This window comes from Sabethes cyaneus, chromosome 2 (genome assembly GCF_943734655.1).
Source record: "Sabethes cyaneus chromosome 2, idSabCyanKW18_F2, whole genome shotgun sequence".
In the NCBI taxonomy this organism is placed as follows: domain Eukaryota; kingdom Metazoa; phylum Arthropoda; class Insecta; order Diptera; family Culicidae; genus Sabethes; species Sabethes cyaneus.
Genome location: NC_071354.1, coordinates 18,610,441 through 18,723,129, shown reverse-complemented (window position 1 = coordinate 18,723,129; position 112,689 = coordinate 18,610,441). Strand labels below are relative to the sequence as shown.

The 112,689-nt window shown below is 41.8% G+C and overlaps 11 protein-coding genes and 1 pseudogene across 13 annotated transcripts; 7 read left to right on the top strand and 5 right to left on the bottom strand.

Moving 5' to 3' along the window:
* Positions 1-8,074: 8,074 nt before the first annotated feature.
* On the top strand, positions 8,075-24,277 carry LOC128733611 (pre-mRNA-splicing regulator female-lethal(2)D). Of its 2 annotated transcripts, none has more exons than XM_053827329.1 (5): positions 8,075-8,188; positions 8,890-9,279; positions 22,256-22,380; positions 22,460-22,793; positions 22,861-24,277. In XM_053827329.1, the coding sequence occupies exons 2-5, from the start codon at positions 9,066-9,068 to the stop codon at positions 23,700-23,702; spliced, it is 1,515 nt and encodes a 504-aa protein (XP_053683304.1). In that variant the 5' UTR covers positions 8,075-8,188; positions 8,890-9,065; the 3' UTR covers positions 23,703-24,277. The 2 variants fall into 2 exon arrangements, with proteins under 2 accessions (XP_053683304.1, XP_053683305.1); XM_053827330.1 differs by lacking the exon at positions 8,075-8,188 and adding an exon at positions 9,639-10,918 and having other exon boundaries at positions 9,173-9,279.
* Positions 24,278-24,396: 119 nt separating this feature from the next.
* LOC128734678 (nuclear pore complex protein Nup75) lies at positions 24,397-34,373 on the bottom strand. Its single transcript, XM_053828976.1, has 4 exons — positions 34,276-34,373; positions 33,403-34,221; positions 32,458-33,344; positions 24,397-24,751 (listed from the first exon to the last, which is right to left on the bottom strand). The coding sequence occupies exons 1-4, from the start codon at positions 34,303-34,305 to the stop codon at positions 24,415-24,417; spliced, it is 2,073 nt and encodes a 690-aa protein (XP_053684951.1). The 5' UTR covers positions 34,306-34,373; the 3' UTR covers positions 24,397-24,414.
* Positions 34,374-36,039: 1,666 nt separating this feature from the next.
* LOC128737591 (MRG/MORF4L-binding protein) lies at positions 36,040-37,200 on the top strand. The gene is made up of 2 exons (XM_053832263.1): positions 36,040-36,475; positions 36,533-37,200. The coding sequence occupies exons 1-2, from the start codon at positions 36,097-36,099 to the stop codon at positions 36,742-36,744; spliced, it is 591 nt and encodes a 196-aa protein (XP_053688238.1). The 5' UTR covers positions 36,040-36,096; the 3' UTR covers positions 36,745-37,200.
* An 11,693-nt stretch (positions 37,201-48,893) lies between these two features.
* On the top strand, positions 48,894-65,595 carry LOC128738724 (glucose-6-phosphate isomerase). The gene is made up of 4 exons (XM_053834050.1): positions 48,894-49,310; positions 49,490-50,312; positions 50,385-50,630; positions 64,906-65,595. The coding sequence occupies exons 1-4, from the start codon at positions 49,180-49,182 to the stop codon at positions 65,377-65,379; spliced, it is 1,674 nt and encodes a 557-aa protein (XP_053690025.1). The 5' UTR covers positions 48,894-49,179; the 3' UTR covers positions 65,380-65,595.
* A 12,246-nt stretch (positions 65,596-77,841) lies between these two features.
* On the bottom strand, positions 77,842-81,658 carry LOC128734160 (rho GDP-dissociation inhibitor 1). Its single transcript, XM_053828203.1, has 5 exons — positions 81,279-81,658; positions 80,544-80,728; positions 80,372-80,481; positions 80,189-80,303; positions 77,842-79,574 (listed from the first exon to the last, which is right to left on the bottom strand). Exons 2-5 carry the CDS (start codon positions 80,725-80,727, stop codon positions 79,378-79,380), a joined length of 606 nt encoding a protein of 201 aa, XP_053684178.1. The 5' UTR covers position 80,728; positions 81,279-81,658; the 3' UTR covers positions 77,842-79,377.
* Positions 81,659-85,911: 4,253 nt separating this feature from the next.
* On the top strand, positions 85,912-86,948 carry LOC128735165 (uncharacterized; annotated as a pseudogene).
* Positions 86,949-87,029: 81 nt separating this feature from the next.
* LOC128735164 (uncharacterized) lies at positions 87,030-88,355 on the bottom strand. The gene is made up of 3 exons (XM_053829659.1): positions 88,348-88,355; positions 88,165-88,269; positions 87,030-88,098 (listed from the first exon to the last, which is right to left on the bottom strand). Exons 1-3 carry the CDS (start codon positions 88,353-88,355, stop codon positions 87,030-87,032), a joined length of 1,182 nt encoding a protein of 393 aa, XP_053685634.1.
* Positions 88,356-89,012: 657 nt separating this feature from the next.
* Positions 89,013-96,825, top strand: LOC128734121 (chromosome transmission fidelity protein 8 homolog). Its single transcript, XM_053828144.1, has 3 exons — positions 89,013-89,032; positions 96,305-96,434; positions 96,487-96,825. The coding sequence occupies exons 1-3, from the start codon at positions 89,013-89,015 to the stop codon at positions 96,823-96,825; spliced, it is 489 nt and encodes a 162-aa protein (XP_053684119.1).
* On the top strand, positions 89,559-92,171 carry LOC128734120 (general transcription and DNA repair factor IIH helicase subunit XPB). Its single transcript, XM_053828143.1, has 2 exons — positions 89,559-90,047; positions 90,108-92,171. The coding sequence occupies exons 1-2, from the start codon at positions 89,647-89,649 to the stop codon at positions 92,149-92,151; spliced, it is 2,445 nt and encodes an 814-aa protein (XP_053684118.1). The 5' UTR covers positions 89,559-89,646; the 3' UTR covers positions 92,152-92,171.
* Positions 96,826-96,882: 57 nt separating the features above from the next.
* On the bottom strand, positions 96,883-100,313 carry LOC128734321 (histone-lysine N-methyltransferase E(z)). 2 transcript variants are annotated; one of them, XM_053828451.1, is made up of 7 exons: positions 100,125-100,313; positions 99,177-100,051; positions 98,931-98,960; positions 98,289-98,389; positions 97,444-98,206; positions 97,197-97,379; positions 96,883-97,140 (listed from the first exon to the last, which is right to left on the bottom strand). In XM_053828451.1, exons 1-7 carry the CDS (start codon positions 100,247-100,249, stop codon positions 96,914-96,916), a joined length of 2,304 nt encoding a protein of 767 aa, XP_053684426.1. In that variant the 5' UTR covers positions 100,250-100,313; the 3' UTR covers positions 96,883-96,913. The 2 variants fall into 2 exon arrangements, with proteins under 2 accessions (XP_053684426.1, XP_053684427.1); XM_053828452.1 differs by lacking the exon at positions 98,931-98,960.
* A 7,923-nt stretch (positions 100,314-108,236) lies between these two features.
* LOC128737662 (transcriptional repressor CTCFL) lies at positions 108,237-109,565 on the top strand. The gene is made up of 2 exons (XM_053832340.1): positions 108,237-108,826; positions 108,879-109,565. Exons 1-2 carry the CDS (start codon positions 108,263-108,265, stop codon positions 109,413-109,415), a joined length of 1,101 nt encoding a protein of 366 aa, XP_053688315.1. The 5' UTR covers positions 108,237-108,262; the 3' UTR covers positions 109,416-109,565.
* Positions 109,566-109,816: 251 nt separating this feature from the next.
* On the bottom strand, positions 109,817-111,146 carry LOC128737211 (post-GPI attachment to proteins factor 2-like). The gene is made up of 3 exons (XM_053831801.1): positions 110,582-111,146; positions 110,307-110,525; positions 109,817-110,246 (listed from the first exon to the last, which is right to left on the bottom strand). Exons 1-3 carry the CDS (start codon positions 111,012-111,014, stop codon positions 110,110-110,112), a joined length of 789 nt encoding a protein of 262 aa, XP_053687776.1. The 5' UTR covers positions 111,015-111,146; the 3' UTR covers positions 109,817-110,109.
* Positions 111,147-112,689: the final 1,543 nt, after the last annotated feature.

Sequence of the window (112,689 nt, the reverse complement as noted above, 5' to 3'; positions counted from 1 at the left end):
GGCTGCGTGCTTATTTTTTCAACGGCTGGGTTCTTCACACGTCTCGGATACCCACCTAAATTCACGTGACAAACGTAAACAAGTTATTATAATTAAAAATAACTTTTTTCACGATTCAATTCCGCTATTAATTCATGTCAGATACGTGTTTCGCCTATACGACTTGCAGGTTTCATCAGTGTCTGTTTTCAAACGAACGGAGTACCGTGAATTCGGGTGAAATTGATCACTTTTTCGAGTATTTTTTAAATATCTTTGAATAGAAACATATTTAGGAAGATTATTCAATTTTAAAATAAGTACTGTAGTGCCGGCTACACGACAGTATCATCTATATCTTATATAAATAGTTTTATTTTAGATAAAACTTAATGTAATCGTGAAATTGAAAATTTACAAATAACGGGTGAAATTGATCACGTACAAATCAAGACGATATTGCTATTAAACCATACGCTCTGAGAGCAATAACCTGACGTGCAGTATAAAATCTGGCGTAATCGAGATATTGCCTGTATGTAGGCAACAATGTCGCGTACAGCAACTAGCACAAAAACCAAACAGTCAGCTCTACATTAGCATGGTTGATGCATCTGCTAAATAAATATGAACGATAGAAAAGATATTAAGCCAATTTTAGCATCGTAATCGTTTGTTTTTGTTTAAACATTGCTGTATATATGTGTAAATGTACGATTTTCGTATACAATCTTCACCAATCTAGTTAAACAAATAATTTAATTCTCCTCATATACGGGAGCTTCACTGTCTCTTTGAATGTGTAGTTGCATTTCGCTATGTAAGCACAAACCGATCTCTTGCACTCTCATGCAACTGCCATATGGAGCATTTGTAAAATTTGTGCGAAGTATTGTCTGTCTTTTGCACCCTTTTATAAATCTCCATTCTGCTTCACAGAAAGAATAAACTTTCGCAGGTGGCAGCTCCATTTCGCACCCATAGCGATCTAGAAATCTATGTTGCCTCAGTTCATGATGTTATCAATCGTTTTATTTCGTAAAAGGTCAAATCAAACAATTTCTGTCGCATAATTTTATTCTTGGAAATTATCAAAGCACAGCCAGATAATTAGAGAATCGAATTAGTTCTATCAAAATTTCCTTCTGCAACGAAATTTGTGTTAACAGCAAGGAGTTTTATCGGGCATGTTGAAAATTGCGATTCGATCAAAATAGTAAATTTTAAAAAATCAAGCCATTTACAAGATCAATCTTGCTGAAAGCCAAGTGACTTTGACCTGTAACTCATTCTTTATATGGATGGGTGCATATTCAGCTTTATGAATCAGCATAAACGTAGAATAAAGAGTTTTTTACTCGTTGGTCCAAGGTGATCAATTTCACCCGACTGATCAATTTCGCCCGAATCGACGGTATTCAAAATGATTAGTTTGATGAAAATGCCAACAAGCGATGGAGAGAAAAACATAGCTGCGAAAAATTATCTGAGCATTGCCACTAGAGAGAACTTGGCCAAATACCGACGAAAAAGGAAAAATTTGACCACAATTCTAAGGAGCAAAAGCCGCCAAAAGGAGGACGGAGATCGAGAAGAATTAGAACAACTATTCCGAGCTATATATGATGTCACAAGTTTCCGAGAAGATGAACCAAACTCGTAGGGGATACACACCGAAACCTGACATATGGTGGAACAAGGGAGGGAATCTTTTCACAAACGAGCGCAAGTTGGTCGACAGGTAGAAGCAGTTCTTCGATGAACACCCCTTTGACGAAGGAGATGGAACGGAAGTTAACCGAGGAGTGCCCATGGAAGATCATCCGGGCAGGTCTTGCTCTACTCTGGCAGACGAGGTGAAAATGCTACTCGAGAAAGATGAGTTAGATTCCTGCTAAGCCCAGGGGTGCATGAGGCCCTGATGAAGTGGGAACCTATAATTGAGCGAATAATCGTTGCCAGATTCAGAACACGGGTTAGAAACCTTACAACAAGCCAGTGCTAGGCGCCAACAGATGCTGCTTGCAAGAGAAAGAGAGTTTTTACAGCCAGCTGAACAGCGTGGCTTCTATGCGAAAACCTTCCCAAAGAAAAACAAAAAAGTCTCTGTTACCAGTTTTGATCGCCGAATCGCTCGGACTTCCACTTCTGATCTGTGGCCATAAGCTACGAGAGATGTGCGAAAACGGGAAGCTGTTTACAGAACTCGGGCGGCTTACGCGAAAATAATGCCAAGTTCTGCTGGGAAGTCGTCACACGAATTCGTTTTTGGTCCACTGTGAGCAAACGCGGCACCCATCGCGCGCAGAGCTTCTTCATGCCCAAAACTGAATGCGCGATATTACCCACGCGTTCCAATGACATGCCTACAGCATTAGCTCTCTCAATTTCACTTTGGGATCATTCAACATCATGTCATGGATTTCTGACAATTTCTGGTGTAGTGACCTCTTTTGGGCGCCCAGATCGTTCAGCATCAACTGTGCTCGTACGGTCACAACGAAACTCGGTAAACCACTTATGAATCGTTCCAATCGACGGTGCAGAGTCCGGGAAATACTTATCCAGCTTGGCCTTGGTCTCGGATATCGTTTTCTTGCGTAGATAGTAGTGTTTGATCAAAACTCGAAACTCAGACTTTTCCATATTAAAAAAAACTCGGAGCTTAGTCGATTCTAAGTGCTGTAACTTATAAATGCGTAAACATAAATGGCTGAAGTTTTGACAGGCGTCATTTGAAGGATCAAGCTCGACAAAAATGGTCCACATTAGTAAATACTAATGCCTACTTCTCCTTCTTCTTCTTCTTCTTCTTCTTCTTCTTCTTCTTCTTCTTCTTCTTCTTCTTCTTCTTCTTCTTCTTCTTCTTCTTCTTCAGCATAGAGCCGGGGTGGCTCGTGCTGTTTCAAGCACTCGTCTCCATTCAACTCGGTCTTGGGCCACTCGTCGCCGCCAATTTCCTAGTCGTCTCAGAAGTCACAAATCGCTTTCGACCTGGTCGAGCCATCGTGCACATTGGGGCCCCCTGTTCCTGGTGCCGGTGGGGTTGTTGAAGAGGACTGTTTTCGTCGCACTGTCTAGATGTACTTCACTGCTAGATGTACGATGGGAGTCTCCCCAAGCAGCGTCTGTAGCTCGTGGTTCATACGCCTCCGCCATTCTCTGCTTTCAGTTTGTACTCCGCCAAATATCGTCCGCAGCACGGCAAGGGCGCGTATGTCCTCCGTGAGCAGTGTCACGGCTTCAAGTCAATAAAGAACTACCGGCCTAATAAGACTTTTGTACATTGTTAGCTTCGTGCGGCGGCGTACGCTTCCTGATCGTAGCGTTTTACGAAGGGCAAAGCAGGCCCGATTCCCCGCTTGGATGCGCCGCTGGATCTCCTCACTAGTGTTGTTGTCCGCGGTCACCAGCGATCCCAAATACACGAACTCCTCTACCACTTCTAGTTCGTCGCCGTCAACGGTTACCGTCCGTTAGAGGCGCGCGTTTGTTTCCTGTGAGCCTCTTCCTTTCATGTATTTGGTCTTCCGCTTTCAGTCTGGCGTAGACTGCTCCTGGCTATGATATCGAAGTCATCTGCAAAGCCTAGAAGTTGGCTACCCTTGGTAAAAATCGTGCCTCTCTTTTCGATGCCCGCTTGTCGAATCACCCCCTCAAGAGCGATGTTGAACAGCATGCAGGATAAACCGTCACCTTCTCTCGACCCTCGCCTCGAGAGTGTCCCAGAGATGCGTACGAAACACATCACTCGATCCAATGTAGCTCTGATCAGTCGCGTCAGTTTGTCCGGAAAACCGTGTTCGTGCATTATCTGCCATAGCTTGCCTCGATCGACTGTATCGTATGCTGCTTTGAAATTAATAAAGACGTGACGCGTGCAAGATGCAAGATCTGTCGGATAGTAAAAATTTGGTCTGTAGTTGCGCGAGCCCCCATGAAGCCCGCCTGATAATTCCCTACGAAACCTTGTGCTATCGGTGACAAGCGGCGTAACAGGATCTGAGAGAGTACCTCGCAGGCGGCATTTACCAGCGTAATACCACGATAGTTGCAGCAGTCTAGCCGATCACCCTTTTTGTAGATGGAACAAACCACTCCTTCCATCCATTCCTCCGGTAGCTTTTCCTCCTCCCAAATCCTCGAAATAATCCAGTGTAGAGCCTTTGCTAGCGTTTCTCCGCCATGTTTCCAAAGCTCTGCCGGCAGGCGGTCCTTCCCAGCGGCTTATTGGTCTTCAGCAGCCCAATTTCTCGTTTGACTTCTTGGAGATCAGGCGCTAGGACATTACTATCTTCCATGGGCGCTCCTAGGTTAATTTCCGTTCCGCCTCCTTCTGCGACTTCGCCATTGAGGTGTTCATCGAAGAACTGCTTCCATCTGTCGACCACCTCGCGCTCGTTTGTGATTAGATTCCCTCCCTCGTCCTTACACATGTCTGGTTTCGGTATGTAGGCCTTCCGAGTTTGGTTCACCTTCGCATAAAACTTGCGCGTGTCACTAGCTCGGAATAGTTGCTCTAATTCTTCACGATCTCTGTCTTCCTTTTGGCGCTTTTCCTCCTCAGGATCGTGGTCAACTGGTTCCTAGCTCGTCGGTATTTGGTCAGGTTCTCTCTAGTGGCAATACTTATATAATTTTTCCAAGCAGTTTTTTCCCCTCCACCACTTGTTGGCATTCCCCATCAAACCAATCATTCTGTGTACTCCGAGGCTCAATACCTAGTGCCGCGGTAGCGGCCTCTCCGATGGCCGAGCGTATTCTGCCCCAACCGTCTTCGAGGTTTGAAGCTCTCCTCGGAAGAAGGCAGTGCTTCAATCAGTACTCGCGCGTAGTTCTCGGCTGCTTGTGGGTTATCTAGCTACCTGATGTTCAGCGGAGGAAGGCGGCTTTGACGTGTCCGGTATACGGTGGACAGCTTTGAGTGCACATGTACTTCTACTAGGTAATGGTCAGAATCAATACCCGCATCTTCCCTACCGACCTGGGCGTTCATATCCCCGATGACGATCTTGATGTCCCGTGACGGGCAGCTGTCGTACGTTACCTCCAGCCTCGCGTAGAATGCTTTTTTCTCATCGTCGGGTCTACCTTCATGCGGGCATTGCACGTTAATGATGCTATAATTGCAAAAACGGCCCTTTATCATCAATACACACATTCTCTCATTGAACGCTTTCCAATGTATCACGCGATCCTGCATTCCGCCCAGCACTTCAAAACCCGTTCCCAGTTCGTTGGTAGCGCCACCGCTCTGGCGAAACTGGGCCTTTCCGCCACGGATCTTCCATACCTTCTCTCCTTTGCGACAGATTTCCTGCAGAGCTACGATGCCGAGTTTTCGGAGTTCAAGTTGTTCAATCAGCACCCGCTCGCAACCTGCGAAATTTAGCGATCTGCAATTCCAAGTACCGAGTCTCCATTCGTCGTCCTAGTTCCGTCGCCTACTGTAGCCGTACTGGGGCAACACTACCGAGTCTCGCGATGGGGCTGCCATCTTATAGTGCCGAGACTCACTATACCTCCTTCCCGGTTAGTATGCGACCTTATTTTCCACCGGGGTTGGTTACCCGAGGTCCGCTAACGTTGCTCGTATTCTGGCTGGTACCACGAGGAGGTCGAGATCGGAGTTGCTGGATAAGAGGCTAACCACCACTATGGGGTCTATATTCCGCATTATCCAGCCGTTTACCAACCAATGCTAATCCTAATGCTATCTCTTAGAATTTTCAGGTACTTATCAGACTGCCTAGCATATCGAGTTGGTTAACCTCCAGTCAAACTAGCGTGTAGCTAGTAGAGCAATAAACAAAGGTGGTTAGCCTCCAGTTCAACAATCGACCTTTTCGCGTGCCTAATGGCGGCTAGTTAAAGCCGTATAAAGATATACATTTATAGGGATTTATGGCTTGTGGGTACAACTAACGGAAAAAATAACATGCTTTTGGCAACTCTGCTCACGTCATGTTGACATTTTCCCCTTGCAAAACTGTCAAGCGTACGTTAGCAAAGTTGCCAAAAGCATTGAAATATTTTCCAAAAGTTGCACCCACTATCCGCCATTAAGCACGCGAAAAGGTGTATATACCTCAATAAACAAGGGAAAAGAGATTACATTGTGCTTAGCTGCGCGATTAATGGAGTGACTACCCTATTTTCATGGATATATCGAAATGCAACATTCCAAATTGCAAGCGGAAAATTTTTCGTCAAAACGATATCAAGATGTCTTAGAGAAATATCCTTATATCACTTTCCTATACGAGTAGTAAAACAAAAAAGAAATTCTTTAACGGGAAATTAGCAGTCAGCAACCTTTTGTCAAAGAGCCCATTTTCGGAAGCAGTTTTTGGACACAAATGCGGGGTTCTGTGTATGCGTGCTATAATGGCGGACTCTATAAAATGTGTTCGTAATATGCGAACAATCTTTTTGAGAACCCTGCATCTGAGAGAGAGTCGCGAAAACGGTTTCCTTTTTCTCATTCTTTGACAGTTCTTATTCTTCTTATTATGTTTGTGTTCATTTTCGGGCTGACCGTTCAAGCGCGTGCGTGAACTCTACATTGGACGTGATAAGTGCGTGTCTTGTAGCGACATTTTTTGGTGCTAGTTGGTCTACGGCACATCAGCTTCTGCAAAAATATTGTATGCAACATGTGATAAATCGGAAGCGCATAGTTTATTGCATGTAAAATGACACGTTATGAGTATAATTTTGTGAGAAATTCGAAAGTATGTTTGTAGGAGATATAGTAGGCATAGCTTAGAGTAGAAGTTTATATAAGGATGACAATCATTGTAAAATATATTATTAGCATTCGAGTAGCTCACGAATAAACATCGTTTTAATTAATTAGCTACAATTATCAGAAGTGGGATTATACTCCGTGAGTGCCTTCAATCAACAATGCAGAAATTTTTTGAGAACCGAAAGCTTATCGGCAAATGGAAATTCCTCAAGGCAATCGAACGAAGATGTCCATTTGGAGCAAAATTACCAGTACAAGCAATAGTTTTTATGAAAAAATTAGAGCCGTTGGATCGACTCTTGGACCTATCAAAAGCGAGACTAGCGCTGTTGGAGCAACAACTAGTAAAATCGCCGCAACTGTTGGAGCAGTTGAATTCGTCGTCAAAGTGATTGAAACTACGGAGACTATTTTTTGTGAAGAAACCAGAGCCGTTGGTGCGACTGCTGGTATGACTGTTGGAGCAATCAGAAGCGCTGTTGGAGCAGCGTCTAGTGGAATCAACATAACTGTTGGAGCAGTTGGATGTGATTTCACAAATACGATTGTGAGTTCTAGAGCTTCTAGTCTATGGCAGGACGAATTAGCTTTTGAAGAATTGATGGATTTTCACTTATTTTTTTGCATCCCGATGCCCGAAGACCATTCTGCAAATATTAAATTATGAAAACACAGGAATGATGTACATCGAGGACGATGTAATTGGTCAGAATGGCCGAACTGTAGGAGATATAGTAGGCATAGCTTAGAGTAGAAGTTTATATAAGGATGACAATCATTGTAAAATATATTATTAGCATTCAAGAAGCTCACGAATAAACATCGTTTTAATTAATTAGCTACATGCTTAGCGTAAAATATTATCAAACGTTTTTTTAGTTAGCAGCTAATTTTCAACGAAAAATATAAGACCAATTTAATTTCTTTTTTGGGTTTTCCTAAAGAACTACCATCCGAAAACTTGTATGAGTTACCAATACTTTTCCATTTCTGACCAATAATAACAACTCATTGCATTTGACAGTTCAAACTGGCTGCATTTGACGTACGATTTTTTCCTATCCGCGAATCTCTCTCAGATGATCAGCAACTTCGTAGTCACGAATAGCGGGATTCACGTAATCAATTTTAGGTGTGTCAACAGGTTTAAGTAATTTTAGCCTATACTTTTAAACTAAAAAAAAACTAACGTGCACTCAATTAACCGTCAAAATCAGGTTGGTTTATTTTAAACGTGTTTCTTCTCTTTCTCATGTCACACACACAGCCAAACGAGAGGAAATTTTTGTTCCCCTCTCGATTTGGAACGGGACAGAAAAGAAAAGAAATCCATCAATCGCGATCTGAAAATGGTAAAAGTGGCTTCGTCGCAAGCCAACGGTGATGTGATTTTTTAAAAAATTGTAGACTAAATCTAGCGAAAAAGTGATCTAGCGGTGTGGGAAAGCGTAGTGCAAGGTGAGACATAGCGGAATTAGATATTTTTCGTCAAGAACGAAGATAATTTGAGTGGAAAATGTGCTTTTAAAATTGGTGTCTGCAGCGAAATAGCTACCACTGAGCAAACTAAAATGGGGGGTTTCCATTGGTGTTCACTTCACACACGGACGACGGTAGGAAAGTTCTTTGCCAGCGTTAAAGCTCAAAAGTGGATTAGATCAAATTTCAGCTGTAATTTTTTCGCTTTTCATTAACGAAAAATCTAAAGAAGCAGCTGAATGCAATTTGTTTTGCGTTGTTAATTTGCTTATAATGATGTGGCTGGAATAAGAAAAAAATGGCAAGGCGTCACCATTTTCATGCGTAACTGGGGCATGACAAGAGCAGAAAAATACCTTCTAAAGAACAGGTTACAGTTGGGCCTGCATAATGCGAACGGTGCTGGAAGAATATTTTTTCGAGCATATCTCAGAACATATTTTTATGTATGCTAAAAAGTTTAACCAAAAACAGATTCTTGCCAATGTGGAATAAAGGCTATTTGAACTTTATCCAACTGCATGTAAGCCGTACTATTAATCCACACTGTACCTCCATTGCGTATGAAATTTATTTATTGCGCTACAAGCATAAATTAATAACAAAGATTCACAAGTTTTGCCCAAAATTGCCTCCCATACAACAAATAAACTGATAATGTTTTCTATTTTTATTTACAGTTGATTGCAACGAGGAGTTGAACAAGTAATTGTACAAGAGTGCAATCGGAGCTGAAGATTCCAGTGTTTATTTGACAAGTGCGTGTTGATTCGTTACAAATAGAACACATTTCTCGAGTTGGTAAACTGCCGGGAATAGTTCCGAAAAAAACAAAAAGCGAGTTTGACCGCAGGCAATGCAGAGTGCTGAAGACACTTCAAACCTTATGGACACCGAACACAATAATGCGTCGTTGTCCGCGTCGTCGCCACCATTAAGTAACACCGGCGTTGCAGCATCCCCCGTTGCTGGATCCGGGGTTGTCGGTTCTGGTCCCGGTACCGCAGCCGGATCCGGTTCGACCGGTCGTACCGGTGAATCGTTGGAGTATCACTGCCGCATGCTGGAAGGTACCCACCGTCGAGCCTCGTAACAGACTCGCAAACTTATTATCTTTCTCTTACCCAAAACAACAAAGCAATAACCACTCGTCTAACGACTGACTTTTTTTGAGAGCAGGGAGATAAATTATTAGTCATATCGTTGATTCTGTATTGTTTAAAATTCAGGGATAAGTTCGTCTAAATAGCGCAACTTTCATTCTGTAGACCTATCGATAATAGTTTTTGTGGTTTCGTTTCGTATCTATCCTTGAAATTAGTTTCTACGAACAGTGTTCGGTATTATTTTTAAACGCAGACAACTTTCCAAACATGGATGTGGATCGAGTGACGGTCGATTATGCTAATGAAATTTTATTACTCAACAGCAGACAACGTGCGATGTGAGTGATAGATTGCTAAACGGTAGTACATGCGTGGACACAGTTTGAACTCTAGTTTGCAGCTTGCGGTACTCTGGACGATGCAAATACGCATTATATAATTATTCCGGTTAAAACATAAGTAACGTGCTTTGTTTCCTACAATAACATAATATGTGAATTGTTTTCTATTCTCCAATATCATAAACTAAAAATTATTACTCATTTGTGACAATTTAAAATCAGCATGATTCTCCAAAAAATACAAAAACAGAGTTAATGCAACGTACAATAATTGGTTAACAAAAAGCAGTACAAAAAATTAACTATTGGGAGATACTGAATGAATTACGGGAAGGTTTGATGAGTTGGCATTGCACCGGCTGGGATCGATTGCTGTCGTACGTACCTGTTCGCGATCTCTACAGTCACCGACTTCCTGCGGAAAGTGCTATGGCTTTAATTCGATTTCCGTCGCTGCGACAACAGTGCTTGAGAAGACGAACTTTGTCAATTGATAGTGTTTTTATTTGCAACTGCAACGACATGTGAAACGATCGTCCTCATGCGTTTCAATTATTATGGTAAATAGTGAAGGTGTTCTGCTTGCATGCCAGCCAGCTGGTAAAGCCAATTAATTGTTTATTGTGATGTATGGACGTGTTGAAAAGTAATCAAGAAAATTCAACCATCGTAGCATGAGATATGCCTGAAGAAAAAGTAGGTTTTTATTGATCCAGCTAACGTCACTACCATCGTCTTCGGGGCAACAACAAGAAAAATGAATGGTGAAATGAGAACTGTGCTCTAGGGGTGGGAAATATATTGCCAAAAAAATCAATAAAGTATAGTGAAATCGAAAAGCCAATGAACTGTGTGTGATACACCAAAAGATGAAATGGGTTAAGTCGGGTGGGTCGCAAAAAGCAATAGTGTGATCACGCCCATAGCCATACTCAATCTGAAATATGAGCAAGTGAATGTGTATAAAGAGATGCAAAAAAAGTCGACAAGCGTCTTCGTCAAGTGTGGAGTGTCTCTTGATTTCAGCATTAGCGCATTATTTGTATAGAAAAAAAATCAGTGCACCGTCCAAGCGCGAATCAGAGTTTCAAACAGTGTCTACAGTGTCTAACCGGGAATGAGAATGGGAAGGCTATAGTGTTCTAGATCAGTGGAAGTCAAAGTAACCGCCCAGTTAATAATAGCAGGCTGGCCGAAGGATTCCCTGATCTCGTCTATGCTGTCCCAGATCTTCGGAAAGCAGAAAGTGCCTCACAAGCTTTGTGCGTTGGTTTGTTGATTCGGTTGAGAATTTTGTGTACACCCAAATAAAAATGGTCCAAATCTGGCGGCACCCATCGCTGCCGGGCGCGTGAGCTACACGTGTGTGGGTGGTTTCTTTTGGTATGATTTACAACAATTATTTGATACATTATTAAAAAAGGACAGAACCACTTCAAAGCAGTTAGCAGCTGTGCCAATAGATAACATTATTATTGCATTCGATTTCAGATCCCCAAAATCCCATCTATAAGTTTGTTATACAGTATTACCCCATTAGCCAGACCGAAACATACACAGGCTTCCCTTCATGGATAGGCTTTTTCTGTCTCATCATATATTTTTTTTGTGTTAATTCATCAATGCTTCGAAATTGGTAATCTTTTTTGAAGAAACAAGTGTATCCATATCACAATTCAAAGACAGGATAATTCGCATTCGCTGATCCATTCTTGTTTACGTTTAATGGGAAAATGTGATGCAAGATTTAACTAAATATTAAATCGTTCAGGAAATCTTTAAAGTTTTGTTAGCTTCATCAATCTAAACAATCTAAATTGAACTTAGTGCCGAATCTATACGACAGACTCTATAATAATGCAAACTGGATACGTACTATGAGAATGCCACTTCAGTGGGACACAGGGTCAAAAACACTTTATTTTGATAATCGAAAGTTTTATTATATTTATGAGCACATGAACTGCAATTCCTGCAATGTTTACGACGGCAAAAAAATAAATAGGACTGTCACCACATCTTTGATCTCTAGAATCGCTACCAGTTATTCTTTGCTATACGAATCCATCGACTTTTGAAACCGTAATAGCCGTTTTTCCCTTCCTTCTGTACATGTCGAAGTGTCCAGAACAATACTTTAACGTCAATACTCAAGCTGTTAAAGGTATGTTTTTGCCGTGTGACGGACCGCTTAGGCTCGTTTCATGATTTAGAATGAATACAGACCTGAATGCAGAAAATTTGAACTCATTCAAAATCGGAATGAACGTAAAAATTTGCAATCCCGCTTTGAATACGGTTTTCTCGTTAGAGATCTCGAGAGTGTAGACTCAACAACCGTACTCACTTTCGTCGCCCTTATCTCCACAGATCCACGCTAACTTTTCTCCTCGGTAGCTCAGGGTTTTCTGGACCTGGTTCATTATATAATTTCTTTTCATTCCGTCACAGTCTACGGTTTCTCGCCAGCACACATGAGTCTTACCAGCTCTATGGGCAGGTGGGCGGAACGTTGTCAACCAAAAGAAACCTTGACTAGTACAGTAGCATTTTGAATTTGGCAACAAATGCATGTCACATATATTGCAAAAATCGAGACCCTTTTTAAGCTAAGCACGTGGACGTGCATTGAAGCGATCGGCAATCACTAAGGGCTTAAATCCAACATGGTCCAGCGGACATCTTCAGCAATTACCAACAAGTTAAACGAGGCTAACTTATGCCTGACTCATTTAGTGGCCGAAGGTAAAAGAACCTTCAACCCAGAAAAGGTTAGATAAACTACAGAGGCTTGCTTGTGCGTATGAATAATCATAAAATAGTTGGAGCCTTGTTTATTGATTTGAAGAAGGCCTTCAATACAATAGATCACAGACTGCTAAATGATAAACTGGAAGTTTGTGGAATTAGAAGAGTAGTGAAATCACTTATTGAAAGCTACTGCGTCAAAGGGTGTGCCACAAGGCAGTAGTAACCAGGCTTCATTTTGCTCATCTTATGCATACAGAGGCAGAGCAATCTGCTTCTCACAAAGATCAAGTGCTTTCGTTTTCTGTTCAACCGTTTCCAACTCCCTCCGAACGATGCCTGAATACTGTTTTCTCTTACGACCATTCATCTTGCGCAGAAGGAGCACAACGACAAGCAGATTTTCTTCGCACCCTGAAGACACGAGACTTTTCGCTCCGTGTCCTAAAGAGAATATCCAATAGGCAACTATATGGACTGGAACGATTTGCTCCGTGACCTTGAGAGCATGCATTCGGTAGCGCTCCGGCAGAAAAAGAAAGATGAAATCAAGCTGATGCTCACTCGCCGGCAGAGCAAAGCACTGCAAAAGCAAAACAAAACTCGACGCGTCGGAGAAGGTAACATCCGACTGAGAGAGAGCAAATCGATTCGTCTTCTGCGATTTGCTAGGAAAACGCCGAGAATTGAGATTTTTTGCAGAGCACGGCCGAAGCCTGGCAGTAACCTGGGATTAATCTTGTTTCTAATATTTATCAACGACCTGGCTAAGCTAGATCTGCATGGGAAATTGCGTCTCTTTGCGGATGATATACCTGCGTTTTACCAAGGAACTGATTGCGCAACAATTCAACGTCATATCGAAGAGGATTTTATGCTTCTGAACGAATTGTTTGGAGCTAACTTGCTGTCAGTGAACTTAGCTAAAACAAAATATATGCTGATTTATTCTCCCCGTAGACGTCTTCCAAATCGAATATCAATTGAAGTAAACAGTAAAGTTGCAGTTTCGAAAGCGGAAGTTGTCGTCTCCCTGTCGAATATTGAGGAAGGTTGCCTAATTCTTATCCAGAACCACTAGGAAAACACTCTACTTCTGATTAATCCACACCCGACTGCAGTATCTTGTTGCCAATTAATTAGGGACTTTTCTGTAGATCGTCCTTTCGAGAACTCCAGGTGATACAAAACAGATGCCTAAACGGCGTTTAAGGAGACCGGTTATGTACCCCACACAGTTGCTATACGAAAATCCCGATGATTCAATGCTTCCACAATCCGAGTACTACAGGAGTTCCAAATCTTAATACTTACTTACTTACTAACTTACTTATGTGTCCATGTCCACCGGTTCGGGAAGAACAAAGGGATGAAATCAGAGATATCCACTGCTGACGGTTACCCGCCATGGCTTTTACCTGTCGCCAGGACAGGTTCTCATCTACAACCCGGATGTCGTTGGCTAAGCTGCGTCGCCATGAGCCTCTGGGTCTGCCTCTTCTACGGTATCCTTGTGAATTCCAGTCGAGTGTTTCTCTGCAAACCTCGTTCGCGCCTTTTCTCAAGGTGTGTCCGATCCACTTCCACCTATGTTCACAAATTTCTGTTGCTATCGGCCGTTGATGACATCGACAATGGAGTTCCTCGTTGGATGTCCAGTCGTCAGGCACGAATGATACATCGCAGGCACCGGTTAATAAATACCTGCAGTTTTTGCGTTGTTTCCTCTGAGACGCACCACGTTTCGCAGGCATAAACTGCCGTAAATCGCATATCAGTCCCATTTTCTATGGAGTTTCCTATTTAAATGGGACTGTTATGCGATTCACGGCAGTACAGTAGTATGGATATAACGTTTGAATTAAAGATTCGGGTTTTCGTACGTAGAGTGACCCGGTTTGAGCGCCAAATATTTCGCAGACCTGCAAAAACACCCTTGGCCTTTCTGATCCATGTGGTTATATCAGTCTTGGTACCACCATCGGGCGTTGTCTGGCTACCAAGATTTTGAAAAGGCTCAGTGGCTCCCGTCCACATTAAGGTGGCAGCCCCGTCAGCGGGACAAGGACCTTAGATTAACAGCCTACTGTACCGGAACACAAAAAGTTAGTGGAAGATGAAATCTCTCTGGATTATTGGCAACGGGCTTTAGCATGAAAACACGGAAATCTTAATACATTTGCGCAGTATTCCTACTGGATCCATTTCGGTATCAAGTAGAATGCACGAAAGTTGCTCTAGTAGACAAATGAGCCACCTTTACCTACCAAGATTTAATACGGAGTTCGTCCGCAAAAAAATTTGCTACATCGGTAGCAAATTATTATACATCTAGCAGTAACCAAAACCTGGAGTTGCTCACTTACTTTTGCGACAATCCACGCTCCACGCTTTGCGGTCTTGGGCTGCCATTCTGCAGTCGCCCTAGCATGTTCTAGTCAACAGCGCTCATCCAACGGGTACGGGGTCTGCCTGGATGTCGACGGCCTCTGTCGGCTTCTCTGCTGCTATCTTCTAATATGCCGCCAAGAATTGATCGCAGGATCTTACGCTCAAAAACACCAAGAGCTCGTCGGTTGCTCTCTTTCAACGTCTACGCTTCGTGGCCGTACCACCGTGAGAATTAGCATCTTAAAGAGCGTGAATTACGTAGGGAGTTGCAGGCCACAGAACCTCTGCTACCGACGTAATTTGTAGAAGATTTTGTTGGCAGCCGCTATCCGCCTTTTTACTCTACGGCTCATATCGTTGTCACATGTCACTAATGTACCAAGGTAAACAAATTCGACGAACTCTTCAAAAGCATCTCCATCTATCACCACGGCAGTTCCAACACCCGAAGGGTCTCCACCCTCTCTACCAACCACGGTATATACTTTGTTTTGGCAGAGTTTATGACAAGCCCTATCCTCGCAGCTTTCTCCTTAAGATGCGTGTACGTCTGTTCCACAGCTCTACAGTTATCACCGATGTTATCGATGTCATCCGCGAACCCTGGCATCATATGAGATTTTGTGATGATGGTACAGCTTCTCTGCGTGCCTGCCTTTCGAGTAGCACCTTCCAAAGCAAATGTTGATTCAATAACCCGTCACATTGCTTCAAACCATTTAACGTCACAAACGAGTCCGATGTCTCGCCCGCTATTCTGACACTTGATTTTGAACTATCAAGGGTACCCAGGTGACCAATAAGCATTTTTTTTCCATGTGTGGACTCATTACTGCGACCAGTATAGTTGATCTATTGTAATATCGCCCGGGTATTTGCTGTATGACCTGCACTGCATTTCTTTTTGATATAAACGCTATTAAGTGAGCGATATGCTTATTAAATTTATGCGTGCTTGTGTGTATTGGGGTTTACCCTTCCTTCAAAGCTTGATCTACTTTACCCACTTATTCCTCGCTACCAGCACTATCCCATATTATAGTCATCCCTGGCGAGGACTCATTCGTACCTCTGGCCAGTACACTTAACTATAAGAAGGACATTTGCACTGTCAGGATGGCTTCAGTGGATAAATATAAAGAATTCAGCATGAAGGAAGGGTATATGGAGGGGCCTGAGAATAAACCCATGCTAAAGTCACTTGACATCAAATGGCTTGATTCTACTAAGATTCGAACCCACGACCACTCGCTTGTCAAAGCAGACTCGGTAACCTTGCGGCTACGGAGCCCCCCAACCAATAAGCATTAGTATAAGCAGCAAATCAATCGGTAGTCCATGGCGTTTTATACTGCATGTTGCTGTTAACCAACCTTTTGACTGCATAACTGTTGTAAATTGGCATCCACGATTCTATTTAAATTCTTCTTGTTGGTAACTATTTGCAAATAAGCATTGTCAGCTCTATAACAGGGCTAGCCGTGAGGTAGCCGCATATTTTGCTAAAATAGCATTTAAGGCAACTTAACTGCTTATTGGCTTGCATTTAAATTGCACTGGAAATGCCTATTAGTTACCAGGGTAGGGTAATCAGTCTAATCAGTTTGGTTGGAAAACCACGTTCAAGCATAATCCGCAACAGCTGATTTCGTTTTGCTGAATCGTACGCCGCCTTGAAGTTTATAAACAAATGGTTGGTCTGCAAGTTGCAGTCTTGGAATTTGTTGAAAATTTTGGAAAGTCTTGGAATAGGTTAAAAAAATAAGTGTAATTGCAGGACTGATGACTGGACACTGCCCGAGCAATCACCATTTCACAAGCGATACTTACATGCCACGATACTGAATATCAGAGCATTTACTGATAATATCGAAAAATGCATTTTCTGCCAGGAAACCGCAAACTTAATCTCTATCTCTTTCGATGAAAAAGAAAAAAACAGTTGCACTTGAATGTTACTGTTTTTTAAGAATCCACACAGCAGCAACATATATGAAAAATCCTGCTCAGCTAGATCAAACGTTGGTTTGCTCAGGCCCGAATGCAGACTAAAACCTGAGATCTGGAGCCAAAATATACCGTACAAATCCAAACTATGTATTCTGTCTCATGATACCTCTTTCTACAAACGCACAAAAATGTGCGTCGAATCTATAATTATTGCACATAAGCTATGACATGCAACTGGTGTTCAACGTCTTAAATCACGAGTTTGTCGATACTTTTGGAATGATAGAATGCAATCATTTACTAAGGTTCCCTCTATCCTCAAAACAATTAGGATCTAACAATCCTCTGGCTGAAAATTCAAAAAAAATCGGAAAAGTTCCTAAAAAATCGGGAAAATATTCAAGCATGAATCTTGGGGAAGCCCCCCATATAACTAATTCGAAAGGTTGCCAAACCATCCTTCGCCAAATGCATGTTTTTCGGCTAACTTAAAACTTATTGGTCCATGTAGGCCGATCCTGCAGAACAAAGGGATGAAATCAAAGATCTCCACTGCCGACGGTTACTCGCTATGGCTTTCACCAGCTAACAAGTCAACAGCCCACATGACGTTGGCTAAGCTGCGTCGCCATGAGCCCCTCGGTTTGTCTTTTCTTCGTTGTCCAGGTGTGTTTTTTTCGGACAACAATCCAATTTGGGTATCTTATAATAAATCGTTCGATTCAACCTAATAACCCGATAGATACTAGACAGGATCGTAATCAGTCTGTACCAGTTATGATCAGAAGCTGAGTTTTGGATGACGACCTCTACTTGCATTCGACACTACAGAACAAATACAGCAAGCACCATTTGGCAGGGTTACGTTACTGGTCAGGAAAGACGAATAACCGAAAGTTCTGTCATCGAAAATGACGATTCGATCACACATCATTGCCAGGGTTTGAACCGACCCTTTTTTTCTACCGCAGTTAACCACCACGCATTCGAATTCATTCCGTCCGTTCAGTCGTGGAATACGGACGCTCTGCCTAATACAATCAGCGTTTGGTACAGTCATACCTCCGATTGTACAGCAGAAGAAATAGGTTCTGAGCTTTTTGCATTTTTGTTTGGATCAAGTTTGCTTTACCATTTCGACTGCAAAACAGTCAATTGACTGACAGTCACCGCATTAACGAAAAGTAACCGCGCTATCGTATGATTCAATACTACAAAATATTTTGCTTATGTCGAATCAAAAAACACTTTACCTTACGCCTCCAGTAAGTTAGCAGTTTACTTTACACTCTTCAATATGACTGCATTCAAAAAACAGTTAAATGATTGTGTTTGAAGCGCAAGAAAGCCAGCGCATGCAGGCAGTCACAGTTAACTTGCGATCACTTTTCAAGCCCTGGTCATAGTTGGGACATGTTTTACAAAAAATGAAGAGTCCGGACATATACTTTCCAAGTGAAGTCAAATAACCACCGATAAAAAACTCTTGGCTTTCCTTGGTCACGGTACGATTTCCCATTCTCCTGGTTGTGTTATGAAGAGTATTCATAGATATGCTTATCGTTGACAAACTGACGCAGATTACCGCGTTTTTTCGCTTTGAGCATTTAAACGCAGTATTAAACCAAGCCAGTCAATGTCGTACACCATTCAAAGTTCCCAATTTAGTGTTCGACATCGGAACGAAAATTGAAGTCCGTGTTCCGGTCCGGTTAAAAATCGGCACGAACTTTGTTATTCCGACTCAATTCCGGTCCGATTTGGCTCTGTTCCGGTTCCGGAACCTGAACAGAGCCAAATCGGTCCGGATTATTAGTCTTTATAGTCGGAACACTATCCCGATTAGCCTTTTTTTAGAAAAGCCTTGAACGCGATCGACTTTTCCATGTAGACGTTGGAGCCCTCTTTGTTCTACCAAGGAGTACATATGTACTGTAGCCGCAAGGTTACCAAGCCTGCTTTGACAAGCAAATGGTCATGAGTTCGATAGGTCATAAGATCTTAGTAGAATCAAGTCTTTCGATATCAAAGTGACGTTAGCATGGGTATATTCTCAGGGCCCTCATCACCCTTCCTTCATGCTGAATTCTGTATTATCCCGATATGGCCTATTCACAGTTCAAAAATGTTTCTTAGAGCAGCGGTTCCCAAAAGGGGATTCGCGAACCCCCGGAGGTTCGCCAAAAGTTTTAGGGGGTTCGCGAAAAATTTGGCGGTAATGGCGGACGACTCGATTTGATGTGTGAGATGACAGATACCAAACCAGTGCAAGTAAGATACCAATCAGTTTGGAGTCATTGTTGCATTCACCAGCAGAATTTCATATAAAACATTGGGGATAATTGATAAGCGGAGATATGCGAAAGTCAGAATTGAGAGGGCGCCAGCCAGAATGGCTAAAATAGCAGCCCGTCATCGATTTGCAACTGGAGAAAAATTCGCGTAAACTCTGAGGCATCATCGTTAGCTAAAATTGAAGTAGCAATAATAAGTATGAAGTCCAGCAAAGCATGATGGTATTATCAGCTGATCAGAGTGTAAGCAGGATATCTTACTGATACAGCAGTATGTTGCTTTGTATCACTTTCAAAATATTCTGCAAGGTCTTAATTGGACTCAGAAGAAAATTTACGCTACTCTCTGGTGGCAGCTAGTAGATTTCGTGCTGACCGATCATGTGTGAATCATATCACAACGCTCCGAAGTATGTTGGAGATCCCAGGACTTCCATGGCCTGATTATTGATATCAAAAAATAAATCTTGAAAGCACCTGGGGAACATTTTTAATTGTAACCAATAATAGTATGTCGAATTGTAGATTACCCTGAAACCCTTTGACAATGCAACAATGACGACGACGACATACTGTCCCTACTGCGATCTGATATAAAGAACCAGCTTGACTGCTCCGATAGCTCCAAGGCAGCATATCTCATAGTCAACGTTGCTAAATCGACACTAATAATCCCTCCAATTTCGCAGTAGCTGAACAACCAGTTGAGGGAAGGAAGTTTACCAAGACTATAAACACATGGACCAGTGGTGCCTTTGTGAGTCTTCGAAATGTTTGGCGCTCAAATCAAAGCGTCCATCACTGATGTCACTAGCGCCAAATACAAACAGGGATGCGGGAGCATAGATGAAAGTAGATCGGGCATACCTTGAAAAGATGAGTGATCGAAATTGATTGAGTTCTCTTGTGACAGCCCCATTTGATGAAGAATAGCATAGCATAGCATAGACAACCGTACACATCATGGGTGGCTGATACGATGTACCAGTAAGTACACCATACACCTGGCCATGTCCTTACGACTGTAGAAATGGGTAGGTTAGTTGAACACCTACTTTAAGAGGATGCGTAAAAACTCACGCAATCTTCATAGGTGTTCTTGTACCCAGTATATACGATATGAATAAAATATGAAAAATAAAATTAAATGAAGCATATATGGGAAAAATAGAACAATCTCACCATCAATCCTTCGAATGAAAAAAAAAATTGCGTCAGTTTCCATCATCTAATATCCAATAATTAATTCAATTTTTCCTTACGATATCCATGTGCATTATTTAAGCTTGTTACGGTTAGAGTCTTAATTGTACAATGCTTGAGGTGCTTGAGCTTAAACGAAACAAATAATTAAAATAACATATTATACTTACCTGCTACCATGGCCGTGTGGCTCAGCCGTCTGCATCTGGGTACCACACGGAATCGCACCTCCTAGCTTAGCTACTCAATAGAGTATTACCGGGTATGGCCACGTGGAGGCGCTAGGTAGGAGCTTGGGCTGGCAAAAGCTTTGTTGGTCGCAAAAGCTTTGCTGTGTGCTTTTCAACATCACTCTTAATGGTCCGAAGAGCGGGCATCGAAACGAGAGGCACGATTTTTAGCAAAGGTAGTCCACTCCTAGGCTTCGCAGATGACTTTGATGCCGTAGCCAGGAATGATGCCGAACGACAGTGCGAAGAAAAAAAGTTCTCTTTAACAACCCCACCGGCACCAGCAACAGAGGGACCCAACGTGCAAGATGGCTTGACCAAATCGAAAGCGGCTTGCGACGGCGAGACTAGGCAACCTCTGGATGGTTACCAGAACCAGAGTGAGACACATAGGAAATTAGTGACCCAGAATCGAGTCGAATGAAGACGATTGTTTCAAATATCGCGAGCCACCTCGGCTCTACGCGGACGATGACATTTCTTTATGGTTTTCAGGTATTCCTGATTCCTGATAACCTGAACATTGAGGAATTCCTGATAACCTATTTTGGTCCATGTTCTTCAATAAAATAAATATCGTCCGGGGGTTCGTGGACAAAAAAAGGTTGGGAACCGCTGTCTTAGAGTGAAATGCACTGGTTATATGCGCCAGGAGTGGCTATAATTGGGGACAGCGTTATCATGTGGACCCTCCCAGTCGGCTTCGAGGTACGACGCTGGCCTAATAAGACAGTCGTCGTATGTTCGAATCTCGGCTGGGAGAGGCTGGTAGAGTCAATAGCATTGTAGCAACTGGCCCTGCAATTGTCCTGTACTCTAACAGCTGGCTGCGAAGTCTGTCGTATAAAAACAGAAGGTCAAGTTTCGATCACGGAATGTAGCACCTAGGCTTTGCTTTGCTATTCCTCTTGGAAAGCTAGCAAGCTTAGAAGAAGAAAGATCTTTGCTCTTCCTAGGCTTTTCAACAATGATAAAGAAAGTCCCTTATGAAGACCATCAATTTCTGACTCTTAAGATTATAAAGGCTAGGTTCGGGAAGATTGGACCCCCGGAAAGTGGTCTTTCTAAGCAACTCTAGGAAAGTGTCAAGCGATGGTTTAGGCAGTTGCTCGCATTGTAGTATATTTACCGACTTGACATTGGAATCCTTGAATCGGCCAATCCTAAAGTCCAGCAGGTCCATGCCTGTCCGACTAGGATCGCTGATTATATCGTCAATACGGCATACTGCAGAAATATACACATGCTATCCCCGTGTAAAGCTCTCAAGTAAACAAGCAGCAATGTCCTTCTGTTGCTGGAAACTCGAAACCTAATCACCACAAGCAGGGAAGAAGCGAGATAAAAAAAAACTACTTCGCCGAAGCACTCGGTGGAAAGTGCTTTGTGTACCCATTTTTACGCAAACGAACGTTTGAAAAAACATTCGCCAGAGAGAAATGTTTCGTACGGTTGTGTGCAAGGCTTGCTTTGATCCAATATGAATCTGTTCCACGTTTCACAACGTGTTCCGCATAACTGGCATAAATGAACATTTTAAATATGTTTGACTAAATAAGCAAATAGTCTTACTCATTTCGAACGGTTTTGATAGTTCCTACGGAAGCAACCAGCTGCATTTTGGGACATACAAAAAATCTTGCATCACGTTTTTCGTCATATTTTTCCATACTCGTTTATGTGCTCTCCACAGTTTGTCATATTCGTCTGGTTGTTTGAAATAATTCTGCAAATTACAGCAAACACTAACGTCGCTTTTATCTACACCTCTCGAAATCCACAGACGAACTACAAACCGTAAAGGATTCGGAAACAAAACTCAAACAACAGTATGCCGAATCTCAGCGTCGCGAACGGATCCTTGCACGGCGGCTCGCCGTCAAGGAACAGGAAATGCAAGATTTTGCCGTAAGTATCAGCTTTTTTCCACTCTCGATCTTGAAATTTCATCAATTAGTTCAAAATGCAAACTTTCCCCAATTCACAGAGCCAAATTGCCGAGCTTAAAACCGCCCAAGCACCGGGCCAGGCAGCCCTTCGTTCAGCCCTGCTCGATCCTGCCGTTAATATCCTCTTTCAGAAGCTCAAGAACGAGCTGCAGCAGACGAAGGCAAAACTGGAAGAAACACAGAACGAGCTGTCGGCCTGGAAGTTTACCCCGGACTCTAATACGGGAAAACGGTTGATGGCCAAATGTCGGCTGCTGTATCAGGAGAACGAAGAACTGGGCAAGATGACCTCCAACGGACGGTTGGCCAAGCTAGAGCATGAACTTGGGCTGCAGAAGAAATACAACGAAGAGGTTAAGAAATCCCAGTTGGGTAAGTTAGGTTGTCCGACTCTATTCTTCGATGCATAATAATCGGGATTCTTTTGACTCATTTGCAGAGCTGGATGATTTCCTACAGGAGATGGACGAAGACGTCGAGGGCATGCAGAGTACTATCGTGTTTCTCCAGCAGGAGCTAAAGAGCACCAAGGAGGAGAAAGAGGTTCTCGAGAAGGAGGTGCTCCAGTTGCGGTCGTACGTTAACGGTAGTGCGATCAGCGGCTCCGGTGGGGATGATTCGACCCCAATGGAAACGGATTCGGATCCGGCCTCCTCGCTGTACCTAGTGAATGGAAATAATAATGCAAAGTTGAAGCAAAGTTCTAGTGAACAATCTGAATCTTTGTTGGTGTATCAAAATCGGACGCACTGTAGTGGTGGCAATAACAGCAATCCGGGTTTACAGTTACAGAACGGTGGTGATGAGTTAGTTAATGAGCAAGATCAAACGATCGGCGGCAGCGGTGGTAATAATAACAGTAGACTTAGCGGTAATAGTAACTCTAGTACTGTTAGTAATAACAAAAAAGCAAACAACAGGACTGCTAAAACGGTTGGTGGTAAAAAACGAAATTATACTGAAGAGCAGGACGACGAAGGGGCGGCGGCGGGTAGTGAAGACGAGGACGATAGTGGTCATTACGAGGAAGGGTCTAACAATGGTAAGATGTTGGCTCCTCCTGATAGTGTCGAGCCCTCGCAGAATCACCAGCAGCAGCCACACGAAGAAGAGCAGATCATTGCCAGTAGCAATAAGCGCATGACACGGTCGGGTAAAGGTAAAGCACCACCCAAAGCGACGGTCAGTGTGAAAAAATTACGCCGGGCTTCGGTACTTTCGGCAGAGCCGGCCGACGACGACGACGCTGCCGAGGGGTTTGCGCCAAACGGGGCGAACTGAATTTCTTACCACCCTTAAACGATCCACCGGGCGCCTCCACCGAGCGAGTGCGCGCGTAACGACGAGAGACTTTCGTTCTTTCCCGGGCAATGAATGGCGTACTGTTACTTTTTTTAGCCGGAAGCACGCTATCCCGCGAAGAATCGAAAAAACAGACTAGATATAAGAGCTTGGATGAGTATCCTTCTAAAGTTATATGAAATAAAAAACACACTCAAACACAGATTGAAATTAGAGCTCTAAGATTACCTTATACAATAATAGTTATTGTACATTTGTGGAACCACGGCTAGCGAGCCCGACCGGCCCCGACCGATGCGATGCGGACAACCAATCATATTGTGCCGCGCCCTGCCGTCATCATCTACGGTTAAGTAAGTAAAATAGAGAACCGGAAATAGGAAGAAAAAGATAGTGAAACAAGTTTTTCGTGAAAAGAAAACAAAACAGTGCAAGTTATTTTTTTGTTTCGTAAATGAACATTTCTTAACATCTAAGGAAAACATCAAATACAACTGCAAGCCGAAAAACACAAAAACTTCATAAAAACAATATGTAGTAATTTAAATTATTTCGAAAAGAATAGAGTTAAATTATTCGTAACAATTGTTTGGTTTTAATAGGAGCATTCTTCGAACAAAAAAAAGAAAATCAATTTGTCCACTTAACACAAAACAGATTAATCTTTATTGGGAATCAAAAAGGAGGAAATTCACTCAGAAACGGTGTTCTCGATGATAAAAGCACGTGCCAGGTTGCGAGCGCACGCCAACCGCAGCAACTTCACCAGATCGTCCGTGCAGTTGTTCAACAAATTGGATGAAAACTTCGCAATCAACACCTGCTGATCGTTATCTTCCTCCTCCATAGCGTCGGCTTTCCTGGATTTAGCACTGGCGGTAGCCTTGAGCTGCTCCTTGCGTTTTTCGATCATCGGCACCAGATCCCATTCCAGATGGTGCAGGATGGTGTACGTTTCCTTGGTTGGAATGACGGGCTCCTTGAACTCGAGCAGCGGGATGGTGTCCGCCAGCAGCGATGGCCAGAAGCTGTGAAATAGGGCGTAGATGATTGAAATACGTTATTTTGATATAATTATGGCAAAACTAGCTGATGAATGTCCGATTTTGCTCGGTGCCACGGCCCTTTTAGTTTCCCAACCACTTGTACTTTCACTGTTCTGATTCAGCAAATAATCTTTCCCCTACCTCTACCTGAACCACGCCACTGAGCAAAACTGATAGCACAGGAACAGGAACTTCCAAAACACTCTCCATGGCAAGTACATATATGTTAACGCTCATACGCCCACTGCCCCGTACCGTGACATGCTCTAATACCGCGCACTTGGTTTAAAGCTGGTGGTTTCCTAGTCGAACATACATAATAGGCCGTATGAATAAAAGAGTTAGAGCAAACTTTCCCATAAGATTCACACGGGAAAAGTAAAGCAAACTGTTTTATTCATACGGCTTAATATTTTCGAAAAAAATTGTTTCATATAATTGTTACATATACTTTTTCATGCTTTTAATCCCTACGATAAAACTGAACCTTGTCGTGGTGTAGGGCTTTTTAACTAATCAGTAAATGAACAGCGGTCACGTTTACTTCTGAATGTGGGTATATATCAAAATACTTTTGTGATTTCAAGTGGGACTTGGGGTAAAAATTTACCAAATGTGATTGTTGCGTTGTTCAGAAAGTGCTTTTATTCCGCTTAAGAATAAGGCCAGCATGGGGATCTCTGACAATAGATGAAGTTTTCTGGGATTCATCCTTATTTATCACAACTGTCACAAATATCTCCGAAAAATGTCGGATTGATTGAGTTGGTCGGGGGCTTAGGGTTAGTAAGGGGATGTAAGCGGGATACCAGATCCGATTGGATGCCGAAGGACCACTCTGTAATGATTACGGGTAATAGCACTTCTTAGGTAGCAGATGGGAAAATTAGGTCAATTCGTGTCGCGTGTTCGAGTTTCGGCTAGGCGGTGCTGCTAGATAGAGTAGGATTTTTGCACTGGCCCCGTGGCTGTCCTGAGCTCTGATGGCCGTCCGCGGGCTCTGTCGATGGGAAGGGGTCGAGTCTTAAAGAGACGTTTAAGCCCAGAGCTTTACAGCACTTTGGTCTCGAGGGTTGGAAGGCGGGCGAGTCTCTATATTTTGAAGCTTCTGTCGACTACCGCGAACGTCCAGCTTGTGCTGCGCTCAATTTACTTTGTATCGTGGGAATGCACTGTGAATACTAAGGGGATGAAAGATTAAATTTGCCCTGATAAGTTGATAACCACTAATGCTCCGAAATTTGTTTTACCTATTGGTTCATTTGTGGTTGTTTGTGTTGGAAAACTGAAAGCGGGCGCCCGGTTGAAGACCGGTGTCAGGCGGGGCTGACGAATTCTCCACTTCTTCACTATACCACATATTGCAACTCGAGTGGTACAAAAAGTCCAAAGCACATTTACAAATTCGATCTATTATTTTTCTTCTCATCATCATCATTATCATCATCATCGTCATCATCATCATTATATTTAAAATATGACATTCCGGCCTTTGGCAGAGAGATCTTAGAGTCAGTTCGTGGAGTCCGCGCAGGGCCGAAACGCCTCCGCCTGTGGGTATAGGCGTGACGGCTATGCTTGGGGCTCTACCTGTGTTTTAGTGGGCGACAGTGCCTGTCTCGTCAGGTAGAACTGATGTTTGAGGTCTTCCTGACACTTTGTTGACATCACAAAAGGGCCCAGCGCAGAGTTTTATACGCTATTAAGCGACCAGTTGGATAACCCGAAAAAAAGGAAAAAAAAAAAAAGGAATATACTTTTTCATGCTTTTAATCATTGTTGACGAAAATGTATATTGTGTTTGGAGATTACTGATTTAATGCCAGGTGTGCGGAATAAGGGCATCTCACGGTACCATGCTTCTAGTACAACACAGCTTGATGATCCACCGTCAGTCCCTATAAAGTGAAACCTTATAGACGGCACTCCGTCTACTGAACTTCGGGTATACTACCAGAACGTTCGTGGACTTAGGACTAAAATTGACGATTTGATTCTGACGGTCACCAAAATTAGGTTGAAAATGTGATAATGTTATTACGAACTTGTTGTACTGACCGAAACCTAGCTGAACAGTTGTGCAACTTTTTGATAATCTTTTTACCGTTTATCATTGCGATCGAGATCATCGCAACAGCAGCAAGACACGTAGCGGAAGAGTGCTGATTAGATTGTTGTATCCAGAGATTTAATCAGCTACGCTGTTCCGACGCCAGCTTGTGATACACATGAGCAGCTATGGGCTGACATTTCAGCCCCTCCTCGCTGCATTAGCTTAGGCCGCTATCTGCCTACCACCCGACCGAAGATACGATTTTATCTCAATATATAATCATTTTAATTCAATTGACTCCATTGTTATACACGCTTAGACGGTAGTGGATCTCGCGATTATTTTCAGAGACTATAATCGGCCCGGTATTATGTGGAAACGTATGGATGATGGAACCCTGCTTTTGATTTTCTACAGTTCAACATATCTGCAGCATGTTCCACGCTGTTGGATGGGTTCAGTTTATCACAAACTAACACAAATTAATCATGTAACTAATAGCAACGCTCGCCTGCTTGATTTGGCACTCGTTGAGCTTGATTTGAAATGTTTTAAGCAAGGTATCCACTGCTACCGCTCGACTCTAGCCACCCAGCGCTTGACATTTCTGCCAGTCTGACAGAACCAGTACAATTCTTGGATATCCCAGTCACTGAGCGTTGCCGTTTCTCTAATTGACTAGCAATTTCTGGAGTCCTCCCCGCCTGTTGATGATGCCCTCGAATAATTCAACTCGGCTATTATATCAGTAATCGATCGTTTTGTTCTTTACCGAAGACAAGCTCGAAAACCTCTTTGGACTAATCAGCATATCCGGCAGTTAAACAAAACCAGCGCTCCTCGGTTCTGCGAAAATACTGTATACTACGATGTCCTATTTCTAAATAGCTCTACAAGCGTGTTAGCACCTTTCCTTACCTTAGGTGGCTTGCCGTCCTAAGACAACGCCTGTTGAACAAAGTTTCTCCATGTACCTTGGTTGAGGGCTACAGCTCTCCAATTCCTCGGATACCGCGTACTCTCCACCAGATCTCGCAACAACTGCTCTAACAATCTTGCAACATGCCCTGCCCATCGAATCCGTCCAGCTTTAGCCATTTTCTGGATACTGGGTTCGCCATAGAGCTGTCATAGTGCGAGTTCAAGGTTCATCCTCCGCCTTCATACTCCGTTCTCCTGTACGCCGCTGAAAATCGTTCTTAGCACTCGTCGTTCGAAAACTCCGAGCACTCGCAGGTCCTCCTCGAGCATTGTCCATGTTTCATGCCCGTAGAGAACAACCGGTCTAATAAGCGTCTTGTACAGGGTTCACTTTGTACGGGGACTTAAGGCCCAGACACAATGCATACGGATTTTACTACGTTGCGGAAATTTGGCTGAAAACCCATGTAAAAATTGCCGCAACGTAGTAAAATCCGTATGCATTGTGTTTGGGGCTTTAGTCTACTCAACCGCAATTGCTTGTGAAGCCCATAGTATGCACGACTTCCGCTGATAATACGCCTCCGAATCTCACGGCTGGTATCATTGTCCGCCGTTATCAGTTAACCAAGGTAGACAAATTTGTCGACTACCGCAAACTCATCGCAGTCAATCAATATACTACTACCCAAGCGACTTCGTTCGGCCTCGGCCAGCATGTACTTTGTTTTAGACGTATTTACCTTTAACCAAATCTTTTCTGCTTCGCGCTTTGGTCTGGTGTACTGTTCAGCCACCGCCACAGATGTTCTGCCGATAATATCCACGTCATCGACAAAGCAGACGAATTGACTATATTTGTTGAAGTTCGTGCGTCGCGTGTTGATATCCGCTCGGTTCATGACACCTTGTAGCGCTGTTGAACAGCAGGCATAAAAGACCACCACCTTGACGAAGCCCTTTGCGTGATGAACTTGACAATTCACCCGAAATCCGAACACAGCACTGTGTACCCTCTATCGTAGATTTAATCAGTTTGATGAGCTTTTTTTCTTCCTGTATGGACTCATCACTGCGACAAGTATCGTTGATCTATTGTGATATCGCCCGGGTGTTTGCTGTATGACCCGCACTGCTTTTTTGCTATAATCGCTATTGAGTAAGCGATATGCTTATTGAATTTCATGCGTGCTTGTGTGTAATTGGATTGTACCCTTCCTTCAATGCATTCTCTTCTTTACCTACCTTGTTCCACATGATAACGCTGTCTCCAATTATAGCTATCCCTGGCACAGCTAACCAGTGCTATAAGGATCTCATTTTTGCACTGTCAATAGGCCTTATAGAATTCAGCATGAAGAAAGGGTTATGAGGGGCCTGAGAATAAACCCATGCTAAAGTCACTTTCACATCGAATGGCCTGATTCTACTAAGATTCGAACCCACGACCATTCGCTTGTCAAAGCAGACTCGGTAACCTTGCGACTGCAAAATCCCTGATGAGCTTCCTGGGGAAACTGTTCTCGTCTATGATTTTCCATAGCTCTTTCCGGTCGATAGTATCATATGCGGCTTTGAAGCCAATAAATGGTGCGCGGGAACTCTGTATTCACGGTCCTTTTGGAGGATTTGCCACAGTGTAAATATATGATCCGTTGTACCTTCGACGAAGCCTGCTTGATAAGTTCCCACAAATCTGTTCGCAATTGGTGATAGTCGGCGGAAAATGATTTGGGACTGCACTTTATAGGCGGCATTGAGAACGGCGATCGCTCGATAGTTCTCAAAGTCCAACTTGTCGCCCTCTTTATAGATCGAGCAGATAACCCTTTCTTTCCACTTCTCCGGTAGCTGTTCTGTATCCCAAATTGTAACAATTACCCTGTGCACACAAACGGCCAGCTTTTCTGGTCCTATTTTAATAAGCTCCGCTCCGATGCCATCTTTCCCAGCTGATTTGTTGTTCTTTAGCTGCATGATAGCCTCCTAAGCTTCATTTTTTTTGAAACTGGTTCTACAATTGATGGAGGGACGGTAGGAAAAAGCAATGAAAAATTTTTTGGAGTGGATGGGAAAGAGCGGTAAGGGGAGGGGGCTTGGTAGCTACGCTTATCAATTAGTCGTTATGACTCCTACCTTTTGTCCAATGCTGGAAGGTGCAATGGGTTGAACCAAGCTATAACATAAGATTATAACCGGATTTGAACTCACAACACCCGCCAGGGCATTAATGCCTGACCGCATTTCAAGGTCAAAGACTAAAAAACACGAGTTTGGCATGATGGCCTCCTTAACTTCGCCTATCTTTGGGGCTGGTACCTCTTCCCCGTTTGTTGCACCGTCGAAATCGCTTTCCCCGCCGCCCTGGTTCTCCGCCTGGGTGCCATTCAGGTGTTCGTCGAAGTGCTGCTTCCACCTATCGGTCACCTCACGATCGTTCGTAATACTGCCAGTCTTATCCCGACACATTTCGGCTCGCGGCAAAAAGCCTTTGCGGGAACCGTTCAGTTTCTGGTAGAACTCTCGCGTTTCCTGAGAACGATGCAGCCGCATATTCCTGCTCTTCCAGGTAGCGCTTTTTCTCCCGAAAGATTTGGTTTTGCTGCAACCGTGCTAGCAGCATTTTCCGAAAATATAACCGTTACCACTACTACGCAGTCCCAAGTTATTTTGGTCGTTTGTAAATACCAAACGTAAAGAAATGGGGCTGCCGGTTGACATGTTCCTTGATGATAGCAGTTCATAGCAGTTCGTTAGCTGAAAAATGCAGTCTGCTGAAAACTTTGAACGTACCTTCCATAAAACACTACTGCCTCGAGTGCTGAAGTTGATGGTGCTCTATGCAATAAACCTAGAAATGTTACCAATTTTAACCTAGCTGAAATCACGCTTCGTCACATTGAAACTGCTAAAATCTACCTTTTCTGCTGGTCCCGATGGGATTCCGTCATGTGCGCTGAAAAGATGTGCCGCTGTATTCATACGTCTAGTATGAACAGAGGTCCACAGAAGAAGGCAGAGCTTTATCCAGTACACGCGGGTAGTTTTTAGCAACTTGCAGGTTGTCTAATTGCCGAATGGTTTAACCGAGGAGCGGCTTTGTCTCGAGGTATAAACCGTCGATGGTTTTGAGCGCACATGTACTACTACTAGTTAATGGTCCGAGTCGATAACCGGACTTCGATAAGAATATGGTCTATTTGGTTCGAGGTTCGTTGGTCAGGTGATCTCCACGTGACTTTGTGAAGCTGCAAAATTGATGCATCACTGGCTGTTATCGTTCGTGTCGGTGTGGAGGCTATGGACCCGATCACCGGTCTATACATAGTTCTTGTCATTGTTTCTCTGCTAGGCAATACCAGTCAGCAAATAGTCCATGACGTAAATATTGCACCACCAGGCGTTTTCCACGATTTTGCCCAAGCAGTTTTCGGGGTTACTCTAAATGTTTCAAATAGGATCAATTGGAACACAATTTTAGATATTGATGATATAAACACAGCCACTACTCTAATATTTTGAACTACGTCATCGATCGACACGTTCCAACAAGAATTGCTTCCGCTCAGAACCAAATAACCTAGCTAGACACATGGCTACGACGTCTCAAATCCGAAAGAAAAGCTGCTCTGACCGAATTTGAGAGAAACAGGATTCTAACCCGCCGCAACCACTATCTGTCGATCAACACGAGATGCAAACACCCGAGTCGTCCTTAGTTACTTTATTATGACTTTTTAAACGCAAGGCGTTCATTCGAGTCCGAGTCTTTCTTGCTTTCGAAGTTACTTGAGTAATGTGGAACGATGACTGAAACAAAATCCTAACTCTTTTTGGAAATATGTCAAACAAGCAGCGGGATAACCGTCTACGGTTGTTTCTAAGTGATAAACGGCGATCGACTAGATCAGACTTGCGGATTGTTTTCGATGCAATTCTTCGATGACAGTTTGACCATTGCACTTCACCGTCGCTGAAGTGATTTACCTGAGCTGCCGTGAAGTTAAAGCTTTGTCGATCCGACTGGAACGTATACCATCAATTTTTCTGAAAAACTGCATCCACGCTGTAGCTGCTCCAATCAATCTTCTCAGCTTATCTGTCAACTCAGATGTCTTTCCATAAGCATGGAAATCAGCACACATGTTACCAATGTGTAAAACCAACATGGCTTTATGCCTAAGCGCTTCAAGACTATCAATCTTTTGACTCTTACGTCCTACGTGATAAATAACTTCGATGACCTGTCACCAACAGATGTGATTTACACTGTTCCTTCCTTTTTCATAAAATAAATGAATAAATGAAGCCGTTTCTCAGGATCATTCACTGCTCATTTAGAATCCCACAAGGCGAGATGGCTGCCTTTAATTTTCCTCATCTACTTCAATAACGTCCACTTCTTGCTTAAAGTTCCGCATCTCTTGTTTGTAGACGACTTTAAGTTGTATTCAAATGCTGGGACCTGTTCGACGCCGCTGTCCTTCAGGAGGATCTTTGCGAAATGTTGTATCGACATCCGATTTTGCTTTATTTCTTGAAAGTTGCCCGCAAGAAAAATACTTGTAATTTCTCTAGAGGTTCGCAACTATTCCCGATTACAAAAGCATATAAAATGAATAATAAAATCAACAATAACCATCCATTTGTGTGAAATCAGGTAATATAGATTGAAAAATATCGATATACGTCAACAAATCAAAATAATACTCACTAGCTCGGTGTAATCTTCGAATCCAGCAGGTTAATTAGCAGCTCAGCAGCTTGCGCAAACGATCGCTCCCGGTAGAATTGACGGAAGTCGTAGTACTTCACCAGGAAAATCAAGCGTGGCGAAACGAACATTTTCGCGCCAATGTTAGCGACGACATCCTCACACAGAATCTCCCCATGGTTGCAATAGTGCTCCAGGAAAATGTTTGCTACCGCCGTCACGTAGAAGCTATCCCGCGAACGAATCGCCCATTCCATGGCATTGCCATAACGCCTGTTCGCCAGGTTTCTCTTTACCAGTACCCTGCAGATTTCAGTTTCCACGGAGGAGAAACCGTGTTTCTTAGCTGCACTAATCAGTTTCATAGCTTGATGCTCGTTCTTGATTGGAATTCTTGCTAAGAGTGCTTCCCTAGCTCCTAAACCTTCCGTACTAGAGAATTCCAGGTAATCTAATCCCGCTTCCCACAAGTAAGCGTTTCGAGACATTAACAGAGATCCAAAATCGTACAGCAACGACTCTCGAAACTTCTTCTCCGCATCCTGTTCATCGTTGCTACCAGTGGAAAGTGTAAGATGACCGCAGTGGTACAGCAGATCCACTAAATGCGTAACGAACCATTTATTATCGCAAATGTTCTGGATATTGTGCAGCACCTGGGGCAGATTATTCTCCATCACGGAGAGTATAATTTTGTCCAAATATTTGTATGTTGGGTTTGATCCTCCCGCACTGATCCACTGCGAAAGCCAACTGTTGGCGAATGTCCCGAGCTCATAATACTTGCATGTTGATTCCGTATAAAACAAATAACCTGGGAAAAACTCATACCAGCAGGATGCATATCGACATTGTTCTGTCCAAGTTCTACGGTCGCCAATCACAAGCTAAAAATACTCTGCATAAATTATGTTAACTCCTCATTGTGGACTTCACATTAATTACCTTAATAATTTCCTCCAGTTCTGGTTCCGATGCTAGAATGCCGGCATCAATCTTTGAGCGAGCATTCGCTGTCCAATACTGCCACTGCGATTTGAACTTCTGCACCGAAAGGCCCCCATAGACACTATAGACCGGCATGGTTTGCAAAACCTGTTCGGCTAGCTCGAAGCAGACACTCTCCGAGTTGGTGTGTAGCTTGAGTAGAGCACGAGCCACATTCAGTTGGCCCTGAACGATCAAGCCTTTAACTACCGGCCAATAATCATCACTGGAATCAACTTCGCGCCCTTGTTGCAGAAGCTCCGTTGCCAGCCGTTCGGCTGTGGGAAAATGGAAACGAACCCAATCCAGCAGATTAGCAACCACTGCATTAGCCGAACTGGTATCAATAATAAGAATTTCCACCAAATGCCAAATACATTCCACGGAATAGAAGATCGTCACATAGTTTTGATACTGTTCGGGATCTCTAAGTTTTGTATTGGTAAGCAGGTCCTGAAGTTTCTCCAAACATGCTCTGATAGCGCTCCGGTAGGTACGCGATATTTTTAAATAGTCTATGGAAGCAGCAGGGGAACTATTTCTTACCAGCTGCAAATTCAGGAAAATGTTGCTACATTCTGAAACCAGACTACGCAGAATAGGTTCGTCCAGAATGAAATTCGACGTCAAATGGTGTACGTTGACGGGAAACGTATTCGGAGGACGCTTGTTGAAGGACTGCAAAAGTTGATTGTTGTAAGCTGTGACAGAGATTTTGTCTTCCGTAATCCAAGCCGCCGTAAGTCCGTGACGCTTAGCAAGATCGCAAGGAATGGTCTAAGGAAAGCCGTGTATTAGAACAAAGCTATTTTCAAAACATGGAATACTTACGAATGTTGAACAATGTTCTCGTGATGCCATCGCTAAAATAACACGATTTCAAGGAGCTGAAAATGAACACAATGGCACGCAATCCACAGGGCGGCGTTTATTATTGAAATCTGCACTGCAACCAGGTTATGTTTACATACGTTTGACAGTTAGCAAGCGGGAACTGGCTACCGGGAAAAATGATTCGTGTATGCACGGTAAAATAAAATTGACAAACTAGGTAAAACATCAAATCTGAAGCGGAAAATTTATAAAGCATTGCAAGCAGATGTCAGTGCGTTTTTTTCGTCCCAGGTTTCACAGTGTTGTGGAGTTCATTTTAATTACTTATTCGCAAGACCCAGAAGCAAAAAACTGCAAAAATGACAAAAATATATGTTGTGCAGAACTGCTATCATTTTTCTGCTTCGGAAAAGTCGAGCATTTCCGGTTTCCGCAAACAAGTAGTACGAATTACAAGTAATAAATCCACTACTGTGTTACCTGACTCATAACAAATATACGTTATATACGGGGGAGAGTCTCGTAACTCACAAACTTTGTGGTTTTTCGTTTAATTGATCATACATTCGAATAGAGCATACAAATATCAACTATATAACATAAGAAATTACATGTTTACTCCAAAAATAAATAAAAGCATGAGAGATTTTAGAATTTCGGAATTAGAGGTTCGTTATGAGTCAGGTAACACAGTAGCAATAAAATTAGGGCTGTGAACCATTTCGCGAAATTTTTAACTTTTTGGTTAAAATTTGACAGTACGATGGTTTTTCGAAAATAACCCTGCTCGGGAGCATGGTTAGTTTTAACCAAGTTCTGAGAGCCAATGAGATATGCCACAGGTGAGGAAAGAGCTTCGATGTGTTTCACTGATTTTTCATTGAATTTTTTTACCAATGTATGGATGTTTAACATATAAGAAATTTGTTTATTCAACCCAAAATGAAATGAGATAAATTTTGTCTATCAAATAGGAGCAAATGAACACCAAAAATTCATCCAATTTTAACCTGGACTGAATAAATAAATTCGCTGTTCTGGAAACATATCTTCATCCTCACCTTATATATGCTCTCATTGAGTAAAACAACTATCAATCTGTCAAATATGAAATGGTTCGCATTCTGAACTGATTTTAACCACTCGAGGAGAAATAACCATCGAACTGTCAAATTTTAACTAAAAAGTTAAAAATTTCGCGAAATGGTTCACAGCCTAGGTTACAAAGGGAATCAAAACAAACCACACAAAAACTTCAAACCAGAGTTGAGATTAGGCGCCGTGCAAAGGTGTATTTATAAACAAAACATTGTGCCTAACAGCTATAGATCTGAAATCCCAATTGATACTCATTGGAAAAGCAGGAGACTTTCGACTGGGAGAAAGAGTGGCAGTAGATTGTGAAAGAGGAGAAAGGAGGAAGGCAAACTTTCCATTTCTATTCTCGCCAATCCATTCCATTCGACTCCATCAATGCACCAAAAATCAAGAATGGCAGAGCTAAATAAAAAAAAATATTGTTATTTTGGCTGTTATTTAGCGAAAATTTTAACTTTTTAGTTAAAATTCGACAGTAGTTCGATCAGTTCGATACTAAAACCGTTAACGTTAAAATCCCGGAGATCAAATAAATTATTAATTTTAAAGTAAACTGGCAGCTCTGGACACAGGACAAAACCTTGCAAAACGTCAAACAAAATAACGACCGAGGGCGAGGAGAGAAAGAGAACCGAACCGACAGCCGACACCAAACTTGAAATCAAAACAAATCCCAACCAGATTGAAATAATTAATTTCTATTCATCGAAAGCGCCAGCAATGACAACAGCCAAAGAAAAATCGGAAAGCGAATCCCTCGAGTGGTCACCGGAAGATGAAGTACAGTTGTTTTTTGCCATGGACGGTCTCAAACCGGTCGGAATCAATCGCCATTTCACCATCGTTTGTATTGCGGACCGGCTTTCGAAGGCACTCAACAGGGAAATCAGCAGTGAAACCATTTGGTCCCATCTGAGAACAATGTACAACCTGAAAGCGTTGGACGAACTAGAGCAACTTCCGTTTCCGAATGAAGAAAGTGATTTTTGCCTCCCGGAGACGGATTTCTCATCCGAAATGAAGCGCAAGTCGATCGAAGAGCCAAACACAGAGGAAGCTAAAAGATCGGATTCAAAATCGGATCCTGCTCAAAAAATTTGTAATAATACATTTATTAGTTTAAAACTGATGTATTAATTTTGCTTTACAATCGCAGCGAAAGACAAAGAGCAGGCGGACAAGGAAAAGGATAAGCCAACTGACAGAGAGAAAGATACTAAACCAACAAAGACCAAAGGCGAAAATGTGGATAATACACCGAAGCGACCGCAAAAGCGCACTCGTGGTTCAATGTCTCTGGAGCCGAACATTGGTAGCCCAGCAAGTACGCCTCCTAATGTACAGATTACCAAAAGAAGACGTATCTAAATGTCCATAATAACTCTAGATGTATGATTAGGAAACTTACTTTAAGTTGCTGAAGCTCTAGCCAAACTAATTATGAAGTCAACTAGCAAAACCATAAAGGAATTTATTTGATCTTTAGGCGCTAGGCTGCAGGCAGTTTTTCTTTCATTGAAAAACTAAATAGTGTGGTGAAGAAAGGTAGCATTCAACTGAAATTGACTTTCGCTTAGGATTCAAACACGCGTCAATGATTTATGCAATTTCAAAAGCAGTTTTTATGCTCAAAACAAAAAGCTTTTGAAATCAATGACGCGTGTTTGAACCTTAAATCCTTACAATGTGAACTAGATGCTGCATTTAGTCCAATAATTGCTACTATAAAAGTTATCTATAAATATTAAGATATCATTTAAAATTCCCAATAATATTGTCGATTGTAGGATCGTAGTAAACTGTATAGCAATAGGTATCCTTGACTCCCTGTAACTAATACTGATTATAAATAAAATTCCATTCCGATTGGGACCACCAAGCAGTGAAGATTGGTTTTCCCATCTACATTTTGGCGACGAAGGAAAAATTTGAAGAAGTAGGTAAAATACGATGGCTAGGCAAATGGTGAGTACAATGTTAGTTCAACATAATTGGTATAATGGAACGCAAGGTTGTTTCCATTGGGTACATGGTATTCCTAGGACTGGTTTCTGGTAACAAATATCATTACTGCTCTAGGCCAGTGTGATAATTTGATTTGAATTACCAGAACATGGAATATAGGTAGCAAGCCTACGTCATGGAATGACAATGAAAATAAGAGATTTTGCAACAAATCTCATGAGCCATGGTCATAGGAGAGCGGTTGCGATTACTGAAGTTGAAGAGGTCAACTTCAGTTGATACTCTTGCTTCGGTAAGCCCTTCCTCGACCGATGGAAGTATGATTTGCAAGATACCAAGATTTATGGATTGATTTTCATAATGAGGTTGAGTATTTTTAAGCAAGATACCAAGAGGTATGGATTGGTTTCCATACTGAGGTTGAGCAGGAAAGAAAAAAAGTAACCCCTGCAAAAGATTCCGTTACAGCAGGATAACTTATAAGTCCGGAAAAAATTCCAGATTATTTTGACATTACTCATCTAGAACTATACGAATATAAAACTTCGGAAAAAAAAAAAAAAAAATTAAATTTACACCTATTTTCAATCCGCAAGTGTATATGGTTAATAGGAGAGAAGGAACTAGATTATATTTGCGGAATATAAAATCTAATATTGTATGTGGCAGAGACGTAAATCATGAAACGAAAATTTTCAGTCGAAGTCCTCTATTTAATCCAAATTTGAATAACTCAGTAAGTTCTTTAATCGGACACGAAAGATGAGAATATTCGTCAAACATTTTCGTTCAGGGAAAAATCGTAAACGATCTAGTGGCCTTCCAACACCACCAGTAAGCGAAGCAACTTATAGAACTAAACGTAGATCGAACTTTCTTAATGATTATGAGTTATACAATGTTAATACAAATTAATTATAAGATTTATAAAAAGAGGGAGAGATTGTAGGATCGTAGTAAACTGTATAGCAATAGGTATCCTTGACTCCCTGTAACTAATACTGATTATAAATAAAATTCCATTCCGATTGGGACCACCAAGCAGTGAAGATTGGTTTTCCCATCTACATCGATATAGTTAGAGTAAGGTATGGACACTCGATTTTGTTAGCATATTCAAGAATATCATTGATGCCCTTAAGAGCTTTGACTGTAGACGGACCCAGCCTATAAAATGCTTATAACTAACAGGTACTTTTGCTTCCAATTTCACTCTAGTAAGACTAACAGGGCCAAATGTACAAGGAAATAGGAATCATCTAAAAGTATACAGAATATAAACCATAACTATCGTCCTAAATGTTGTATTATTCTTTTATTACCGGTCAACGGATCCATTTCGCTTGGAAATGGGGACGATTGGCTCATTCCTGAAGTCATGCCATTTCAGCAAACCTGAAAATTTTCATTAGACAAACAAGCCGTAACGTAACGGCAACTAATACCTAGTCTTATTTTTGCTAAACATTAATAGCAATCTGACCTGAGAAAGCTGGTGAAACAATTTGTTCTTAATTTCTTCGCTTAAAGAAAAAGAAGATAAGAAAGTAAAAGAAGATAAGAGAGGACCGAGTCGTCGTCACCAAGTGCGGCGTCTACCACGAACGCAACGGGGTCAAATTGGGATTCTATTTAATATAACCTTCGCTGATCGCTCATCCGGTTTGAAGCCGACTTGCGTGTATCAAGACGCTCAACGAAGGAGCCACCCCGGTTCTATACTGCTAGAAGTAAATAAAGGCTATCCCTAAAGAACATCGCGACACCAACAAACGACAGGCTACTAACCACAATAGTATATTTTTAGCAGAGCTTAGAGTGAATCTTGAAAGGCTCTTCGCTCTCCCATGGCACTACGATTAACGTCAATTCCGTGTCGTGCGCAAGGCCTAGAGGTATGTGACCCTTCATGTCACCATGAAGGGGTGACCGGGTCTTTTCACAACAGCTACTTTTGCAATGTTGAACAGTAAGTTTAGTGTCCCGTCACCTTGCTACGTCACTTCTAACGTTACAAAAGAGTCAGATATCTCATCTGGTATCGTCACGCTGCATTTGGAACCATCTAGAATGGAATATATCAGCCAAAACAGTTTTGATGATCATTCATATTCAAGTAAAATCTGCCGTTATTCATTTCGCTTAATTGATTCAAACGCTTCCTTGAAATCGATAAACAGATAGTGCATCCGCAAGATATATTAGAGGAATTCATCGACAATTTGTCACAGGGAAAATATTTGGTCAGTTGTAGAGCGCTCCTTTCGAAATTACGTGTGCCTGCGCCGGCATAGGTGTAAGGACAGAACACGGAGAAGTTTGTACGCAAAGTTGGGAGGAGTTCCGCCTCCGCCTCGGTTCATGGGAGCCTCTGCTAATACCACCGATCACTCGGAGAAGAATCTTTATTCTTAGTAAAAACACGCTCCCAGCGGTATCGTTTCTCCCAGCGATAGGGTACCTTTCAACATCTCTCTCTCTCTCTCTCACACACACACACACACACACACACACACACACACACACACACACACACACACACACACACACACACACACACACACACACACACACACACACACACACACACACACACACACACACACATACACACACATACACACACATACACACACATACACACACATACACACACATACACACACACACACACACACACACACAACTATTCGACCGCCACCTAGAAGTAAACATCGACGGTTTTACCTCCAGATGTTTCGCTACTAACTCTGGAATTCCACAAGGTAGCCATCTTGGACCTTTGGTCTTCCTCGTCTACTTCAACGATGTTAACTTCCTTCTTAAATGCTGGCGACTTTCTTTCGCCGACGGCGACGATCTAAAGCTGTATGCTAAAGTTGATAGTCCGTCCAATGCCGCGTTCCTGCAAGAGCAGTTATCGATTTTTCCGAAATGATGCACAGATAATCGCAAGCTGCTAAACTCCGACAAATGTGAAATAATTACATTCTCCAGGAAATTAAACGCTCTCGTCTTCGACTACATGCTATCAGACGTGCCTTTACGCCGCGAAAACTGTGTCAAGGTCTTGGAAATATTGCTCGACTCTAAGCTTGCCTTCAAAAAGCACAACGCATTTATTGGCGATAAGGCCTGAAGGAATCTGGGATTTACCATGCGGTTCGCCAAGAACTTCTACGACATCTATTGTCTCAAAGCTTGCTACTGCGCTCTTTTCCGGTTCAATCTTGAGTACTGCGCTCCAGTGCAGTGTGGAGTCCTTATTACCAAAAAAGGAGTTGACCGAATCGAGTCAGTGCAGCGCAGATTCATACGTTTCACTCTTCGGAAATTGCCCTGGAACGACCTCTTTTAGCTGCCCTGCTATAAACAACGCTGCAGCCTCATCGATCTTGACCTTTTGAACACTCGTCGCGATGTGATGAAAGCAATGGCTGTCGCCGATATGCTGACCTCGACAGTGGATTTCCCATGTCTACTCGCGAACCTTAACAAATACGCTCAAAGTCGTGTTCTACGTAACGGTCTATTTTTGCTTGTAGCGCATCGGCGAACCAACTACAGCACAATCACCGGTCTGCAATGCCATTTCAATCGCTTTATTCCTAGCTTCAACTTAAACGTTAAACGCGAGGTACTGAAAACTCGATTCCTGGCACTAGCACGTAGGTTCTAGCTTAAGTGTATCAGTGGGGCCAAAGGGTCTGTTAATATTTTTATACAAATAAACAATAATCTGTCTTCCAAGTAACATAGGACTGCCTTCTCAAATATGGCTGACGATGAAACATATTTCGAAGCCGAATGGCAGTGATGAGGCCGATAAACCGAAGTGCACTTTTTGACACTTCAATATATTGCCCAACGTACCCCGAGGTAGCGTTTTAGACCCACTAATGTTCAACGTTTCTGTCGCGTCTCTCTGTGGTATAGAAAACAAACTACTCAGAACACCTGTTATTTTTCCTGAGTTTTTCAACAAACGGCTGTTAGATCCAGGCTTCATTCTCGGTTTTTTGCTCAGTAGATACTCAATTGACTACAGCGCCTCTACTAAACAGAATTCGAAAAAGTAGTGTAAAGGGCGATTGTAGATTTTATTATTATCTACACTATTGTTCAAGAAAGTATAGTTCTATCTTTTGTATTTACGGCGCTACCCCGTTAGTAGTCAAATGAGCACTCTTTTTGCTACCAACGGGGTAGCAGCCACATAGCGCCGTAAATACAAACGATAGAACTATACTTTCTTCAACAATAATGTAGATAATAATTAGCTCCACAATCTCCCTTTACACTACTTTTTCGAATTCTCTTTAGTTGAGGCGCTGTAGTCAAATGAGCATCTACTGAGCAAAAAACCGAGAATGAAGCCTGGTTAGATCCCTCTGATATTTAAAGGAAAACGGTAGTGGACTTCAACCGGGCTGAGGTATTAACGAATTAGCTCAAGATAAAACCATCAATAATCTTCAAAATTAATGAATATTCCGGACTGGTCAGCTGCATTCACTAGTAGAGTAAGGAGGGGTAAAAGTGCGATGCAGGTAAAAGTGCAATTCAATGATTTATCGGTGCAGATTCCGAGTAAATTTTCTACATTGGCATGGATGGGTGACTACTTTGACAGCTTGAATCTAACGTAAACTTTGGTTGCTTACGAAGCATAGTTGCTGAGTTATGTGCAAATGCTATTGTGGGGCGGTTTTGGTGTAAATTTGGTGTAATCGTTATACGGCAAATACGATATCAACAGGAGGATATTACTTGTTAAAAATTTCTAGCAGCGTATTACATCACTCACATATCTGTTTTGAAAATACGGTGAAAATAATTTACAAAATATATTTCGCTTTTCCGTAATTTAATCTAACCCCGTCAAGCGCCTAGCGGGGTAAAAGTTCGATTCACGAACGGGGCAAAAGTGCGATTCATGGACGAGGCAAAACTGTATAGCTAATTATATACAGCTTAAGGCAGTATATTACAGATACTAGAAATGAAAGATCTGCAGAAAACTGTGAGCTCTACAGATGTTGCCCGAATAAAAACAATGTGTTTTCGCTAATGAAACAAAAAATACACGTTTGGAAAAGTTTCGATCTAACGGAGGCTGCAATACACCAGCGCAAAATAGAAAAGGTGCAAATTGAGAATATTCTTTACCTAAACATGACGCAGATTGAAGATAATATGGTTTTGTTAGCTACTGCTGGGCCAATTTCATGAATTCTAGCTTCGAACTTTTGCCCCGCGGTATTCGCACTTTTGCCCCGCTAGTGGGGTAAAAGTGCGAATCTGCACTTGATCAGAAGAAAGAAGAATTTATTTTGCAATACACTATTACCGCAGATGATTTATAGTTGAACGTGAAGACACTGAGTTACTGCATCACAATAAAATATATTATGTTGTTGTCCTTCTTTATATCTCACGAAAATTGATGACAACTTCAAACATCGCACTTATGCCCCGCCCTACTCTATACAGAATATTGTTTAATTGAGCGATAATGAAGTCATTAAAACAAATATCAATTTTTATTACGTCTACTACCTATGACATGAAAAAGGTCTCTTAGTTTACCAACAAAGTTTTTATTACAGCCTTATTTAAAGCGCAACCTAATGTGGTTCTTTTAAGACTAGTTACATAAACCGCAAAAAAATTGGGGATATCAATCAAATGATGGCACGTGGCAGCTTACAACAAACATTACAACACTATTGATTTTACAATGTGTAAGATAAAACTAAAACAATATTTTTGTAATTTACTGCACAGCAAGAACTAGTATGGATGGATTGAATCTCGATATTTAAAACGATTAATCTAATAAGCTAGTCATAAGATAAAAAATATATTTTCAAAATGGTCTACAATATTGATTGACAATAAAAATAAATAAATAAATGAACAAGTTTTCAACACTACGTAAGAATGATGCAACTTTCTTTTTAATTTGGTAAACAACAAACAACAATCAATCTACCCTCAAGCAACTTAAAAAAAATATTTGACATAGACATAGACTATCTATTCATTCCTTTGTACTTAAAGACGCAGTGTAAGGTAAGGATTAGTCATCAGCGTCGCAATTTAGAAAAATAAACCGCAAGATTGTTGTATGTTATGAAATATTGACCGCCGTCAAGGCGTTATCGAAAACTCAATACAATTTTCATATTGTTGTTTTCCTTTCTGACTGCCTAGCCAACATCGTCTATTTGGCTCGAGTTATATTTTCCTTCCTATCAGTTGAAGTCGAAACCTTAAATTTATTCCAAATTGTAGGTGCCTACCAACTAACTATAGTAAGTATAGGTAAGAGGCAAAGTTCACCAGAATAACCGCAGACGGTTATGACGACGAAGCAATAGAGAGTAGGCGATAGCAAGCCGTAATATTAATTAACCGTGGGCTTCTGATATGCGACACAACAAATCAAGAGTATAGATTGCGACTAACTAGCGCCAATTCCCAACGGGGCACCCTTGAGGTGAACATCAATGAAAGTCGGCCGAAATTTCTACCAAGACTGATTCTGTCGAACGACGTGGTTCTTTGTCTACACAGGCCAGTTACGACAGAATATTGCGCTACCTCACGTATCGTATTATAATTTATTATAATTCAAAATGTGTACATACTTAATCCATAACGCGATAGGGCGAAGACCTATATTTCGGGATGCCCTATATTGGTACTATTGAAGGAATTCATTAGAGCTAATAGGGCATCCGAATTGAAGGTTTTATATTAATAAATCAAGCTTGAGAACTCATTTAAGCTTGAAAAATATTTATTATTGTTACCACCAGGAACTGTGGACTATTACATTAGAATAATAAGCAATGTACCACGGGAATGATTCACACTATGTTTAAAATTAGTTGTAGGGCCAATGAATCCATCGCTTTAGTAGGAATCCTACATAAACTAGAAACAATGCAGAGTTTACTGAGAAAATAGGAAGGAACGTGATAAAATACTTGTATTGAAAAATTGCAGTCTAAACTGAGGGTCTTATCTATCGTACTGTGTGCGAAGAGCGAACTCAGCTAAAGTCGAGCGATACACAAATAAATCAACTGCGATAGTAACAGGGAGAATAATTATCACTAATTTTACAAGAGAGCTGGAAGCTATGGCCTCTCGATTTCAATGCATATTGAAGAATAATTGTTAATAATCCTTTGAAATAACTGTTCACGCTACATATGCTACAAAAGTTTGCCAATTAATTTTTTTTAATGTAAAATCTCAAATGTGTTCTCTTATGACAAAATTAGGCTTTAAATCGAAATTAATTGACAAAAGGGCAGTTTCCCGTAAAATAGGTAAATGACACATTTGAACCCTTTTTTTTATATAGGGTACTAGTTGACCCGACAAACTTCGTATTGCCACAAATTAAACTGTGTTGTACATAAATCCTGAATCTCGGATGACCTTTATCACAATCTCGAGTTTTGCAAGTTTCTAAGAAGTTCATGGGTGTTTTAATATACAAATTTTCCTCACAGTAAAATAGAAAACAACTTCCCCCATTGCTTAGCCTGATAAAATAAAGCGGAAAGCATTTCAATATTCGCCATCATTACAAACCATTTCGCCGAATACCATTTTGCGGAACACCAATTGTCGGTTGACCATAACGCGGAATATAGAGTTTCACAGAACACCATTTCGCGAAAAACCTTCCGCGGGAAACATGGTACAGTCACGGAAAATCTTTTCGTAGAAAGTACCACTTCGCATGGCTGACCCAACTGAAGGAAAGTAATAGAGGTGATTTCTACGGAGGGCTACCGAACAAAGTTTAAATAATGCTCATGGATACCAGAAGAAGAAAATAAATTAACATGGAAGCACTTTTGGAAACTCAAATGATACAACTCTATTCCATTTGAAGGACTGCTGGTGAGATTGTCCTATTGTTGGCCATATATCTTAATATATTCTATATTCATATAACACATATTGTTTTACATTGAATTATGGTATATTCATTACAGTAAAGGGGAGGGAGCATCAGGGTATCGAATGAATCGAAGACCGGTTGAGGGATGTGGTAACCAGCCCAAGTCATACAAGGTCGGAGGGGATTTTGGCGTGCCCTTCTAGAACACAAATAATCACGCAAGATAAGTTTGCACGGCGAAGTTATGTATCTAGAAACCGGGGGTATATGCTGGAAGGAGTGTCTTATATTCCCGTGGAATCATGTATGCGACATTGGTTATAGATCCACCCAAGCCCTTTTAGTCCTTCACGAACAGCATTGACTTGAAAGTTGCTTAGTAGATGAATTCGATTCTGTAGTAATTCTAGTTGCATACAATGGGAAACCCTTGAGGTGATGGCGGCTACCCCCATACATATATACATTTGAACCTTTTTTATATATATTAAATTTAATTGTACCAACGTTTTTGGAATGAAGAAACATGTACCTTTAACAGATATTTTTTTCAAAAATTATATTAGGAAAAACAATCTTCGCTTCTTAGGAACCACCCCCTTTTGAGAACCTCCTAAGTGCTGATTCTCTTATGTTAAGGAGCACGTGTCAGAGTTTGATGAAGAACCGTCCACGCGTTTCGAAGTTACGGTGGAACATACAAACATAGACGCATTCAAGTGCACTTATGCCACCATGATCATATTATGTTTTCAAAACAAAAAAAAATCAGGTTTTTAGAGAGATTTCATGGGGAGTTGCTCCATATTCATGAAGTCAATTGAAAAAATATTAATCTGAAAAAAGTTACTCACAGAAATTTCTAGGAATGGTTAAAACTGACGCAAGAACGCAATAACAACAGGAAATTGTATTATAAAAAGTCTTGAAGTCAATTTAAAATATAATATCTAAAAAAGGTTTCTCAAAGAAATTTCTAGGAGTGGGTAAAACTGACACAAGAACTCAACAACAGAAAATCCTTTTTTTCTTGTTTTCGGGTTATCCAACTGGTCGCTTAATAGCGTATAAAACTCTGCGCTGGGTCCTTTCGTGATGTCAACAAAGTGTCAGGGAGACCTCATACATCAGTTCTACCTGACGAGGCAGGCAATGCCGCCCACTAAAACACAGGCAGCATAGCCCAAGCATAACCGTCATGCCTATGCCCGCAGGCGGAGGCGTTCCGGCCCTGCGCGGACTCCACGAACTGACTTTAAGATCTCTCTGCATAATGATGATGATGAGAGAAAAATGATAGATCGAATTTGTAAATGTGCTTTGAATTTTTTGTACTACTTGAGTTGTAAAATTTAGTATAGTCAAGAAGTAGAGGATTCGTTAGCCCTGCCTGACACCAGTCCTCAACCGCGCGCCCGCTATCAATTTTCCAAGCCAAACAACCACAAATGAACTGATAGGAAAGACAAATTTCGGAGCATTAGTGGTTATCAACTTATCAGGGCAAATTTAGTCTTTTATCCCCCTAGCATTTATGCACTCTCCCAAGATACAAAGTAAATTGAGCGCAGCACAAGCTGCACGTTCGCGATAGTCGACAGAAACTTTAAAATATAGACGCACCCGCCTTCCAACCCTCGAGACCAAAGAGCTAGTGCAGTAAAGCTGTGGGCGTAAACGTCTCTCTAAGACACGACCCCTCCCTATCGACAGACCCCGCGGCCGGTCATCAGAGCACAGGACAGCCACGGGGCCAGTGCAAAAATCCTACTGACTATCTAGCATCGCCGCCCAGCCGAGATTCGAACACACGACACGAATTGACCTTATTTTCCCATCTGCTACCTAAGCACTTCTATTATTACCCGTAATCATTATAGAGTGGCCCTTCGGCATCCAACCGGATCTGGTATCCCGCTTACATCCCCTTACTAACTCTAAGCCCCCGACCAACCCAATCAATCCGACACAGGGACGTTAAATGTACTGGTTGGTGATAAAAATTTGAAGACTTTTACCATTTTATCTTGCTACCAGTCTTGCGACATGTTACTAGTACACAAGCACCGAAAATAAATGCAAGAATAACGACAACATCTTTTGTTCTACATGTCAGACACTCTTCGATATGGGGGAAAAGTGTCACCAGTCTTGGAGACACTTTTTTGTAGTCTCTTTTACTGCTTTGCGTCCGTAAGCCAAACATACAGCTTTCCCCCAAACAACACGGTTTTAAATAAAAAGATTCCCAATACATCTTATTCTATATCACTTCTCCATACTATTTCAACTATAACTGTAAGCAAAAAGCGGCTAATGCATGTCATTTCTACACGACATTTTGAGTGAATGGTCGGCTAACGTATGAAAATGTTTGCTTATTATCATGTACATATTCTGGCTAGTCTCAACACTTATAAGATAGGCACTGCCGGTACAGTAACAGTACAGAGCGATGGTGTTGGTTAAGAGTCTAACATGGCATTGCATGCTGGTAAATGTAATAGAAAAAGTGTAACCGTTTCGGTCCCTGATCCGACATTTTTCGGAGATATTTGTGATAGGGATGAATCCCAGAAACATTCATCTATTAATTATCAGAGATCCCCATACTGGCCTTATTCTTAAACGGAATAAAAGCACTTTCTAAACAACGCAGCAATCACATTTGGTAAATTTTTACCCCGAGTCCCACTTAAAAACACAAAAATATTTTGACATATACCCACATTTAGAAGTAAACTTGACCGTTGTTCATTTACTAATTAGTTAAAAAGCCACGTGGTGTAGACCACGACAAGGTTTTGCTTTGTCGTAGGGAACTCAACAACAACAGAAATTCGTATTATCATAGTTTTTTTTTTATCATAAAATCTAGAAATTGTCAAAAAAATATATTGAAAATTGAGGTAGAACATAGTTTTTCCATTTTCCTTAAATTTTCTACCGCTATGAAAAATTTTGTGAAAATCCAATTTTCCAGATAATATTTTTCTTGGATTCTTGAGAAAATTTATTGCATTTTTATGATTTTTTGTTTTAAATAAGCAATAGCCTAAATAAAACTAAAAACATTAATTTTTTAAGTTTGTTCCATTATGCAAGCGTATAAAATTTATGTATATTTTACATGTTTTACGCCTAAACAGTTTTTTAATAGCAAAAGGTAATGCTCTAATCCAGTAATTCCCAACCCTTTGGACCCCCATTTGGGAATCGCTGTCCCAATCGCTGTCGCTGAGAAATGTACATGTACAAAAAAACGATTAGAGAAATAAGCAAATTTATAAAAAGCAAGGATAAGTATAAAAAAAACTATGAACTATAAAAAATCAACAAAAATAAAATCATACATAACTAAAAACGCGTTTTCTGATTCTCCTTCGGTTGAAATTATGCAACCATGAAAACAATTTAGATTATGCGCACTTATGTTCACCGGCTCGAGCAACATATACTGAACGCTCTCGTGGCCAAGCCTCCTTCCTTACACAGCTGGTCTGGTCTGGCCTGGCCTGGTCTGGTGTGGCGTCCATAACAACGCGAAAGGCGCTCTATATGACTATTCGCTCTCTTCTCGCGAGCGCCGCTGCTGGTGATATTCATTTGACATTGAGGACTACTGCCCACTGTTCGTGCCGTGCTAACGAAGCAAAAATTGCCGTGCTTAAAGGTGTTTCATTCCATCGCGCCGCGTCTGGAACTTCTGCTGCTAGCTAGTCCTTATTCTTGTGCCAATTCGGAACGAAATCCTTGTCAGTCGTTGGACAACACTTCAAGGATTCGTACTACAAGTTTTCTTGTGCCGGCTTTCCGTTTCCGATTCGTAAAACTCTGTTGTTCGGTATCGTCGATTCTAGTGCTGAAAGTGTTAAAAACTGTGCTTACTGTTTGAGCTGTAGTTCTTTAAGATGTCCAGCAAGGTGCTTTTGTCTAAGGATCCTATCTATCAACAGATCCAAGAGTATTACAAGAAGCATGGTGCTTCTATCAACATCAAAAAACTCTTCCAAGAAGATGATATTCGTTTTGATAAATTCAGGTAAGTTTGATTGAACCAATTTGAATATGTAATGATACATTTAAGGCAAACAAGCCACCGAAACAACTACTAAGTAGCATATTTGTCACATTTGACCCTCAGACGGCTTTCCAATAGACACATAAATTAACTATCGATGTGCGCTAAAAATAGATTTTTCTCTGCGTGATTGATTTCAGTCTAAAACTATCGACTCCGGCCGACGGTGATATTCTGCTGGACTATTCCAAGAACCGGATCACCGACGATGCTTGGAACATGTTGCTGGAACTTGCCGAGTCACGCGACGTGGTAAAAACCCGAGACGATATGTTCGGTGGTGAACGTATTAACATCACTGAGAACCGAGCCGTGCTGCATATTGCGCTGCGAAATCGGTCAAACCATCCGATACTTGTTGACGGGAAGGATGTGATGCCCGAGGTGAATGCCGTATTGGCGCACATGAAGGAATTCACGGAGCAAGTACTTAATGGGGTTTGGCGCGGTTACACTAATAGGAAAATCAGTGATGTTGTCAACATCGGTATTGGTGGATCCGATTTGGGTCCCTTGATGGTATCCGAAGCCCTCAAGGCGTACAACACAGGCATTCGTTCCCACTTTGTTTCCAACGTTGATGGTACGCATATTGCTGAGACGTTGAAGAAGCTCGACCCAGAGACAACATTGTTTATCATTGCATCGAAGACCTTTACCACACAGGAAACTATTACCAATGCCACCGCCGCTAAAAGATGGTTCTTGGAGCGTTGCAGCGAAAAAGAAAACGTGGCTAAGCACTTTGTCGCTTTGTCTACCAACAAGGAAAAAGTGGCTGCCTTCGGCATTGATACTAAAAACATGTTCGAATTCTGGGATTGGGTTGGAGGCCGCTACTCCCTGTGGTCTGCTATTGGCCTCTCCATTTCGTTGGCGATAGGTTTCGATAACTTTGAAAAACTTTTGGATGGTGCTCATTATATGGATCAGCACTTTTTGTCCGCTCCATTGAACGAAAACGTAAGCCACCGATAAGTGATTCTCAATAAAAACAAACTTACTAACTTGAGGTATGTTGTTGTCTACCAACAGGCTCCGGTTATCCTGGCGCTAATGGGTATCTGGTACTCTAACTTTTACGGTGCCGAGACGCACGCTCTGCTGCCCTACGATCAGTATTTGCACCGGTTTGCCGCCTACTTCCAGCAAGGCGACATGGAGAGCAACGGCAAGGGTGTCACCAAGGCCGGTGAACGAGTTGACTTCAACACCGGCCCGATTGTGTGGGGCGAACCGGGAACCAACGGACAGCATGCATTTTATCAACTGATTCATCAGGTGAGTTTTATCATTCGATTATAGATTTGATGAAGTGATTTGATGTTGTGTAATATACAGCGTTGGAAAAATTGCAATTCACAGTAACAAAATCGTAAAAAGCACAACGACCAATTATGTTGTGATTAATATATGCCACATTAATATAAATTGCTACCTACGAACACCAGGCATTTATTTGACAACGTTACGCTTTTTAAAACAATTGATCGACATAAGTTCACACAATCAATTGGAAATTCCTCAAGCTTATATGTATAATCTCATATTTAGACAATTTTTAATATCTGTACGTGAACTGTTTGAAGCGAATGTACTTGTTTGGTAGGAAAATGGAAAGATTGTTCCTGACAAACATATTCCAAAAAAGTGACAAAATTCAATTCTCATACGGACATTTTCCAAATGATCGCACATAAATGACTGAAGTGCCTCAGAATTTTATAAAATTTCATACGCGGCGTAGTTAAAGAACTTATGAATGAAAACATCTAGAGCTCCTATTTTCCTAGAATTTCCCAAGATAATTTTTCTCGGTTATTGCTTATTTCAAAAAACATAACCAAGCCTCGCAGAACAATTTTTATCAAAATGTAAGTATATTTTTGCAGCTCGACAAACTAACTTCAGTTTTTCGATTATAACTCAAGAACAAAAAATAATGCTATCCTGAAGTGGAGTTTCCACTCCATTTTGTAAAAATCTTTTCCAAATGATATTTTTCCTAAATTTTCCGACCGCGGAATCTATTTTTTCCGACCGCCCTGCAAACAAAATTGCCACATTTTGTTACCGTCCGGGTACATTTTTGCATCTTCTTGATCAATAACGGAATATTAGACTTTGATAATCGAAAAATCAAAAAAAAAATTTGACCGATTATCATTGTCACGACGGGACCCTTCGGTGCGGTAACGCTCCTAACGGCAGCATACCGTCAGCTGTCAGCGAAGAGTGACATCGAGACTGACGAACGTCAGATACAGTTGGAACGTCAAAACGGACAAAGCGAGAAGAAACATAGTTGTTCGGTACACGCATCGATTCACAGTCAAAATTCTTATTTCTAATTATTTCGCTAAATTTGTTATCCTATTCATGCAAATTAGTTACCCTATTGTTAAATCTAAATACTAAAACAAGTTTACATGCAGTTACAACTTACTCTAAACAAAAGTGTAAAACTAAAATATGTAAGTACTGATCGATAGAAAGGTGAACCTAGTTAAACTTAATACTAGTGATAAAATTTATATACAGATAAAAGTTGATGCAGTAGAAAGTGGGAATCAGGCCACACCACTTCCAGAAAGTGTACACCAAATTTGTAAGACTGAATTAATTGAAACCTTATAAAATTTACTTAAAATAAATACATTTTTAGCTTAAAGCTTCACACAATAAAAACACGTGTCGCTATTCAGAGTTGGTCGACATAACCCAACATTTCTTTAAGAAATTTGTTCGGGTATCGGAAGTATGGCGGATAAAAATGATTCCCCGCACAATTGCCAGTCGTGTAAACGGACGGACTCCGCGGAAAGTGAGATGGTCGAATGCGAAGTTTGTCAACGGTGGGAGCACTTTGGATGTGCCGGAGTCGGTGAGGAAATTCGGCAGCAGGATGCCAGGTATGTCTGTCGACGATGCTCCCAGCAAGATAAACCAACCAAAGACGATCGACTGAAGGTTCCCGCTACTGAACCACAAACATCTAAGGGTTCTAAGGCGAATTCCCGGGTGAGTTCCAGAAGGACGAAGAAGAATCCCGACCCACCGGCAAGTGTGACATCCAGCACGCGAGCTGCTCTGCTGGCGGAACAGCTAAAACTCGTCGAAGAACAGCAAAAACTAGACGAGCAAGCCCTGCTGGAAGAAGGAGAAATTAAAAAACTACATCGTGAAAGGCAGCTGAAAGAAGAGTTGGAGTTGAAGCGGAAGCAACAGCAGCTTCGGAAGGAATCCCTCGAAAAGCGACAGAGCCTTCTTCGGCAAATGGCGGAAGCTAGCAATGCAAGTGGCTCGGTCGTCAACACTAACGAGAAGGTGAACAATTGGCTAGACGGACAGGCCGCTGGAAGATCAGACGGAGGTCGATCAGTGCAAGCAAAGGATCTATGCGTGAATCAGATTTCCGGAGACCCGGCGGAGCAACCTACTTCCCCGCTACCATTCGTGCCGCAGAATTCCGAGCAGCAGAATTTCCCAGTTCATCCCCTGCCACCGGTGCAGAACACCAACGGTTCCCGTTTAGACGAATTTCCACCGCGATTTCCAAGCGGTACAGTACCAGTAATCGGATCACATTCTTCAAGGCCAGCTCAAGTACCACAACCTGCACCGACTGCCCCCATTTTCTCTGGTGCAACCCTGTCGCAAGCGCAAATTGCTGCGAGACAGGTTTTGGGCAAAGATTTACTTGTTTTCAGCGGGAGCCCCGAAGAGTGGCCCATCTTCATTAGTAACTTCGAGCAGTCTACGGCCACCTGCGGTTACTCAGATGCGGAAAACTTGGTACGCCTTCAACGGTCGCTGAAGGGAAATGCCCTCGAATCGGTGAGAAGCCGATTACTCTTACCAGCAAGTGTACCGCACGTCGTACAGACCCTGCGTACTCTCTTCGGAAGACCGGAACTCCTGATCCGGTCCTTGCTGAGTAAAATTCATCAAATCCCACAGCCGAGGTTCGACCGGCTGGAAACGGTTATGCAATTTGGTCTAGCAGTGCAGAATCTAGTCGACCACCTCAAAGCGGCGCAGCAGTGCAACCATTTGGCGAATCCGGTTCTCTTACAAGAGCTGGTGGAGAAACTTCCGGGTTCAATGCGGCTGGACTGGGCAGTATTCAAGAACCGGCATCATCCGGTGACACTCGATACGTTCGGCGAGTTCATGTCCGGGTTGGTCACGGCGGCCAGCGAGGTTTCCTTCAACATTCCGGGACCGACTACCATAAAATTCCTCACGCAGACCGAAAGCAGGAGCAACAAGCAGAAAGGTGGAAATATGGGTGTCGTTCAAACCCACTCTGCAGACGAAAGTCATCCCGTTCTCACAACTTCCACACCGAGCAGCACCCCTACAAGCACCAAACCAGGCAAGCAATGCCTGTCGTGTGGTCGAGTAGGACACCGAGTAGCCGAATGTCAGCAATTCAACGGTGCCAGCGTAGATGAGCGGTGGGAGTTAGTGCAGCAGAAAAGTCTTTGCCGGACGTGCCTCAACAGTCACGGCAAATGGCCGTGTCGGTCCTGGAACGGTTGCGGTGTCAGCGGATGTCGGCAGAAACACCACACTCTTCTGCACTCTGCTACGATTTCCGAGCGAACGAATATTTCTTCTAGCCATGTAACTTCCGGGGACTTGCAGTGGCCACTTTTCCGGGTCCTTCCGGTCATCCTACATGGCATCAATGAATCCAAAACGATCTACGCCTTCATCGATGAAGGGTCATCCTACACCTTGCTTGATGAATCTGTTGCGAAATCGGTTGGTGTTAGTGGCAAACCGGAAGCGCTGACCCTAAAGTGGACCGGAAATGTGACACGGGTTGAGCCGAATTCCCAATGCGTGCGGCTTGACGTCTCCGGCAAATGTAGCAATTCCCGCTACACTCTGTCCAATGTGCGTACGGTTAGCCGTCTTGTACTGCCCATGCAAAGTTCGAATTACCGGGATCTTGCAAATCGTTTCCCTCATTTGCGCGGTCTCCCAGTCGAAGACTACGAGTCAATCGAACCCAAGCTGCTCATAGGTTTAGATAATCTCCGATTGTGCGTTCCTCTGAAGCTGCGAGAAGGGCCGCCATCACATCCTATCGGTGCGAAATGTCGGTTGGGTTGGAGCATTTATGGGTACGTCAAAACACTCGAAAACACTCCAAAACACGTTCCAAAACACAGCGCAATCGTCGGTTTCCACATCGGGACAGTTTCCGATCCCGATCGTGAACTAAATGAACAGCTTCGTGACTACTTTACCCTCGAAGATGCTGGACTCGTCGAACCACGCCATGGATCACCCGACGAGAACCGCGCAATACAGCTGCTAGAGGAAACTACTCGTCGAACACCTACCAGTACGAACTTCGAAACCGATCGTGGTATCAAGGTGGCACTTGTCGGGGCGAAGACCAAGGTGGCGCCACAAAAGACGCTCTCGATCCCTCGACTTGAACTGAAGGCAGCGGTTCTGGGCATCCGCCTGATGGAGACCGTCCAGAAGTATCACTCGTACACGGTCAATCAGCGCCACTGTAGGAGCGATGCAAGCACTGTACTCGCGTGGGTACGTTCAACTGATCATCGCCGCTACCACAAGTTTGTTGCCGTTCGGATTGGCGAGATCTTGTCATCAACACAGCAGTCGGAGTGGAGGTGGGTATCGTCTGCACTGAACGTTGCCGATCAGGCAACCAAATGGAACAACAACCCGCAGGTAACTTCAAACGATCCCTGGTTTCGAGGACCGAACTTGCTCTACGAGTCTGAAGATCGGTGGCCTAAGCAGCGCAATGTCACACCGACTGAGGAAGAGCTTCGTCCCATTCATCTTCACGCCGCCCACTTTGCTCCCCACATGGTATTCGCAAGATTTGATCAGTGGACCAAAATGCACCGTGTAGCTGCGTATGTTCTTCGCGGCATCGATAATTTCCGCCGGCGTAGAACCAACGACAAGGTGGAACTGGGTCACCTCACTAGCGATGAACTCCGACGGGCAGAAGAAGCGTTGCTGAAGACCGCTCAAAGTGAGTGCTTCGCCGACGAAATCAACATCCTCGTCAAAACTCACGGGACGCCCGAGAATCGACATGCTACCGTGAACAAATCTAGCACCATCTACACAAAATGTCCGTTCCTGGATGAGAAGGGTATCCTGCGCAGTCGTGGCCGAATCGGTGCCGCTCCGTATGCACCGACCGAAGCTAAGTTTCCCATAATCCTTCCCAACCAACATCTAATTACATTCCTCCTTGTAGACTGGTACCATCGCCGTTTCCGTCATGCCAACCGCGAGACCATCTTCAACGAGATTCGCCAGCGCTTCGAAATCTCATCATTACGACGACTGCTGGAGAAAGTAGAGCGCGCCTGTGCCTTCTGCCGCCTAACGAAAGCGATCCCCAGACCACCAGTCATGGTTCCGCTACCTGAGATGCGCCTGACAGCTTTCATTCAACCCTTTACCTTCACCGGGTTGGACTACTTCGGGCCAGTACTCGTGAAGGTGGGCAGAGGCAACGTGAAACGGTGGGTTGCCCTCTTCACCTGCCTTACTATCAGAGCGGTGCACATGGAGCTAGTGCACTCACTGAGCACCGAATCTTGCATTATGGCAGTTAAACGCTTCGTGGCACGCAGAGGCATGCCAAGAGAGTTCTGGACAGACAACGGCACCTGTTTCCAAGGTACCAGTAACGAGCTGAAGGCTCAAAGGGACACCTCAAACAAAGCACTCTCGGAAAAGTTCACGTCGGCAGACACCACCTGGAAATTCATCCCACCAGCGGCGCCGCACATGGGAGGCGCGTGGGAGAGGCTCGTGGCGGTGGCGATTGGAGCAATCCTGCACTGTCCACGCAAACCGGATGATGAAACCTTAGAGACCGTCCTTCTGGAAGCGGAGGGAATGATCAACTCTAGACCACTTACCGTTGTCCCTCTCGAGTCCGCGGATCGGCAGGCTCTAACCCCCAACCACTTCCTGCTGGGTAGCTCCTCTGGGTCAAAGTTCCTACCGACCGAACAGCTGGACGTACGCTCTACCCTTCGAAGTAGTTGGAAGCTAGCCAGGTACATAGTCGACGATTTCTGGAACAGATGGCTCAAGGAGTATCTACCCGTAATTACGCGGAGATGCAAATGGTTTCAGGACGTGAAGGATCTGGCGGAAGGCGACTTGGTTCTCGTGGTTGACGGAACGGCGAGAAACCAGTGGATACGAGGACGAATCGAACAAGTGTTTCCTGGACGCGACGGCAGAGTACGGCAGGCGCTGGTTCGGACATCCTCAGGGATCCTGCGTAGACCAGCAGTAAAGATCGCTGTATTAGACGTCGAGGAGAAAGGTAAACCTGGTTCCGGTGTATCTGGAGAATCGGACTCTCACCAAGGTTTACGGGCGGGAGTATGTCACGACGGGACCCTTCGGTGCGGTAACGCTCCTAACGGCAGCATACCGTCAGCTGTCAGCGAAGAGTGACATCGAGACTGACGAACGTCAGATACAGTTGGAACGTCAAAACGGACAAAGCGAGAAGAAACATAGTTGTTCGGTACACGCATCGATTCACAGTCAAAATTCTTATTTCTAATTATTTCGCTAAATTTGTTATCCTATTCATGCAAATTAGTTACCCTATTGTTAAATCTAAATACTAAAACAAGTTTACATGCAGTTACAACTTACTCTAAACAAAAGTGTAAAACTAAAATATGTAAGTACTGATCGATAGAAAGGTGAACCTAGTTAAACTTAATACTAGTGATAAAATTTATATACAGATAAAAGTTGATGCAGTAGAAAGTGGGAATCAGGCCACACCACTTCCAGAAAGTGTACACCAAATTTGTAAGACTGAATTAATTGAAACCTTATAAAATTTACTTAAAATAAATACATTTTTAGCTTAAAGCTTCACACAATAAAAACACGTGTCGCTATTCAGAGTTGGTCGACATAACCCAACAATCATATAAACGATTGAGTTGGCGTAGATTGGCCTAAATCGGAACATAGAATACGAAATGGATGTACAGTAGGATTTCGAATTTGGCAACAAATGCGTGTTGCCAATGTTGCCAAAATCGAAACCGTGGCAAAATCGGAACACTCAAAAAGTCCGACGAAAGCGTCAGGCCGACGCGAGCAAGTTTTTTTTTACCCTGCGATAAGACGTAGTCCTACGTAAATAAAAATATTACTTTTCGAAACATTACAACTACAAACGTTATTTTGAACATGTATGCGGAAACTGATTGATGTTTAAGCTTATTTTTGGAAGCGCAATACTTTTGTTGCCAAAATCGGTATCCGTACCGACGCATGCCAAAATCGAACCATGTCAAAATTGAAACCCCACTGTGCCTGTATGCGGTCATTGAGAATTTTACAATTTTTGAAATTTACGCGGTTTGCTCTACATGTCTAATTTAAGGATAATTTACGAATTTACTAAGCTTTTTGGATAGCGATTTTCGGAATTTACTCAGATTTTTACACGGATTTTACGAGAATTTTGGATCCTTAATTACCCGAATCATATCCTTCAGTGGTACTTAAAAGACGTGCTGGAGCTCTATGTAAACCATTGCAAAAGATTTGTAATATGTCACTAGAATAGAACAGACTTTCGGAATGTGGGAAAAGATCCTATGTTCTACCAGTCTACAAAAATGAAGATAAACGTGACATACCACACTAACGAGGTATCACCCCTTTATGTTACTTACTTACTTATGTGTCCATGTCCGCCGGTCCGGCAGAACAAAGGGATGAAGTCAGAGATCTCCACTGCTGACGGTTACCCGCCATGGCTTTTACCTGTCGCCAGGACAGGTTCTCCTCTACAGTCCGGATGTCGTTGGCTAAACTCCATCGCCATGAGCCTCTGGGTCGGCCTCTTCTACGTTGTCCTTGTGGATTCGAGTGCTTCTCTGCAAACCTCGTTCGCTCTTTTCCTCAAGGTGTGTCCGATCCACTTCCACCTACGTTCACGAATTTCTGTGGCTATCGGCCGTTGATGACACCGACGATGGGGTTCCTCATTGGATATTCAATTATCAGGCCAGCAGGCACAAATGATGTATCGCAGACACCCGTTAATGAATACCTGCAGTTTTTGCGTTGTCTCCGCTGAGACGCACCACGTTTCGCAGGCATACAGCAGTACGGATTTCACGTTTGAATTTAAAGATTATCGGGTTTTCGTACGTAGAGTGATCTGGTTTGAGCGCCAAATGTTTCGCAGACCTGCAGAGGCACCCCTGGCTTTCCTGATCCGTGTGGCTATATCAGTCTTGATACCACCACCGGACGTTGTTTGGCTACCAAGATATTGAAAGGCGTCTACCTGCTCAACTTGTTGTCTCGCTACTGTGAAGCTGGTGGAATTGTCAGTGTTCACTACCATAGACTTAGTTTTCGCTACATTGACTGTAAGACCTGCTGCCTGGGAGCTCTCGGAGAGGTCATCTAACTTGCTCTGCATATCGTTTCGGCGTTATTCGAGCAAGACAATGTCGTCGGCTAGGTCGAGGTCATTTAGCTGCTCCATCGTTAAAGGATTCCAAGGCAATCTTCGATTTGGTCTACTGTCAATTGCTCCAACTAATATCTCATCCATAACGATGAGAAACACAAGCGGTGATAAAATGCAGCCCTGTCTCACGCCAGCAGTAACCCTTATGGGATCGGACAAGACGCCGTCGTGCAAAACCTTGCACGAGAACGCCTCGTACTGAACCTCGATGAGATGGACTAGCTTATCTGGAACTCCTCTACGCCTAAGTGTGCCCCAGATGTTTTCGTGGTTGAGCTGGTAGAACGCCTTTTCGAAGTCAACGGACACCAACAGAAGAGAATCCTGGAATTCGTTGATCTGCTCCAATATAATGCGGAACGTTGTGATATCATGGTCTACACATAATCGGCCAGCACGGAATCCAGTTTGCTGCCGCCGGAGAGTAGCGTCGATCTTCTCCTGGATCCGGTTGAGGATTACCTTTAGATTAGAGTACTTTGAGAGTAATACAGTTAGAACTTCTTTCTTAGGGACTTTGACCAATATGCCCTGCATCCAGTCCACCGGAAAAGTTGCGGTTTCCCATATATTGCTGAAAAACTGATGCATCATCTGGGCTAACAAAGATGGGTCAGCTTTGAGCATTTCGGCTGAAATATCCCTGGCACTCTATTGGATTTCTCCTGACGGCTGCTACAATTTCATCCAGCGATGGCACCTCCGAGCTGACGCGATTAATTCGACAAACTGTAGGCGTCATACGCTGCTGGTTTTGTTGTTCTCTGACATTTGAAACTCGGAAGAGTTGTTCAAAATGTTCAGTCCATCGCTTAAGCTGTTCTGTACGGTCAGTCAATAGCTGACCAGCCCTGTCCTTTAGCGGCATCTTTGCATTCATCCTGGCACCACTAAGGCGGCGAGAAATATCGTACAACAAACGGATATCACTATTGGCGGCGGCGGTTTCTCCTTGTTCAGCTAGGGAGTTAGTCCAGGCTCTCTTGTCCTGCCTACAAGCACGTTTAACAGCCCTCTCCAGTTCGGCGTATCGTTGACGGGCAGCTGTCTTAGTCGATCTGGTTTTCGCTCGCTCAATGCCGGCTTTCGCCTCTCTCCGCACGTCGATCTTCCTCCATGTTTCATCCGAAATCCACTCCTCCGCCCGCTGCGCGCTTTGCCGTGGGTTTCATCACTTGTCGTGATGAAGGTGTTCTTGATGCCGGTCCATTGCTCTTCGACGGTTCCACCAGGTGGCAACTCCGAGGCTCGAGATTCAAGTTGTTCGACAAAAGCCCTTTTCACCTCAGGATTCTCCAATCGGCGGACTCTCCTCCCGTCGTTGGACACGTGCGACGCGCAGACGTATCTCAGCGATAACAAGATGATGGTCGGATGCAATATCTGCGCGTTTGTTGCGTACATCAAGAAGGCTCCGCCATTTCCGGTTGATGCAGATGTGGTCGATTTGGTTTTCTGTTCGGCCGTCGCGGGAAACCCACATGACTTTATGTACTGGTCTATGGGGGAAGAGCGATCCACCAATGACCATGTTGTTATTACCACAGAATTCTGTAAACAGCTCCCCGTTGTCGCTCATCTTTCCTAGGCCATGGCGTCCCATGACGCGTTCAAGGTCCGCGGTTTTTGAACCAATCTTCGCGTTGAAGTCGCCCATGTGGATTTGGATGTCCCCCTTCGGGATTTTCTCAATCACGCTATTCAGCTGGCTGTAAAAACTCTCTTTCTCCTGCAGGCCGGTAGCATCTGTTGGCGCATAGCACTGTATTGCTGTAAGGTTCCTAACCCGTGTTCTGAATCTGGCAACGATTATTCGCTCGTTTATCGGTTCCCACTTCATCAAGGCTGCCCCTGGGCTCAGTAAGAATCCAATTCCTCTTTCTCGAGTAGCATTTGGTCCTCGTATGCCAGAGTAGAGCAAGACTTGCCCGGATGATGTCCTGTGTGATGTCCTCAGCCCCAGGATTTCAAGCTTCAGGCGGCTAGCTTCCCTTGCAAGTTGAGCCAGCTTGCCCTGCTGGGCAAGGGTCAGTATATTCCATGTTCCGATTCGTGTCCGTGTTTTCATGCTAAAGGTCGTTGCCAATAATCCAGAGAGATTTCTTCGTTCATTTTCGGTAACTTTTTTGTGTTCCGGTACAGTAGGCTGTTAACCTAAGGTCCTTATCCCGCTGATGGGGCTGCCATCTTAATGTGGGCGGGAGCCACTGTGCCCCCTTTCCTGTTAGCATACGACAACCGAAGTTGCGTACCCCAGCCGGCACCTCGTGGAGTTAGGAATAGGAGTTAATGAACAGAGGTTATGGAATGCACATGTTCACCCTTTGCCAGACCCTCGCTCACTCAGCTCCCGAGAATTTCTTCGGTCATTGTACGCAATACTGACAACACGAACCAATCCAGGCGACGTGCAGTGTTTTCAATGACGTGTACGACTAATTTAGTTTTACGATACCGACGAATACGTTTGAGCAATTCCAGCTCAAGTAGCAAAACGATTTGACTCGACTATTTTTGATTGGAATGAAATTTTTCTAACGTGTTGGATACCACGCAAAAACTCATTTTGCACTAAACTTAATTTTTTTCGTCAAGAGTAACTTTTCAAAATGGCGTATTTAGAAATGAGGTTACTTTTTTTATCTAGCTACTGCTACATTTAGCTAGTTACTGACTCCGGCAACCGATTTGTGCAAAACTGATGCGCTAAAATGCATTAGTATCGCCGTAAATAGCGGAAGAGAGGGGACACGAAGAGAATCTCTCATTGTCAGATACGTCGAAATGAAAAAGTACCCGAGAATTGCTGTTAGACTTGCCAAAAATGCTTGAAGAATAGTGGCTGAAAAGTTTAACTAGACCCGCTTTACTTACCAGACTTACCAGACTGCCAGGATGTCGTTTGCTATGCTGCGTCTGGGTCTGCCTCTTTTACATTGTTCTTGCGGATTCCAGTCGAGTGCTTCAATGCAGATCTTTCCCGCTCCTTTCATCAAGATGTGTCCCATCTACTTCCACGTACGTTTTCGAATTCCTGTTGCTATCGGTCGCTGACATTGACGATGGGCTTTCCCTTTGGATATCCAGTTGGCAGATCACCAGACACGAATGGCGCACTTAATGGCGGCTACTGGGTACACTTTTCAAAAATGTTTATTTGCTTTTGGCAACTCCGCTCACGTACGCATGATATTCCTACAACAACAATCAAGGGTGGAAATGTTAACTTGACGTGAATAAAGTTGCCAAAAGCATGCTAATATTTTCCGAACGTTGTACCCACCAGCCGCCATTACGCACGCGAAAAGGTGGATATCGCAGGCAGCGATTAATAAATGCCTGCAGTTTTGGCGACGTGCACCACATTTCGCAGGCGTACAACAATGTAGATTTAACGTTTCAGTTCAAATTCGGGTTTTGGTATGTAGAGTGATCTGGTTTGAGCACCAGATGTTTCGCAGATCTGCAAGGCACCCTTGGCTATACTGATATGTGAAGCTATATCAGTCTTCGTACCACAATCGGGCGTTGTCTGGCTACCGAGATATTCAAAGACTCTTATAGGGTTTGTGCCTTGACGGTTGAAGCTCAAGCAATAAGACAAGACATGCCCGAACGGAACGGAACAACATTGATTAGATATGGGCAATCAGATTACTTCTCAACCATTGTAAAAAAACGTGTGCTTCATGTAAATAGATTTTCTCGCTTTTAAAAATTTACTTGAAATCTTTAAGGTCCTTTAAGGTGAAATTAGCAGTCATCGATTCTGCCAATTTCAGAAGCAGTTTTTTTGTTTGAAACAAAAATTCTGTTTATAAAAATATATTCGCTGTGTTCAGACTAGTAAGAAGAATGCAGTATTTACATTTTTACAAACAGAACCCCGCTTTTGGGCCCAAAAACTGCTTCCGAAATTGCGCTCTCCGACGAAAAGTCAATGATTGCTAATTTCCCGTTAAGGTCGATTTTTCAACTTCTCAAGTACGGATCAGCGGGGTGCTATCCCTATCTTAACGAACGGTGTTTGACAGTCGACCTAACGAAGGACGCTATTGCAGGAAAAGCGCCTGTCTGACAGGTAAATTTGCTGCCAACCTTGTAGAGATGTGCTGAGATGTTGACTACAAAAACTTGGCACCCATCGCAAGCCCCTGGTACGGTTGGTACAGACAGTTGATTTTGCAGAAAGAAGTTTTACAGTATAATCAATATATATAGAATGCCAGTGTCGCTGCAGTGCGCGTGGTAAACATCACACATGTTCAGATAATGTATTTACATTATATATGCAAATGTGTGCGTGCCTGAGATTCATCAAAAGGGGAATCTCATTGTCAAACTTTGACAACTAGTTTAAAATTTCAATTATGGCTGCCAACTAATGTGATTGGAAACTTCGCTTGCTTCAAATTTCTGAAAAAGTCGGTGCAAAAGGGCGCAGTTGTGGGATTCTATTCATTCGGACGAAAAGAAAAAGAACGTTTACAGCCATTTCACTGGCATAAAAACACAGCGGAGAACGCACTGATGACAGCACCAACCAGCGCACAGATAAAGAACAGATAAATAACAATGAGCAACTTTGACAACGAAGTTCCCGACTCACAGACTTGATACAGATTGTTAGCATCATGTTTACCACAATGAGTCATATAGAAAAACAGCGACACTGGCATTCTATATATATTGATTCTATTAGTTTTACTCATTTACGGTTGTGGTTGTACACAACTAATTTTTTTTGCCCCCAATTTTTAAACCTTCAAAGGGAGGGTGCTGACAAAAAACCTTAAAAATAAGTTTCAATTTAACCGTTTAATTTATTGCTGCATTAAATACTCAGAAAAATCAATATGGTCGTTTGTCTTTCATTGACATTTACATTACTCTAGACAAATGACTTCATTAGCTTTCAAGTTAGTCCCAACTAAGCGAATGAATAGTGATTTGATGGCAAAATACCTTTGACTTTAACCTTTGGCTATAATTACTTTAAATTCAGCTAGTATCTCCAGGCACGTGCCACTTAAGTGTCGTTCTAATGTGTTGAAATGATACTGACGTTTTTCGTCACCTCTGCTGATATCATGATTCCTACTTTCAACCATAAGAAAGTGTAAAAGTAACACATATTAATTCACTGTGACCATTTATTTGCCGTGGATGACTTCTTAAAGATATGACCTCGTGATAGCCATCTACCGACGAATACAAATTAACATAAATCCATTGGAAATTCTTTCAACCCTCACGGCGAATGTAGCTCTAATCAGAATATCAGAGCACGCAACCCAACCAACAAACAATGGTGCGGGAGGCAAGCTGTTTCAAAAAGCAGGATTGCGATTTTATTGCCGAGTCAATCATCGCCGCCGTCCGTTCCCACCACCATGGTGTGATTTTAGGAGCACGGTACGATTTCAGTAATGGATCACACCTTCACACGACTCCAACCCATTCTTCCCGGGTGGCCTACGGTCAGCGCTTATGGCCGCACTCACGAATAGCGACTCTAGGCACCGCCAATATTATAGCTGAATATTGCGGAGCAAAATGTACAAGAACTTTCCCTCCGCAGAATTACGAATAAGACGCATTACGCTTCAAATCTGCTTTTCCACTTTCGCATGAAAGAAAGCTATAAAAACTAATCAAATGTTGTTAACTTATCGCATACACTTTGCTCGGGCCGAATTTGAAAGAAATGGTGAAAAGGTCAACCACTCGGTCTGACTTCTAGAGATTAATCTTTTGATTGCCACCAGGCTCTGGCACGGAAAATTTTACACGTTAAATTAACTCAACAAATGCCAAATTTCCATTGCAAATAATTCTTTGTGACCTCGAGAGCTAATACTACTTTCACAAATACCAAGATTCCATAAATTACCATCTGCATCATGTTCAAGCGAGAACAAGGAACGGAACTTAAATAGTTCTTTTACCGTCGATTAAGTTTTTATAGCGCTACAACATGTTGATGACTTCTCTTTCTCTCTTTGTTTTCAGGGTACTCGTCTTATTCCGTGCGACTTCATCGCTCCGGTCATCACCCACAATCCGGTGGAGGACGGTGCCATGCACAAGATCCTGTTGGCCAATTATCTTGCTCAAACGGAAGCACTGATGATGGGCAAAACCGAAGAGCAAGCTCGTGGCGATCTGGAAAAGGCCGGCCTGTCCGGCGATAAGCTCGAAAAGCTGCTTCCGCACAAGGTATTCACCGGAAACCGGCCAACCAATTCGATTCTGGTGAAGAAAATCACCCCATTCACACTGGGTGCCCTGATTGCGATGTACGAGCACAAGATCTTCACCCAGGGTGTCATCTGGGATGTGAACTCGTTCGACCAGTGGGGCGTCGAGCTGGGCAAAGCACTGGCCAAGGCTATCGAAGTGGACCTGGCGGACAGCAACCTAACTACCTCGCATGATTCATCCACCAACGGGCTCATTAATTTTATCAAAATCAACTGGGAGTAGAATGTTACCGGTTGCTGTTAAATTATTTTCGAATAAAAGATATGTTTTCCTTTTTGTTTTAAAATAACTTTTTCAACGTAAGCTTACAGATAATGGCGCTAAAATTGACAGTAATCTCAACATTTGTGAAGAATACAAACAACTTGCTAATTGTGAAACTATTCAAAGGCAAAATTATCGCTTTTAAAATAAATATAGCACACATGTTAAATGAAACAGTTGAAAAAAAAACTAGTTAAACTTTATGATGACGATATCACGCTGTGCTCCTTTGTCAAATGTTTCTGAAGAATCGTGCTGATGACCAATTGACGACAAGAAGGATATTACTGCAGAGGTTGCGTGTTTCTGACAGGTTTGTTTTCTTAATGAATGGCATGTTGTACATGCCAGATCGACAGCTTTTGCTGTTGCTGATTGAAAATTTTGCCTTTTGCTGGTAAGTCTGAGTTAATCAAAAATAAAGTTTAGTGTGATTTGAATATGCAATTAGACAGTGAAATTTAGTGTTCCAACAGCGAAAATATTTATTTTGTTTCATTTAGGTTTAGCAAGCCACTCTAGTGCAGTGCCTTTGGTGTTTGCTGAATGAATCTAAATATTTGAGACTAGCTGTATAAATCTACCGGTACATGTAAATACTAAACTCTAAATATTGTCTCCCGAGCCAATTGAGTTCTTGCCGACTTTGATAGGATAACATATAGAAGTGTTTAATGTTTAATGACAGTGTTATGAATGACCATGGTTTGGGCTGCATATGTTTGACGAACAAATAGACAAAAGCATTTGGAAACATTCGATGGAGAGTGATAGTCGCCTCGATTCTACATTCCGATTGCACACGTTCCGATTAGAAATCATATTCTGAATTCTGATTGACGTGTGTTATAGCATACAATTTGATTCGGATCAGAGTGATATTTCTGCAAACTGAAGTTTATATTTTATCCCGTACTAGTTGGGAAGATTGCTATGGTACACCTGCAAAATTTGGAACACGGTTGGCCGGCCACGTTGCAAGGATGCCGGAAGACTGTACAGTGAATTCCGTTGTCTTCAAGAACCCCATCGGTACCAGGAATAGAGGAGCCCAACGTGCTAAATGGCTCGACCAACTTGAAACCGATTTGCATGTGTCACGACGAGTGTCCCAGGACCGAGTACAGTGGAGAGGAAATTCTTGAAACGGCAAGAGCCACCCGGCTCTCTGCTGGTAGAATAAAAGAAAGAATTTTATCCCGTTTATGGTTCATGGCGTATAGTCTATTAAACGTTATGTGACAAAAGACGATCCGATTGAACGTCATGTGACAAAAAATAATCCTTGGAATTCAAATAAAAAGCATTTAAAGGAGCTGAAATGAAAAGCCCTCGTACACCAATCTATTTTGATGTCTCGTCTCATCTCATGCAAATTTGCAAATCGACCTGGAACGTCCTTTTCCGATTGGTTGACAATTTACCTTTACGTATACAGTCAACTTTCGCTATTTGCATCACATAGTCAAATGTACCGTTCGCACAAAGGGAATCAAAAGTTGCCTGCTCCCAGCCGATGCCGTAAACTGAAAGCATAATTGAAATCAGCTTGTTGGTGATGTTAATTCAAAGAAACAATGGAGGGCGGATCTGGAGCGACCGATAATCTTAAATTATAGACCGTACCAACCGGCTATGTAAAAGCAGCCAGCGCTCCGCAATTTTCTTAGTAGACCAATAAAACCAACGAAACAATGTGACCAATTGTTAATATACCTACACTTGGTAATGGTTTTATTTCGTGTGATTACGTTTGTTAGTATCGCGTAGAAGAAAGGTCAAAGACGAACAAAGAAAGTCTTTAATGAGTCTGGACTGTGTACATACTAATATATAACACCGATAATAACCATACTAGCTCATACCGCTTTAATGTTTTTAGACCGTACTAGCCTTACCAAGGAAGTAATAAACATACCACTACGGATCAGCCTTAACTGCCCAACTAGAAATTCCCTACTTGTTGAGTGTGAGCGAAAATCAATATAGGGTATGTTTCTGCTTCGTCGTAATTGCCTATTCCCGTCCTATCCAACATAAATTATTAAAAATATTAGCATTTTTATGACACACAATGCAAAACTAGTTATTCCCCAATATTTTAGTTTGTTGTCTATCATACGCGATCAATCAAAGTGAGCTGAGATCTTTTTAAATGCTTCTTATCATTAAAGATCAGGTATCAGGTATCAGCATCTTTGGCTCGAGCAGCACGTTCCTCACAATCATGTGGAAGATTTGTGCCTTGCCCATCTTGCCCGTGTCATCATTTACCTGATGAGGACGGGAAGGAAAACAGGAGGAATAGGAAGGGGTGGATGAGGAATTTGGACAAACACAAACATATATATACCGAGAGATTTTTGTACCCCCGAAGGGATACTGCAATCCTTGGTAGTTAACTTATCAAAAGTACACCCCCTGGGGGGTATACTCATGATAAATAAGAGCTTATAGCTCAATACCGCTTTCGGTAAGGAACATCAAAATGTCTCGTAATTTTAGTTTCCTAAAATCCGATTCATTTAAGACGTAGGATCCAAAGATCCTATGACGCAATTGTGCTACTGCAGGACAGTTGCAAATTACGTGATATGGTGTACCGTAGTCGGATTCACATAAATTACAATGAAACGATTCAGCTCGCTGAATCGTAGCCATATGATAATTTAGCCTGCAGTGACCAGTCAGTGATCTGACAAGAATACTGCAATTTACCTTTGAGTGTTGCAAAAGAAATTTCGCAACCTTCTCACAAGGCTTAACAATGAAACTTTTCGTTTGACGACAAGTTTCAAGATTTTCCCAATAATGTACATGTTCAGATGAAAACCAAGATCGAATCTTTTGTTTTATCCAACATGCCGCAATTGGTAAAGCAGGTTCCGGTCCGAAAACCGACTTTTCTGCTCCAGATCTTGCTAGTTCATCAGCCCATTCATTTCCGGTTATACCAGAATGGCCAGGAACCCAAACCAGATGAACGGCATTTAGAATGCTTAGTTCTTCTAATTGGGTGTGGCAGGCGATGACTGTTTTAGATTTAGAATTAGCCGCACAAAGGGCTTTTATAGCGGCTTGATTGTCAGAACAGAAGTAGATAATCTTGCCTATCAGTTCTTTCTGAAGTGCAAACTGAGCTCCGCACATAATTGCAAAGATTTCAGCTTGAAAAACGGTGCAGTAACTACCCAACGAATAGGATTCCTCCAATTCTAGCTCACGGCAGTAAACACCAGCACCCGCGCGACCTTCGTACAAGGAACCATCGGTATAACAGACTACATAGTCGGAAATTTTCCTTTCCATGTAGCCTGACATCCAATCCTCTCTAGGAGGAAAGTCACTTGAGAAAGTCCTATACGGGAAAGTACGCATGAGCGTTACATCGCTAGGAGCAAGGGCAAACTTGTCCTCAGCAACAATTTGCGACCACAATCGAGTATGACCAGTGGAACCGTCCACAGACTGCCAAAGGCCAATCGCGTGTAGTCGATAAGCACATATTAGTGCCTCTTGCTTCAGGTGGAAGTGTAGAGGTTTAATATTGAAAATAGCTTCTAGGGCGGCAGTAGGAGTTGTAGTAAATGCACCAGACATTGCCATTAAACACATCCTTTGAAGATGGTTTAGCTTTGTCTGGACAGTCACAACTTCCCCTCTCTGCCACCATACAAGACAACCATACGCCAGTATTGGTCTGACAACGACCGTGTATAACCAGTGTATGTATTTGGGTTTTAGCCCCCAAGAGTTGCCAATTGCTCGTCTACATTGCCCAAAGGCCATGCACGCTTTTTTAATTCGGAAGTCAATATTTGTGGACCAGTCAAGCTTGGAGTTGAGAATCAACCCCACGTACTTCACTTCGTTCACAACATCAACATCCGAATCGTAAAAGCGCAGAGCGCGAGCTCCATTGGTATTTCTACGTCTTGAAAATAAGACGATAGATGTTTTGCTCGGATTTACCGAAAGTGCAGTTTCTCGGCACCACGTTTCCACGACGCGTAGTGCCTGCTGCATTAAGTCAAATAATGTGCTTATGCACTTTCCAACTACTAGGATGAGATAGTCATCCGCAAAACCATATGACGGATAGCCTAGACTATTGAGTTTCCTCAATAGGCCGTCCGCCACAAGGTTCCATAAAAGAGGCGAGAGAACGCCACCTTGTGGACATCCACAAACACTTTGCTTCCAAATGCTTGCTTGCCGTAAGGACGAAAAAAGCAATCGGTTACTAAGCATTTGTTCTATCCACTTTATGATTATTGAAGGCACATTATGATAACGAGCAGCCTCCAAAATGGAAGCGAAAGATACGTTATCAAACGCGCCTTCAATATCCAAAAAAGTTCCTAAGCAAGATTCCTTTTGTGAAAAAGCAACCTCAATTTTATCCACCACATCATGTAATAAAGTGGTTGTAGATTTGCCACTTTGATAAGCATGTTGTGCTGAATGAAGAGGAACTTCTACTAAGCTTGTTTCGCGGATGTGGTGATCAACAATCCGCTCAAGTGATTTAAGCAAGAATGACGTTAGACTGATTGGTCTAAAACTTTTTGCTTGCTCGTATGTCGCGCGTCCACCTTTAGGAATGAACTTAATGGTTATTTCACGCCATTGAGTTGGGATGTACCCAATAGCAATACTACACACAAACATCCTTCTCAGAATGTGTTTGAAGTACTTGAATCCTTTCTGCAGTAGAATAGGGTATATTCCATCTGTTCCAGGAGATTTGTATGGAGAGAAGCTGTTCACGGCCCACTCAATCGCTTCAGTTGTGACAAGTCTCCGAGCAAAAGCCCATGAGTCTAAGCCACCTAAAACGATTTCTGGATCGTTTCGAACTTCAGGTTCCACACAGCCCGGAAAGTGACTATAAAAGAGACATTCCAGGATTTCATTGTCATTCGAACAGTATTCACCGTTCGAACTTCGAATGTTATTAACCTGATAATCTTTCGATTTTGACAGTATTTTATTAAGTCGACTTGCCTCGCCGAAACTGGAAACGTTGCTACAGAACCTGTGCCAGCTCGTGCGTGCTGAAGACCGTAGAGCCTTTGCATAGGCTTTCCGGGCCTGCTTGAAAGGCTCCACGCCATCCCTCCGACGTCTATTCCAGGCTCTCCTGCATCGTTTCTTTAGTTCCGCGAGATGAGAGTTCCACCACGGTGTTCCTCTAGTCGTTTTAATAGTTTTTAGCGGGCAAGCTACTTCAAAAGATTCCGCAATAAAAGATGTTGTGACATCTACAGCCACATCCAAGTCGATCGATGACTCAATCGTCGGTTCGAATCCTTGAAATTTCGTCGCCAGTTCCTCCTCAAAGAGTTCCCAGTCAGAAAATCTCGGATTGCGAAAGGTTGCAGCGTTCAAGGAGACACCCAAATGATCAAAATATATAAAGCAATGATCAGATATTGGTGTCTCATTTGAAACATGCCATTGTGCCAACTCATGACTGATCCTGTTAGAGCAGAGTGTTATATCTAACACTTCCTCTCTACCAGCTCGTATGAAAGTTGGACAATTGCCAATGTTGAGTATTCCAAGGTTGGTACTACTCAAATATTCCATCAAATCAGAGCCTCTCGGATTGATATCCGAGCTGCCCCAAATGATGTGATGGGCATTGGCATCACTGCCTACAATGAGCGGAAGCCCATTAGATTGGCAGTATCTCACCACATTTCTGAAATCGTCGCTGGGAGACGGTTCATCGTGTGGTAAGTATGCAGAACAGTAGACATAGCGTCTATGGACATCATCCACGACGAGTTCTACTGTGACTGCACAAATATCTCGAGTAGTCAACTCAGAGATAAGGCATGCACTTATTGACCTATGCAACAATATGCATGCCCTGGGCATCAAACGAGGATTTGTCATACCAGTTTTGCTGAAAGCAGCAAAGTTCTGGTTTCCAATATCCGTCGAATGAAAGTACCCCTTGCGAAAATACGGCTCCTGAACCAATGCGATGGTGACAGAGCCATTAAAAAGTTTTTCGCATAAATACAAATTTGCTGCCCGTTTGTGTTGAAGATTTATTTGTGCGACCCTAACTATTTGACTAGCGGAGTATATGCACAAACAATCTCCAACACAGATCAGACAGCAAATTGTAAGCGAAGCCAATTATATTGGCCAGAACGCACTTGGCGTAAAACCTATAAGGGAAATTGGGCAGGACTACTATGCTGTTCCCACGAAACGCAAGGGACAACAAAGATCGACCGTACCAGAGCCCCGCATGGCACAGTAGGGGCCAGATGCCCAAAGCACTCCGTTCGCGACTGGCATGTTTTCACTCCTCCAGCCATTCAGTCATCGGCACGGAGGTAGACCTTGACTTAGGGGCTCCTGATTTGCCGACTCCCGGCAGGATCAGGTCCCGTGGCTCAATTTTTGCCCAAACGTACAATTCGACACCAACCGCCAAAGGGCCTAACTGCAGATTGTGTAAAACAGACCGATTTAGAGTCTCTCTCTCTCTCTCTGTGCTAAGCCAGCTGAGAAAATAACTCTCTCCCGGTGTGCCCACACCCCGCAGCCGCGCCCTCCGAAAAACCTGCGCCGAACTGCATGATTAGGTAGCCGGAAACCACACGGCGAGTGTTCCACCTTCTCTGTCTGCATACGACAACCAAGGTTGCGTACCACCAGGTGCGCAACTTTGGCTACCGTACCCCAGCCGGCACCTCGTGGAGGTAGAGATAGGAGTTAGAAAACAGAGGTGATATATTTGCACATGTTCACTCATTTGCCAGCCTAAAATTAAAGACTAATCATTAAAGAAGTCCTACCAGCCAAATTTCCTACATTTTTTCGTGCGACGAAGAAGAAAATGTCGACTAATCGTTTTAATTTCCGTCATTCATAAATGAAAATAACTTACGCGAGGCATTGTCGTTATTCTACAGCCAGGAAAACTTGCCTGACCTGACCTGCAGAAATTTTGCAGAATAACATTTGTCATGCCGTCCTACGCGAATACATGCGCGATAGCTTCGTAAACATTGTTGTGATTTTTAGTTCGGACGATGGAAAATTTTGATGGACGGATTTTAAAATGGTACGACGAATTTAAGAAATAAAGTCAGTTGCGTAATTTCAATAATATGCTTTAATAATCGCTTTTCAGTGATTTCAAAATTCACGGATCGGAAGGTAAGTGTGTTTTAGTCAAATCAGCACAAGAACTTTTGGAGTATTCATTAAATCCATCTAACAAATGATGAAAATTAGAATGGCTTTACTTACTACGACGGGAATTAGAAATAAACCCTACTTCTTAATAGATGGCAGTTTAGAGTTTACCATCGTAAAAATCGAGTATGAAAACATTTTATTTGTGGATTTATAACCAATTAGCACAATTGAGTACAAAATAGCAAAATTTTATCAAAATCTATCAAGCATCAAACACGCCTAAAAACAATGGATACGGTTCTCGGTGGTTAGTGGTCAGTTCTGGTAATTGGAGAAAATTGTATTTTCCTATTTAACAGAATGGCAGTTCTAGGCTTAGACTGTGTTTAAGATCATAGATCAAATGACCATTGGTGCCGATAAGCCGAGGATCTTGATCCATTGCTGCGTACGCCTCTAGTGAGATTTCCACGGCGTCCTCCTAGTCTTCGCAGGGTAGGTTGCATTGTTTAGGTGGCGGCAGGGCACTGCCAAAGGAAAGTTCCTCATATTTAATCTTTTGTTTATTAATCAACAGGCTCAATTTAGCCCCATTGATTGTCAGGTTAATATAAATATTCGAATCGAATCAAGTGAGTAAAATGATATCATACATGTACAAACAGATGATAAAATAAATGTATATCTTTCGTGGTTTACCTCTCCTGAAAAAAGCAAGTGAATCTTTCGAGTCTTGACACGACACTTGATTAAAGGCCCGCTGCCGACCGCCGATAGCGTCATTTATGCTATAATTAGTGCGACGACGTGTCACTCTTAACATTGCATTGTTCTGCAGCTCTCGTGGTCAGTACCGTAGCGTGCGGTTGGCAAGACTGGCCCCTGCCAATGGCGCTAGCTTTTAGGGGCGCAAAAAAAGACCTGCATTTCAGTAAAGCAAACAGATACGCTCGATGCTTTGTCCGTGCTGCCAGGTCCATCTCGTAGCGGAGAAGTTCGTATTCGCCAAATAGAGCCAATCCGGCAATTACAACATCCTCCCCCGCGAGAAAGGCGAAAGCGTTGAACTGCAACCTGGTTCCGGCCACCCGACAGTGCTGCGCGGGCGTCACGTGCAGCAGAAGCTGAAAATGAAGACCGAGAGCAAGGTGGTCTGATTATTCCGCGCCTTGAGCCGGGAAACTAAAGGAACCAGCTAAACGGTGGAGAAGTACTGAGTCAAAATAGACATCTTTATGCGGAAGCGTCAGGTCATGCTAACTGTGTCTGAAGGTGCTGGTGAAAACACCTTTCCGACGAAGCCCGATGTTACGATCGTAAAGGCCGACGAAAACTACTTAGGCGACAACGACTGGCAGAGGACCGAATACTATTCGTCCCCCACCAAGAAGATAAGCGATGTCGTCAAGTATATCTTTCCAAAGAAGATCCTTCTGTGACTGACGATCAGCGAGAAAAGAATGTTTAAGCCACTGTTGTTTTGTTCGAGGTCTAGGGTGCACGAGAAGATACTAAGGAATAGTACGAAGAACCTATCGGAAGTTGCCGCCTTCATCAAGAGCTTTCGCAAGTCTTTTGGCCGGCCCTGGCCTTGGCCCATCATGCAAAGAGATCACTAGAGGAAATGAAGCATCAAAAGATGAACGTTGTACCGACGATCACCAATAAAAAATTTTTAGGCGAAGCTCAAACGGAAGAGTTGAATAATATGTCGACCACTATCTTTTGATCGGCCATCGTGAAGGTTCTGGTGAACCGCTGTAGTAAACCAATCTGGCAGGGTGTCAAAACATTCAGGCTTCATAGCCATCCAAAATTAGTCCATTTTTTTCAGTACATAAATTAAGTGCAGCGAAGCATTGGACAAAGGGCGAATACGAAAAAATGATAAACCTGGAAGGAAGACTGATTTGGGAAACAAAGGGGCGTCAAATTGGATTTCCACCAAGGGCGCCCCAAAGTCACGGTACGGCACTGCTCGTGGTTGAACATTTACGTTAATCTGTCCCAACAGCGCTGGGCAGTCTATTCTACCCTGTATGCTATCTGCAATAAACAGTCCTCTGGAAGTAGCCCTACGAACACGAAGAGGTTCTAGATCGATCAATTGACAGCGACTTTCATAGCTGGAAACGGGGTTCTCTATGGAAACTCTCCAAAATGTAGCTAAGGCATCGACGTTGAACTGACTCAATTAGCTCAACGCTGTTGTTAAGGATTCCAAACGGACGAACAGTATTCCAGAATTGACCGCGTCAACGAACAGAATGCGATTTGAGGCAGTAAAACCAAAAAATAAAGCCTAAGGACTCTGAGGCTTTGGCGACAACATACGAAATATGATGCATGTACATTAACTGTGAGTCTAAGATAGCACAAAGTCTTTGATATGCAAAACACGTTCGATTACTGTGCCTTCAAGCTCATAACGAAACAGGATCGGACCTTTTTTTCGGGAAAATGTGATTGCTGACCATTTCTCCGGGTTCACCATTATACAGTTCAGGTAAAACCAAGTGACAAAGGCTTCGAGCTGATTTGATTTTGATGACACAGCAGATTAGTAGTGGTAGAGCGCTGGGAAGTGAAGCCATGTTGAGCAGCACTTAGATATTGCTTACGGTGAAACAGCAGAGGTTTCATGACCACCAGCTCAAATAGAGAAGGCATTCAGCGATATGATGCCACGATAGTTGTCTACATCTGGTTTACTTCCTTTTTTGTGTACAGGGAACATGTGCAAATTTCCAACACGATGAAAAAATCATACTGGAGATGGACATTCGAAATAAACGGAGTAACGGTGTCAGCAATCAGGTTATGTACGGAAAATACTCATTCGGGTCCAGGATTGAAGGACGACTTGAGCATGGTCACGGCCTTCGAAATCATCTCAACTTTGATATCAATGGCACCCAGCATTTGACCATATTTTGAGTCATTGTTGGCTGGTAGGACCACACGGTTCACATTCAATACCTCAATGGTGAAAATACTTGCCAACTTCTTGGTAAGAGACAGCATATGAGAAGCGGCAGCAACTTCCCCGTTGTAATCCATTGATGATGGGAGTCCGGACTGTGCCATGCTCGTTTACGTAGTTCCAGAAAGACGTCGGGTGATGCTTCAGTCTTCGTTGAATACTGCTTTGATACCGCGAAAACCATTGGCGACTGACTCACTTTCGTGAATCGTCTTAATGGTGCTCTTTTAGCTTCATCCTGCGGAGCACATTCATTTCGGAACGTGTCGATCGATAGCATATATCAAGACATGTATGAAAATCTGCGCAGCAGCTTCAACATCATCAGGGTCAATTAGGTTTGCCCAGTCAATACTGGACAACCAATCATTGATGCTTTCTTGATTATCTTTGAGGAAGTTATGTGCGATAGGAGCTGGACATTCATCGAAATCCCGAAGGAAATTATCTTCAATGCAGGCGATTAGCGGAAAGTGGTATGGAACTCTTGATTAACAGACAAGAAGCCGCTGTGATGAATGGGGCGGTGTCCTATGAGCTCACGAAACAGCATCTGAGTTGAGAGGTTCCACCGGCATGGAACGTAGAGTTTCCAAAATCAGGATAAAGAAAACCGCTATGGGCGGGTTTCCATGAGATTGAAGTCGGCCACTATGACTATCTCATCAACCGGCGAAGCTTCCCACATAACTGAGTAAAATGACTGGCAGTGTGCGTCAATTGCATCGTTGTCTCGAACACGATCAGGTGCGATATAGACACATAGAAAAAGTAAGTGATCACTCAGCTTGATGGTCGGACAAACCTGCTCTACGCAGTTCCATGAATTATTCGCGATGGCTCTCGCTTCCAATCCACGACGGACAGCTATTAGAACATCACCGCCGGTAGATTTACGGCTGTTGTCAAGGTACCACAACGGAAAACTTCGTAATCGGATCCAAAAACTTGACTGGAAATCGTTCGAATGTTGAGCCACGTTTCGCATATAACAATGGCATCATAGCAGCGATTTTTTGTCCTTAATGCTGCAGAATTGCATTCGCCTCGATTCTACATTCCGATCGACGTGTCTTATAGCATGCGTTGTATTCTGATCGGATCCGGCTCCGATCGGTATGAGAATAGAGGCGATTGTCTTGGTGGTGGCGGGGCGCTGGTACCGTTCTCAACTTTGCAGCAGACGCTGTTGCCCTCGTGTTGATCAAACATTTGCCAATCCGTCACATGCGTGCTTTACCAAACATATAATTTAGCATGAAGCGTTTAGTTTAGCGATCTGGTTAGTCGATACTATCCATCAACCTACATCAGCACTATCAGCAGTTCAACGGCCTTTCCAAACACATTACGACGGCGTATCCGCCATGCTTGTGTTGAAAATGCGTCGTTCTGATTCTGAAGAAATCACAAAATTCTCTCGTTCGTGGTGCAGACAATGCCCTGGAAGTACTCTATGAAGGTACAAGTCTTCGGCAGGGAGAAAAACGGGATACTTAGTAATAGTTATGGTTACACTGAAAGCGTCTACTATCTCCCTGTATGTGACACCCGAAGGTGGTATTGGTGCCAGAGTACCAGATTTGGTTGCATGGTCTCTTTTTAGTGGGACCTTTGCTGCTGATGTTCGACGACGCCGTATCACCCGATCGTTGTCTCTTGTTAGCGACCAAATCCCGCTGACCTGGCTGGTTAGCAAACAGAAGGATGAGTTTTTGCGCCTCATCGCGAGAATAGCCCCTGATGCGATACCACTTTTGCGATCGTCGTTGAGTGTTTTATTCGTTTAAATGCATCGCGGCTCGCGGGAGGTTTCAAGTTACCCTTAACTTCAAACAGGGATGAAGCTGAAAGTCTTCCTTTCCAACGACATACTGTGGAGGTGGAAGTCGTTTTTCATCTCCACGTTTATTACACCTCCGCCTGAACCGTCTGTACCGATCGGACTACGCACTTCCGATCTACCTTCGAACGTCAACTCCACAACGTCTCCGTTGTTCTGCACTAATTTTTGAGGGTTTTTGGTTTCCTCATAAATGTTTTTGGAAAAATTTTCTGTAATGACGGTGGTAATCTGCTGGGAAGAAAAGTCAACTGTCCTTTATCAAAAATTTGCCCAACAATTTTGCTTTCGATCCGATAAATACAAGAGAATTGATAGTGAATTTACTGTGTTGCAATAATTTTTGAGTTCGGCCTTCAGCAGGAAGTGATATTCTAACCTACGAAATCGACGAAACATATCAAGAACGAACGCACATATTTTTCGTTTGAACAAGTTGAGCACAAAACTGACTTTAATAGTTTTCGCTTCATGCCATAACGTATATCTGATTCTCTACTGACTGGTTGATTCTACCCGGTTCTCACAGGCTGCTGTTGCTGTTGTTGTTGTTGTTTTAGTTGAACTTTGTTTCTCGATTGTGTAAATAGTACTGTTTGGAGCATTTTTTCTGGCGTGTGTTACTGTTTGTTTTTTTTTTCTCTTATATATGGCTTTCAGCACTGCTTATAAACTAGTCTTCAGTAGGTAGGTTAATGGCGGCCAAAGTCAGGAAATACAGTAAAATATTTAAAATACTAAAGCAAAATAATGCTGACCTGCGAAGTAAATGCACAATTTGACCACTCTCGGTAAGTTACTGTATGTATGTTGTCTCTTTTGCCTATTAAAATCGCGTAAGTAAAGTTTTTTGTTTGGTTCATCAAGCAAGCTGCACAATACAAAAATGTAATTATATGCGATTAATAATATGACCACGGAATCAACGTTGACTTTTTTCTTTTAAAATATATCAATACAAAGATATGAATGCATCTGGATGCTGCTGTTCAATATAAGAATTAAATTGCAATAGAAAAAATTGTATTATTTTGGAAGATCGTAACTATCTAGGATCAAATAAAAACGCAGACGCTAATCGCATTAAATACATTGTTTGGATCACGTGCATATTGTATGCAAGCAATGGTCTAAGTTATCGGTTTGGATATAAGCACACATCAACATGCCTGCCAGAGTCTTATATTGTTTGCTTAGGTTTATATTCTAATTGTTCATAAAAGGTAGCACTTTTGGATATACTTTTTCGTTTTATTACCTAATATTTATATATAAGGGACTTATTGCTTTTTGAAGCAGATGCTTTGATGTCCAAACGATCATTCCTATGCGTGTTATTACATAAGCATTCCTTTATTATTTCTGCCTGACACATTGCGAATAAGCAGCGTACACCATCTTCTAGAGCCATCTTCTAAACACGCTCAGACTTTATTTAACTGGCAATGTTCAAGCGAACACCGCTCTAAAGGGCAATTATAATAATACCATTATTTTAATACCGTGTCGAACCATCGCAAAACCATTCCTAGTGAACAAATTATTGCAATACGAAGACGAATTTTCGAACAGCCACGTTTTTTCTCCACGATTTGCTTACTAAACAATCACTTGCCGGTTAAGGTTGCACTTTTATTCACTTTCATATGCTTATTTTAATGGGCTTACTGCACTTTAAAACGGAAATATTATACGTAGCTATAGTTTAAAGCAATGAAATTTTCTTCACGAAGACGCTCATTCTAATATTGGCCACAGACATTTGTTTTTTTTTTCTTTTCAATGGATCCTTAACATGTACCGACACTATGTGCTCCTCTGATAGTAACCGGTTTCAGTTTCCTTTCAATCTCGACTGCATGTTATTATTCATTTACATTTTAGTATTAATTTTGTATATAATATAAACTTGTTGATAGGTGAATAGGTTTTATACACCGTGCTTTTACCCGGAATAAATTCTTTACTGCCAGTCTTTTTTAATCTCGAAACTCCAGTCCCACTTAAGGTGCTCGTTTTTGTCATCGTCGGTGAACAGAGAAGTGACAGAATAGGTGCCCCGAGCCATCATCCCGGAGGGAGCCTCCTCGAACGGGGTGGTGTAACTTTGCATTTCCTTTTTCGGTGGGTAAGAACCGACCATCTGCGTCATTTTATCCACTGTTGAATAAAATCCAACGAATAGGAATTGAGAAATGCATGCCAAGTATGACAACTTATTATAAGACTAGCAGAATTAAATAAGTTTCCCTCATGAAGCCAAATAAAACGGAAATATAGTAAAAATATTATGATAGTTCGATTGTCTGTCATGCAGTATTGGCAAATATAATTTCCAATTTTATTTCGAAATCAAGAAACACTTAAAATCAAGATTTCCAATGAGTCATGTCGAATTTTATCAATTTTGAACACACTAAAAATATGTGTTTGTTATTGTTATCACGTATCAATCTTATATACATGATGTATAAAGCCTGATAACAAAAAATCGTTCGTTAAGCCGAAACACAAACAAGAAAAAAAAACCTACAGATAACATAAGGTGCCGCTCGTCCATCGAAATCAAAATTAGTGCTATTCTATTATACCAATGCCATACGTTTAAAAACAATATCTTACCATGAACCGCTAGTCGTTTAAATATTCCGCACATAAACAAGGAAGGAAAAGTTTCATTTGTTTCAAAATGAGTAAACATTTGAAGCGATTAAAGAATCTATATGAACCAACTATACCACGGATTGTTTAAAAAGAAATAAGAAATCACTTACCAGGCACAGCCATTCGGTAGGTTTTCTGAACATATTTCAGTCCATGGACAATCTCTCGCTGAACGATGAAATCGATCCGAATCTTATATTGAATGCCCTCCTTGATGACAAACACCTAAAAGTTTCGGTTATTATGATAATCACAAATGAATGCCCAAATTAATTTAGCAATGACAGTCTTACATTCTTTTTCAATTTGGATATGTCCCCAGACAAATCCAATTCCATCGGATCTCGGTCGGCAACCAGAAGGGATAGCTTTTTCACGATAACTTTTCGTGGATCGGAAGCATCTGAAACACACAATTAGGGATAATTTAGCGATCGCACAAGCATTCTACCTGACTCAGCATACCGTAGATAATCTTTTCCGCTTGAGCTTCGCCTAACAGGGCTTCCTTGTACTTCCGCAGACTTTCGTCTTCTGCATCGGCGGCCAAAATTTCCTCAATAGTTTTTTGCGGGGGTGGCTGATAGTTGGCATCGTGTTCTTCGCCTTCCACCTCCACTGCATCGACTACTGGCTTCTCTGCCGACATGCTGCGAAAGCAAAACAGATTCGTTATCAGCTAACAGGAAAGAACGTGCATCTGCTAATAGCATTTCAATGAAATAAAAAAAAATAAATACTGCTGCTAACTACTTTATGTACTAAATAAATCTGATAAATTCGATTGCAATCCTTTCACTCATCTAAAAGGCATAATAAACATTTTCTAACGATTTGCAATGATATGTTCGCCTGCAACAGTAAATTTAATTGAGCATTAACCTCGGCCGGCATGTTCTGTTACGTGCTATTAGAAAATGTAAATCCAAACGGCAAAAGCCGAGCTTGGAATGTTCTGTTTTCCTCAAGCAGACAGATCTAATTTGGGATAATGACGTTTCTACCTCCCGCAAGCTTTCCATCTAGGTGCCCCTTTCCTGACCCCACCCATCCGTGCCAGACAATTGTTTCTCTTCCTCATCATTTTCAACACCCTCCCCCTCTTGTCTTATGCACACCCTCTGCTGAGCAAAAATCGTCGATGAGTAATCAATGAAGAACCAATAGAAGTTCAAATTTCCCCATCGAATGCATACTTACATTGAACGCTGGTGGCTTAACTGCAGTTATCGCACTCCGTTAAATCGGAAATTCACTTCCGGTCACTTGTTCACTGCTTTGGAATCTTCTGCTCACTTCTATTCGAAGCAAGTAGAGCGTGATTAATCATACAATATTTCAGTCCCCTGCAGTTGTATGAGCAGCACCTCGCACAGTCCACCGATGGCAGCAAAAAAACGAAAAAGAAAAACACAAAACACGTCGACTTCGAACGGCGAACCGCAAATCAACAATCGTACGATCAAACAGATTAATCCGACGCAATCGGTGCGAACGTGAAATAGAAATTAGACAACAGAATACACGCAATAAACTCGAAAATAAAGGGGCACCGTCGGCTTTTAGAAGTGACTTTTGAAATATTCGCGAAAAATATGGAGGATGAAAAAAACGTTTGACAGTCTGTGAATGAACGGAAAAAATCAGAGATGCCAGTTATTTCGGAAAAAAAAATTTCAACTGCTCGAAAAACCGACTTTAAAAATCGAGCAGAAAGGAAATATTCTGGAAATATCCATCTTGAAAAACTTTCGAATTCGGTAATTTTTTACTGAGCTCCCGGTACGTCGCCTTCTTTCTGTGGCTGAATCTGAAACGTCAAAAACGCACTGAACAGGAAGTTACTTCAGAGAAAACCAATGCGACGGCCTTTGGAACGAATGACCGTTCTACGGTTAAAACCCCTTAAAAAATGCGACGGCCATAGAGCTTTTTGACAGCTCAAGCACCCACACTAGCGAACACGAAATACGCGTGTATATACATGATGTTTACCTCATTTTGGGGAACAGCTGATGCTGGAGGAAAAAACCGAAAAACAGCGATTACTTAGTTGTGTTTCTCCGTCTGACACACTGCAGAGCACATATTTCGGTCAAATTTTCCATCCTGTTCCAAATTCAAGCACATATTTTGAAAATTTGCTGGTATTTAAGCCAGCGGAAGACGAAATCCATTCTGTACCTTGGTGACAAAGGAATGCATATCTTTTGTTTACTGTTGTTGTTTGCCTCATTTTCAAGCACCAATACACACATAACTTGAAAGCTCGATTGTGGTTCGGAGTACAATATCGAGGAGTCTATCTTAATGGGGGTAAGGTCAAACTATGTAGACCTAGATAGAGATGTCGAGAAGGTAGTTTTCGCCGAAACCGAAACATTCGGTAACCACCCAAGTAACCAAAAGTTCGAATAATGGTGTCTAACAAGGGTTAAACAGCTTTATGTATATCAATCTATAACTTGCTAAGCAGCGTCACTTTTAAGTAATTAACTGAACTTTCAAGCTGTCTTGGGTTCACTGCATAGAACGCTAAGCAGCTTCGAAATAAACTGTCAAAAACTAAGAAAAAATAAATTTAGCAGCACTTCTATGTTCTATTTTTATACTTCTACCTAACTTCTATATTCGTTGCATTTGCCTGCTGTTGGGTTTGAACCCGGGTGTTCCGCGTTGTAAACCTATACCGATCCACTGCGTCACCTTTGTCGTATACAAGCGATGTGAATTTTGCCAATGAGTTGTTCTTAAGTAAAAGTTCGTTTTAGAACTTGCAGCAGCTTTATGCAGCGCGAGTTAATTATAGAACATAAAGTTTGGAACCAGGCAATTAACTATAGTAGTGAGATACCGACAACATTGTCGTATCCAAATCTCGAACCTCACATCTGTTGTTCTCGAAAGTAGCACACAGAATGACATATCTCATTTTACTCATGTTACCCGACCTTACGGGAAACGTTGCATACACGCAAAGGTATTCTGTACGAGGTTGCCAAACGTCACGTCTTACTTGGAGTTAGTATTTGGGCAGTGCTACCATATAAGTGTTGTTTTCATCTGCTATCCAAGTTCATAGCTAAGCAAGTTTGTCAATTCATATATGCTGAGTGCTATTAATTTGATTTCATTCTACCACGCCAATGCTATTCACTACATCCGCCTTCGGCTATACTCCTTGATAACTTATTTATCAAAATTTTAAATCAAGAGTATCAGGAGGAAATGTGATTATGCATCATGTATTATCATAAATATTATATTGTAGAAAAGAAAACAGAAACATCTAAATTTTTCCCATACTTAAATTTCGTAATGACTCACTATTTCATCTCTTAGCCTCTACGAATAATTGTTAAAATCATTAGGAATGGTAAAGTTTATTTATTCTTTCAAAATCTTAAAAAAAAAACGTACTGGTTTTTATCGCGCCTTCATGATAATATATTGTACATTCCGACAAATTATTTAGTTTCTCATTATGCCGTGGTTAATCATACATTCTTGACTGTGCTGGTTTAATTTACTCTTCCTTTGACCGCTGCTAAAAGCTGCATTCATTCGGCTCTATTACTTACAGATTTGTCCAAAAACTGCATTAGGTTATCAGATAACTTAAATGTTTGTTGCGCTCCTGAACAATTTGCCCATTCTTAAACCGACAAACTACCCTAACATTCATATGATACACATGATTGTTATAAGACATATTTTTACTTTGTCACTCTTACGTTGACAGTTTCTTACGAGATTTAATGTGTTTACAAAAGATATGCGTCACTGCGCTCAACTGCTAGCACAACTAAATTCACGAAATTTTTTTTTTTTTTGAAATATCACAATATTTCAACTTTTTTTAGTCGTATAATACTTTACTTGGTAGTTTGTTTCAGTGTACCGAACTTCATTCTACACTCTTAAATGATTCTACCTGTAAATAGGTCGGATTTAGTTAAAGCTAGGTTGAAACTACTCAAAATGCCCTTAAAGTGTGCAAACTCAAACTTTGGGTAAAAATTTCAACCAATTTTGGCTACTTGCTACCGATAATTGAATTATTCTCTATGACAAATAACGTAATTTTAAGTTCCTTCTACCAATTTTTTGGTTGAAAAACTACTCAAAATCTGAGTTTGTACACTTTAAGGGCATTTTGAGTAGTTTCAACCTAACTTTAACTAAATCCGACCAATTTAAAGGTAGAATCATTTAAGAGTGTACCTACACCACCTACGCCTACTGATGACCTCACCGCTGGGCACTGAATTCGGTCTAATGAAATGACAGGTCAAATTCCAATGTTTATTTTAGATGTTCGGATCGGAAGAGAATATTTTTTGGAAACCACTCCTAGTAGAGGCCACCACAGCTGGCCCACCATCCAACTTTATTCCGTGTCACCTCGCCCTCACTCAAGAACAAGTGTAATATGCAAAATACAATGCCGTTTAAAGGTTTCGCGCTTCAAATGCCAATCGCCTTTCGACCTCTGACTCGCTTATAGGCATGTTCAGTAAAAAAAAGTATATAATTGTCCGACCTTACAGTTTGCCGCAGTGTACCCTTGTCGGAGATTTGCGGAGCTACATTGGAGCAACGACTGATCATCACTACAACTATTCCATCGAAGCGAACGAAATATATATGTAGCTTACACTTTCCGTTTCCGGTTCTCACTCTGCTAAAGAACGTAAAACACTTACGACTGAGCCGTCACCCCGTTACTGTGGACAGTGGTCGGTCCTATAGTTTGATTCCTCATTCCAAAGCAGTCAAACTTTGTAAGCTTTGGCAAAACAAAATTAATACCGCGTAGCAGTCCAACGTCTGCTGCATATGTTCATTGCACGACAGTACCAAATCATAGATAGACCGTCTTTCAGTAAAATTCAGATCCCTTGAAATCAAGGCACTGAACTGTCCTGCCTACGTGGCCCTTTTTGGAACCGGGGATGCAATTCCCAACTCGTATTCGACGATGCGGGGACATCACCACTTGTTGGCCAAGTGGCCACAATAATTCCGACAATTGACTTCAAAGTCGAGCAAGTAAGTTACCGCCTTTATAGCACATCCAGCAGACAAATACAGGTACAAACTGGCTTGCACACTTAGATACTGGCAAACAAACTTGGTGTAATGGAAGTGAACCGGGCGATGATCCAGCTAACTGGCGAATCAACGTCTCAATTGAACTCACCCTTGCACAACCTAAAATGGCACTGCAGGAAAATTCTTGTTTTAAACCAGGCTGATGTCCTCGGTCACATCAGACACAATACTCGGATCGATCGCGCCATAAAAAAGCCAGCAAACAAACAAATACAAATACCCGGCTTTTACTTAACAATGATCTCCTGTAATGGATTTCCTTTTTGGGCACCACTACAAACTATAAACAAAGCAAAAGTAAATCCTGCCTAAAATCATCTCCGTGCCAATGCGCATCTAGAAAATTAGCACTTCTGACTGGTAGAGATGACCCAAACGTTTACAGCATTGACACCTTTCTGATAGGTTTTATTTCTGTTGATTAAAATTCCACCCTTCCGAGTTTCCACCTCCGAACCGTTTTCGTATGTGATCGGAAGGAATACCTTGCGTCCGAAACAAGCCCATCACCTCTCTTGAAAGTCGCTAAATATTGTCTCGCCACCACTAAATTGAAGTTCGCGAGTCAGACTCGCGACGCGAACTTGACTCCCGACTTAACTGTCAATGCTTTTGACACATGTGTTATTTGTTTTCGATGACGGAAAATTCAAATGTTTAAAGTAATTTGGTTTTCAAATTATTATTTTTATTATAATCCGCGTTTATATAACCAATAATGTCCAATATTATTATTCAAAATGTACGCCGACAACATGCCAGCGTCAATACAGTGTATCATGCGTTATATGGTTATTATTTTCTAGGAATTTCTAAGAAACAGCTCGCCATCATCTACGGCAAATGCTTGTCCACGATTTGTTCCTGGTTTTCCAAATACGAGAGAAACGGATTGTTTCATCGCAAGCAACGCGAACAAATTTACAAAAAATTTACTATTGACATGCGCAGCTGGCTGATTCAATTATATATGAAAGAACCTATGTTGTTCCTTGATGAAGCAAAGCTCCGATTCCAGCTAAAATTTCACACCTCTATTAGTGTATCTTCAATTTGTGCCATATTGCATGAGTTCGGACTTACGCGCAAGACAATTGAACGCCGCGCCATCCAAATTCGCGACGAAGAGATCGTTCGATTTGTCAAGGAAATGATGTCGATAAAGTGGGATATTTATAACCTGGTTTTTTTAGATGAAGTCAGCTTTGATAGTCGTGATATGCTACGCCGGAAGGGGTATATCGTGGTGAGTTTTGTCGCAAGCCTCGCGTATCGTTTCTCTGTTTTCTGGGTATGAGTGGAATGTTAGATAGCTTTTGGACTCAAGGAACATTCACCAGAGCAAAGTTTTTTGAATGTTGCAGAGACTTCGCTCTCCACAATAAGCAAGTTCAACGCTATCCCGGATTCCATTCGATCTGGATAATGGATGGAGCAAGGATTCATTGTGATCCTAACTTGATAAGATACCTACGGTCAATTGGCATTATCCCAATATTTCTTCCGGCGTACTGCCCATTCTTCAACCCTATAGAAGTAATCTTTGGGTTAATAAAGAAAGACCTCATTAGAAATAGACCTGAACATTCTTCAATCCTGCATGAAGTTTGCGAATCGATTAATCGATTTAAAATTTATCTGTGTACAAACATATTTGAGCATTCCGGATATTTTGCAGGGGGAACGTTTTTACCTGAAAAGGGTCTTGACCAAGATATAAACAGTTTGGATTTTATTATCGATAATAAAAATTAACATATTAAAAATATATCAAGTGATTTTTTATCAGACAGAACATTATTCTCTGAGGTATACTTCATTATTTATCAATAAGTTTCATTGATGATCCACGTCCGTACAGTCCACTACCTTCGCTGATAGTTTCTGACTAATATCACTTTCTTCAGGCTGCGTTGCCGATGACATCGCTGCAAATAGTTCAGATTCACCCTTCGCTCGAGATTCCATTGCATTAAGTTTGTCGACAACTCTCTGAAGCACGGTTAACGCTAGATCGATATCTTGCCTTACTTCGTCGATTTGCTTTGTCCATCCATCATTCACAGTTTGCGCTACCACGATTCCTCTATGCAACGACTGCAATCTTGCTGCTTCAGATATAGCCGTCCATCGAAAATATTTCGCCAGTTCTAACGGTGGTGCCTTGGATGTCTTCAGTTTATCTCGTTCGTGTATCGGAGAAGAATTGATTAAGTTGGCCCAAAGCAGCCATGAACTATGATGCCCCTCGATGTCAGGATGTTTGCTGCGAAGCTCAGCGGCTAGTACAGATTCATCCACAGTACTGTTGGCACCAGATCGATCCGGGTTTTGTGGTAAAATTAATTTCTTTAAAATTTGTTGATACTGTGTGTTATTTTCGACATTTGTGGAGTAGACGTAAACAAAAATTTTAATCGTCTTATGTCGCCAATTCCGCAGAAGTCTGGGAGAAACCGATGACACATAATAGAGCTTCTTTTTACACGCATCTTGCAATGTTACAAATTTTTGTATGTGTTCCAGTTTTGGATCATCTTCGGCCCATGTTGGAATATCATCTTTCAAGGTAACTGCTCTATGCACCTGCTTTTTTGCTACCTGCCAAAGTAACTCCAAAACTTCCGTCATATCATTTCCTTCTATATTACGCTTTTCGAATTCACGTGGGCGCTGCTGGGAACAATATAATTTTCGACAAAACACACCGGCGAAAATGAAAACTTTATCGCTGTCTCTATTTGTCTCGTCTGCTTCAAAATTCACCGATTCTTGCTGGTTAATCTCCTCGGTAATTAGTGCGTCGTTATATGCTTCTTCATATGCAAAAGCATTCCGTGATAATTCATCCTCAACGTCAGCAGCATCGTCGCACTCGGTCAAATATTCCTCTTGTTCGAATGATCTAGGGACAAAATATAAACAATTAAGAAACAAACATTTTGAATCAAATTATACTAAATGAACATACCGGTTCGCAACTGAATCATTAATCTCGGAATCGAACGGATTTGACCGCAGAATATGCTCGTTTGTTGCTGCCGTAGAAGTATCAGCATTGTTGTCATGTTGATGTCTGTTTAGCAAATAAAATGACCTAAAACAAAATTTTAATTTAATGCATACGATACAATTAATAATATTATAAACTCACGGTTCCATTTTTATAGATATCCAACGAAGAACGAGAAAGCGTTGCTCACGGTGCTGCTTCGATTTCAATTTGTTTACATTGGGAAACAACTAGGTCAGTGTGGCCGGATATTTTGATTTTCAATGAAAAATTGTCGGCAGTGTATCGTGTTGCCAAATGCACTGCGCTCAAATTTTGATTTTTATCTGCATGGACAATAGCACTTTTATGAGCGATATCGCACTTTGGATGGTACAATTTTCCTTGCAATTGACAATAAATTTACAATTTTTTTTTGAGGAATGTACCGCTCTGACGTTTGTTTTCGTTTTTATCACCATCGCAGCAGGTAGCGCCATGGCGGCATTTTTTACTTCAATAGGTCAATCGTCTGTAATCTCTGTAAAGGTTACCGAATGCTCAGTATACTCAGATTTTGGCAAAAATTACCGAATTCGGGGATTTTTTTAAGTGTACAAGTGTCTAACTGTGATAAAATTGGCCACCTGGGGTCAGTAGTTGACCTGCACGATCTACACCTAATTTTAAGTGGAGTTGAAAGTTGACCTAAATAATGAGCGCGAAAGTTGTGTATGTGATTATGTGAAAGAAGAGGCAGGAAAATAGCTTTAAAGATATATAATTTAATCCATTTTGCAGCTTATAAATTGTACGAATTTCTTAAGATGCCGATTTATATAAAAAAGTAAGTGAAATCAGTATATAATGAAATAATGAATTTTTTTTACGATTACCTCTATGCGTTTACGTCCTGAATGCTCATGTGAGAAGAGCAGAGTTTTCTTTTTATTTCCATCTCGTTCGATCATAGAACTGAGAAGTGCAAGTGAGAGGAGTGGGGTATGCTTTGAACTCGCCGCAAAAACTTACACTGAAACAATAAACACAGTGTTTTGCAAAAAGAATTGTATTTTGTATAACATTTTCGTTATAATCCGTTCTCCTTGGTTAATCTCTTGAGAACATTGAAATTTACGTCAAGCAGTTTTGGTTACATTTCAATAAAAATTTTGATATAAATTCTAATTACGCAAAATGTGTTTGTCGATGTTTGAAGACCCTTGTTTGGATTCACTAAATATTACTATTATTTTTTAATGTCACGATTTTTTTATGTGTATATCATCCCGCGGTAAACATTATGTCAAAATTCACGATGAGAATCTGTCAGTTATCATTATTTCGTGAGTTGGTCTTGTTCTTTTTTCCTATTCTGTACAAGAAAACCCGATTTCTCTGTTAAAATCAAGTTTATCAATCCGAACGGTTTCGTATGCAAATATACAACCAATCAATCTAATGGGTCCGCCGAAGAAAGTGTCAAAAAAGGACCGCTTGTCGGCTGGTCCCAGTGGTTCCGGGTCCGGAGCTTCCGGGGATCAAAAATGGAGCAAAAAACGTCGTCCGGAGGATGAAGCATATTCGGCACTGGCTAGTGGCAACATCGACGACGACGAAAGTACCATGGATGGGGAGTTCGTACCGGATGCAGCGACAAAAAACGCTGAGAAGATTGATGACGCCATACAAGAGGATGAATACGGAGCAAAGGATTATCGGTCGCAGATGGAACTGAAACCGGACAATACGTCCCGACCGCTTTGGGTTGCCCCCAATGGGCACATATTTCTGGAATCCTTTTCTCCGGTATACAAACATGCGCATGATTTTTTGATTGCAATTTCTGAACCTGTTTGTCGGTGAGTTTTTTAAGCTCCCTTTTGGTTGACTAGTTTTAATGCCGTCCGTAATATTTTCAGTCCAGAGCACATTCATGAATATAAACTGACGGCGTACAGTTTGTATGCAGCAGTTTCAGTGGGCTTACAGACGCACGATATCATCGAGTACTTAAAACGTTTAAGCAAATGTACCGTTCCAGAAGGTATTCAAGAGTTTATTCGCCTTTGTACTCTCTCGTATGGCAAGGTTAAGCTGGTGCTCAAACATAATAAGTACTTTGTCGAGAGTCCGCATCCAGAGGTGTTGCAGAAACTGTTGAAAGATCCGGTTATTCAATCTTGTCGCTTGCGTCGCACAAACGAAGAAGGAGATGGGTTCATAACACAAACTGTAGAAACAAAGGGTATCACTGCGTTTGGAATGACTAAAATCGGACCGACCACTACTACAGGTACAGGTACAACTACCGAAGCAGAGAAACCCGCCGAGGCTGGGGCTACAACAGCAGTTCCAGAAGATATCACAAATTTTTATGATAAAATGGACAACGAGGAAGATGAGGAGGAGGCCAATTTCAACACCGTGTCGTTTGAGGTTAACCAGGAAAAGATTGAAGTGCTGCAGAAGCGGTGTATTGAAATTGAGTTTCCTTTGCTTGCGGAGTATGATTTCCGTAATGATACGATTAACGCGGATATAAATATTGATCTGAAGCCAGCAGCTGTGCTGCGTCCTTATCAGGAAAAAAGTCTTCGTAAAATGTTCGGCAATGGCCGAGCTCGTTCTGGCGTAATTGTTCTTCCTTGCGGCGCCGGAAAATCACTGGTTGGAGTAACGGCATGCTGCACGGTACGTAAGCGTGCGTTAGTTCTTTGCAATAGTGGAGTTTCCGTCGAGCAGTGGAAACAGCAGTTCAAAATGTGGTCCACAGCAGACGATAGCATGATCTGCCGATTTACATCCGAAGCAAAGGACAAACCTATGGGGTGTGGAATTTTAGTGACGACTTATTCTATGATAACACACACCCAAAAGCGTTCCTGGGAAGCCGAGCAAACCATGCGTTGGTTACAGGAACAGGAATGGGGAATCATGGTCCTGGATGAGGTACACACTATTCCAGCCAAAATGTTTCGACGTGTTTTAACGATCGTCCAGTCTCACTGCAAGCTTGGACTAACGGCTACCCTGCTTAGAGAGGACGACAAAATTGCAGATTTGAATTTCCTTATTGGTCCAAAACTATACGAAGCCAACTGGTTGGAGTTGCAAAAGCGGGGTTATATCGCACGTGTCCAGTGCGCGGAGGTTTGGTGCCCGATGGCTCCGGAGTTTTATCGAGAGTACCTCGTAACAAAAACATCCAAAAAGATGCTGCTCTACGTAATGAATCCAGCCAAGTTCCGTGCTTGCCAGTATCTCATTCGTTATCATGAGAAGCGCGGCGACAAGACGATCGTTTTCAGCGACAACGTTTTCGCTCTCAAGCATTACGCTATAAAAATGAACAAACCTTACATCTATGGACCAACATCGCAAAGCGAACGGATTCAAATTCTGCAGAACTTTAAGTTCAACCCGAAGGTCAACACTATCTTCGTAAGCAAAGTGGCGGACACCAGTTTCGATTTGCCGGAAGCTAACGTGTTGATTCAAATTTCCTCGCACGGTGGTTCCCGGAGACAGGAGGCCCAGCGTCTCGGTCGTATTTTACGTGCCAAAAAGGGAGCGATCGCTGAAGAGTACAATGCCTTTTTCTACACACTCGTTTCTCAAGACACCCTGGAGATGGGTTACTCGCGCAAGCGGCAGCGATTTCTGGTTAATCAGGGCTACAGTTATAAAGTAATCACACATCTGGCGGGCATGGATAGTGATACGGATTTGTTCTATAAAACCCGCGAAGAGCAGGGACAGCTGTTGCAGCAGGTACTTTCCGCATCCGATATGGATTGTGAAGACGAACGGATTCCTGGAGAGGGAGGTGGTGCACCAAGGCCGGGAGCCTCCAAGCGAACCGGAGGACTTAGCTCGATGTCCGGCGCTGATGACGCTATCTATTTGGAGTTCCGCAGAAAGAAAGAACATCTGCATCCGCTGTTCAAGAAGTTTAGAGGATAGGCGAAATACTTACAAATACTTTTTTCTACTGTTGTTAAATAAACAAAATTAATGAAAAAAATGTACGCTGGTGCGCTAAGTTGGTATTACTGGTGGACTATGAGTTCCTTGATAAGAACATATTTCGCCGCACTGTCGTCCGACATTCTCATAATGCTAGCGGCCGCCGAAATTTTCCGATGAGTGGAACCCCTGATTCATAGGCCTGAGTTACTCGCCACTTTTCTGATACAAAATTCCAAAACACCTATCGTTCGAATCTGTAAAAGACTTCCGGTCTAATTAGCGTTTTGAACGTTGTTGGTTTCGCTTGGAGCATATCACTTATTCCAAAATAGCTTTATTCAGCCACGTCAGTTTATCCGGAAATCCGTACTAATGCATTGTCTGCAATAGCTGTTTCCGATTAATTGTATCGTATGCTGCCTTTAAGTCGAGAAAATTTGTGGGCACACGTTGTACCGACATTTCTAAAAGGGTTTGTCGGAGAGAAAACTTCTGATCGTAGAAGTGAAAAAAGCTCCCTGATCCCTAGGTTTGCCGTAGAGCGAGTTCATGGTTCATTCTCCGCTCTCCTGTACGCCACCGAAGATCGTTCTTAGTATTCGTTTCTCGAAAGCTCTGAGCACTTGTAAATCCTCCAGCATTCTGCACGTTTCAAGCCCGTACATAACAACACTTTGTACGAGGGCTTGGTCTGTTCGACCGCAATTGCTTCTAAAACCATCGAATTTCACGGCTGGCTCAATGTCCGCCGTCATCATTGAGCCAAGGTAGAAAAATTTGTCAACCCTCTCGAACTCATCGTCGTCGATCTTTACATTTCTGGTCAAACGCTTTGTTTTAGACTTATTTACCTTTAATAATGCGTGTCGTTTATTCTTCTCGGTGAAAAAAATACTTTTCCTTTTCTGCGTAGCGTTTCAGTCTAGTACGCTTCGCCTATCGTCAGACGCCTAAAATAATTTATTTCTTGGTCAACTTTATAATATTCAATTAACTGCTATACAATTTTCATAAACTACCTTTACCTTTAACCCAATTTCTCTGGTGTTTTACTCTGGTGTACTGTTCTTCCGACAATATTTATAGGTTAAAATTAAAAAAGTTCGAAAACAGACACTGAGAAAGCCTGCAAGTCGTAGGCGAAATACGTATTTGTCGTGAATAAAATATACATAGTATAAATAAATTGGATAAGTTTTCTTCTTTTTTAATTTTAGGTCTCGTATTCTACTAAGATGCTCCAAAAACTTCAGTCAATTTATAGGTTGGCAAAGCAGACAAATTGACTAGATTTGTTGAAGACAGTACCCCGGATGTTAATATCCGCTCGATTCCTAACACCTTGCAGCGCTATGTTAAACAGCAAGTATGAGGGACCATCACCTTGACGAAGCCCTCTGTGTGATTCGACTGAACTCGACAATTCTCCCAAAAATCAAACTCAGCATTGTGTACCGTTCATCGTATAGCCTTAAGCGGTTTGATCAGTTTTCCGGGGAAGCCGTTCTCGTTTAGATTTTCCATAGCTTTTTTCGGTTGATGGTATCATATGCAGCTTTGAAGTCAGCGAACAAATAGTGCGTAATCTATACCTATAAAGAAGGATTTCTGTCTGTCTGTCTGTCTGTCTGTCTGTCTGTCTGTCTGTCTGTCTGTCTGTCTGTCTGTCTGTCTGTCTGTCTGTCTGTCTGTCTGTCTGTCTGTCTGTCCTGTGTTCCTTATAGAATCAAAAACTACTGAAGAACTTGTGTTCTTCCTCCTGGCCGACCGAAGAATTAAAATCTCTGATGACGATCTTGATATCATTTTTTGGGCGGTCGTGGTCGTGTTCACTTTCCAACTGCGCGTAGAATTCATCCTTATCGTCATCGGTAGTTCTGAGGTGAGGTCTGTGCACATTAAATGATGCTTATGTTGAAGAGCCGGCCCTTGATTCTCAACCTGAACATTCGACGATTGATTGCCCACCACCCAATCACCCGGTTCCGCCATTTCACCCATCGCTAAAAGCTGTACCCAGCTTGTGTGTGTTGCAGCTGCTCTGGTAGATACGTACGTACCGTTGAGCTTTTCCAGCACACCTTCTGCAACGCTACGACGTCGAACTTGCGGCTCTTCAATACGTCTGAGAGCCCTCGAGTGCTCCCTTGGAAGTTAAGAGATCGGCAGTTTCATGTCCCGAGTTTCCAATCCATAGTTTTTTTTCGTCGCGTAGGTCTATTCCGATTGTTCCAGAGTTCCAGTCAGAATTTTCTTGTACTTCGTTCATTGCTTAATAGTTTTTTCGTGGTGACATGTTGCAAGGCCCTGCAGCACCAACTCCCTGTTTCGCCGGATGACCAACAAATCTCGAAGGTGTTCTCCTTCCATACGGCATACGACCTTGGCTTTCACCGGGGTTGGTTACCCGATTTCCACCAATGTTGCTCGCATCAGGAAGTCCATCAGGAAGTTGAGATAGAAGTTGCTGAATGAGAGGCTGTGAACCATTGTAGGGTCTATTTTAAGGCTACAGGTGTGCACGACACCGACGGTACGCATTATTCAGCCGAAAAAACACCGAAGTCGGCAAAATTTTGCCGAGATTTGAACAGCTGAGCGGTCGGTAAAAATTTGTATGACACCAAACGTTAGTCAAGATCCGGAAACGTCGAAATGCATCACGGAAATTTTTACCGAATGCTCGTCTGTCCAAATCTCGGCAAATTTTGCCGAGTTTTTTAAGGGGGTACCCTACTCTGGAAAGTCGGAAAAATCGAATTTTATTTTTTTGCATTTTCAAGAGGTTTATACCTTCAGAAATGTCACGCCAAAAGAATTTTTTGATATCTGATCTCGTTAGAAAGTTATGGCAAAAACAGTGGGGTCATCTCAAGGGAAGTGCATTGCTGGGCGAAACTTTAAACGTGTTTTTCTGGAAACCATATTGTTTCAACTGGCGGTACGTGTATCTCAGAATCTAGTCCGATTTGGCTGAAATTGAATTATCTAAATTGTTACGTAGCCGTTTTTTGATATCTCAATTTTTCTATTTTTTATGAGCTCGCAATTGGCGATTTTTGATGAAAAAACACTTTTCTTTTGGAAAAATTGCCGCCATTTTGGTAATTTTTCGAATTTTCAAAAACCCCTACGTAACAATTTAGGTATTGATCTAAAGCTTCAAAATCATCCTTGAAATCCGTTTTCCGATACTCCGTTGGTTCCCGGTACGTACCACCAGTAAGGAACTATTTTCTAGAGAGCATCCACGCGCCCAGCTGCCACCAGCATAAGATTCACTATTTTGGCATTCAAAAACAGAAAATACATGTTCGAATATAGCTTAACCTATAACCAAAATACTCCAACACTTAACTATAATTCCAACATGCAAGAAAAATTCATGAAAGTCCATTATTTTTCGACCTTCCAGAGTAGGGTCCCCCTTTTGTATCAGCCAGATTACTGACTGTATCAATAAAGATGAGATGCGCGGTCACGATGACTCCCGATATTTCTGCAAGATCTGTCGGATGGTGAAAATTTGGTCCGTAGTTGCGCGAGGCCCCCTGAAACCTATCTAGTAATTCCCTATGCTATCGGTGATAGCCGATGTAACAGGATCTGGGAGAGGACTTTGTAGGAGGCGTCTACCAGCATTATGCCGCGATAGTTGCAGTCAAGCTGATCACACTTCTCCTAGCTTTTTCTCCTCCCAAATCTTGTAAATAACCCAGTGTAGAGCCGTTGAGCACGCTGACCACAGTAGCTGGTTCTGCACGGATGGCTAGCGGAGACTTGCGATGTTTATTCTCGCTTTTGCAATCATCTTCTCGAAACCCGTTCGGAGTACCCGTGTTTGCGAAATGTGCAATCGCGAACAAAGTACAGTGATGCGCACTCGTCGCCATTTTCACGACCGTGCGCTGCAGGAAGTGGCCTTTCTTTTACTCAATGTGCGACTTGATTGCACTCCGCTCTGACAACTGAACGACGTGATCTCAGTTCTGGTATAGTAAACCGACGTATGCGCTGCTCTGTCACAGCGGCAGTATAACTGCAGCTGGCGAACTGGGTTGGGTTACAACCAAGTGGGAGCCAATCAAGTTGCTCTCAACACTTGTGTAGTAGTACATAATTAACGATTTACGTCTGTCTGTCCTAGTCCTAACTCCGACGGTCCTTTAGACGAATGGTGCATAGTAGAACTCCAAGGCGATCTGGAAGTGCGAGGGGACCGCTTGATGACTGGCCAATTCATAGGTGATCTACTGTACAATAAATATGGACAACCGGTAAGGTCTTACATTTCCTACATGAATCTCAAAGTAACATTGCTGCTCCTAGATTTTGATTATCGGCCATCACATACTTCACGGTCGGTTGCAAAAAATCGATAAGCCTTTGCTGGTAATTGAGAAGTCCGACATACACAAAAAGAGTTCCTCCGCCAACGCAAATGGGGACAACAACGGAGAGGATGAAACAATGCTGGACATAAGCCAGGTGAGTCAGCTGGATAGCACAATCGCATCGTCAAACCGCACCGTCCTGGACTCAACAGTAGCAGTGGAACATAAAACCATTCCGAAAACGGAATACCTTGTACGCGCCGTGGTGAAACACAAGATTCTTTTTAAGGCCCGCCCCAAGCCGATTATTGCAAACGTAGCTAAAACTGTGTAGCATGTTAAGATAACAATATGGTTTTATTTAAGTATTTTAGTCTTAAAAAAAGTTCGTAAAAATGAATGAAACTGTTTTAAAATAAAACTTAGAGAAATTCCATTTCTCGCTCGATGCCCACAAACTTCAGCTGTTCCGTCGGTCCGTATCTGTAGTCAAAGAATAGTTCCTCTCCCGGTTGGATAGCTCGCTTGGCAAAAATGCCGATACGATGATCACCATTCACCATCATTACCTTAGCGTAACAGTTCGGATTAATCGAATGATTCGCGAAGCGAATTTTATTTCCTTTGCGAGTTGCGTCCACCACAAAATCTGCAATAAACATTCTATGTAGAAGTAATGTTTTTTTATAAAGCTACCAAACCTACCGTTGTTCAAGTTGAACAGGAAACTACACATGTATTTGTCATAGACCTTCCCACGTCGATCTGCTTCGTCCTGCGAAATAATCTCTCCGCAGTACTCGGAGATAAACTCATTTTTCTGTGCACTCTCCTTCAGGAAGATACCCCAACCGGCAACGTCGGACGGAGCCATCAGTAAATGTTTATCTAAAGGGAGAAACGAATGCGCATAATTATTTCAGTCAAACCAAACCAAAACAAACTAACGTACGTAGTGCTCGTTGAACGCTGACATTTTTGCACGTTATCTTGGATATTTCGTAGTGCTCCGCTCCGCACGTCTGGCACAGGTCTGGATCACACTCACGGACGGCAAGATAGCAAGGGCACTGTTTGGTGTTACACTGCGCCTTGCATCGGCAACCAGGGAACCGGTTCTGGCAGTCACTGCTGCAGTTGCAGAATTTTTCGCAGAAGTTCTGCGCCCCGATGCAGGGACAGTTTGCATCGCACTGGCCCGGATGGTCGCACGGAGTGAAATTGTACACGTGGTTCGAGCTGGAATCTTTCTTCAGCTGGATCTTGCGGCAGTGCATGGACCACAGTCGGTGCTTCTTCTTCTTCTTTCTCGGCGGAGTATTGTCCTTATTAGCCTCGATCGGTGGAATATCGGCCGCCTCTTTCTGAGCAAACATATATACCTGCTGACAGTTCTTCATGAGCATCGCCTCCGCAATTGCGCAATAGTTATTGAGATAGATTTTCTGTAGCGTGCGGAAAAACGATTTATCCGAACCGTTCCATTCCTCGTCTGCTACCCCTAGCAGGCTCAACAGATTGGCAGAATTGTTGACCGAGTCGTTAACCGTTCGTTGACTATTAGAACCACCATTCGTTCCCTCTTTGGTGCTACCGAACGGTGCCTCTTTGCTGTAACGACTACTGTCGTTGCTGTCCTCAGAGCTGGCTTCATTGCCGGAGTCCATTGGTGTTTTGTTTTTGTTATCCACCGCCAGACGCTCCTTCATGCCTTCCTGCAACCGAATTGTGTAACATTTTAAAACAGGAAAATAAAAACAAACATTTCGGACTATCACTGTAACCAGAAACCCTTACCAGTAGCATATAACACGAGGTGCTGCAGGGTTTCGTGGATTGCTTCAGCTCCGGCCAGCGGCGCTTCTGCAAGTTGGGACCAGGGTGACACGCTTGCAGACCTGCAGTGGACGTTGAATTACATATTAGAACAGAGCGCATTCAGCAAACACCGAAGGCATGATCACGGTAGAATTTAGTAGAGTAGGATTGATTATACGTATGAATTTTGTGTGATTGATTTATGATGGTTTGGAAAAGATGGGTTAACACAAGTAAAGCGCACGGATCTGTGAAAACAACGAGGGTTCCAGTGAACCTCTCGGCTTTGCTCCAATTCGTGTAAGAACCAATTCATTGTGAAACACAATATTCGAGTTGAGTGAAAATACAGCAAATGAATGTTATGAGCATGTGTAACTGACAGTCTGAAAGGATGGCGAAACACGGGCGCACATCTTTTGAGGAAAAAAGCAATGAGATTGTAGTTGTTGATTCTGATTTAGGAAGATGATGCAAAGTTTTTTTTTTTGTTTGTTGAAACAAAAATTTTGAAACGCGTTTAATTTAAACTAAACAACTATTGTTTTGCTAGAAGAGTTGAGTTTTGAGCTGAGTATCAGATCATTGTCGTTGATTTTTTTTTTGTTATTTATAACTTACGATTCGGCGGCTCGCCAACAAGTGGATTTCCTGCGGCGCCACATGAGCAGTGTTTTAGTACACGTGTTTTTGTGATATATTTCGATTAGGAGAAAGAGATTTGGGAGGATCGAAATTTGAATACAAAAATGTTTAGCCGAAACAGTAGAGCAAAATGTAAACAACTTCTAAAACGCTAATAAACAGTGAATCAAACGCCGAAATTCAAATTGAAAATGCTTTGCCAAATAGATGAGAGATACTTACGATGCAAAAAACAGTCATATTTGAAACAACGTCGGCAAAAGAGAGTGTGATAGGAATGTAGTGTTTGCTCACGAGACACGGACTCTGCACGCTGCCCGTCAATGTTCGGAGTACACTCAGGAGGCCGCTCTGGGTCCACACGTTCCGTTAATTCAATGTATTTTTCCCGCAGTTCTTCCGGTGTTCCGTGATCAGGAAATTGGGAGCTAATAGCTTGAAAAATTATCGGCGATGGGAAAGGTTTTTCATCGATAACTTCCTTTTTTACCACAACAAACGGCTCCAACTTGAATTTGGGCAAGGATTCGTCTTTTGAAATTTCGATGACACTGTCGATATCCTTTTCAGTTTTAGATTTCGTTTTGGAACTGGATGGCGCCTGCTCTTTTGTTGTTTCTTCCGGCAATGCTTTTGTCGTACTCTTAGCCGATTTGGCACTGTCATTGCTGTTGGAATCTACGTCTCGTCCGGTATATTGCATCAGCGCATGGACCAGTTCTACGAAAATCGAATCGTCAATAAAACTGCCCTCTTTGTCACCATGAACTTTTCCGTCATAATTCTTGATAAGCTCTTCGATGAACGAACCATCCTGATCTAGTACTTCGTCACCCATATATGGAATATTATGCAAAACAGTTTCGTCTTCTACCATAAAGTTCTGCTGAGTTGGAGCCCAGGTGTACATTGTGGGAATGGGAGTTACGGCATTAATTACCCGGATGGGTACCGTCTGATGAACCCCTTCATGATTAACCACTTCCGCCTTTTTCATGCACTCTACATGCGGAAGCTCGGTTTCATTCTGCGTCCAGACAGCATTCGTTGTCAACCACGTATCGTTTTCTTTGACCAGAAGATCCAGCAATTTCTGGCTGTTTGAACGCCGTACAAAAGTAATATAAAGATCAATAACGTAACACCAGAATTTTTAGCATGAGTACTCACCGATTGCGATTCCACGCTGACTTTACCTCATCCGTCCGCTTAAGCCGCTTGCTAGCACGAATTTTTAGGTATTCCGATTTGACACGTTTTTTCCAGTCGAGTGTTAACTTGGACCGACTTGCCATTTTTAATCACTGTTCACGACATAAAATTAAATAAAGTTAGTGTTTTTTCCGCAGTAGACGCCTTGCCGTGCTACTTTTCAAAATTTATTTTCTTTGTCCGGCTGCGTCAAATCCCGCTTGTTTGCTGTCACTATGAGCTGTCAGCGCTGTCAGAAAATATAAAAATGGAAACAAAAACGACATGACGACATGATGGACAAGGGTTACCCAAGTGGCAAATTTAGTTGGCCTATTACACGAAATAATTAGTGTGCCTATTTAGCGAATTCATAAATTAACCTGGGTTCGTGCTAACTCGAACCCGAAATTAATTAACGATACGGGCAGTTTGACAGATCGACCCGTAAACCGTAATGCTATACAGTTTTAACCTGCGCTTCAAACTGAATGCTGTCAGTTTAACCGAAATGCAATCTCGGTTAATTTATGAACGCTTTGACAGCACTTCGATTAAACCTGAGTGCTAATCGACCTGAGCCAGGTTAATTTATGAATTCGCTATATTTACATATATGTTCTTATATGGCGTGAAATATTTATGTATCCAGCTTTCCACGAGCGATAATGGCGGATATTGAGCACAAGTGGGCACAATCTTTTGACATTCATTGGAGAAGCGTCGAGTTCGCCCTGACGGAGTTACTATGGATACATTCATGATTGTTTGTTATTCGAGTGTAAAAATGTAAACACTGTTTATGTTTGCAGATCAGCTGAAGTGGAACATCACTAAACGGATTCAAACTTTTATCCAGCTTTCCACTAGCGATAATGGCGGATATTGAGCACAAGTGGGCACAATTTTTTGACATGCATTGGAGGAGCGTCGAGTTCGCCGTGACGGAGTTACTATGGATACATTTATAATTGTTTGTTGTTCGAGTGTAATAATGTAAACATTGTTTGATTTTGCAGATCAGCTGAAGTGGAACATAACTAAACGGATTCAAACTTTTATAGTGGTTTGCGGCCATAATTTACTGAAGTACTTTACTTGAAATACTAAGATACTTTTTCACAATCGTGCGAATTAAACATTCGAAACATTACACATTAACGCAAACATTAACTTCATGTTGGTCGAGCCGTTGTCAAGTTTACTCTCGAACAGCGTCTCGACTTGATAAGAAACTTTCCGTTGCGTATTTGGAAATTTTCCCTGAAATGTCCGAAAACTGCGAAGCCACAATCCATAAAACTTCTTGTCCGTACAATTATGTTCCTCTTTAACTGATCTGCAAAATTGAACAATGTTTACATTTTTACATTCGAACAACAAACAATCATGAATGTATCCATAGTAACTCCGTCAGGGCGAACTCGACGCTCCTCCAATGCATGTCAAAAGATTGTGCCCACTTGTGCTCAATATCCGCCATTATCGCTCGTGGAAAGCTGGATATCATATATCCAGTAGTATTTAGTTGCGTGTTATAAAAAATGCGCAAAATAGAATTGCAAATAGTTGTCAAAATTTTCGCACGTGTATCGCCTCCACTTTGGTACATATATGTTTTTATATGACGTGAAATATAACTTTTTCGTTCAGATATGATTTCGTATACCTCAGTTGCAATCGAGATATACAAACCAAATGGTTTACTGGGAAGTGACATATAACTATAGTTACTATATATATAGTTCGGCGGATAGAAAACCAGGCGAATTGGCATCCCTGATTTATGAAATTAAATTTGAAATTATGGTGAAATGTGCAGGTTTTTAAGAAAAATAATCACTGGCGGGTGTTGAAAATGACTTGTTCTATGAAAATAAAGTGTGGTTTTTTAACATTACTCCTGCACTTTGGATTTTGAAAAGCTTTTGGCTCCGCTTTTGACGTTTATTTGGCTCCCGATTTTCTATCCGCCGAACTATATATATAGTAACTATATACATATAACCTCGCATATATTGCCCCTTTTATGACTGTTTAGACTACTGTGATAATCATTTAATGCCACGTACCGCATTTTGCATTGTTAATCTGACACTAGAGTGGCTTTTAGTTTGATCTACTAATTAGTTTGACTTCTTTTTCCTTCTTCCCCTTCTTTTTCACTTCATTTTCTTTGAGCGAAATCGTGTGCGAGATTCAACCCGGTAACAATGTGACTGCTCCCATGCTAATCAAACGTACCTAAAACTGCTGGTTCATGGTTCACGACAGATGTTTGAAAGCGGCGTAAATATCGAAGAAAGGGTTTATTATCATTTGTTTTGGCTAAAAATCCCTTGTGCATATAAGATCTGAATTGGTTTATTATTTCAATAGAGTATTTTACGAACTGACAACATTATGTCAAGTACCAAAACGTTTCCGTGGTAATGACAATAGCAGCATAGGTGGTTCTTCTGTCATAATAACATGCTCTATTTGGTTCTGCCATGTAACAGAGTGCTTTTTGTACAACTGCAATGATCTGTTAACGACAAAATCGATCCAGCAATCATGAAAGAGCATTTCATTTTGAACTGCGCAGCGGATAACTTTCAATGAAACACGCAATATTTAAATACTTTAGAGCAGACAACTCGTACACAAGAGTGACAATCTTGTAATAAATACCGCTTTTTATCTTGTAAACAAATCAATCAAACAACCCACCAAGAATTTAAACAGTTTTACCGAAAACATAAAGCAATGCTGAAATAATCAATACGCACTTTTCGAATCGTTGTCCAGACAGCTTTTTGCGTTCACATTTAACGTAACAAAAATTAACATTTCCTTTGGAAATCGAAGGTGCGTCAATGTTGACCGGCACGTAAAAACGATCGTCGCGACATTTTTGACACTGGCGGGTGTTATGGGAAACTGTTAATAACTGTCATTTTGTTACGGGGTAGGCGAGATTCGACTGTGATAATCGTGTAAATCGGGGTAGTCTAAATAGGGGCAAATGTCGCAATAACATAATCAAGATTTAGTTTGCCACTTACTGCTCGAGGGGTGCTTTATTGAAAGATTACTCGTAGATTACATGAAAACCTTTTACACACTTTTTGCCAATTACCTGTCAATTAGTCTGTTCTCTGTGATAAGGCTATCAAAAGTTAGAATTCTTCCTTTGTTATGTTGCAGATAACAGAAAAAACGAAAACGTTTCATTATCTAAATCCACGGGGCGAATCACTTCAAATTTAATAAATATATTAAATATATTTATGCATATTTACATAGGGTAACACCTATTTTGGACCCCATCAGCAGCTGTAAATAATTTGGACACTTGCATTTGATTTTGCTGTAAGTGTCCAAATTATGTACAGCTGCTGAGGGGGTCCAAAATACGTTGGTTACCCTACTTTTACCCGGGGGCAATATGTTTACCGGTATTGATGAATATTTTATGAAAGTTTCCACCTTTTTCATAGGATCTTGAGCTGTCAAGTCCCCATAACAGTATATGGCAAGAGTTGTTATGATGAGGTGGACACATTTAAAATATTAAATATATCTAGAAATATTGCGATTATTATCTAAAATTTTTCTTTCGTAGGTTTAGTTGTGCGCCCAACAGTTGCGCGCAGCTCTGTTCTGGTTGCTCGCAGTCAAAGTATCTCTTTTACACTCACACGAAATCTCGTAAGAAACTGTCAACGCAAGAGTGATGAGAAAAGCAACAATATTTCTCTCTCGCTCATCAGCTGAATGCTAGGGTAGCTTGCCTCGTGTTTGCCCGTTCAAACATGGATAAATTTTTTACAAACGTGATCAGCATTTAAATTTTATCATTTTCGGTTAACGTAAGACATTGTAACTGTGTTGTTTGTAAGTCTGTACGTAATACACTCAAGTCTCTTTTTACACGGTTTTTTTTTACGATTTTTGAATTAACACGGTTTTTTTATGATATTTTTTGAATTAACGCGGTTTTTTTTAAACGGTTTTTTGAATTAACACGGTTTTTTTAAACGATTTTTTGAATTAACACGGTTTTTTGAATCAGCGCGATATTTATGTTTTCTGAATTTACACAGTATTTTTTCGATGGTTTTTAAATTATAATGTTTGTATATCGTTCGGAAATTTTCTAAGAAAAGCCAGTATATGAAGTACCAAGACCTGCTACGTCTAATACGTACATTCCCAGAAAAGAATAGCGCAGAACAACGTAGGTCAGAGGGAATGGATATTACGAACCCCCTAAAACACACTCACATAATTAATAATAAAAAATAGTGTTCAATCAACAAAAAACTATCAATTTTAATCAACAAAAAACAGTAACAATGTCCAAAATTCTAACCGTAATAACCAGATCCTGTTAATTACAATTTTTCGCAACGGTGGCAGCGATCGGGCTCCTAGAGCGACGATGACGAACAGCAATAGCCACAGCAGACAACTAGTCCTTTAGTTCCAGTCGCATACACAAAATACTGACACGAAATCAAGCGAGGTACGCTGGCACCGTGTTGTTGGTGTGGTGTTACGATCACAGCACATTCGTAAAGCATTTTGCCCAAGAACATGTGACGGTAATCATCGCACTCAAGCTGCAGCGATTCTAAAGAAGGGAATGTATCCTTGCTGAATTATAACGTCTTTTTATGGCTCTTTGGTTAGCGGCATCGACGGCATCGACAAGAGTCCCAAACAACCGAGTTCGATTATCAATCGAGCAGAAGTGATTTTTCGGGTTGGAGTTTTTCACTTACAGATATAGAACAACGAAAGGAATTCGTACATTTTAACTTTTATGTACTGATACAAGATTTTACATTTTTACGACGATTTTGGAATTAACACGGTTTTTTTTACAACAATTTTTGAATTAACACGGTTTTTTTTACAACAATTTTCGATTTAACACGGTTTTTTTTACAATTTTTGAATTAACGCGGTTTTTTTTTTACACGGCACGTATCCCCAGTGTAAAAAAAGACTTGAGTGTAGAACAAAACAAAAGTTATCTAAGCAAAGAATAAGAGCATAAACATAGAAAACTTACACGTGCTTACACTGTCAATAATAGGGTAACCAACGTATTTTGGACCCCCTCAACAGCTGTACATAATTTGGACACTTACAGCAAAATCAAATGGAAGTGTCCAAATTATGTACAGCTGCTGAAGGGGTCCAAAATAGGTTGGTTACCCTACATGATTTACCTTTGCGCACAACTATATAAAACGGGGTACGCTGCTGAAAAGAAAACGGCTCAAGAAAAAATCTTGCTATTTACCGAAGAAATTTTGACAACTCGAATACAAGCTCCACCTGTCATTTTTTCTTGTGGTAATAATTGCGCCGGATATTATTCCGTTCGGAAAAGTGACGTTTTAATTCACTTGCGTGTAAAACTTCGCCATCTGGACGTGAAATAATATTACTTATGAGGTGCGTACTGCTTAAGAAATCGTAAAAGAAATCGATTTCTTGAGCATTTCTTGTCCTATCTTTTTACCCATTACTTTTTAGCAGCGTACCCCGCTTAAAGCTGAAAAACGAAATATTTTCTCGGGAAACACAATATACCATGGACCCCCGTTCGTTTGACCATTTTTAATCTGAACACTTTTTAATTTGAACCCCGTTGGTTTGCATGACGTGCAAATTAAAAATGGTTCAAATGTCATTCTCAACATGACATCATTTGTTTATGCAGATAATGCACATAAACACGATTCGTTTGTACTGACCTAGCGTGTTTAATCGGTTTCACATTTCGTTTTCCTAACGATTAAGAGAGAAATCCGATTGGAAAATGCAATATTCGCACTTGCAACTGCCAACTAAAACAAACCACCAAACAATAACAAAGAGCAGGGCGGCCAGTTCACACAGGTTTCAGCATATTTTGGGTTACCAGTTGTTCAAATTAAAAAGTAACCCCGTTAGTTTGCATGTGGAATCGTTCAAACGAACGGGGGTCCACTGTATTTATCAATATTTATCACATATTGAATATTTATGCAGGAAGTGATTTACCCCGTGCCTAAATCCCACATGCAACAAATTTTCTGAAGCAAAACCGTATATGATTGCGCAATTCTTATAGCTGCTGTCAAATTTGACGTAAAATCGAGCCAGCTCAAACGGATTCAAGAAAAACTGTCGTTCGTGCCAGGGATGTGCTTCGTCATTGCGAAACGCGAATGCGGTTAAATATTGTGCATTGTTCCCAAACCATTAAAGTTTGGTGTTCGCGTATCTCTCTTACTGCGAGGATTGCTAAAAGCTCAACGATATTGCGGTTATTTACATAAATTTTCATCCTGTTGCGGCGGTAACCCGCATCGTCAATCACCGCAAAGAGAACAAGGAAAGGTGGCCAAATATTTTTTGGTTTATATGTGCAATTGTTACTGATGCTTTAGCAACTAAAAATACATAAAAAAACGTCTTTAACCTTTTACATTCAAAAATATGTATTATATAAATTCATTGAATATCATAAGTATAAAAATATGTGTAAATAGTAACACAATTTAAGAAGTCCTTTCCTTTCCGGTTGCAAATATCTAAACAATAGAAATTAATCTATTTGTATGGCAGCTCTGGACAAAAGCACATCCTTCAATATTTGGCGAGGTCAGCATTGGGCGATAATGTATCGATATAACTGGTATCGATATTCGTGGACGAAATCTCGATATAGTTTTTTTTCGAAATAGTTAATTTCGGCATGCATATATTGTGCGCGCATTCCCTTACTGGACACGACGGTTGAAACAGTCGTGTTTCTGAACGGTCGTAAAAAGGGTCGTTTTTAGCTTTTGACAGATAAAATGTCAAATTGTGTCATCATCGCTGTTTCATTATTGGAACCAATCGAGCAAAGTAAATAAACCTAGGAATTACCGTTCTATCAGAAGAAATGGAATGAAATTCAGCATGAAATGAATTTGTATTTTCAACGCCGGTTTGCCGAAATTTCATAGTGAATAAAGCGTAGTTTATCCTTCATTATCCAAACAAGCAATAACAAAGCAATAACGTTCGTATTCGAAAACAATTTGTTTAATGCTTTTGTATGATTAACACGAAGTCACGATTAAGGTTGCGACAGAAACGCAATGAGCCTGTGTTGCCAGTTATGGCGATAAAACATTACGAACTGTGTTGCCAATTTAGTCATTTTTTTTACCTTTGGAACGTTTGAAACAGTACCTGAACTCCCCTCGGAATCCATCGGTCAAGTAAATGCACAATATTGTGCTTCCCGAGAAAATATTTCGTTTTCCAGTTTAATATAGTTGTGCGCAAAGGTAAATCATATATTATTGACAGTGTAAGCACGTGTAAGTTTTTTATGTTTATGCTCTTATTCTTTGCTTAGATAACATTTGTTTTGTCCTATTACGTACAGACTTACAAACAACACAGTTACAATGTCTTACGTTAACCGAAAATGATAAAATTTAAATGCTGGTTGCGTTTGTGAAAAATTTGGCCATGTTTGAACGGGCAAACACGAAGCAAGCTACCCTAGCATTCAGCTGATGAGCGAGAGAGAAATATTGTTGTTTTTCTCATCACTCTTGCGTTGACAGTTTCTTACGAGATTTCGTAAGAGTGTAAAAGAGATACTTTGACTGCGAGCAACCAGAACAGAGCTGCGCGCAACTGTTAGGCGCACAACTAAACCGACGAAAGAAAAATTTTAGATAATAATCGCAATAACAGCTTTGTAAATGTTAACACGTTATACGGAGTGTTAAAAATAAATGTAAAATGCAGATCGTCACGTGATGCGAGCAATTTTGCTGATTATGCTTTCAGCTGAGTATACGTATCGATATGTGAAAAATATCGATATTCAATTAACGAAAATTCGTCAGCTTCGCTCAATACAGAATTATTTTGACAGCTTACTATGAACTTTCCGAGAATGAAAAGATTTCTTGCAATGCACAATATTAACGATAATATCGATAGCGCTTTTGCCCCCAAATCAAACGTCACCTTTGTTTTCCATCTTTAACTCTGTTTCTGGCTGAAGTGTAAAGTTTTTTTGCATTTTCAGTTTGAATAGTTAAGCTGTAAATTATGTTGTTTTAAGAATGCAGTATGTTATGGATAACGAAGTGATTTTGATTGAGGATGACTGGGAGCAACAGCTGCCAAAGCCACAACCTGTACCGGTTGCTCGTCCAGGTCCGAGTCGTAGACGCCGAGCAAGCAAGCGTTCCAGCAATGGGACGATTATCCCCAGCCAGAGTCTGCCAGCAACGGGATCTGTGGCTCACGAAAATGTCCTTGTGCATGAACTTCCAGCAATTTCTGACATAGCGGCACCGGCAGTTATTGCTACAGATCAATTTGATTCAGTAATTGTGGACGGACAGGATGTGTTTATAATACAAGAATTGGACGAAGAAAGTTCTCAGCCACAGCCGCCTGTATTTGAAGTAGAATCCGATGAAGGATTAGTTGATTTTAAACCATCAACTGAAGAAATTACATCGTCAAAAGATGATTATTATGATGTTGACCCGCTAGAGTTATCAGATATTTGGAACGATCTCATTACTGCGAATCAAGAGATTCTTATTCTTCTAGAACTACAGGATTTAAAACATCACATTGTAGATGCTCGATGTATTGAAGATCAAATGCAAAATATGGTAATTGCATGAAATATTCGTTGAGATAATCCAATTTATCGCTATTTTTCAGCTTTGTGAATATTGTCCTCGAGTTTTACCGAACATCCGAACTTGGAACCAGCACATAAAGAAAGTGCATTTCCAGACAGAGCAGTTTGAGTGTGATAGCTGCGACGGCACATTCAAATACTTTGCTCGTTATAGAGACCACATTTATGGTCATGTCGGTGAACGGCCTTATCAATGCGATGAGTGTAACCATCAGTATGCCTATCGTATAGGTTTTCTGGTGCACAAAATTTTAGACCACATTAAATTAAACGGTGTTTACGTGTGCCCCCAATGTAGAGTCGACTGTAAGGATGCCCAAAACTACAAACTACACATAGCGAAACACATTGATTCTGCACCACACACCGCAGCGACGGTCCCGTTGGATGGTACACGGGCATCGTCCCAGCGAAACAGTCAAACTAGAGCGCCAGTATTGCATTCGCAAGCTAACGAGCGAAACAAATTCCTCAATGCGTATGAGAGTTTTTCTAAAGAACTAAAAAAGGGCTTTCAACCCGTGGAAAAGCCCGGTAAACCCGGTAAACGAAAATAGCTTTTAAGGGTTAGTCATTTTGTTCAACTTTCCACAAAAATTTCGTATAATCTCTCAACCTCAATTCTTCAAAGCGAGATCATTTAGAGGTTTTCACACCAAAATTTGTTCGTTTGCAAAACAGTACGTTGTAAATATACGACAAATCGCAGTTGCATTTAGTAGTTATGACAGACAGTTTGGTTCTAGGTGACATCCAGTTTTACATTTGGAATCCTTTGTCCTTTCGCCACAATTGTTAGATAACAACAGAACTGATTTTCTGCTCAATCCGTATATTTTTGGTATGGGCTTCAATAGACTTATCTTTTGACCAAAACAATTGTTCGAGCTCAAATTACAATGCCGATGGACAATTTAAAAAAAGGCTTTTGTGCGGTTTCTCAAATAAATGATTCATTATTTTATTCAACTGAATTTGTATTACGATCAGGATATTTGATGATGCGTTTAATGTACAAAAACACATTAACGGTTTTTTGCTAGTACGTAAATTTTGCGTGTGACTAACTCTGTAAGTTGAGACAAACAGAAACATATTTCATTTCGTCAGCGTAAATACCACTCAGTTTGTGGCCACAAAACCTGTCATTGAAATGAAGTGCCTACTTATTCATTACATTAAACCTACTTTTTACGACACTAATCATAGATCATTGGTAAAATGTCACTACCTATTTCCTGCGATTTTTTCTTAAATACCCGAAAAGTGGATACCATTTCTCCAGTCGAAGTACAGATTTGCGTTGATGAAATCCCAATAAGCCGTCATGTGGAAGCCAATGTTGCTGTAGACGAAGACGTATTCAGATAGGGCGAACAACGAATAAACTGCAATGATGAGTTAGTTAGATAACGATATTTTTAAGGACAAGCAAAGGACGGCTTTACCTCCCGGTTCGCAATAAGTATTGTGCCTAACGAAGAAATATACTGCCAGCAGAATCGAGCAAAGATTCGCCACAAATAATCTTTTTTTAAACTTTACTGATTTGCGTTCTGACGTGGTCAAAATGTCTCGCTCTCTAGTTGCTCGGTTGATTACTATTAGAACCACCATGTATAGCATGGACACGATTACAAAGGTGCTAAAGCAGAATTTATGTACCTCTGAAAGAAACGATGGTTAGATAAGGTATAGAAAAGTGTTACATTGTTAAAAATACCGTAATTAGAAACAGAGGTCCACATTGTTAACCCCACTAATGAGCTAAGCTCGGTGATGTTCAAGATGCAAGCAACATAGGCAAGTTCTTTTCGTCGTTTTCGCAGTAAACCAACATGAAAATTTTTATACAAAAAGGCAATCGCGTACCGTGGCAGGGCATGCACGAGCACCGAAAATTGCCACACAAATCGCTGAGGCTGATAGTTTCCGATTGCGGCCGATAGTGAAGGTAGAAAATTATACACCATACAATGGGTTGAATTGGCTTGATCAAAATTGTACAACAGGGACCAGACAACGCAAAATAAAAACCCGAGTACCGGGAACATGACCGTAATCACTGCCAGTCTGCCGAAGCGGATCCGAATAACACTGCGAGCACCAGTAGGGTCCGAAGCACCAGAACCAATAAGCTCGTATTGAGGCAGCATTTTTTACTAGCTTTCCAATTGCAACTTGTGTTAGATGATTTTAAAAATCAATCATGTTTTTCACACCCATAAAATACAGTAACCGCAATTTTCTACATTTTTCACTTGCGAAGTGCTCTGTTTATTCTTCTGCGTCTGCCAACGACTAGCAAAATCGCGTCAACACAAGTCAAGTTGCAAAACAATCTGCAACACGCTCGTTCAATTTTACTTTAAGTTAAGTAAATTTTTACTTTTTCGATAGAAGTCCGCCAGGGATGCCGGGTGTTTTGATATAGATCATTACACGGGAGCTCCTAACCACACTTTTTTGACAGCACTTGGTGGTTTGTTTACATGGTGTTAAATTTTGAATTGAGTTTTCTATCTTTGTCCGGCAAATAATGATAAAAAATTATAGTTTTTATTTAAGAGAAAGCACCTTACATGCATTTTAAAGCACCTGATGCAGTAATCCTTCACGAAATTTCAAATCGAGACCGGTGGATGTGACAAAAAACATGTAAACAAACCACCAAGTGGTGTCATTTGACGGCAAAATGACGTCATCGCAAAATGATCTATTGGCCAACAATAATTGTCGACCAACATTTGAAAGGGGCGGATAAGCCAACTGTCAAGCAGAACGGGTGAGTTTTATTTTTTGCTACTGTTTTACCTGACTCACTGCGAATATGCGTATTATTGAAATAAAACGTAGCCATACGTTTTATTCGTTTATAACGCATATGCAGTTAATATCGATAACAAACGATTTTCTATAAGTTGTGCTTTTGTTATTGCATTTAATTTGTAAAAAGTTGCATAAATAACAATTCAGTTTCACAATACAATTATTACGTACTACTGGCACATGAAATATAACGTTTAAGTACGTTATTTTTAGTGATCAAAATTAACGATATTTTCGATACAAGGGCGATATTTTTCGAAACCTTTCGAACCAACACGATCCCGCGAATACAACGCATATTCGCAGTGAGTCAGGTAACACAGTAGAGCAGCATAGGAAAATGAACTCACTCGTTCTGTTTGACAATTGGCTTATCCGCCCTTTTCAAATGTTAGTCGACAATTGTTATCGAACTGTATAAATAGTAAGTGATAGCGCCAACTAGAGTGACTATATACAGAGTGGCGACAATGTCAAAATTGGAATGATAATTATCTGTCAGTGTCATTCCAATCGAGCAGACGACCTATCCAACGCGTATGCAGGAAAGAGAAAGAAAAACTTTGGAAAAGCCGCATTACATACATTTGGGATGACTTGTCGCCACTCTGTATATAGTCACTCTAATAATGGGTTCAAAATTTGACAGCGAGCACAAATGTCTGATGCTGGCAGTCGAGCGCACCGCAGTGGTGAAATGCTATTTTTCATGTTTACACACACGAGATTTGGTATATAGTTACTATATATATAGTTCGGCGGATAGAAAACCAGGCGAATGGGCATCACTGATTTATGAAATTAAATTTGAAATTATGGTGAAATGTGCAGGTTTTTACGAAAAATAATCACTGGCGGGTGTTGAAAATGACTTGTTCTATGAAAATAAAGTGTGTTTTTTTAACATTACTCCTGCATTTTGGATTTTGAAAAGCTTTTGGCTCCGCTTTTGACGTTTATTTGGCTCCCGATTTTCTATCCGCCGAACTATATATATAGTAA

Excerpts from the sequence above, each read along its gene's own strand:
- LOC128733611 (XM_053827329.1), top strand. The coding sequence starts at position 9,066 with ATGCAGAGTGCTGAAGACACTTCAAACCTTATGGACACCGAACACAAT. Across the intron at positions 9,280-22,255 it reads TCACTGCCGCATGCTGGAAG|ACGAACTACAAACCGTAAAG; the intron begins GTACCCACCGTC and ends CGAAATCCACAG. Across the intron at positions 22,794-22,860 it reads GGTTAAGAAATCCCAGTTGG|AGCTGGATGATTTCCTACAG; the intron begins GTAAGTTAGGTT and ends ACTCATTTGCAG.
- LOC128734678 (XM_053828976.1), bottom strand. The coding sequence starts at position 34,305 with ATGGCATCACGAGAACATTGTTCAACATTC. Across the intron at positions 33,345-33,402 it reads AACTGGAGGAAATTATTAAG|CTTGTGATTGGCGACCGTAG; the intron begins GTAATTAATGTG and ends GAGTATTTTTAG. Across the intron at positions 24,752-32,457 it reads TCGAAGATTACACCGAGCTA|CTTCTGGCCATCGCTGCTGG; the intron begins GTGAGTATTATT and ends CCTATTTCACAG.
- LOC128737591 (XM_053832263.1), top strand. The coding sequence starts at position 36,097 with ATGACAACAGCCAAAGAAAAATCGGAAAGCGAATCCCTCGAGTGGTCA. Across the intron at positions 36,476-36,532 it reads GGATCCTGCTCAAAAAATTT|CGAAAGACAAAGAGCAGGCG; the intron begins GTAATAATACAT and ends TTACAATCGCAG.
- LOC128738724 (XM_053834050.1), top strand. The coding sequence starts at position 49,180 with ATGTCCAGCAAGGTGCTTTTGTCTAAGGATCCTATCTATCAACAGATC. Across the intron at positions 50,313-50,384 it reads CCGCTCCATTGAACGAAAAC|GCTCCGGTTATCCTGGCGCT; the intron begins GTAAGCCACCGA and ends GTCTACCAACAG. Across the intron at positions 50,631-64,905 it reads TTTATCAACTGATTCATCAG|GGTACTCGTCTTATTCCGTG; the intron begins GTGAGTTTTATC and ends CTTTGTTTTCAG.
- LOC128734160 (XM_053828203.1), bottom strand. The coding sequence starts at position 80,727 with ATGTCGGCAGAGAAGCCAGTAGTCGATGCAGTGGAGGTGGAAGGCGAA. Across the intron at positions 80,482-80,543 it reads AGCGGAAAAGATTATCTACG|ATGCTTCCGATCCACGAAAA; the intron begins GTATGCTGAGTC and ends TGTGTGTTTCAG. Across the intron at positions 79,575-80,188 it reads CTACCGAATGGCTGTGCCTG|TGGATAAAATGACGCAGATG; the intron begins GTAAGTGATTTC and ends TTTATTCAACAG.
- LOC128735164 (XM_053829659.1), bottom strand. Across the intron at positions 88,099-88,164 it reads AATGATTCAGTTGCGAACCG|ATCATTCGAACAAGAGGAAT; the intron begins GTATGTTCATTT and ends TTTTGTCCCTAG.
- LOC128734121 (XM_053828144.1), top strand. The coding sequence starts at position 89,013 with ATGCCGATTTATATAAAAAA. Across the intron at positions 89,033-96,304 it reads ATGCCGATTTATATAAAAAA|TCCTAACTCCGACGGTCCTT; the intron begins GTAAGTGAAATC and ends TGTCTGTCCTAG. Across the intron at positions 96,435-96,486 it reads ACAATAAATATGGACAACCG|ATTTTGATTATCGGCCATCA; the intron begins GTAAGGTCTTAC and ends TGCTGCTCCTAG.
- LOC128734120 (XM_053828143.1), top strand. The coding sequence starts at position 89,647 with ATGGGTCCGCCGAAGAAAGTGTCAAAAAAGGACCGCTTGTCGGCTGGT. Across the intron at positions 90,048-90,107 it reads ATTTCTGAACCTGTTTGTCG|TCCAGAGCACATTCATGAAT; the intron begins GTGAGTTTTTTA and ends TAATATTTTCAG.
- LOC128734321 (XM_053828451.1), bottom strand. The coding sequence starts at position 100,249 with ATGGCAAGTCGGTCCAAGTTAACACTCGACTGGAAAAAACGTGTCAAA. Across the intron at positions 98,961-99,176 it reads ATATGACTGTTTTTTGCATC|GAAATCCACTTGTTGGCGAG; the intron begins GTAAGTATCTCT and ends GTGGCGCCGCAG. Across the intron at positions 97,141-97,196 it reads CCTGTTCAACTTGAACAACG|ATTTTGTGGTGGACGCAACT; the intron begins GTAGGTTTGGTA and ends TGTTTATTGCAG.
- LOC128737662 (XM_053832340.1), top strand. The coding sequence starts at position 108,263 with ATGCAGTATGTTATGGATAACGAAGTGATTTTGATTGAGGATGACTGG. Across the intron at positions 108,827-108,878 it reads AAGATCAAATGCAAAATATG|CTTTGTGAATATTGTCCTCG; the intron begins GTAATTGCATGA and ends GCTATTTTTCAG.
- LOC128737211 (XM_053831801.1), bottom strand. The coding sequence starts at position 111,014 with ATGCTGCCTCAATACGAGCTTATTGGTTCTGGTGCTTCGGACCCTACT. Across the intron at positions 110,526-110,581 it reads GACCTCTGTTTCTAATTACG|AGGTACATAAATTCTGCTTT; the intron begins GTATTTTTAACA and ends CGTTTCTTTCAG. Across the intron at positions 110,247-110,306 it reads TACTTATTGCGAACCGGGAG|TTTATTCGTTGTTCGCCCTA; the intron begins GTAAAGCCGTCC and ends TCATCATTGCAG.